The following is a 118,509-nucleotide window of genomic DNA, read 5'->3' as shown; positions in this document are numbered from 1 at the left end:
TCCAACGCTATGCCACCCCCCTCCTTCGCCGCGGGAACATGCCACACCTTAAAGCTAGCCCTAACGCTGTCGTTCCCAGTTTGAGAAGTGTGGAGAGAAGGCTCCAGAAAGATCCAGAACGAGCTAAGATCTACCGGGCGGAGATAGAGAAGTTGGTCCAGGCCGGTTCGGTGGTTAAGGTGTCCCCCTCTGAGGTTGCTCAAGCAGATGAGTCATGGTACATCCCTCACCACCTTGTTAGCCACAATGGCAAAGATCGCCTTGTGTTTAACTGTTCGTTCCAGTTCCAAGGCCAAGCCCTCAACGAACATCTTCTACCTGGGCCTACCCTGAGCGCATCGCTCCTTGGTGTCCTCCTTCGCTTTCGAGAGCATGCCGTAGCCATTAGTGGTGACATTAAAGGTATGTTCCACCAGATTTGCCTTCTTCCCGAGGATCGTTCCCTCCTGCGGTTTGTGTGGCGGGATCTGCACCCCGAGGAACCGGTGGCCGTTTATGAATGGCAGGTCCTCCCCTTCGGTACAACCTGCAGCCCATGCTGTGCAACCTTCGCTCTGCAGCGCCACGCCAGGGACCACACGGAAGGAGATGATCCGCTATGTCACTCTGTGGGACAGTGCTTCTATGTTGATAACCTTCTCCAGAGCGTGCCAACCCCTGAAGAAGCCCGGGACCTAGTGGACAGGCTAAGAGCCCTTCTGTCTTCTGCTGGATTTGTCCTTCGCCAGTGGGCCAGTAATGAACCCAGCACCATTGGCCACCTACCTGAAGACCTCAGATCCACAAGTGCAGAACTTTGGCTCACTCAAGACAAATCAGACACCTCTGAGCCAACTCTGGGCCTTAGCTGGCACTTCCCCATGGACACCTTGGGTTACAGACACCGCAAAATCAGTTATGGCGCCCCCACCATGCGGAATATTTATAAAGTTCTCGCAAGCCAATACGACCCACTTTGCTTTATCCTACCGTACACCACCCGAGCCAAGATGCTGGTGAGGCGCCTTTGGGATCAACAGAGGGGATGGGATGACCCGCAGCTTCCACCAGAACTACTCCAGCAGTGGAAAACCTGGGAAGAGGAATTGCTGTTCCTTGCACAAGTCCTGCTTCCTCGCCCGTATCTCCCAAAGCACATCATGGAGGCAGTTAGTGAGAGAGAGATTCACATATTCTGTGATGCATCAGAGCAGGCTTATGGCGCAGTGGCCTACATGAGAACAGTGACAGGTGATGGCAGCTCACATCTAGCCTTCCTGATGGCTCGCTCCCGTGTTGCCCCTAAACGCATTCTCTCCATGCCTAGACTTGAGCTGTGTGGTGCCCTCTCCGGAGCTCATCTTTCCCGTCTCCTGAGAAATGAGCTCACTCTGGACATAAAGAGAATAGTGCTGTGGTCTGACTCCACAACTGTACTCACCTGGTTGAGGTCCCAGTCATGCCACTTCAAGGTCTTCGTCGGCACCCGCGTGGCTGAGATCCAGGAATTAACTCACTCGCACACCTGGCGCTATGAACCCCGCAGATGATATAACCCGGGGGAAGTCCCTTCTCGAGCTGACCAGACCCAATAGATGGAGTCAAGGGCCTCCTTTCCTGCTCCTAGGTCCAGAACAGTGGCCTCCAGAGCCAAGTGGCACCCTGGCTGAGCCTCCAGGCCCATCTGAGCTCCGTAAAGAGACCTTTTGTGGATTTTCTACCACCTTCGACCCCGCCACCTCGAACTTCAGCAAATATGACACCTGGACACAGCTGCTGGAAGCTGCTATTACGCAGTTGCATGGGGCGGCCAAAGGCGGTGGAACTTCATCGGCTTATGACTATGTTCGAGCAGAGATGAACATCCTGAGAGAAGCTCAACAGGAGAGCTTCCCTGAGGAGTATCGACTTCTTAAGCAGGGGAAATCCATCAGTCGCAGCAGTCGTCTCCTCGCACTATCCCCTGAGTTCGACCACGAGAATGAGGTCATCCGTGTAGGTGGACGTCTTCGCCGCTCTGAAGATCTCGCCTTTACCAGCTCCCATCCTTTAGTTTTGGATCCGACACATCCAGTCACCCGCCTGTTCATCCAGGACGTCGACAGTCGCCTGCGCCATCCAGGGCCAGATTCGGCGCACTCATTGGATCCTGAGAGGCCGGGAAGCAGTTAGGCGTTTTCAAAGGACCTGTCTTGAGTGCCGCAGATGGAGAGCCCGACCAACTGTTCCCAAGATGGCGGACCTGCCAGTTGCGCGCCTCCGCCTTTACAAACCTGCCTTTTATTCGACAGGCGTGGACTGTTTTGGACCCTTTGAGGTCAAAATCGGGCGCCGTGTGGAGAAGAGGTGGGGCATCATCTTTAAGTGCCTAACTATCAGAGCGGTCCACCTTGATGTCCTAACCTCCATCGATACAGATGCCTTCCTAATGGCACTTCGCCGTTTCATTGCCAGGAGAGGAACTCCAGCTGAGCTGTACTCAGACCAAGGGACCAACTTCCGTGGGGGAGAAAGGGAACTCCAAGCAGCTTTTGCAGCCATGACCTCTGACCTGCAGAAGCTCCTGGCTCCCCATAAGATCGTCTTCCACTTCAATCCACCAGCGGCTCCTCATTTCGGGGGAGTGTGGGAGCGGGAGATTAGGTCTGTCAAGACGGCACTCTACACTACAGTAGGATCCCAACCCCTTCAAGAAGAGGTCCTCCGCACGGTCCTTGTGGAGGTGGAGGGCATCTTGAACTCCAAACCACTAGGTTATGTCCCGTCTGACATCAGTGATCCTGATCCAGTGACCCCCAACTGCTTTCTGATGGGGCGGCCTGACAGAGCACTTCCTCAAGTGGCTTACCCCAGAGAAGAGCTCCTGAGTCGCTGGAGGTGGAAGCACTCCCAGGTGCTGGCTGACCACTTCTGGTCTCGATTCATCCGGCTGTACCTTCCAAGCCTGCAGCTTCGGCAGAAATGGCGGTCATCCCCCGCAGATGTCACAGAAGGTTCAGTGGTGATGATCGTAGATCCTCAGCTGCCTCGTGCTTCCTGGCTCGTGGGCTGCATCTCCAAAGTCCACCCCAGTCCCGACGGGCACATCAGGTCTGCTGACATCAAGGTGAAGGACCGGACCTTCACCCGACCTGTGGCGAGGCTGGTGGTGCTGCCTGCCCTCCCGGACGAAGACAAAGGACAATCACCGTGACTTTGTTTGTAAAATTGCCTTTTGTTGTGAGCAAATGTACTTCATACATTTGGGGGCGGCTGTACAAAAGGCCCCGTAGTTATGGTTTTATTCTGTTCAGTTGTTAGTTCACCTGTAGTTTTTAGAGTGGCCAGTAGAGGTCACCCCACCGCTTTGTATGAGAGACTATGTCCAGGGAGAAACGTGGGCAAAGCACCTGAGCTTTTCTGCTCCAGATTACCGGCAGAGAATTGGTTATTCCGTGAGAAGTGTGCATTAATGAGCAACAGACCACACACACACACACACACATACACACACCCATGCCCACGTACCTAAACCTGTATGCAATACCTGCTCCTCTGACAATCCCTGTTACCTTCAACTGTGTGAAGTCAATACAAGAGTCTGCACTATCCTCGGTGTCTTCATTGTCTCCCTTCTGAACATTCATCCGGGCCTTGAGCAGTGTTCTGGCCGACACTCCGGGGGGTGGTAGCTGCAAACCTGAACAAGCACCTTACAGTCCTTCCAGTACAAGCTATCTACCCAACACTAACAGTCTCTTTCACTATGATTAGAACACACATTATGAAGGTGAATAAAGCGCAGACCATCTCACCATACAGATGTTTTGGGAGGTCTTTGATGAACTGACTAAGAACAAGAAGAAAGCTTTCCTTTGTAAGGACTGTATTTAATGTTAACGTGTAAAACAATAAGTGCGAATGTTATTCTTCAGTATGTCCCAAGAGTCACAACAAAGCAACGAATCACAGGAAGTTAATAAAGTAAAATATTGGGGTTTTATGACCTGAGTTTGATGGAAAAAGCATTTGACCAACAGCTGAGATGGTTGAGCACTAATGCCTGAATTGACAGACTGATTTCAGATGTTGTGCACAAAAATTATATATAATAATTATATAATAAATAAGTATGTATCCAGTAAGTATAAAATCCACAAAGCTGCACAACATGGGGTGGTTCATTTCCAAACACAAGTCCAACGTCAGTTTCACACTTTTTTATTATTAGAAATAATTGAATTGTTACATGTTTAAATTTATACAAAATACCAGAAATCTACACTGTCATGAACACTTTTTTCACCAACATCTAAAAAACTATTAAAGATAAAAGGTGAGTGGATGGAACGACCACTATATTACACAGTTTAAATGTAACGTTTGAAAAGCACATGTCAACTGAAAGTGTAATGAAAGAAACAAAACCTTAAATGCATTCTTGGTGGATTTTAATTCACCCAATACGAGCAATCATCGCCAGTACGATTATTTGTGTTATTATGTACTCTGTGTGTTAATGTGTTGTATCATCTTTTTTAGGTTTCCTAGTCATTGTCAGTTATATTAAACACAAAATATAAAAAGTTTAAATCGGCCCTCATCTTCCAAGGTGGAGTGGCACCGTTCCCTCTATGGCTGCTTAAACTCTTAAAATTGTGCATTCATATCAGTGTAGACATGTGAAGAAAATACAGGCAGAACTAAGTAGATCCAGTTTTCATTCAAAAACATTGGTCCTCATTCAGTATGTGTATGGAAACGTTGTTATTCTGTGCAAACAAAAAACACGTGCACACACAAAATTACAGAAAACCTGTGCAAACTTTGTTCTTACCACTGTGTGTTTGTTAATGACTCTGGATCATGCACATACTGTCATGCTTCTACTTCTCTTTGCAAATAAGCAAGTTTACCTCAAGGTAAAGTGGAGAAAGTGATGATGGTGTAAGAGAGACGCCTGCATCGCTAAAGCAGGAAAACAGGAGGAGATATGACTAAAGAAACTGAAACAATAGTGTCACAAGTCAGTGATTCATCTGTATTTCATTACATGAATATGTTTGTGTTCTACACACAGATTTAGAACAAAGGATGAAGGTCTGGTTGTTTTAAAAACTCTTAGTAACATTATTATTATTATCATTATTGCTGTTGTAGTTATCATTTGATCATTAATTACATTTCCAAAACACCATGTAATAAAATGATTGATTGATTACAATTAACTTAAAAGAAAAGTTCTGGAAATGGCTTTAAGGCTCCTGTGCTTTCCTGGCTGGCACATCTCTGCAACATTGTGTGCAAGTCTGGCGGTGGAACACGGCACCAGCACTTTATCCTCTGAAGAACCCCGCATGTCTTGGGGTTGTTTTGTAGCATGTCTGTTCTTACAAACTGAGCATTAGTACAGATGCAGTGACAGCTTGTTTCACATTGTTAGAATGATTCTGTTCATAGAGTTTGAGCAGAATTTCTACGTACGTACAGTGATGTGAAAAACTGGTTCAGATCATTAAACAAATTTAAATATAAGACAATGATAACACAAGTGAACACAAAATGCAGTTTCTAAATCAAAGTGTTGATTATTTATGTCAAGATGCGTGGCAAGAACCGGTACCAAATGCAGGATTTGACCATCAGAGTCGGTGTGTTTATTTACAGTGAGAAATGTGAACAATCGTGAAACAGAAGGAAAGAAGTGGTTTCCATGAACGTGCTCCTGACTCCCACTCCAACACTCGAAATTTACAATTTAAGTTTGTAACAAGACAAGACAAGATCTTCTTCTTCTATAGACATGTTCCCTGTTTAATGGTGCGTTTGGCACCAAACTCAGTATTTAGATCCAGCCGTCAGTAAAAGTGTTTTCACTCACTCCCAGCAGAGGGCATGCAGACATCTCACCTCTCATCTTCATCTTCAGTTCTAAAACAAGCTGAATAAGATTGATGATGAACTGTCCTCCTGAGGTCTTGGCCTTCTCTCTGTCAGTCAGATTAATTGTGTCTATTGACAGTGATCAAATCCAGCACACCTCAGAGCTCCATTAGAGCATACAAAGACTCAATATATTTTATAGAGTCATTCAATTGTTGATCTGTCCTGTTAACATTATGGATTAACTAATCCCTCTCTCTTTCATCCTTTAATTACATTAAATGAGGGTGCTGTACATATTTTTAAACTACTATACAAATAATAAATGTCTTTGTTGCCTCTCAGTCTAAGTTTTATGATGATTTCAGGTGATTAAGTTCAGCGTTTACCCTTAATTATGTGTGACTGTCATCACATGCATCATCCACCATTCATGTCACACCCCTGGCTGAAGGGGAAAGACAGAAATGGACACCTCACTGAAAAAATGAATGTATTTAAAAAACAAAGTCAATGTCTGTAATATGTGAAGTAAATAAAATTCAAATAATCCCAAATGACCTGTAAGAATGAGCGATAGAAACCGAGGTTGCAGACGTCCATATATAGTCTCAGTTGAGTAACTAAGCATGGTGACAAATATTGCTCTAAACAAGCCAGATTTGATTGACCTGACAACATTTTTGATTTGTGCATGTAAAGAAAGTCAATTAAAATGAACAAGAAAAAAAGAAGAAAATGCCCGTGTTATGTAAGCTTTGGATGAGATGGAGATAATAGCTAACACATTAATGAGCCCACTCCTGCAGCATGATAAGTATGAAGGCTTAATTTGTTACCCAGATGATTTCAATGAGAAAAAATACATCTCAGCACAGGACACATGAAGGTGCAGCATGAGAAGAAATACAACAGGAGAAAGATGGTGCGGAGATAATCGTGGACCAAGTAGAAGAAGCAGACAGCAAACTGTGAGCAGACAAAACAAACTAAGAGCTCAAAATTGTTGCGCTGATTGAAGAAAAGTTACATTTGGTTAGTTTGGGCTCTGAAGCTCCAGCTGTGTGGTTAGTTGTTTTGAAGATGAAGATGAAATTAGTTCCAAAAAGAATTGGAGAAATATTATATGTGAAAGTGCAGAAGGCTTTAAAGATCTGGGTGGTTTATTCACAGCAGAAAAAGAAAATAGGATGATCATGACATGATAATGTGGCAAAAAAATGTCTTGTTTCCTTAATCAGCACGACAGTTTAGGTCTCAACTAAAAAAACTTGGAAATGGGTTGCCTTATGCTCAGTGTGTTAAATGTTTAGTCAGTTCTCGGCAGTCTTCCATTGTAATGGTACATTTAATTAATGTAGTTTATTTGAAGAATTGTAGGCCTTAGTGAAATGGAGACACAGCTCCTAAACTCTGAAGACAAACATAAAAAAAAAGACAGCTTCTGAAGTCGTTCAATGTTGCTTAGCCCTTTGAACGACAGGAAATACAATAACAAACGTAAAAGAAATTGTAATTTAAAAATAATAATTTCATTTGGCATCTGTTGAATTTGTTGTCACAACGTCTTAAAATGGGTGGAAGTAAAGGATTTTTAAAATTTTATATCAGGAAAAAAAATTATGTTTAGACATGAAAATTCTTTCATAAATGAAGCTGATAAAAAGTTGAAGGCAGTGGCACACCCAAATGTTCACATTGTTTATGGAAAAGTGCCAACTTGGTTTAATCCGTGTGAAAAGAGAAAATGGGATGATCCACACAGTAATGAGTCCAATGTATTATTTTCTTAATCAGCAAAGTAGTTTTGGTCTGTGCTGATATCTTTGGAAAAAACTTTTGACTGATAAGTTGGGATTTAACATGATAAACTTACAGTAGATAACAAAATGTACCACTGGAAGACAGGAGACATTGTTGCTGTAAATGGGCTTTTGTACATCTGTGTTAATATTCCATTAAACCTCATTCATGATTTATGGTCAGTGTTACTATTAAGTGTTCATATTTCTTTAATTCTCTGATTAATTATGTGTTACTCAACATTAAACTAAAAATAATGGTAGTCATAGAACAAGACGTTTTTAATTGTATTTAATTTATTTATTATTAACCCTCTGGGGTCCAGGGTATAATTGGCCGCTTTTGACTACTTTTGATTTTACCTCTATATTTCACCTTTAAAATACGTTTTTCTTGCCTTGTTTGGTATCATTATTTTCAGCACAACCTCAAATATCTGAAATTTGAGTTATTTTTTCATTTTGGTATACTATATTAGCACAGTTGATCTAAATTCAGACAAAAAATTCAAAATCAGAGTACAAAAAAGTTGTATTTTTTACTGTAAAACCCACAAACATGTTTAACAAATGATTTTCATAACTTGAAATGCAAATACAAATTGTACATTTCTAAAAAATTATGCACAAGTTTTGCAAACAACAAAGTTATATGGTACTATTTACCTAAAAATGCAGCCAAGGCCTCAGGCGTTTTTTATATAACCAAAATCTATTTACAGAACAATCAGGTGTGCTGCATCAAATAAGAAGGCACACAAATTATTTGTGCCAGTCCAAAAAATGTAGTTTGTGTTCAGTACAGAGGCGGAGCCAGACATTTGAAACACCCAGGGCTTAGAAATGACTGAAAGATTAATAGGCTGTGTTTTGAGTTTTGTTCAAAAAAGAATGACTTCATATAGGAAAAAAATATATCACATATGCAGGACACCTTAAACTAGTTTTTTAATTAAGCAGCAAGGCAGAACAAAATCAGGGCTGTATCAAGACACAGGGACTAAACCCCAATTCAACCAGACCCAGGACTGATCCGGAATTAAAATAGGACTACAACAGTTCAAAATCAGGACTACTGAGGACTTAACCAAGACAGAACAAGAATCAGAACTAGATGATAATAGAACTAAAAATCATCATAGACCTGCACTACACTTATTTTTTAATTCTACCAAAGTACACTATTTAGATTGAGAAATGTTTATATAATTATTTAGCCTTGTTGTGCAAACAAGCCTGCATAACTTAATAAATATAGAATTTGAAAAATAACAAACCTAAAAAGAAACACTAGGTACGAGATACATGAGTACCTATGATACGGTGATACTTTTGGTAAACAATCATTTGACTAAGGCTATGTCCACACGTACCCGGGTATTTTTGAAAACGCAGATTTTTCTATGCGTTTGCACCTTTCATCCACAGGTAAACGGCGTTTTTGGTCACTGAAAACGGAGATTTTTAAAAACTCCGGCCAGTGTGGATATTTTCTAAAACTCAGTTTTTGCATTTACGTGTGGACGAGAAAAACGCAGAAAACGCAGCGTCAAAGATGTGCGCCTTTTTTGACGTCACAGTGTGCGCCACGTTATTGTTTCGGTGAAATGAATTTCTACAATACTGTTACTGTTAATTGTAGCCTCTGCAGTGTTTAAATGCTTACATATACACACACAGTTACTGTCCCTCCACACATACGACTGGGTTCTGCTTCTATGCCCCAGCTTTGTTTACTTTTTGCCACCGAGGCTTCTAGACTTTCTGATTGGCCAACATTTCTACACGGTTAGGAATCTAGCGCCATCTCCTGCTTTGGCATGTTCCTAGCAGCGTTTTCCTTCATTTCTGCCTTTATGTGTGGACGGGATTATTTTTTAAAACGAAAGATCTCCGTTTTCAAAAATACCCGGGTACGTGTGGACGTAGCCTAAGAGGTCTGTCTCACCTGCTCTTGTTCCATCTCTGTTCTGTCCTCATTCTCCTCTCTCTCACTCTCTGTTCCTTTCTCTCCCTTTTTGTGCTGACAATCATCAAATATACAGTTGAAACCAGATATTTACATACTCTTCAAATAAAAACACTTTTTTAATTGTAACATCAAATCAGACTAAATGTTTATTTTTTTTAGATTGATAAATATAAAAAACGTATTTGTTAACTTTAAGAGTAAAGAGAGAAATTGTCTGTATTTCTTAATTGTAAATGGCACCAAATTGTATTCAAAACTGAGCCACACTTATGGAGCTCCACAATTCTTTCCCAGGTGTTTTGGTTGATATCTCTTGATTTTCCCATTTCAGAGAAACAGGCTCTGGCTGTGTCCCAATTAAGAGACTGCACGCTTGAAGTACGCGCACTACTATGTACGGTGCGTACTATGAGGACGAGAATAACCGGACGGACCAGTTGCACGAACCAAAACATGCTAACAAGTGCACTGGGACTGGGAGACACTTCAAAGAAGTGGAAGCGGGGCGGCCAAAGAGTAAACTTTCAAAAGTAAGTTCTGAATATTATGTCACTTATTTATGTGCAAATGTTTAATAATGAAGAACATTAAAACATTACTGTTGGCCACATGCCGGCAAAGTTATGTGACATTAGCGATGTTTGTACTTTCAGCATTTACTTTGTTTTAAAGCCTTTACTTTATACGCCATTCGATAGTTGACCTTAATCTTACAGAGAATCTGATGATTTTGTGGATAATTAAAGTCAGTCATATATCCACAAACACAACAAGCTGAAAGTCAGTGATGCTGCTCGGTTTGCAGTCCTGAATATCACTGCACAAGCAGGATTCACTGCACTGTTAATGTTAGCTATGTTATATTGCTGCCTCTGTTCAGTGGTGTCGAGCCAAACTGACTTTAACGTGTGTTTGAACGAGCTGACGGTTCACTCGTTAAGCTGAAAGAAAGATGCTTTAATCACAGGAGTCACACATGTGTCCACTGTACCATCTGGGAACTCTTCTTGTTTAGCACTTGTAATAACACAAACACTAAATCCTCCTTCTCTTGTGCTGTTTTGTAGCAGTGTGTACACCTGAGACTGTCACCTGTCTGTCTGTCCTGCACTCTCTCTCTTTTTCTTTTTCTCTGATTGTGGAATAAAAGTATGAACATGTGTTTATAAGTTACACTTGTGTTTGAATCCTGCAGCTTATCACACATTTGATTTCCATATGTGACAACTGCAAGCAAGGGTGTAGATTTGGTTTTGGCATTGGTGGGGACGGATGATTCAACCACTGAACGCTGCCCTGTTTCCTTTTTTTTCCTTTTCGTCTTTGCTTCTTGATAAAACAAAAAAAAATGGAGAAATATACTTGCCTACATATGCTATTCTACATGCTTTTAAACCATTTAAAATGACAATTCATAGTTTTATATGTGAATTATATAATGTTAAGTTTCCAGATTCTTTTGTCCCCATGATAGAACAGAGAAAACCGACTCATAGTGTGTTAAAACATTTATATTTCTTTTTATTCAATCATCTTCTGGAAGAGAGAGACCCCTGCACAACTCAAACGCCAGTTGCAAGAGCTCTAAAATTTTTAGCTCAACATGTGTCTTATGTGGTATTATTTCTGTACTTCAGACGTCACACACAGTTTCAAACATTGCTTATATGAAAAGTTCCTCCTTTCTGTGTCTTTATCTATTAATATGCCTGTGCACTAAAACTTCCTGTTTTTTAGTCTGGGTGATCACTTTGTGAGTCAAAAGTGGCCTTGCTCTACAAGCCTTCATTATTAAAGCACATAAAACAATATAATAGGAAAATAAGGATACCAAGGATATTGATTTCATGACAACAGTCATGAAAATAAAAGAATATGACCTTAAGGACTTAACAACATTACTTCAGTTATACTACACTAACATCTCTTATACATTAGCACTAAGGGAACACTGAATGACCTGGTGGTTTTTGTCCATAAAACTACTCATCTAAGATTACCACAAAGTAACAGATCTCTTAGCAAAATTATGCAACCTTTTAGGCACACTATTGCCCCTATCAAGTCAGTGATCTGGGATGTTTTACTCTAAACATGAACTACTGTTACAGCAACAGACATGGACTACTGGTGTCCCACACAACAACTCAATGTCCACTATGTGAAGGAGCCAAACACATGCCTTCTCCTCTCATTAACTGAGATAAACTGCTGGCATATTTGTTTTACATCTATACTGTCCAGTCTCTCCTGGTGGACATGGCAACACGTTATTCATGGTTACATACAATTTTAGACTGATGTGGGCCAAAGCCTGCCGGGAGTTTGCTGTTCTCCCCGGTTCAGGTATTTGAAGTTTGCACAGCTACGTTCTCGCCTAGAAAGACTAATAAGAGGGACACTGAAATTCGGGATTGTCCGAGAAAAAACGGGAGGGTTGGCATGTATTGCCTTGCATAGCCTGTAACGTTATTATGATGGACAGGTTTTATGAGTGAACTTGACTTTAAGTCACTTACAGGTTTCTTTGAAAAATAGAAAAAATAGAAATATATATATGGTGGATACAATCATGCATTCCAGATGCAAGAATCCATTTGAACTAGCCACTCAGCAGTCTAAAAGCAACACACACTTACACACCTTGGAGGGACGAGAAAGAGAAAACACACTCTGATGTAAGAAGCCAAACATAAAAACAACAGACATTGATTTTTGATCATAACAGCATTCCCCCAGGGATCAATAAAGTATTCTGATTCTGATTCTGATTCTGATATTAAGCATGTAAATATGTTACTTGTTTAGGAGATTACAGTGTCCAATTAACATATATTATATATGACCATGTGATAGGATGTTAGGTTGACTTTCTGACTTTACATCATGAAGTCATCGGTTTGTCTGCTTCATCTCCTCCTCTGCATGTATAAATCTTTGTTGGCAACAAATCTTATAGTGTTGAAAAGCCTGTTTGTTTACCTTGAAATGATGCCACATTTGTGTAGAAAATGCATTTGTGGGTTGAGCAGCAGTGCAACATATATGTGTGTGTGTGTGTGTGTTGTTGAACCGATTTCTTCGGCCTGGTCCCCACACAGGGACCTCCAGAATGGGGAAAAACAATAAAACAATGCACCACATTTGATGAAGTTCAATTCTGAGACACAAGATGGCAGTAGTGAGACTGTTATGACAGTTTAAGTTCAGATTTCCACAAAATCACCACCTTGAGTGATTAATAATAGCGACTATTTCTACTACTACCACTACTACTAATAATAACAAAAAAAACCTACTATATTGTTGTTGTTGTTGTTGTTGCTGCTGTTGTTGTTGCTGCTGCTGTTGTTGTTGTTTTTTGCAAGTTCTTTCACATGACTCTAATTATTGTATGTATGCCTAGATGAGAAATTGAACCAGCTTTATATGCAGTATAGATTCTCAAAAAAAAAAGAGGGGATTCAAGAAAGTTTTTTACAGAATAATGTTTTTAATGCTTTGTCAATGTGGTGATGAAGGAGTGTTGGAGATTTAGTGTCTCTGTCTGTTATATAACAACAATAACAAAAAAATAATGTGATTAATTAGATTAATCAACTAAAGCTATGGAATAAACACAGCAAAACTGATTTCTGATCTGATGCAAGGAAAAAATGCAAATTCTCAAATAGACATATAAACATAGAAATATGCAGCACTTGCTTTCCCCCCACTGAATGCTGCAGCTTGTCCAGGTATTTAAATTTATGGCTGTTATAGTACAACTTGAGTTCAGCTGCTCCAGATGTTAAGATCAGTGCACCTGAAAGAAACTTTTGGTGGACAACATCAGCAGATTCTACCAAGATTTGAAGTCATCTGAAGTTTGGTGCCAGATAGTCACGTAAAAACATGAAGTATAGGGGTTAGAGGACAAAATGATGATTGGAGTTCATGCAAAGCAACTTTGAAGCCATGAAAGAGGTGTAAAAATACTACATTGCACTATCTGATCACCCATAATATCTGAGTGACTCTCTATTCATACACAAATGGTGTAAATCATTAATGAAGAGGCCTGGATTAGGAAAATAATTCATCAGCTGTAGAAGTCATTTTAAATGCAATGTGTTATTTAAGTTCTTCTGCATTATAATGGAATACAAAAATAAGGTAATATGATATGGAAATACTCCATACTCAGAGTTCTTAACCTGAGCTGCAAAAAATCTTAATTATGTTTGGGTTGCTTTAATAATGCTTAAAAAACTGTGCTGTGTATTTGAAACAGTTGTTTTACATATGATATGCTGAATGATTCATTGACTCATTGAGGAATGAGTGCACGGGAGCTTTTGCAGAGCAAAGAAATCAACATTGTCTATTATGAACACAGCTGCTCATTTTCTACTCACTGTGCTGCCCATTCCAAAAAGCGAATAGTCAGTGGAAATGCAATGTCTCTTTAAAAGGTAAAAGCAGTTGGAGTCCATCATAGCTGTTTTGTTTTTCTGATGTTTAGCTGCAAATTATTATTATTATTAGTAGTAGTAGTATTAGCATTATTAAGATGGTGGAGAAGAACTCCCCTACTGGTGGAAGAGGCCTCTGGCAGAATCACACTCAGGGATAGGCAGTCATCTGCACTTTACATCAATCATCACTGACCTGTTATCTAATAAGACTTTAACCTAGTGACTGAGACCATAAACTCCACAGGAAAGTGATTACTGAGGTCATAGATCAAGGGAACCAAGTGCCATTTTCCAAAGATTTCCTTCCAGCTTATGAATGCCAAAAACCGTAATTTTCCATAGTTTAATTGACTGTGGCTCTGAAAGTAAAGTTGGTTGCCTATTAGTTGGAGAGTGAGTAAGTGTGTGATTGTTGGAAAATAGCTCTGCATGATTTGTGTGTGTGTAAATGCGTAGAGAATGTGGCTTTTAGTAAAAGCATTTTGAATGCTCGGTTGGAACAGCAAGTGTACCAGTCTAGGGTACCAGTTTAGGGTGGTGATTAGTGCTGACGCTTCACAGCAGGAAAGTTCTTGGTTACAACAAGTATGTAGGTTCCCTTCAGGTAATCTTTCACCTGTAGTCCAAATTCATGTATGTTATGTTAAATGGAAACATTAAGCGTTTAAATTGTGTAGAATATACAGAATAGAATATTATTTTATGGGTAAATGTGACTGTAGTATTTTAATGCGCTTTGAGTTGTCCATAAGACTAGAAAACGTTATATAAATGCCTGTCTACTCACTCGCCCTTCCATAGTAAGTACAAAATTAACGGTAAATGGAGACCTATAAAGATTATGCTAATCATGAGTACCACATTTTTTATTCTTGGACACTTTTATTCAGTTAAAATAATCCTCATACATCTTCTGCTGTCTAAAGCAAGACATTTTATCTCCCTTCTTTTCCTTTTTAAGGCAACTTTCTTCTGACTGGCTGGCCCTCATAAACAGCGTGAGCCTCTTGAACACCAGGTAGGCTGGGTGGGCGGGGCTTCTGTGCTAACTGCAAGAGCTGGGTGCTTGAGATGACCATATTGGCGATATCTTCTCTCCGTGATGTCACACAGATCTCACTGCTTGAAACTGAACATTAAGAACAGTCTGAGCCCAAGCTTTGGCTCACAGATATTACATGTTCATATAATGAACTCATTATTTGATTATCATATTGTATAATTTTTCTATGATAGAGAATAAGTAAAAACATAATTGGTTCCTTTTAAGGTCCATGCAATAGACAATGTTGCAAAGTGTTGCAAACTTCACTTGTATCTATAATTAATCAGATAGTGACGGCAAAGTCTAATGTATAGTAAACTTTTTGGGTCCACCTTTATCCATTTTATTGATTTAGAGGCAGAACGGATCATCTTGATGACACTGGGTGGAACTTAATCTCTTGTATGTATAGCAAAAAATTTAATTTTGTGTAGTAACTTTTTTGTTCTTGTAGCAATCATGTGTGTTTTGTTGCCAGCTGTATCTACACAGTATGCATGGATATGTTTTGCCCACGTGAGAAAAATCATGTGTCTGTTAGGAAATAGGAGTTTCTGCAAGCTCGGCCAGTAAAGGGGAGGAGGACCTCGCTGCTTCAGCCATTCTGCGCCTGTGTGTTATTCTGGGTCAACCATTTCCCTGGAATGTTCTGCCTGCTGCCAAAGACAAGTCACTACAAAGGAATGCACACACAACAGCACAGAAACACAAGGATGACTTAAAAAGGCCTGAATATGAGGACATAGAGCATTTCTCCTGTGACTGCAACCACTGGCAACACATCCAGAATGCTTCCTCTATTTGGCACTTAGAGGCATAAATGTTCCAAATGATACCTACAGTTATGAAATAGGTGTATACAGTATGGATAACCATTTGTGTTAACGCTACAGAATGCTCCCATGAGGATAATTAATTTGATAAGAGGAATGGTTTTAGAGAAGCAGAAGTACGTGTTTTTACCAAAGGCAGAGTATAGCACTGCTTTACCCTCTGTCTCCTCATCCTCCCCATCAACAAGCTTTTTTCATTCCTCCCCGAGCACAGATTGTTGCAGCAAGGATGGCTCTTCTGCCTCACATTCAAAATGGGCTTAATCCTTCAGCCGTATACATTGTCAGATTTGTTTGTGTAGGCAAAGGAATGTGTGTAGGAAAAGGAGGTGTTCTTTGACATTGTGAAGTGACTGCAGTACACTGGAATTGTATGTGATTGTACTATGCGGCAGGTTGTGGGGGGAGGAAGCAGCAAGGCAGCTGCAGCATGAAAGGTGGAGGTGGTGGTGGGGGGGTAATATGGATAGTGTAGAGAAAAATGAAGAAATGGGAAATCCGGGGAACCTGTTTCCAGGGCAACAGAGGTCTGGAAAAATACAGGCAAGCTGGACTTTTTATTCTCCACACTGCACTAGCCCTCTGGCAAGACACTGCAGACACCTCTAATGACTCCAAAACACTCACTGGCCCTGCTGCTAAAATACTGCCAGGCATCAAGTGATATACGCACCTTTTCTTAGTGTGTGTGTGTGTGTGTGTGCATGCTGCCTAGGAGCCAATACTGTCAAACATGTGCATTGCAGGTGCATGTATGATGGGAATGAGTGAAAAGCACACATGTTGCATGGTGCATGAATCAAACATAAATGATCATTAGCAGGTGACGTCATGGTCGATGATGCCCCCCCCCAACTCCCAACTCCCTCCCTCTCGCCACAACACACACAGGCAACATCGCTCCTTTTCTTGTGTAATGACCTGCTGCTCTGGTCTGCAGTCACTCAGCCGCCAGACTTGTAGGAGGAGGGACGTGAAAATGCCTTTCTCTGTGGGAGACAATGACTCTGTGATCTCATGAATATATTAGAGGGTCACTGAGCAATGAGCAAGGTATACAGAGCAGCCATTCTCTGCCTGCAAAAACCTATTGTAATTGACTCAGCTGGAGTCATCGTGTGTATTGACACACACGAGAATAGCTGTGTTAATATATAAACACATTAGTTTACCTTTGTGTGTGTGTGCAATGATAATTGCAAAAATGCATTATAAATCGCCCAACTAGCCTCTGCTCGATAATACGGCCATCAAGCAGCTTTGTCTTAATGACACGACTGCGACACTAGTAGCTAAGCTAACGTTGTTTAGCTAACGTAACTACCTACAATCAAGCGGCTTCGTTGTCTGGCAGCTGGAGCAGATACGGGGTGAGTTCTGCGGGCACTTATTATCAGGAATACCGGTTCCAGGAAATTAGTAAGGCGCTTTTATTATCGCGTGAATAATTACTTAGTTAAACTAATTACTTAATTAGTTTAGGGTAGGAAAATAGAGTGTTACACAAACTTATCAACGCGAGCTAAGCATCCTCCATTTAGCTAACGGTGCCAACCGGCGGCGTGTTCACATCCCTCCACAGCTCTGTTTCCACTTCTCTGCTGGCATTCACAAGACAGCGATACACGGACTTGCTGCTAGGGTCACAACAGCACGTTGCAGCTAACCAATACGGGACTATTGCATTGTTTCCCCCCACCGTTTCCTTGCTTTTAAATCGCCATTCGGAATCAAAACAACCCGAGTTTGATCATCAGTCCAGGCAGGTCGGTGAAACAAAACATCTGCTATTCTCATCTTGTTTTTTTTTTTAAAGTGACGCTTACACACTCGCGCAGAGGTTGAACTCCTCCACACAATCTATGCTGCTGATTTTTCCTCCCGTTCTGCTGCACGTACATTACAGCCGCATGTTTTGTTTGTACTGCGATACTCTTGAGTTGAGTGCTAGTGTTGATTTGCATGTTGTACACGGCTCTGATTATCACCTTTTATTCACCTTATCATGTCTAAATGTATGTCACCATTAATTTGCAGTCCATTTCGTTAACTGGGTGTTTCGGGACATTTATAGGCATAGGTGGTCGTTGTTGTTGCGTTGCGATATATATTTCTGAGCTGAGGTAGCCAGTGCCCTGTTTTTTGTTTTGTTTTTCCTTGGCCATGACTTCCTGGATTGTGTGAGGGGTACAATAACATGTTGTTATGGCATGAAGACAGACTGTTATTTTGGGTCAGCGTTGACATGAAAAGACAGATTCTTACCTTTGTTAACCTCGTTATACGTTCAGAAAAGGCTCAAATGAATATTTATGGTGAAGACTTTTAGCTGCTTTTTCCTGATTTATTTAGTTTTTAAGATGAAGTTGGGCATACATTCTAGTTGGTGACTTAGTGAATGTAATTCAACACTTTCTTTTTACTTGTGTCTAGGATTGTATTTATGCCTAAGGTATGTGTGCTAACGGAAAAGGGGCTAGTGGAATAACTAGTCTAGTACAGTATAATATAGGATAGAAAAAACCAAACAAACAGAAAACATGAGTGAAGTTTGTTTAGGATTGAGTTGCACTTTGTACTCTGGACTATGACTGCAACTTATTGTTTTCATTAGGGGTGCACTGATTGTGAAATTTTTCTCTAGTATTAATGTTTAAAAACAGCTTTTGTTTTCCTTATTGTTCAGTGGAAATAATTTTTTTTCTTTTAGATTTTTTTTTCAAATTACTATAGACCACTCACACTGGTAAATGCCATATTATTTTCTGTTATTCTGATACCAGTCAACAGACTTAAGGTTTAAGAAAAAAAAGCTTTGAGCTTTTCTCTACACTTCTGTCCAAAATGTTTTCAGGTTGTTGTCACATGTGATGTAGGTGATATTTGGGAAGCTGACACCAAAGATTCGACCTTTTTTTCCCCTTGGAAGTGACAACTGTTTGTTTTCAAAGTTGCTTGTTAGTTAAATTTATCAATTGTTTCATCAGTTGGTATATATGAGGGGAATAATGAGCTTTTAGCTTGTTTTGGAACTGCATTTGTTTTAATACTAAAGACACAAACAGACAAGAGGCATTATTTCTTGTTAAAGTTGGCCCACAACTTCATCTAGGATTGCTGCAGACAGGCAGACACACACACACAGCCCGCTTTACTAGCAGTTAAAGTAGTTAACAATAAACAACAGTAGGAGGAATTTGGAAAGGTCAGTAAAGTTTCCTTCTAAACAATATTGTCACATTAAACATTTTCATAAAGGTTAACCTGGCCAGTGTACACACTGATGTTAGCTGCTTAACTATTAGTAGTTACTAGATCGCCACAAGCGTAGTTTCAGGGGCTCAAAAGCTAGTGTACTCCAAGTTCTGGGCCTACACTCTGATAATTCTGAGGGTTGCAGCTGAAGGTTAACTTAAGCTAGTGAGTAGTGGCTATGGCTAATAATAAAAAGCTAATTTTAATTTTGGAGCTACCCAGCAAACATCAGTCGTGTCCGTCTGTAACATTATAATTTATGGTGTTAATTTGACAGGATAACACAACTATTTGTGTCTGAAAGTTATTTCAAGAGGAAAGCTTAGCAACTAGAGCGAAAACTGGTATCTTATCTTACCAGCTTTATTTGATCAGCAATGAAAATGTGAAGCTGAAGTTACTAGAAGCGCGCTTACCTCATACAGTCTAAATATAATCACTTTTATTTTTTGTTAGCGTTAGCATGCTGTCTTCACAGATGCTTGCAAAGAACCAAAGTTGTGTTAGCAGCATAATGCGGTTGTTTTTGTCCTGGATGCCGTTTTCCACTTTACCATTTATCTCGTCCTTTTGTGCAATAAAAATAAATATCCATATGTCTCTTTATTTTCCTCCACTGACACACAAAGTAAAATCAGCTGATTGTAGTGAGAGTGCAAGAACTGATAAGTGGGGTCAATAGGCAAGGAACTGTAAACTGGTTTTCCACAACCACCGGTTCTCGATTCCCATTCCTACTCTTCACCACAGTGAGGATTGCAGCATATTAGTTTAACATTGGTATTTGGTTGCTGCTCTGTATTGGCAGATACTGTGAGCAGTGAATGTGAGTGCGAATGGTTGCCTGTCTCTGTGTTAGCCCTGCGACAGACTGGCGACCTGTCCAGGGTCTAGCCCGCTTCTCGCCTTATGACAGCTGGGGTAGGCTCCAGTGCCCCCCGCGACCCTGAAACGGATAAGCGAAAGTGGATGGATGGTAATCTAAAAGTGCTGGCTGAGTCTGCACTTGCTCAACTTACCTGTTTTGTTAGAACAAGACACAGTCAGAGCTTCCATCCCATCTCCCTCTTGTCAGAACCTTTCTTGCTGATGTGCTAAAGAACAACTTTTTCATTTTCCATCTTTGAATCACACATGTTATCCAAGGTAGAGGAAACTTATCTGTGACAATGCTAAATCACTGAAGCTATGTCCACCAAACATGGAAAGCATAAGTTTTCTAGCGAAACTGAAATAAGCACAGTTTTCATTGACAATATTGGACTGCGGCCACAGAATGGCTGTAATGTAAAGGATGGCTGCACATACTAATTGACAGACAAGAAGCTTTATGATACCGCTCACTGAGATTTAAAAAACAAAAACAGAACATATTTTTTTTTCTTATCAGTGTATAGGGGTGGCGCTTTTTGCATTTTTAAAATTTTGGCTTTGAAAGGTATCATAAGTCTCCAGTTCTTGATCTGAAGGTCAAAGTCCCAGAGACCTTGACCTCAAAGTTAAGATCAGAGGTCAAGTTGTCTAAAAGATCTAGACAGTTGGATTTTCAGATACTGTGAATTAGGAGTCAAATGTGTGTCAAATTGTTAAGTGGCTTTTTTTGGAATTTGCATCAGAGGTTTACTTTCTTTTCAGTTGTGTGTGTGGGAGAGAGAGAAGTGAAGTGTTAAATAGGGCTGCAGTTTCTAATTTTTTGTGATGGATTAATAGTGTTTTGTTGAATAGTCCAACTTGCACATTTTCAGAAAAGCAGCAATTATTTGCATTTGAAAAGCTTAAATTTATTAATTTTAGGCATTTATGCTTAAAAATTAAAAAAAAAAACTATCTGAAATTTTCTTAAAACGTTCTTAAAAGCAGGAGCTGGAAAGCAGGAATGCAGGTATAGGAGCAGAGGGTCAGTTGTGAGTTGATTGAGTGGCTTTGGTGTTTTGGCTGGCAGTGTGTTGACAGTAACAGAGAAGCAAAGAACATATGGTGAGAAATGAAATGCTGCTAGACATCATTTTGTCATTTCTGTACAGGTAGTCTGTGCTGGTTGTGTTCACATTAAACCTGTGATAAAGTTAGACATCATAGATGTTTCATATTTATTTTTGTGTGGTTTTTGCCATCCAGCTGTAATGAGACAACAATAAGTTGTAAAGTGCTGGAAGTGCTTTTTGATGAATGAGAATTCAAGTATGGTGGTTACATGATCCAAGATTCAACTCTCTCTTTCTTTCTTTTTATACAAAATATGAAGTGTCTGACCTAAATCTACAAAGTGCAAATAGAAAGCCAGAGAAAAGATACAGTGGGAGGGGATGTTCAAGGCTCTGATGTTGGAAAATTAGCATGTCAGTTGGTAACTGTCAGATAAAGAAAACCTTGAGTGGGAGAACCCAGGAGGAGAGCAGTGGCAGAGCAGTGAGGAAGAATGTGCTGGGAAAAAAGCATCTGTCATTAAAGGAGGAAAAGGCACAAATAAAAAAGCAGCGGTGTTAACAAGTTTAATCTGTTCTTGCATGTTCTCATGTGGTGTAACCTTTTTTGAACACTGTAATTAAGACATGCTGTGTGTGTAGATTAAAATGGTCCAAGCGTCACATTTGTCTGCACAGTAGAGCTGCAGAAATGTGACATTTCAATTTATGGAGGTTTGATGCTTTTTTTTGTCACATATGACAGGGTGTCTTTTACAGATGTACCAATATCAGGTAATTTTAACCTTTTTCTTGTATAATAATATATTGGCAAATATAAATTGCATTTATATTTGCATGGATGATAATTAGCTGTTATGTCAATTTTGCTTTAGCTACATAATAAAAGTAATTGAGTTGTTTTAGGCTTTTAGCTTTTCATCACACGAAGTCTTATTTCTTTATATTGTTCTTCTAAGGAGCCACACTTTCTTGCAGTTTTTCTGAAGCGGTCTTGAGACGGTAGTTCAAAGTTTTACTTTTACAGACAGACATGTCTATAGGAGATGAAAGTCATACATTCTTCACTCTATTGCTAAGGGAGAGGCAAGCCACCCTTGATAAAAACCTAATTTCTGTCACTTGGATACGCAGTCTTGCTCTTTGGGTCACTACCCATAGCTCATGACAAGAGGTGAGGGTTGGGCCATAGTTTGACCGGTAAATCAGTAGCTTTGCTTTTACGCTGAACTCTCTTTCTACCATAGCAGACCAGTACTGCATCACTATAGCCACAGTCCCAACCTGTCTGTCAGCAAGACCATGAGATGCTTAAACTCCTTCACTTGGGGCAGCACCTCGTCCTTGAACCAGTAGACCATGGCTTCAGACTTGGAAGGGCTAATTGTTATACCCATTGCTTCACACTCAGCTGTGAACTGCTCCTTTTAAATCTAAAAGACATGGATTGAAAATACACTATGCTTCAAAATGGATCGTGGTTTTTTTTTTTTAATATATATAATACTTGTTTATTAAGGCCCTCTTAAAATAAATTTGCACAAGTAAAGACAGTGACAAAATATTTTAGAGAACTGAAATATCAATTGACTGTATATTCAAAACACTAGCATTTTTCTACAATATTACAACTTTGAAATGGCACCGAATAGTAGGAAGGACACGGCAACCTGCTAGTGATCAAAGAAATCAGAACTCAGAACAGCGCTATATATGCCTTTTTAATCAACTTCACACTACCATAAACCTCCAGCAACCAACTGGGAGAGTAATATACATTGTTCCCTATTGTCCCCCAGTTACATGAGCTTAAATTGATGTCACTTAAACACAACACAGAGATGTTCTGGACATAAAGTTAAAGTGGTTGTTTCTTCACATTCTTTTAATGGCTTGAATTCATTTTGTAAGGGTTTGGACTCCTTTGAACACAGGAAGCAAAAGAAGTACCTTTTGTATTGGTGCCCTTTTATAACTATGGGCCCTATTGGCTGATGGAGTTAATGGTTAACTCGTGTTTTTTTTTCATTAAAATTTCTTTTAGATTAATCTTTAAAATGACTGTAAATTTATTTATGTATTTATTATTTGTAAAATTATGTTCACACATAAGGTGTGTTCAGATGTGTTACCATACTCAGATGTTTGGGTGACAGCAAATTATTTACCCAGGCGATAATAAATTTGATGTTTTGTTTTGTTTTGAATAATGCTTTTCATTTTTTAATAATGAAAAGCATCAAATTGTCTAATTGAAATATTTTAAACGGCAAATATTTCATCTTTTCATCCTTATGATTTTTTCTAAATGATCAACTAGCTTCACTTGTGTTTTGGATTCAGAAATAATCAAATTGATAGTGATCTCTGTCTTCAAACAAAAATAAAACAGGAAAAAATTCTGCTTAAGCTTTAAACGTTTGTGTCGGTAAGTGACTATTGTACATTGGTGTTCTGAGAGAGGACGGTGCCTCTCTGTTCTCTTAAATTTCTTTTGATATCAGCAGGCTAAATATAGCTCGCAGCACCCCTCCCCCTCCTTGACGAGGTATCAGAGCCAAGAGAGCAGTCAGTGATAGGCTAACATTTTGATGTGCACAGTGACACACACACACACACACATTAAAGTGAGTTGCTCAGAGTGGGACGGCACTGTCTTTGTGCACAGAGTACGGGCTACAGTGATGATAAATTGCTGCTGTTTGCGGCACCAAATGAGATTTGAGTATTCGTCTTTTTCTGTGCGTCTCAGGGCTGCCACTGGAGGATGGTGGGGGTACTCCGATGAACCTCCTCAAGTGCATGAAACCCTCCTTGCCTCCACAAAGGTATCCACACACTCACACAAGTGTGACCATAAGCTCAGTGTCCTCAGGTGAATCATGTGACCCTTCACCTGCTAAGCCAAGCAAGAATGAGTCTTGCATTACTAGGCAAGCCACTACAAGTTATAATGGAATGAAATTTTTCCCATTAGTTGTTCACTTATTTAATATGATTTAAATATACAAATTGGTTATTTCATTAAAATTTTCAAATTATTTTTATGTATGTTTGAAGTGTTCTTAAAACTACTCTTTCCACATCATATCTTCTAAAATTAAAATATGAATAACTTAAATAACTTTCATTTTCAAGCAAACGTCCCAAGCATTTCAAGGCTCAAATAGACTAAATCAGTTTTCTTTGGATTTTGGAGAGCAATCCTGCAGTAAGCTTTTTAAAGGTCTTACACCAGATTTGTCTATAACTGATTGGTTGTCTGTGATACCTACACTACGCCTGGTACAATAAAAGAAATAGTTATGTTTTTCAGAATTTTGAAAGTATGGTTTATTGTGAAATTCCCAATATAAAATCTTTCTTTTATGGCTTTATGCCTTAAAGGGACATTGTCATCTCCAGTTTCATCAGTGCCGTCTCACTTGATGGGGAAGATGTTTTTTTTGAGACACAGGTTCAGAGGGAGAGTGAAGTCAGCGCTGCACGACTTGTAGTGTCAAGCGATAGGAGTGTGCACTGCGTGTGTTAGCTATTCTGACCAGTATCAACCCTTCTTCATTCTGTCTCCTCCTGCACTCCATGGTCACATTTTGCTGTTTTTATGGAGACAAATTCATAACACATATGAAATTATGATAATTTTTATTATGAACTATTAATTTAACAAAGTTCCTAAACATTACATGTTAAGCAGTCATTCGTAAGCAGTCTGTTTTGTGCTGGCTATAGCTGATGTTCCCCTGCAGGCCTTTCCTCATGCAGTCATGGAAAATCAAAGGAAGAGAAGTCCAATTGCAGAACCATGCTGGCAAATATAAATCAATGCAGATGGATAGAGAATGGATGGAGAATCTTTTGACTATAGACATGCTCAGTAAGTGTATGTGCTGCACCTCCGACCAGGAAGAAAACTTGGATGCATGGATCTGTAAATAATAAAGGAAAAAAAAGAAGCAGATAACTGAATTCCCTCCAGTTTGAACTATTAAAGGGAATCCAGAGTGTTTTCTGTTAAGTCTTTTTGGATGCATCTGGATTCGCTTAAGCCGAAACAGTCTTAATTGAGTGCAGCCATACAGCTTGATGACTGCTGTTTCACTACAGAAAGAAGTGGAAGAAATGTGTAGGCAGCTCAACAACAAGCAGTAATGGTTAAAAAGGGGGAAAATGGGGAAAAAAGTTACAGAAACATATTGAATCTGATTATTAAGTGAACAAATGCCAGATTAAACTTCTATGTCTTTACCAAAATATGGAAGAGTAATTTAAAAATATTAAAACTAAAACATCCATAATGGTGTTGAAGGTTTCAGTGTCAGTAAGCCTTTAAATATTGTGCTCTGAGACCGGTGCTGTCCTTTCCAGTAAATGGTTTTCAAGGAGGAAGCAGAAACCTTAACTGTGAGATAAATAAACCATGTTATGGTTCATCATTAGCTCGCCAAAGTAAAAGGTGCAATGATTACCTTTTACTCACGTCCTTGTGCTACAGCAGTAAAATGAGCTGTAATAAGGTCTGTTTTCATCATCTATTTTCGTTAGGAAATAATAAAGTTATGTCTGATATTCTGACATTTAATGTTATTGATATCTAGATGAAAGCTCTCTCTGCCTCTGCTGAACCTCCACAACTATCCCAGTGACTCGTATTCATATCCTCCTGCAGCATTGGCGGCTCCTTCATAAATGAGCCAGTCTCCTGGCAACCAGGCACCAATCAGCACGCAGGATCTCTCTCTGTAGTAACCACTGTGTGGGGTGTGACCAATCACACACACAATCAGGTAACACATGACTTGGTATCCTGGGTATCCTGGGACATTGTTCTCCTCCTGTTGGCTGTAACTATACAAAAGACTAATTTCGGAAGTATATACAAAGCCTGGGTTTAATTCAGAGTATAAAATCAAGGGCTGCTATTCTGACTGAGAATCTAGAAGTGAAATATTTCCCTTTACTAAAAGGGCTAGATTTTGTAAGAGGTACTTGTGCATATTCAGTTTGTTAACTAAAATAGATGGTAGTCAGGCAATCCCCTGTTTGGAAGCTTATTGTAGTGGATGGGGTCAGCAGCGAAACGGATGTCGGCCCCTCCAAAAAGAGGAAAAATCTGGTGTAAGTGCACACTGTGTATGAGATTTTCAGCCCTGTTCAACAGGGGACTAAAATAATTGTATTACTCTCCTTAAAGCCACCAGAATCCCTTGACGAAAACAGTAATTTTGCCTTGCACGATATGAGAGCTGCTCGAGCACCAGTGTTTCAGTGTGTTGCTCGGTATTTTTCATCATGATTGTTTTTTTGTTTTGTTTTTTCATAAATGTCCCGTAATCTACTATTAGAAAAGTAAAGATTAGAAAACAATAAAGTCATCAATGGGCTAGCTGCTTTTCTCTGAAAGACTTTTACTTTCAGGACACTGATATGGCTGAAGTTGAGCTGCTCTCAACGGTTACATCCACATTTCATTGTTAAATGTCCTATTCCTAACCTACAGTGCTGTTATAACTTTCACAAATACTGTTTCGTCCCAAAGACCAAAACATGTTTGAGTCTACTTAGAAGTACATGTGTAAAAAAATTACTTAATTATTTTAAAATAAACTGTCTCTCTTTAACTTTCAGTTTGAGTGTTAAGAGTTAACCTAGGAAGCCCACACTTTGGTCTAATGAATGTCTCCCACCACCTTGTCTGCCTTCATATCTTCCCGTCACTTTATGGTTTATATGACTGTTTGGGGTGAAATTATTCCTCCTATTCCTATGTAGGTGTTTGGTGCACCCATGGGCCCTGGCGATAGCTCTGGCAGTCACATGATGCCCGGTGGTAGCCCTGGTATGGGTCCTGGGATGGGCTCCCAGTTCATAGGTCAGCAGTCATATGGAGATCCTGTCTCGAAAGGTTATGGCCAGCCAGTCATGTATGGACGTCCCAGCACTGCTTACAACCCAGCCTCCGCCTACAGTGGAAGGTATGCCATCCTATTGTTCTGATTATTGGCCAGTCTAGTTGGTGCTGTGAAACCACATTTTTTTATGCTCAGAGAAAAGGCAAAGAGAAACTACTAGTTGTAGTAAATTATGATCACCAGTTAATAGGTTAATATGCTTTTTCATGTCAAGTTAAAAGACATTGTAGATCCTTCAACACCAATTATTAAAAAGATGTAAGTGAATGTATGTATGCATACATTTTACCTTGAACGTCATTAAAAGATATATGCTGTACAGTCATTCCACCCTGGAAAATGAACATTCAAAGAAATCATGTGTATTTTAGTACTGACTATTTACACAGGCACAACTCCCCTAGCTTGCTGACTACATCCCATAGAGATGGTTTTATACTGTCCGACTACCAATATCACCGTAAGCAACTGAACTCATCTTTATCATTGCCAAAGTAACCTTACAGGGAGTGCAGAATTATTAGGAATTATTGAACAACAACCATGTTCTCAATGAACCCAAAAAACTCATTAATATCAAAGCTGAATGTTTTTGGAAGTAGTTTTTAGTTTGTTTTTAGTTTTAGCTATTTTAGGGGGATATCTGTGTGTGCAGGTGACTATTACTGTGCATAATTATTAGGCAACTTAACAAAAAACAAATATATACCCATTTCAATTATTTATTTTTACCAGTGAAACCAATATAACACCTCCACATTCACAAATATACATTTCTGACATTCAAAAACAAAACAAAAACAAATCAGCGACCAATATAGCCACCTTTCTTTGCAAGGACACTCAAAAGCCTGCCATCCATGGATTCTGTCAGTGTTTTGATCTGTTCACCATCAACATTGCGTGCAGCAGCAACCACAGCCTCCCAGACACTGTTCAGAGAGGTGTACTGTTTTCCCTCCTTGTAAATCTCACATTTGATGATGGACCACAGGTTCTCAATGGGGTTCAGATCAGGTGAACAAGGTGGCCATGTCAGTAGTTTTTCTTCTTTTATACCCTTTCTTGCCAGCCACGCTGTGGAGTACTTGGACGCGTGTGATGGAGCATTGTCCTGCATGAAAATCATGTTTTTCTTGAAGGATGCAGACTTCTTCCTGTACCACTGCTTGAAGAAGGTGTCTTCCAGAAACTGGCAGTAGGACTGGGAGTTGAGCTTGACTCCATCCTCAACCCGAAAAGGCCCCACAAGCTCATCTTTGATGATACCAGCCCAAACCAGTACTCCACCTCCACCTTGCTGGCGTCTGAGTCGGACTGGAGCTCTCTGCCCTTTACCAATCCAGCCACGGGCCCATCCATCTGGCCCATCAAGACTCACTCTCATTTCATCAGTCCATAAAACCTTAGAAAAACCAGTCTTGAGATATTTCTTGGCCCAGTCTTGACATTTCAGCTTGTGTGTCTTGTTCAGTGGTGGTCGTCTTTCAGCCTTTCTTACCTTGGCCATGTCTCTGAGTATTGCACACCTTGTGCTTTTGGGCACTCCAGTGATGTTGCAGCTCTGAAATATGGCCAAACTGGTGGCAAGTGGCATCTTGGCAGCTGCACGCTTGACTTTTCTCAGTTCATGGGCAGTTATTTGGCGCCTTGGTTTTTCCACACGCTTCTTGCGACCCTGTTGACTATTTTGAATGAAACGCTTGATTGTTTGATGATCACGCTTCAGAAGCTTTGCAATTTTGAGACTGCTGCATCCCTCTGCAAGATATCTCACTATTTTTGACTTTTCTGAGCCTGTCAAGTCCTTCTTTTGACCCATTTTGCCAAAGAAAAGGACGTTGCCTAATAATTATGCACACCTGATATAGGGTGTTGATGTCATTAGACCACACCCCTTCTCATTACAGAGATGCACATCACCTAATATGCTTAATTGGTAGTAGGCTTTCGAGCCTATACAGCTTGGAGTAAGACAACATGCATGAAGAGGATGATGTGGACAAAATACTCATTTGCCTAATAATTCTGCACTCCCTGTAGAAACACTTGAAGAAGTAGGCTGGAAGCCAGCCATCAGTTAACACTGGAATGATGATAGTTGATCTAACTGTGGTACAGAAGGTCATCATGAGAGATAGGTCCTGCATTTAGTAACCTTTTACATAACCTCAGTAAATATTTCTTGCCCACAGTTGCTAAACAACTGCAAACAGCTATGCAGCCCACCACATTTCTTTCTTTCCATTTCTGTTTTGTTTTGATTCCCTGCTATAGTTTTTTCTGCCTCAGGCTCTTCATATATCGGATGGAAGAGGGTGATCTCCCAAATCAGAGCCATATCAAATATAAATATCTTGTTTTGACTCTAGTGGTTAGGACTGAAATGCTTTTTTTAATTACATGCATGTAATGTAATATGGTTGCTCTCACCCACGACTCTGACTCATGCTAGTGACAAAACGTCACATAGTTATGTGTAGTTTACTAATCCCACTCATCTCCCAGTTTTCCTTTCTCTCCCCACAGTTACTCTGGAAACAGTGGAGGTGCCGGTCTAGGCGTTCGTCCACCCTCAGATTTCACTCAGGCTGCTGCTGCTGCTGTTGCTGCCGCCGCTGCCACAGCAACTGCCACTGCTACAGCGACTGTTGCAGCAATACAGGAAAAACAGAACCAGGAGCTGAGCTATGGCCAGGTAAAGGTCTCTGAGAAAAATATGTGCATCTCTTTGTGTTAGGGGAGGCATGCAAGAAGAGAAAAGGGAGAAGCTGCACATAGCTTTCATGGTTCAGGTGCAATCATTTGATGTAATTAGCTGATTTTATTTTCCATAAATGATAGTGAGTTGAACATCTGAACTCTGCGTTGGATGTTACCAGATGTTTCTGGTAGTTGCAGCTCTAGTTTCAACTTGTTCGTGTTGATCCTGATTGCCAAATTTTTGACTCGGATAATTTTAGCATCCAAGGTTGGACCTGTTACATGTCCCACTCTCTGCCTATAATCTCCTCTGAAGTTATTAATGAAGACACAAAAGCACAAAGAGAGCAGCAGGCAGTGATCATGTGCATCCTCTTTTAGCTTAAACAGACATGTCAATCAAGTATTTGCAATAAATGGCAATAAGTCTTTAACATCACTGTGGAGGAATTTTGGCTCACTCTTCCTTACAGAATTGTTTTAATTCACCTACTGTGGTGTGTTTTTGAAACATTCAGATGTTGACTTGTGTATTTAAGATACGTCTGGTGCATGACTCAAGTGTGTTTGAGCTTCAGGATTTTCTGGTAGAGAGCAGAATTCATGATTACATCAGCTATGGCAAGTCGTGCAGATCCTGAAGCAGTAAAGCAGTCACAGAGAATCACACTACCACCATCATGTTTGACTGTTGGTATGATGTACTTTTTCTGAAATACTGTTTCATGCTGAATGTAATGGGTTGTAAGTCTTCAGAAAAGTTCTGCTTTTGTCTTGGCAATCCACAGAATATTTTCCCCAAATTTCAGGGAACAACGAAGGTACTTTTTTTTTGGCAATGTGAGATGAACCTGACAGTTCTTTTTAGTCAGCAGTGATTTTTACATTGAAACTCTGAGCAAAAATTGCAATCTGTTAATATTTTGTCATTGTTGAATCATCATACCTAACTGAGGCCTGCAGTTTTTTAGATGTTGTTCTGGGTTCTTATGAGACTTGTGTGACTTCTTAATTACACTTGGAGTAATTTTGATAGGCTGAGCAATACTGAGCTTATTTTCCTTAAAAAATACACTTTAAATAAAAAAAAAATGCTATTTTTATTTACTTGGGTTATCTTTGTCTAATATTAAACACTGTTTGATAATCTGAAAAATGTACTGTATCTGAAAGTGTGACAAATATGGGAAAAAAACCCAAAACAAAACATCAGGTAGGGGTCTTTTGATCCACAGCACTATATTGATATTGATTAGACTTAAGTTAAATGGGATTCCCATTTTAAGTTACAGGTTGTATTTATTTCAACTACCAAAACTGCGACTGGGCAAAAGTAACTTTCACAGCTCTGAGTTGCTTAATAAATGCAGACCCTGACTCGCTGTGACTGAACTCTGTGAACCGTCAATGCTGTGGAAAAGATCCAGTTAACTTTATAACATTTTTGTTTTTTTCTCCTTTCCTTTTCAGTTGGGCGGAACATCCTCTTACAGCACCCAATTCCTATCTCATGCGGGCCCCCGTGGCCCTCCAGGGATGAACCCTGGCGGGATGATCTCTTCAAGGTCTGGACTTCCACCTTCCACCGGAGGCTTGTATCCTTCTCACCCTGCGCATATTCAGAGGATTCCACATCAAGGAGGCTATCCAGGCGGACAACAAGGACTCAAACGGCCTTTCCATTCCGAGGTCTGTGATCCCACCAAATGTTTGCTCAAACTCAAACTATATTATAGTATATTGTCCTCCATCCATCTATTTTTTTCTGTATATGTTTATCAGGGACTTGGGGTGGGGTGGGGTAGCTACCATATTCTAGCTACCATAGGGCAAGGGTCAGGGTACACCCTGGATTGATCGCCAATCCATCACAGGGCTAACAAAGAGACAACCATTTGCACTCACATTAACACCTGTGGGCAATTTATAGTCACCAGTTTAAAAACATCATTTCACTTCCTATCCCCACTAATTGTCTTTGGACCGTGGGAGGAAGCCAAAGTACCCGGAGAGAACCCACGAAATCATTAGGAGAACATGCAAACTCCACAAAGAAAGGCCCTGGTCAGATGGTGGAGTCAAAATCAGGACCTTCTGTTAGGCAACAGTGCTAACTACCTCTCATCTGTCCTATTTTGGTTTATTCAAAAGGCAGAAAGAATTAGATACTTACTTGATAACTCATGCAATATCATACTTTCCCATTAAATTATGGATTAAACAGCTCTAATTCCACTTTACCGTCTCTGTCTTTTTCCAGGGTTTTTCTGGACCACAGTATGGCTCTGGTGGGATGTCGGGGTACACTAACCAGCCTCTGCAATACCCCTCTGGTTCGCAGCAGAGATGCGCCACCTCACCCTCTTACCTCTCCAGCCGGATGCCTCACGTGGGACACTACTCTGCTGGATCACACAATCCAGCACAGTTTTCCCCTGGAGCTGGACAGCCCAATCCTCCTCAGTATTATAAGGTGACCACAAAACAGAGCCAAGCAGCTTTGGGATGTTTGAGATTAACATAATTTTTAAGGATGTTTGACTATCTTATAAATTCCTAAATAAAACTTGTAATGTACAGAATAAAAGCAGATGCTGAAACTATTTCACCTGGCACAACTATATCTAGAATGTTGGTTATTGGCTGGTAGTTAGATGGTGCCAGTACCTTCTGGGGGGGGTCCTTGGGAATCAGAACTGTCTGGTTTTCAGTTAGCCTGGGTCTCTCTCATCAACTAGCAGGTGGTTCATTTGTACTGCCAGATGCTCATGGATCGCAGTCAGCTTCTTCAGCCAGTAGGCTGAATCATGTTGGGGCCTGGTGTTGTCCAGTGCTTCATACTGGAGACCCTTTCTTGGATGTCTGCCATTGTAATGGTTACTGAAACCTGCTCGGGGAGGTTGCTGTGGTCTGCTCTTAGATCCGCTAGCTAGCCGGTGATACATACTAGGGCTGCCACGATTAGTCGACTAGTCACGATTACGTCGACTATTAAAATCGCAGACGACTAATTTAATAGTCGAGGCGTCGTTTGAAGCTTTGTAAGATCCCGAAAGACGCAGGAATAAGTAGTAGGATTTAAGAGTGTAATAACGGACCGAAACAGAAGATGGCAGCACTGCATGTCCAGGGATGCCAGCTGCCGTTAAACCCCGAAGAAGAAGAAGCAGAAGCAGTTAGGGGTGGGTTTTGATTATCAGTTTATCAATTAAAATCGATTCTAGCTTGGATAACGTGATATCGATTCATTAAAATCCTGAATCAATTTTTTCAATATAAATTTATTTTGCCCAAAACGCCAGAATCTCAGGTTAAACCTCACAAAATTTCAACAACCACCAAACAGCTAAAACAATAAATGAGAGCAGGTACACGGATTATGCACAAAGACGTAAACACAAAGCAAGGACCCGCTGACGCATCAGAATCAGCGAGATGTCGCCTTTCTCACCCGACGGCACGGACACAGTCGGGCTGAAAGCCGACAGCTCGCTGATTCTAATGTTTTGGCGGGTCCATGCTTTGTGTTTACGTCCTTTTTGCGCTAGATTCTGAAGCTGTAGGTTTTATCTCTCTCCAAACAATATTGATTGAACCAGCAGCAAAAAAAGATCCAAACTACCCTTCACATAAACATCGTCATGAATTTCCTCTTACTTTTGCTGTTTTGCTTCCACCGAGATAAAATCACACTTCATGCACAGCTTTCTCTCTCTCTCTCTCTCATAGTACACTTCAAGAACAATTTCCGTCTAAAAATCTTTTTTGTGCATTATTCGCTTGCTTATTACGCACAAGTCTCCTTTTACTTACTTCCGGAAAAAAAAGCCTCATTTCTGTTGTTCAATAGGCTTCTGAACAAATGTAAACTTTTTAAAATTATGCAAAATTGCAAAACGCTTAGCTGTGTCTTTAAAACCTCTATAACTTTGCCCTGCTTCACCTCAGCAGCATCGGGTAATGTTCAGATGTTGATTAATGGTTTTCTTTCGTTTTTGATCTACTGCTGAATGTTTTTATAAAATCGTTTTTCTGTGTTTTATCCTCAGCTACTTTGACACAAAGGCATCTGTGATGCTTACACCTTTGATAAAGTCTTGCAAGTGTCAGCTTTCTTTTTATAGATATAAAAGCATGGAAATGTACTGGTGCATGATCTGAATTATAATATTTCTGAGTGTCTGAGCAAGATTTCCCCGAATCGAATTGAATCGAATCGTGGATTGAATCGATTCGGGACGTTGTGAATCGGAATCGAATCGATTCTAGTAATCAGTGACGATACCCAGACCTAGAAGCAGTGTCCGGTTTCATAGCTGTCCAAATTTAGCGGCTGCATCCTCCTGTGCCCGCATTTGTAGGCCAATTATGTTACAGCGATGCGGTGAAGCCTGTCCAAATTCGAAGACTCCCCCAAATCCGGCTGAAAAATGCGTCCTTCATTTCCCCAGATTTGAAGGATGGGTCGGGTGTATCCTTCGTGGCCCAACCTATCTCAGAATTCATAGCGCAGCCCAGCCAATTCCAGTTTGCAACAATGGCGGCAGCTACTTAGTTTTAATATTGCTCTTATTACTCTTTCTGGGTCACAAAATAAACTTTTAACATATTTTCAGGCGAGAATGTAGCTGTGTAAACGTCAAATATCTGCTCGATTTATCAAGACATCACATATTTGCAAAAGTGCGCCGACGTTTTCGGAGACCCATCGATAGCTAGAGGGTTGAAGGCTCACTAGAGCCGGCGAGAAACGCGAACTCCCGGCACATCATGTTCAAACCCCCCGCCGTTTTACTCTACTCAGGTTGAACATGATATATAAGTCACTCAGATAATTTAAAAATGTTATTGTTTGGCGTGTTTTATTTGTTCCTGAGTAAATTGGTTTGGCTGAGATTAAAGATATAGTTTTTACACAGCTGAATAAATGTCAAACAGAAGTGTGAAATGGTAGAGAATTTACTCCAGTGTCCTGTTACTAGTCCACTATCAAAATAATTGTTTGTGACTGCCCTAGTACATACAATGCATGGTATGGTTTCTCTTGCTCCTCTTTCTTGGGTTTCTGCTCACTGAGCACGTGGTCGGTTATAGCCATCTTCCTGATGTACTCGTGGATGTCTGTTGTCTTATCCTGGACTGTGGTACTGACACTCACTATGCCCTGGTCTCCTTCCTTCCGCTTAGTGTACAGTCTCAGGGTGCTGGACTGGGGTGAAACCCTCCATGCATGGTCAGGAGCTTTCTCGTCTTCATGTCAGTGGCTTCTATCTCCTCTTTTGGCCAGCTTATTATCCCAACAGGGTAACTGATCACGGGCAGCAGGTAGATGTTGATAGCCCAGATCTTGTTCATACCGTTCAGCTATCTCCTCAGGATTTCTCTGACCATCTGTGTAGTTGGTGGTTGCAGCTTTCCTAGCAGCCTGTTTGGTGTCCATTTACCTGTGGGATTTCCAGATATTTGTAGCTGTCTTTAGTGTTTGCAATTTTGCCTTCTGGTAGTACGATCCCCTCAGTTCTGACTACCTTCCCTCTCTTTGTTACCATGTGACTACACTTCTCCAGTCCTAAAGACATTCCATTGTCCTTCAGTCCAGGTGTGGGGCATCAAGTCATAGGTCTTGTAGTCACAGGTTGGTCAGTCTGGTCTTGCAGTCTAGGGCGAGTGCTTTGTCTACTTGAACCAATTTATTTATTTTTTACAAAACAGAAATGAGAGGACAATTGAAACCACTTGGCTGTTTTTGTTAAAATAACTAACTGAAGTTTATTGAGTTATAAAGATGAACTATTTAGAGTCTAGTTTTGCCTCTATATAACACCAAAGTGGATTTTAAACAAAATTGAAGGTACAAGCATCCAAGCCTGACACCCTGGCGCATGTCCAGGAGGGTCCTGGTCAAGCCGAGCTACAGCTCCTGCGCGCTGTGAGTAAGCAGATTCACGCGATTATGCGTTTTTCCTGTTGCCACTTGTGTTGCCCTTTAATATCATCATAGTCTTTAACTGCACTAACTAAATATCATGTTGAGCAGATGAAATCCCTTGAAGGAGGGACTTGCCTCCATTTGCCTGAAATTGGTAACAAATATACAAAATTTGCAGCCAAAATTTCCCTTTAAATTAAAAAGGCTGGCTTCCTGTTGGGTTTGGGCTATAGTTCCAAGAGACTTTTTTCTACAGCTTGAGACATTACATCAGGGTAAATGGTAATGGTAAATGGACTGGTTCTTATATAGCGCTTTTCTACTCTGTCTGAGCACTCAAAGCACTTTGTACAACTAATTCATTCACCCAATCACACCCATTCACGCAAGCATGTCTAAGCTTAAGTGCTAAGTATCTAACATTCATACACATTCACACTCCGATGGATGCATCGGAGAGCAACATGGGGTTAGTATCTTGCCCAAGGATATTTGGCATGCAGACTGGAGCAGCCTGTGATTAAACCACCAACCTTCTGGTTAGTGGCTGATCTGCTCTGCTACCTGAGCTACAGCCACCCCAGGGTGTGCCATTAAATAAAAGTGTTCACACTGAAGTGTCATCAAGGTCTGATGTTTATTTGGATTTGACGTGAATCTGGTGAACCAGTATTTCAAAGTATATTACATGACTTTTCCTGTTCCCACTAGGTGGCACACCAACTTTTGCTGAGATTTGACATATCAATGTGTTCATTTCTGGACTCTCATGACCCCCGAGAAGCTTAGGAGAGACAGTGTTATGTTGGACAATGTGTCTTTGAGTTACAGCAGTTTCGTGCTTCATGGCAAAACATTTAAATTTGCCAAGTTGAAATGATAAAAGTGGTGCCAAAATTTATTATCTTCGATTCAAAATGGTAGACTTCCTGTTGGGTTTAGGGTATCACTCCTAGAGGATTTTATGTGTGTCTACAGATGCTACATGTCTGCCAAATTTCATACATGTACATGAAATACAGCATGTGGGCTCATTTCTTTGCAATTTTTTAGGGGTCACTACAGAGTTATTTTGCTCTGTCCATGTCCCAAAACCAGTAAAATACTGACATTTTCACCAGTTTTGATGCATGTGCAAAATTGAATTCGTTTTTGAGTATGTTTAGGGTTTTAAATATTCTATTCGCTTCACAGAGTAGATAGAGTAGGGCCTTCACAATTTTGTGCTTGGACCCTAATAATTAATACAATGTGAGTGAAGTGCAGACTCTCACCTTTCATCCAAAGGGTTTAACAAAAGAATTGCATTAATTGCAGATGTGTTTTCCCCACATCTTTCTGTCGACATTTCTGGGTACTCAATGTCATGTTTGGTTTTTGTGGTCTTCAGTCAGAGCCTTTCAATGGTCAGGGCAGCATGGCAACTGGAGGACCAGGAGGATACAATGCCTTCACACAGGCTGCAGTGAATGGGGTAAGTCCTCCATGCACTCACCCCATGCTGTCAACACTGAACACCTAAGCTCAGTTTCTCTTAGTTTTGTTATACTAAAATTCTATGGCTTCCTATATTTTATGAAGATTTTAATATCTAAAAGTTAGAAGTTTAAGTATTTTTTAATGTTTGAATTTAATTCATGCTGTTTTTGATTCATTCTACTTAGAAGTCGTGATGTTTGGTTGCAGGACTGTGTGAGGATTGTAAAGCAGAAGCTAGTTTTCTACTGCTTACAGTATCTAATGTTCATCATGGGGCATCATATAATTTGATAAGAATTTAGTAGTTTTAATTCCATTATCGATATCACTTTTAGATTTGATTCCTTGTCAGTTCGCATTAGGTTCTCACCAACTCTGATTTAAGAACAACATATGAAAGTCATTACAGTCGTGCAATTATTTGCATGCTGTCAAATTTTTGTGCGTGATGGAGATGTTGCCCCTGTTTGTTATGATCGATGTTGGGGTCGTTACTCCAAAAATTTATTACACATATTACAAAGAGAAATTTTTTTTAAGTTATGCAGTAGTTAGTTAATTACACACTGAAGAAAGTATTTTGTGTCACTACTCATTACATTACTTTCATGGTTCTCTGTAAAATTATCTGAAAATCACTGTCTCATAATTAGCATTTAACAATATGAATCTATAGGCTACAGTCCCACACACTAACATAAATCCCTTTCCTAATGAGGACACATGATTTGTCTCTCAGTATTTACACAAGCTAACAGTATAAAGTAAAGAAGAAAACCAGTACAAAGACGCTTCAAAGCAATCACCGCAGTGATTCTACTGTAGAAACATGAACAGGGAGAAAGGTATTCAGGCTGCAACCTGAATGCTCATGCTTTTGTTGCCTGTTGAAATTCAGCGTCTGGCTGCTGAGGTTAGAATTCAGTCAGCTTTAATATTACTCAGGGTTCTTGACTAGCTTAGCATTAGCATGCTGTCTGTACAGGTATTTACAAAGAGCCGAAGTTCTGTTCTGAAGTGTAATGCAGTTATTTCTGTCCTAGATGCTTTTTGAACTTTTCTAATGCACTTAAGTTAAAGTACTTAAATTAAAGAACAACATGTGCTTAAATTAGATAGGGTTGTGCATGTAGAGAGGTGAAAAATCGATTTAATCCATTTAGTAATAAGGTTGTAACATGACAAAATGTGGAACAAGTGAAGTACCGAAAATACTTTTTAGTTAGGTTTGATGCTCTAAATATTCCTCATCCTCGTCTCTCAGCCAGTTCGGGGTGGGGTGCTTCCTGGGTATCCCACCTCACCAATGGGAGGGAATCCTACCCCTCCAATGACACCGGGGACCTCCATACCTCCCTACCTTTCTCCAGGCCAGGAAACCAAACCCCCCTACCTTACAACAGAAACCAAAGCCAACATCAACACCCAGCAGCCCGTTACAGGTGAGACTCAGCTGCCACAGAGTAAGTACACTGCTAAAGATGATATACAGATGAAGTTTGACTGGAAATAACAAATTACTTGAATTTAGGCTCTGTAGCATTTCCTTAATCTTGTGATGAATGGCACTGAAAACTTGCCTCTACCTCAGCTCTCACAGTGTTAATAACAGAGTAGAAGAATAATTAACAATTGAGAAAACAAACAAACATCAAAATGTTTAATTAAAAATTGATTGAGTCATAAACATTGTATCCACAAAAGAACAACTGATCACAAAAAAAAATGTAAATGAGAACACGTGCAGGTCAGAGGTTTTTAGTATTCATCTAAAAAGGTACAGTTACTTTTGTTTCCTTTCAGACTCCTCTCAGGATAAAATTAGGCATAAACAAAAGTGTCTGTTTTATTTGAAAAAATGGGATCACAACCTCGTGCCTCAGTTGTCTGTCAAGGCACCAGATAGACCTTGAATTCACTGATGCATCAGAAACTGCAACTTTTCATTCAAGGTAACCCCAGTGACGACCTGCGTCTGACTTTCCCTGTACGAGATGGTGTAGTATTGGAGCCTTTCAGACTGGAGCACAACCTGGCTGTCAGCAACCACGCCTTCCATCTGCGAGACTCTGTCTACAAAACACTAATGATGAGGTATAAAGACTGACACTGCAGTCACATGACGAGAGCAGAACAAAGTGAGAAACAGTGTTTGGAACAGTTTGAAGCCTGAGCTTTGGCTTACATAGATTACTTGTGCATACACTGACCATGTTTAATATCATCCACCATTGGACCAGGATATGACAGAAAAGAAAAAAATGTTATAGGTTCTTTTTGAAAATATTTGAGGGACACTGTGCTTGACTGTGGTGTGATATGTAAATAAATTGCTCTCTTCCTGAGCAATTTAAAACAGCAGAAAGAAAACAAATGAAGAATGTCTGACAGCCCCACCCAGTCTTTTCCCCTGACAGCTGTTTTGTGTCTCCCTCCACAGGCCAGATTTAGAGCTGCAGTTTAAGTGTTACCACCACGAAGACAGACAAATGAACACTAACTGGCCTGCCTCTGTGCAAGTAAGCATCCATATCTGTTATATATTTGTGGACGTCAATATACACACGTATGTACGTTTGGCTTTTTGTATGGACATTTATTATCAGTGCATTCATATGTCTGTTATTCATAGGTTTAACGATTAGACTAAGCACTAAACTCTGACCCTAAATCGAATTGTTACTTTAAACCTGAAGCCAAGTCTGAACCCTTAAAGAGGCATTTGAATGGATATGAAAGGGGAAACTTTGTGTCATCACACTGATGGTCTAAAACTCAGTGGTCTATAATAGAGATAGCTGGATATGTTTTGTATTTATTGGTTTGGTTTCCTGTGACTAATTATAAACAGTTCTTGAGATAACATTTTGAAGAGGTAACTGTCCCCACATTTCAACTTTAATTACCACCTTTAGAAGGGATCTTCTAAAGGTGGTAATTAATTTGCCAGGATTTTGTTGACGTTTTCTCTTCTTCTCTCTTCTTCATTTTCATCAGGTCAGTGTTAATGCAACTCCTCTGTCCATTGAAAGAGGTGACAACAAAACCTCCCACAAGCCCTTGTATCTAAAGCAAGTGTGTCAGCCAGGGCGCAACACTGTACAGATCACAGTGACAGCATGCTGCTGTGTAAGTTCCTCGATGTGACTGTTTCCTGACTCAGTCACAGAAATGCAGAAAATTTAGTACAGTATGTTACATTGAACTAATGAATTAACCTCATTTTGTACTCCTGTTTGCCCCTCATGTCTCTTTGTCCCCAGTCCCACCTGTTTGTTCTACAGTTGGTGCACCGGCCATCTGTCAGGTCTGTTCTGCAGGGTCTGATGAAGAAGAGACTGCTGCCGGCCGAGCACTGCATTACAAAGAGTGAGTTATCAACCTCATCAGTTATAGCAGGGCCCACTGGTTTCCACTTAACACTGTGCATTCATTCAGTGAAGCCCTGTACAACTTGGTATAGTGTGTATGTGTATTTGTATTTTATGCAACACTAGCTGTGAGGTCGCATATTGATTACCAAGGTTCTGTGACTAAGCCTCGAGTTGAACAGTTTTGGTAAATGGACTGGTTCTTATATAGCGCTTTTCTATCCTATCTGAGCACTCAAAGCACTTTATACAAGTAATTCATTCACCCAATCACACAAGCACTTTTTCTAAGCTGTTAGTGCCTATCTAATATTCATACACATTCACACTACGATGGATGCATTAGAGAGCAACATGGGGTTAGTAAGGATAATCGAACCACCAACCTTCCAATCAGTAGATGACCTGCTCTACCGCCTGAGCTACAGCCACCCCAGTTTTACCATAGCCACCTTGGTTTTTTAAAAGTATGCAGGATATGTGAAGAAATAGATTTGAAAAGCAGAGAGACAATTAACACTTATAGTCTAGAGATATGATAATGCTAATCATTGGACACGATAGTTTATGAACCGAATTCCTTATTGTATTCAGTATTGGTGAAAAGTAGCAACTGGCAAATGGACTGGTACTTGCATAGCACTACTGAGTACTCAAAGCACTTTGTACAACATGTCTCATTCAACATTCATACAAGCACTTTTTTCTGTCTAAGTGCTTTCTATCTAACATTCATACTCTGGTGGATGCATCAAATAGCAGCTTTGGGATTAGCAGCTTCCCCAAGGATATCTGGCATGCAAACTATCATAGTCAGGGATCAAACCACAAAGCGTTTGATTAGTAAATGACCCATTCTACCTTCTAAGTTACAGAGAATACAAAATGAAGAATGAAGGAGCTAACTTTGTAGACTTCCAGTTGTGAAAAATAAAATTCACCATTGAAAGAAAACTGATTTGGGGATTTATTGAAAGAAACTTTGCAAGGGGATCAGTACAGGACAAACAGTCTTCACACCAGCATTGATACAGAAAAATCTTTGTCTATTTCGGCTGTAGAGTTTTCTCCTCAAAGGAGTACTAGGAGCACTCGGGTAGTCATCTTTTTCTTTTTTATGGTCATTTTGTTTCAGTAAAAAGAAACTTCAGCAGTGGCACCATTCCTGGAACCCCTGGTCTGAATGGGGAGGATGGAGTGGAGCAGACGGCTATTAAAGTTTCTCTCAAATGCCCCATCACATTCAAACGAATCCAGCTGCCAGCCAGAGGCCATGACTGCAGGCACATACAGGTAAGGTCATGTGTGCACTTATTACTTACACCTCCAGATAAATTCGGTGGAGTTCTTTCAACGTGGAAATCTTTGATCTTTTTTTATAGTGTTTCGATCTGGAGTCCTATTTGCAGCTAAACTGTGAAAGAGGGACCTGGCGATGCCCTGTTTGCAAGTAAGTGCATTAACAATGACTTGTTGCCCTTTTTTCATAATCAGTAATCAGCATAAAGTTTTCACCAGCTGTTTGCTCCTCTTGTTCACAGTAAAACAGCTTTGCTAGAAGGACTGGAGGTTGACCAATATATGCTTGGGATTCTTGTCTATATCCAAAAGTAAGTGTTGTTACTGTAAATAGTTACTTAACCAGTGGTATTTCCATACCACTGGGTCATGATACTCACCCCCCAAGCAGTCATGGCAGATGCTTGCTACTCCCCCAGCCTGGTTCTGCCAGAGCTTTCTTCCTGTTAAAAGGGAGTTTTTCCTTCCCACTGTCACCAAGTGCTTGCTCCAAGGTGGTAGTTTGATTGTTGGTGCTTTCTCTTTATGTCTCTACAGTCTTTACAATATAAAGTACCTGAGACGACTACAGTTGATATATACAAGTAAAATGACATTGAATTTAATTGATATACTCACTTCTGTACTGCTGTCATTTTTAACAAAAAACAAAGTAATTCTTTATTTGCCATAATCCTGAAAAATGATAAACTGCTATCTAAAGAGCTTGCCAATTTTCAGTTCACTACATTTTTGTGGTTAAAAAGAACAAGGTTCACAATAATGCTATATACACACACACACACACACACAACAAAAATGTTGAGTCACCTTTTATTTCTTTATATTTTGCTTCCAATTATTCTTTTAAAATCTTTTAAAGTTTTGCTTTTTCACATACTTTTTGCCCAGTCTTTACTTGACCATTTTCAGAGGACTATTTTTTGTTCGGTGAACAACTTAGCTCTGACCTTTTGAATCATTCAAGTGTAAAAAAGGCACCCAACTCATGAAATGAACTAGTCTTGTCGCTACACATAACAGAAAACTTAAGCCAAGAACCAGTTTTAAATAGTATTTTTAGGTACTTTAATAGGAGACCATTGCAAACACACTTAATTAGTTCACATTTTAGTTGAATTTATGAGAAATGACAAAGATAACATAGTTTGAAAGACATAAAATAGTTTTTTTTTCACCAACAATAGGATTCCAAAAGCGCTATTAGCAGAAATAGCTATTATTGGCATTTCTTAACATGCTGTGTGGTGTGTCCTTAAAAAACATGAGGAAACAGAACAAGTGGAGGACAACAAGTGATGGATCTAAACAGGAGCATTAGTTTCCATTCATCACTCCAGTGTTGTTAATTGGGAATCATCAGATGGTTTGGGTTCTCTCTTTAATATTGGAAGCTCATCATAGTATAAAATGCCTTAAAATGACTGTTGCTGGGAACTGGTGCTATATAAGTAAAACTGCATTTAATGAATTATGGACACATGATATTAGAAATGGACAGAATTTGATAAAAGCTCCACATTTTATTTATTTTTGTTATTTAATGTCCTCAATTTTCATGTCTCACCCTTCCCTCCCTTCCTCAGTTCAGACTATGAGGAGATCACTATTGACCCAGTATGTGGTTGGAGGCCGGTGCCTGTTAAACCTGACCTTCATATAAAAGAGGAGCCTGATGGACCAGTCCTCAAACGCTGTCGCACAGTCAGTCCAAGTCACATGGTCTTACCAAATGTGATGGAAATGATTGCTGCTCTGGGCCCAGCATCATCCCCCTACCAAAGTCTGAATGCAGGAGGCAGGAACACCCCAGAGTACAGTCGGCCAGGTATGAAAGAGGACTTTTTTTTGTTGTTGTTATAATTTGAAGAGAGGCGGTTATAATTAACATACATAAAATATAATGAGATTTTTTTGTTACAGTTTAAGTCTGATTCCATTTTATTCACATTCCCTAACCCACCTAACCTCCAAGATCAAAATGTAAAAAATAATTACGGAATACTTCTTGGGGAAGTAATCCGTAATTAGTATCTAATTACGATTTTCAAGTAGCTTGACCAACACTGGTTGTCAGTATTTCCACTGCTGCACAGCAAACAGCAACTGTTGTTAAGAGCAAACTTTATTTTCGAAATTATAAACAGATACATTTTAAAACAACACTTAAGTTGCTGCCATGGTGTAACTCTGTTTAATGCAATAACCTCCATTAAAGTGACCAGTCACTTTAGGACCCCTCTTCCTTTGGGTTCCGCATCCAGACAGTGAAAAGTCTGATTTGAGCGAGCAGCTTTTAGCGCAAAAGCTACCCACAAGAGTGTGAAGCTGCACCCATACACACAAAGCAGACTCACGTGTGCAAAGGCTTCTTTGTGCGTGTAGCTGCTAAGTTCTATTCACACAGGATGTTGAATTTGCACACAAGGAATTTAATTGCGCGAGTGGCAATGAATACCTGCACCATGAAATGAAATTACCTTCTCAGATTACTAGGAGGCTGAGTAGCACTGGCGGCTGCCTGCATGTTTGATTTTAGTGTCACGGTTTCCTCATTAGATTTGTGTTATGCTTTTTTACATTTTTCCAGCCTTAATAAATGGCTCGTTTTCTGCCTACTTATGATATAGCATTCTTGGTCCTCACTCATTAGTCTGTATCATTTACAAATTGTGACAGTTATCTATTATCACGATACCAAGGAGGAAAGATATCAGCCAGCAATGATTTTAAGGTAGCAATTGTTGCTATCTGTCTGTCCGTCCGTCCGTCTGTCTCTCTCTCTCTTTCTTTCTCAGAAGGGTTAAAAGGCCTTTTCCAGACAATTTGAAGCTTTTCCCCAGTAGAAAACAGACAGTTTGCCATCTTTCCAGGAGTGATCGTTCCAACAAATTTCCCCCAAAAAGCCAAGGTCATACAATGCTCAGAGAAATGGCACCATGCCCAAGAGCTACATCTGAGATACTACAGAGCAGAGTTAGCATGTTAACGTTTATGACAATCAGATTAGAAAAACACTGCACAAGTACAGAAAGCCTCATCTCACTAAAAAGAGCATGGCAACACTACTTCACTTTCCAAATTTGCATTTGAACAAACCATGAGACTTCTGGAACAATGTCCTGTGGACAACAAGACCAAAGTTGAGACCTTAAAAAAACTGTGCATAAAGACATGCCCACAAACTTCAATTAACCGATGCAACACTGTTAGAAAGTGTGGATTGATCCCTGGATACTCCCACCTGCATGTCAACCTATACTTGAATAAGATACTGAACCCATGTTGCCCAGATACATGTTTAAAAAAGTGCTTTGAGTGCTCAGTACAAAAGCCCTACATGACTGTAACTGTATTAAAAATAAAAATTATAAAATGATAAATAACAATAACTAATATGCTCCCTCAATCAAATAAGGTCTGTTTAGTACTCTGTTAAGTCAAATGAGTTAAGGTAGCAGCTTATGTGTCTTCATTTATTTTTACTGATGTAAAAACACAAAATTACTTGATGTGAAACACTTTCCCAAATTCACTTTACCACACCGGTCCATTATCATACCAGTAATCCATACCCTGTGGTTTAAGGGATTATTATAGGGATTACACTGCTAAAGAGCTGTATACCAAAAAAGCTGTCTTAAATAGCCATTTCATGTCAAGATTTTTTTTTGGTTGAGATTTTAAATAGGTCTTAAGAAAAACGTAATTTTGATTTATAAAATGGTTTAAGAGCCCTGATCTGATGTGGAACCACTGATTCTAATCAGATGGATTTAAAAGCCTGACAAATGTATTGCTGGATCTACTTTTTTCGGTGCAACTTTCTTTGACAGCTTTTTTTTTCTTTAATTGATACCATTTTAAAGAGGACTGTTTGCTTGGTCAGAAATGCCCAGAAAATGAAGTTTCCATGGTTTCCATGCTATCCCCACTTGTAACTCATGATATATATTGTGCATCATTGCAGAAACTATAGACAAGCATAGAAGATAGATGTGAGGTGACCTAAGTAATATTGCAATAAAGCACTGCAATAAAGATATGCTCTTTGACTCTTCAGCAGGAAGTTTTCTCTCTCCACTGTTGCCTTGAGTACTATTATGCAACAGGGAAAAAAAGTATCTACTGGCCCATTTTTATTTGCTCAATGGAAATAATGTTTGCTATTATTTTTGTTGTAGGGAATCAGGGATTCTCCAACCAGCCAGGATTTACAGATTTCCCCAACACTCCTGGGACCCCAATACTAGGAGAGTATGCACCTTCTGGACCACCACCTCCACTCCCTTATCAGTCTGAGCAGGTTGGATATCTTTAATACCCAATTAATATATATGTAAATAAACGGGCAGGAAAAAAGAGGGACCTTATGGCCACAGCAATGAGAATTAGGGTCAGTTTCCTCAGGTATTTTCCTTTGATGCTAAGTAGACTTCAGCGATAAACAAGAATAAATGCACCACAGTCAAAGGCTTCTTATATACTGTACTGTTGTTTATGTAACCCTAATTGATGCAGTCCATTACTTGAAGAAGCACACATAGTAGTTTATCTTAGGGCTAGCTACTAGAAGCTACTGGAAGTCTGACTTCTTGTTTCAAATTATTTTGTCTGTTATGTTTTCTCAACTGAAAACCTCTATCTCAGAGATTCCTGCTCTTAAATCCAAACTTTTTAAAAAACATTTAAATCTTCAACGTAATGTTAAGTCTTATGTGTGATTTGGCGCATCTCAAATAAATAAATAAATGAATAATCCAAAAAGTAGCTATATTAATGCTGAAACAAGGTTAAAATATTCCCTCCAAACAAAACGTATAAATTCTAAATGTGCAAATCAGTCCGTGCATGATTACATTGCTCTGCCTGTTAAAAAGTCACTTGCACAAATCTATCGCCTGTCGTCATTTACTGGATTGACGATTGGAAAAATTTTACGTCGCCCAACCTTAATGTCCATGGGGGAGAGCTTTATCAACAGGAAAAGCTATATAAGATATAAAAATACAGTTAAAAGTCCAAGCTTGATACCCTCCTTTAGATTTTCTAAAGCTGTTCAGTGGGGGAGATTTGAGTTTTTGTCAGGCCAGTTCTGACCCTGGGCCTTATGTTTGACGCTCCTGATTTAGATTATGAACGGAGTAAACGGCTAACCTAACCAATGAGTGCTGTAATAGGATGTTACTGAGTGGATATTGTGCACTGTTTTTTCTCACCCACACCGTTTGGCAGTGACCCCACTTCTCCAAAAGTTGATTCTGTTCATCTGGACGTAGCGTTTTGTGGGAGAAACGTTTCATCACACATCCAAGTGACTTCTTCAGTCTCAGCTGACTGCAGGTTTCCCCAATCTTATAAACAGTACATTTGCATAATGACTGAAACCAGCCAACTGAAGGAACAATGGGCTGGGAGGTCAGTTCCTTTATCATAATTATGCAAATTCTCATGACCATTTATCAACAACCACTGATCAATGGCCACGAGTACCATTCACAGAGAGTCGGGGAATGGCTGCAATCACAGCATTGTAAAATGGCGAAAGATGTACCCTTAGGCCCCATCCTCAATTCAGAGATGGTCTTGTTTTGCAAAGGGCAGCCCATCAGAAATAATGTGGGCTTATGTGGGAGCATGGCCTTAATGGGCTAAAATGGCTTTTTTTCCACATAGAGGATGAACTGAGGTCTGCACCAAGCCCCAATATAAGATAGATGAGGATTATTATTAACTGTTAAGTAAGCAGAACTGTTATGGTAAATTTAAGTATATAAAGTCTTTTATGGTCTCTTAGAGCTCCTGGGTAACACACTGTTCTCTCACTGCCTCATTAAAAGTGAGAAAAAAAAGAGTGTTTTGTAAAAGTTTAATGTTCTTTATTTTTGGAGAGCAGTTTTCTGATTTTAGACTTCAAAATAATGCACACCTTTCATGGTCATGAAAGTGCTTGGCAAAATAGACAAAATGTAAAGTTTCCCCCTAATATTTTAAAAGTTATCAATTAGCTTTAAGAGTGTTTGCCTTTTGATTGGTTAGTTATTTGTTTTGGTTTGAATCATTTGGCATCCAGCTTATAATCATGCTTCTCTGCGCTTGGCTGTCATCAACAACATGTTTGCTCACACTTACAGTCATCGGCCACTAAAACAAATCCTGTCACATGCAGCTGCTTCGTTATTGTATTATTTGTGGTGAATAATGTTGTCCGTGTGATACTGTAAAATAAGCATTCCCTTCTTGTTTCCTTTTTTATTTTATTTTTCCTGTCAGACGGCTCATTCTGGACAAATTGACCACTCTCATAACATCCTCCAGCAGCATGGCTCAGGTGTGCACAGTAACCCGAGTCTGTGTGACACTAGCAGCCCTCTGCCACAGCGGAGCACCAATACCCAGAATACCCTCGGACAGAGCGAAGGCACCTTTGGTCTGAGCGGCCCGGGACTGCCTGTAGGAGAGGGGACAGATCATACGCTAGATGTGAGTAGAGGCCTGTTGATGTCGTACTAAATTTTCAGTTTAAAAAAAAAAAAAAAAAAAAGAATAGTAAAGAAATCATAAAAACGTATAAACATAGTGTAGCAAAACATTTCCCATAAAGGAACAGAAATATGAACATGATCCACAGAAAGAGTGGGGTAAACAAGAAGTTTAGTTCTTGTTTGTGTATATAAAGATTTGAATACAGTTTTAATAAGATTGCTGTATCTCAAACTTTCAGTGTTTATTTAATTTTAAAAACATTTTAAGTGTCTATTTTTTTTCCTTAATTATCTGTCATCAAGCTTCTTCCTGAGCTGACCAACCCAGATGAGCTGCTGTCCTATCTGGGCCCTCCGGACCTTCCCAACAACAGCAGTGATGATCTGCTTTCTCTGTTCGAGAACAACTGAGTCAAACTTCCATTCCAACCTCTTTCTCTCTTTGCTGTAGCTCGGCTCAGTTTTCACCAACTTCTTTGTGTGTGTTATGTTGTTTTTTGTGTATCAGTTGCTCTGAAGTGTCCTGCTGCTGAAATTCTTTGAGTACAGTGTTAAGGTGTACGTAGGAACACTATCGAAATGTGAACACTATTATGAGTTTGAAGAATGCAACAGTACACAGGCATTGACTCTACAGACCAGCATTTGAAACTATAGCACAAATCACTGGCTGGAGTATTTTGTATTTAATGATTAAATTGTTTTTTGTTTGGTTTTTTTTATTGGTGTACATTCATAAAGGAGTTCCCAAAATTTGACTGGGGATTTTCATACATTAACATACACTTCTGCACATCGTGAGTGCTGCAAATTGTCTGCAGATCGTTGTATTGTAACTTGTCCACATGTTAAGTATGATAATGGAAACAAAAAGTTTCATGCAAGAATATTTTTGTATTCTTGCCTTAAAATTAGGGTTTTCTGTAAGGTTATTATTGGCTTATTTTTAATGCCAACTCAGCTTAAAAAACATATATATTTATTTATATATACAATTAATTTGAATTTCCTTCCATTACATAGCACCTTTAGTTTAAAGCACCCCTATTATGCTTTTGGGATTTTTCTCATTCTGTAGCTTTCTTTGTGTGTGTTAAGTTTACACAGTTCTAAAAGTAAAGGTTCAAGCTAAACAGGGTCACTCCCCCATAGGATACACTGCTCCTAAATGGTATAATGATTATTTATAAACTTGTTTGGCTCTAGCCAATAATATCCCACTAATTACCAACAGACTCCAACATAAACTTCACGACTCAAATACTGATATGGCTTCAGATAGCATATTGCCAGTGACGAGAAATTTGTCTGCATCTGCATTGTCTGGTAATATTAGCCAAAAGAAAGACAATTTTATGCTACAGAATATGTGACCAACGGCCAGGGTTGTATCATGGCTGTGCAGGTTCATTGTTGCATTTAATTTTTGAGGGGAAAGTCAAATCCAACTATGAGCTCACTTTCTGAGTTGAAAAAGTTGAAAGCAATTGTTTTTCTAAGATTTTTGTTAGTAATACAATGGAAAGCAATAGAAAACATTTAGCACTGGTTATTTACATAAACACATTGCCCAAGAATGACCAGTTAAATCAAACTGGGGCTTGGGATAAGTGTGTTTTCGATAGACGGTATACAAGTTGGAGCCCCGTTTGAAGGTTTGAATTTACTGTTTTCAGCTTTTGGTTAACATTTGAATGTGACAAGGAGGGGCGGGTCTGACTGCGAAACTAGTTGTGTATTGGCTAATGACATGTTGATCACAAGTCATATAAACTTTCATTTTGAAGCATAGTGTGAATAAGATTTACAAAACAGTATTTTGTAAACTAAACTCAGAAACAAGTTACTGAGGTCAAATCACATATAGGGTGTAAAGAGGTGCTGGAGCAGTTTCCCTTTTATTTGTATGAAAATATTACATGGGACCATCATTGAAAGAGCTGATATATATATATATACATACACACACACACACACACACATATATATATATATATATATATATATATATGTGTATATATATGTGTGTGTGTGTGTGTGTGTGTATATATATGTGTGTGTGTGTGTGTGTGTATATATATATGTGTGTGTGTGTGTGTGTATATATGTGTGTGTGTGTGTGTGTGTATATATGTGTGTGTGTGTGTGTGTGTGTGTATATATATATATATGTGTGTGTGTGTGTATATATATATATATATATATATATATATATATATATATATATATATATATATATATATATATATATATATATATACACACACACAAGAATAGCTCTGACATTCTCATATTATAAATCATAAATTTGTAAGTGATATCTGTTGGAAGTTGATGTTAATCCAAACAAGCATTGTGTGATCTATTTATAAGAACAGCCAGATCTTCTGAGATTATAATGGGGGAAGCCATGAGTGGTGTCAATGGTGAGGTGAGGTTGATCTAACCTTATAACGCTGTGGTCAATTTATGAGAAAATTCAAATTTACAAGATTGCAAAGGAATGTGGTATGATCCAAACCCAGTAAACTTGGGGTCATTTAAAAGTATTTATAGTTATTTTCAAGCAGCAGTGGTTTGATGAGTTTGAGCCAACCTTGGGAAACTGAAGATGATTACATTGGACATTTTTGGTAATTGATAATATTATTAATTAAATAACTAAATATTAATCTTACATAATTTAGTTTGTTTACATTTATTCAGGTAAAGATTGATGATTTTGTGCAATTTTATTTAAATTAAATACTATAAGTAACTATATTTATTCATACAAGTATTTCTTGCTTGAGACCCACTAATTGGTAGCATGATGCATTTCTTAGTTGTGGTCATCTTCTGGGAATTGATGATAATGCAAGATAAAGAAAACTGACAAACATTTTCTTAAATACACACATGATTACAATGTAAAATGAGAGTGGTTAAGGTGTAGAGCTAAAAGACACATGTCGTCATAGAGTAAATGAGAAAAAGCCCAAAGTATGAAGGCATTGCCAGTAGGCCTTTTCCACAACATAAAGCTGGGAGAGCACTGACATTCATTGTCTCTCTGACATCCTTCAGCACTGTGAAATGTACAAAGCCTCATTTTCCCTCTGTTGGTTTACCCTCTTTTGAGGGCTTTCAAAAATACTTTATATGAGCTGTGTGTCATGGCATTTTTCTGCCATTTGAAAGTTAGTATGTTTTTATATTGTTTTACATTTATAACCCATCATGGCACGGGTTTACGTATTGTATAATCAACTGTTTTCATTAGAGAACGTGTGTGTGTATCAGACAAATTGTTAAACATGATCATTTTAATGTTATTAGTTGGATAAAGGATCATTGTTGGCACTGTATACTGTATGTTTAAAAGTGTTAAACCAATTGTAAAAATCAAGGTCATACATAAAAGATGCATGTGTGACAAAAAAATGGACAGTCAGCAGTCATCAAGATAAAGTTGAAATTATTCTTAATGTGGTTTTTTTAAAGTTGACATTTTTTTGTATGAACTGTTTACTCGTTGTGGTCCAACATTGTGTTGACAAAGCAACAGAAATTCTTTTCCACGTTGAGCTACGCAAAATTATATTTGAAAAGTATGAACAAACAAATTTACTACAAAAAAACTAAACAAAAAACAAAAAAGATTTTTAAAAATGTTCTTCCTATTTTGTAACACATTGTAATTGCCATTATTTTCTATTTATTTTTTAATTATAATTATCATTGTATTCACAGTTGCTTTGTCCCCTTCCTGAAACTGAATCAGAATTAAACATTGCTATTTGACCAATGGCGTTTTTCTATTTAACTTTAACATTTATTTTAGTTTTAGCTTTTTGAATGTATTTATAGTATGTAAAGCTTTTTCCATCAGAATGCCAACTGCTGTTTGGGTTAGTCATCTTTATTAATTTTGTTTTCACTAATAGTTAACTATTAGTCTGCTTTTAGCTGGATATTTAAACTCTGTGTTATAAATGGATAAAACTAATAGCATAAATAATTTTTTGAAATAGTTTGTATGTTACAGCATTTTTGGGCTCAGAGCATAGCCTTTAGAATTAATCCTACTTCTATTAGCAGGCACATCATCAATAAACAGTAGTGGTCTGGTTCTACTGGCAACCATGCCTATGCCATAACATTGCCTCCACCATTTCTCTCTTTCTCCATACTTTTCCCTTACTAGCATGCTGTCCCAAGTTAATCTTTGATTTATCTGTTTTTTCAGTGTAATGATGGCCACCTTGACATTTCTGTGGACCTCATATTGAGAGTTCCATTGAGCAGCTACCAAATGGAAATCCAACATTTGGAATCAGCTTCAAATCTTTGATCTACTTAATTTGTCATAGACCTCTCCTGACCATGAAACTGCTTGTTAGTCAACTGTACAATTAATGCTGAACCTGAAAATGGGGGACTATGTATAAAAATTCCTAAATTTTCTGTTCAGACAGTTCATCGTGCCATCCACAAATGTTGGCTGAAGCATATGCAAAAAAGAAGCCATATGTTAAAATGATCCAGTAGTGTCACCATTGTATGTGCACCAAAGCTCATTCAAAAATGGACCAAGGCAAAGTGGAAAGCTGTTTTGGGCTCAGATGAATCATCATCTGACCCCAAATGTAACTGATGTAATGGTCTCGATGGACTTTGGTCTTGTCTTGGTCTCGCTTTCTCGGTGTTGCTGTCTCAGATCGACATAGTGGTCGGGGGAGATTTGGAGTCAACAGTATCCATGACACACAACGTAAGTTCTCTAAGAGCTTCACTTAATTTCCTTTCGCTGCTCAGCTCTCACACAGTGGCTCAGCTATGCTTCAATCCCTCCATATTGTGGCCAATCACATGCGAGCATATAGGATAATATCATTATGTGAAAAACAGAGAGGGTGAGAGACGCGACAGTCAAGTGGAGCGTGCGTCTGTCCTCTCTGTAAGTGAGTGAGACAGTAGACAGCGGGGAAGAGGGCTGTGCGAGTGCATCGCAAAAACACATAAATTTGCCTGACACCCGTAAACGAAGCAGCATCTGGCTGCAGTTTAAAGACTTTTTTTGTCTCAGTCTTGTCTTGGTCTCGATACCCTCTGGTCTTGGTATTGTCTTGGTCTTGGTTTAGGTGGTCTTGACTACAAGTCTATCAAAAGGGAATAATTTAGGTCAGGCACCTAACTGTTTTGCTTCCTGCCCAGCCCTTGAGGGTTGCCGTGGAAATGTCACACGTAACCTCGATTATCTTAAATCCAATTGGTCAGCATTGGAGTCTTTGAAAGGGAACGGCTGTGATTGGCTGTAGGCCATTTACATCGCTGCCGCAAGACCCATCCAAAAATAGACCCGAGTGTCGCTGTCAGGTTCAGTACGTTATTCTCTATCACGAACGAATCGCGAGCACATTTGTGAACATGGGAAACCCCAGAGTTTTCTTTGACATAACAATTGATGGCGCTAACGCCGGCAGAATTGTAATGGAGGTAAGAGATTTCCTATTATCATTTATTTTGTCACTCTGCGTTCCAGAGCTACAGCCTTCGTCATCTTCTAAGGAGTAGTCTCAATTTCATTCCCAATAGTCTGATGAGATTTAAAACCTCGCTGCTTTATTTATTTATTTATGTATTTTTTAACTTTAGCTAAAGCAATTGCATGTAGGTGTCAGTGTTATCGTCAGGTGACAATATAAACCGAGGGCAACCTAGTGCTACTGTGGTTAGCACTGTGGTTTCCAATCTAGCCTTTCTGTGTGCGGCCTATGGCTTCTTCCAGTGTCTCCGTGGGTTCTCTCCGGGTACTCCAGTGTTCCAGGTTAACGGTTTTTTTTTACATGAACTACTTATATTTGTATGTTCCAGATGTTGCATTCGCAGAATCGTCAATTCCTACGAGTAGTGCTTGGGGAAGGGTGGGGTTGCTGTCTCTAGTATAGGGTTGAGTGTCGATAAATATGCTGCTTAAAAATATATTAAAATTTAAGCAAATAAATAAAAGCAAGTATCCTTTAGCAGGTCTCAAACTTGCGTGTTTTTATGGTAAATGGCCTGTATTTATATAGCGCCTTACTAGTCCCTAAGGACCCCAAAGCGCTTTACATATCCAGTCATCCACCCATTCACACACACATTCACACACTGGTGATGGCAAGCTACATCAATCAATCAATAATCAATCATCAATTTATGACATCAATAAATTCTCAACCTTAAAACAGAATCCCCTGTTTCCTTTCCACTAATTGAAATCTCTGTGTTCTGTAGCTCCGGGCTGATGTGGTCCCAAAGACTGCAGGTAGGTGAGGTAGAAAAACATTTTCCGTGTCACTGTGCGTCCTCAGCTTCCTCACACCCAACAATCAATTTATGTTTCACTGCTGAAAAGTTTTCGTTCCCATTCAACCACAGCGGGATTTATTCTAAATATCTGTCAGGGCTATGGGTGATAGAGATTGTGAAAATAATACATGAATCAACTGACACGTGGAGATACTAACACCTATAGCTTAATACTAGAAAGAGAAGGATCTGTGTAATGCTTTACAAATTTACTAGATCACCAGCCACTAAGGTTTATGCCACAGCTGCCTAAAAGTTATATTATTATGACATTATTTATTATGTTTCTGAGATGAATAATTCACCATAACTTACTTAATCAAAATGGTATTTCTAAAAATGTTAAAATATAATTATCATTGTTATCCATGAAGTTTCAAATTTACTGTAAAGATGATAGAACTTTATTAATCCCTCAGGTAGGTTCCTCCAGGAAATTGAGTATTCAGGGTTTGTTTGTTTGTTTGTTTGTTGTTGTTGTTTGTTTGTTTTTTACCAAAAGCAGAAAAATAGTTTGCTTATTATTTTTATTGACTTTAGTTGCTTTATATATTTTTAAGTAAGCAACAATATGCTAATTTTACAGAAAACTTCCGTGCTTTGTGCACTGGAGAGAGAGGTTTTGGCTACAAAGGCTCCACATTTCACCGTGTGATCCCTAAATTCATGTGCCAGGTACAGTCGAGGCTTGGAATATGTAGTGTCCTCACTTTCACCTGTATGTATTTATGTATGTTTACCACATGTGCTTCATTTTTTCCTCTTCAGGGTGGAGACTTTACCAACCACAATGGAACAGGGGGCAAGTCCATCTATGGAGAGAAATTTCCTGATGAGAACTTTCAGTTGAAGCACACAGGCATGGGGACACTGTCCATGGCCAATGCAGGGCCCAACACAAATGGTTCCCAGTTCTTCATCTGCACAGCCTCAACTGACTGGTAAGCTCTACTTAGTAATGCTGCTGCATTCAGGTTCTATTCAGCTTATTTCAGGTGTCTTTCTCGCATACTAATACTTTCCTCTGCTCTCCAGGCTGAATGGGAAGCATGTGGTGTTTGGCAACATTGTGGAGGGTATCGATGTTGTCAAGGCAATGGAGAAGCAAGGCACAAAGAGTGGCACAACTAAAGCCAAGATTGTCATTGCTGACTGTGGCGAACTAAAATAGTGTAACTCATTCCCTTATCAGATATAGCCTTTATTATCCACGCCAGTCAGTTTTTATGGTTCAGCATATCAACAGTCAGAATGGGGAAAAACACCAAGTTGACCAACTTTCTCCTTCTAAAATGTTTCTCTGCTGTGTTGTCATTTGTCGTGTTACTTTTTGTTTGTTTGTTTAAATAATTTATTTTGTTTTATTTCTTTTTACCTATAACATTATCCTTTTCATGATCACATTTGTTAACAAAATCTAGATAAAATGGTGGTGGTGTTATAAATAAACTAATTGAAAGCATGTTTTTTGTGTATGCCCTCTTTTATTTATACATAATCAGAATCGTGTTTATGTGCAGACACATACAAGGAATTTGGTTCCGGTAGATGGTGGCTCTCAAGCACAGCAATGTAAAACACACACACACACACACACACACGTACACACACGTGTCTATATATACATTACATATGCATACGCATACATACACAAAGCTGTGTAAACCAACTATAACTAATCTAAACTTATATACATAAAATACAGAAATGAAATGAGGTGGAATGAATACTACAGAATGTACATAAGGTGCAGTTGCAGTCTGGCAGTGGGAGCAGTGTGACAGGTCAACTGTTTAGAAGGGAGATGGCGAGGGGAAAGAAACTGTTCCTGTGTCGGGTGGTCCTGGTCTGCAGGCTTCTGTGCCGTCTGCCAGAGGACAGCAGATCAAAAAGTCTGTGTCCAGGGTGTGAGGGGTCTGTGATGATTTTCCCTGCCTGTTTCCTGGTTCTTGGCGGGTACAGATCCTGGATGGAGGGCAGGGGGGTGCCGATGATCCTTTCTCCTGCCCACAAACAGGACCCTGGCATAAGTTCCCGGGCGGTCGAGGTGTTGCAGGATGTAATGCAGCCCCATGTTCACTGCATCATCCACCGACCTGTTTGCCCGGTAGGCAAACTGCAGAGGGTCCAGCTGGTGGCCTGTAATGTCTTTCAGATGGGCTAGCACCAGTCGTTCGAAGGATTTCATGACCACAGACGTCAAGGCGACAGGTCTGTAGTCATTCAGTCCTGTGATGGTGGGTTTCTTGGGAACAGGGATGATGGTGGAGCGTTTGAAGCAGGAGGGAACTTCACACAGCTCCAGGGATCTGTTGAAGATGCGAGTAAAGATGGGAGCCAGCTGTTCAGCACAGGTTTTGAGGCAGGAGGGTGAGACGCCGTCTGGTCCGGGGGCTGTCCTGGGCTTCTGTTTCTGGAATAGTCGGCTCACATCCTCAGTGTGTATTCTGAGTTTCAGGGAGGAGGAAAGGGGGGTGAGAGGTGTGGTGGAGGTCGTTGAGTCTGGATTGGGGAGGGTGGGGGTGGTCGTTGAGTCTTGATTGGGGAGGGTGGTGGTGGTCGTTGACTGGATTGGGGAGGGGGAGGATGAAGGGGGGAGAGGTGGAAGGTGTGTTGGGGGTCAATGTCTGAAGCAATGTCTCTGGGGAGGGGAGGGTGGGGCGTGGAAGTCTGTCCGTCTCAAACCTGCAGTAGAATGTGTTTAACTCCTTGGCCAGGTCTTTGTTTGCTTCAACAGTGGGTGGGGGGCGTCTGTAGCTGGTGATTTCCTGCAGGCCCTTCCACACTGACGCTGGGTTGTTGGCTGAGAGCCGTTCTTCCAGCTTCTGGGAGTAGATCCTTTTAGCTGCTTTCATCTCCTTGGTCAGTGTGTTCCTAGCTTGCTTGTACAGGGCCCTGTCACCACTTCTGTAGGCGTCCTCCTTGGCCTTACGAAGATGTTGGAGTTTAGGAGTGAACCATGGGTTATTGTTGTTGTATGTGCAAAAGGTCTTTGTTGGCACACACACGTCTTCACAAAAACTGATGTATGATGTCACAGTGTCCGTGAGCTCATCTAGGTTCTCAGATGCAGCTTCAAAAACAGTCCAATCAGTGGAGTCAAAACAGTCCTGCAGTTCCTGCTTTGCTGCGTTAGTCCACTTCTTCACAGTTTTGACTACAGGCTTGGCACGTTTGAGTTTTTACCTATAAACTGGAATAAGATGGACCACGCAGTGATCAGAATGTCCCAAAGCTGCCCGGGGCACAGAGGCATCTTTTAGAGTGGTGTAACATACACACATGCACTAGGGAGCATGCAAACCCTTGAGATTAACTTAAATTCTAAAGTCATCTAGCCAGCTCTGCCACTTTTGCTGAAATCACATAATACTTTGGTTTCAGAATTCTGTTTCCAGTGGTTTGGATTATCTTGTTGCTTGAAATTTCCACAGCAACGTGAAGAAGCCTGCTTGTTTGCAAGTCATTGTCCTTCAGGTGTATTTACAGCATGTGTTCTTTGTTGCATATACTCACTGGGATTGATAAGAACACAGAGCAGACAAGCGGGGCACATTTCTTGGAGCATTACATCCCATCTGTTAAAACAAGAGATTGCCAAAAGAAATAAATGTAAACTTTACTGATCAGTATTAGGGCTGCCACGATTTGTCGACTAGTCACGATTACGTCGACTATCAAAATCGTCGACGACTGATTTAATAGTCGACGTGTCGTTTGAAGCTTTGTAAGATCGCAAAAGACGCAGGAATAATAGCAGGATTTAAGAGTGTAATAACGGACTGAAACAGAAGATGGCAGCACTGCATGTACAAGGATTCCAGCTGCCGTTAAACCCCGAAGAAGAAGAAGTAGCTGTGTCCCAGAATTCATAGCGCGGCCCAGCTTAGTTTCCAACAATGGCGGTAGCTAGTTAGTTTTAATATTACTCTTATTATTCTTTCTGGGTCACAAAATAAACGTTTAACATATTTTCAGGCGAGAATGTAGCTGTGTAAACCTCAAATATCGGCTCAGTTTATCAGGACACCACATATTTTCAAAAGCGCTCCGACGTTTTCGGAGACGTCTGTTACCCACTAGCTCGATAGCTAGCCGGGGGCTAGGTCACTAGCGCCGTGAGAACACCGGACTCCCGGCAAATTGTTTTCAAACCCACCGCCGTCTTTCGCGACTCAGGTTAAATATATATGAGTCACTTAGATAAATTAAAAATGTTGTTTGGCTTTTTTTTTTTTTTTTTTTAGTATTTTATTTGTTCCTGAGTAAATCGGTTTGGCTGAGATTAAAGTTATAGTTTTTACACAGCTGAATAAACGTCAAGCAGACAGCTGATTATCAGAAGTGTGAGATGCTGGAGAATATACCCCGGTGTCCTGTTATATTTTAGATAGCAAGGAGTTTATTAAACTTTACCGAAACAATCTGCAAATTTCATTAAAATTGAATAAACTATCATCTTGTCTTTATTTTTAGTTAGCACCTTAAAAGCTTAAAGCTGTAAGCTAATGATAGTTATATAAGCTGTAGTTTTACGTCCAGTGGATGATGATCTGATTAGTCGACTAATCGCAAAAATAATCGGTGACTAGTCGACTATCAAAATAATCGTTTGTGGCAGCCCTAATCAGTATGTGAAATTACTATCCAAGCCCCCTAATTCTGAAGCTAAACCTTCCCTCTATCCACTTTCACTTCCATTTTTTTTTATGGCTCCAAATCACACTTATATTGTATTATACTTTATATTGTAAGGTAAAGGTGCTACAATAATAGGAAACCCCAAAAATCAGATGACCACCTATGAGCAAGTACTTGACAAACAGTGGAAAGGAAAAAAAACTCTTTTAACAGGTCATAGCGCAGGGGTGGGCTACTCCAGGCCTCGAGGGCTGGTGTCTTGCAGGTTTTAGATATCACCCTGGGTCAACACACCTGAATCACATGATTAGTTCGTTACCAAGCCTCTGGAGTTCTCCAGAGGCTTGTTGAGGAGGTAATTTAGCCATTTGAGTCAGCTGTGTTGGCTCAAGGACACATCTAAAACCTGCAGGACACTGGCCCTCAAGGCCTGGAGTTGCCCACTCCTGTCATAACAGAACCAGGTACAGGAAGGGGCCTCCATCTGTCGTGATTGGGGGTGATGGTTGACATCCATCCATTTTGTTTTGCTTATCCAATTGATGGTCATAGCAGAGATGGAGCTTGTCAGTCAGTTGCAGGGATAATGCATAGTGACAGACAACTGCAAACTCATATTCACACCTACAACCAATTTCGAATACCAATTAACCAAAACAATAACAACTCCAATATGGTAGAACCCAACTGAGTTATCGATGGGCTGATATATCCGCCGATATATCTGCAATCTTCTGCCCTGAGCCGCTGTTTCTGTGCTGCCCAGCTGTGGTGACAGTGGCACAACATGTCGCCCACTGATTTTTACCATCTCTGCAGAAACTCTGACATTGGCAAATTATGTATTCGGAGCAGGCGGTGGTGTGTCAACAACAGGTGGACACACTGCAAGACCAGGCAGTGCTGAGCCATTACAGGGGGGGCACGTGATGAAAAGGTTTAGAGACAGAGAGAGCATGTTCTAGGTTCCTTTTTTTAAAAAGGGATTTTCAGAACTGTTGATATATGAAGCAATCCTCATTTAAACATGGGTCAACCCTGTTTTTGGCAATTATGACAGTTTTAATAAAACCTGCAAGTTCCTGCATTTATGCTGAAAAGCAAGGAAAAGTTAAATGATGCTTGTACTCAGTGTTCGGGAGTAACGGAATACATGTACCAGCGTTACGTATTTAAAATACAAAATATGAGTAACTGTATTCTGTTACAGTTACTGTTTAAAAAGATGGTATTCAGAATACAGTTACTTTGTTGAAATAAAGGGATTACACGGCGGTCTTTTCCTGTTTCATATGTTAAGCTGTCCCCTCTCTATTTTTGGTAACTGCATGCTGGTGGAAAACCCAAACAAAACACGCATTAAGAGGCTCTAATGCCTTGGTCTCAATCTCACGGCCCATGTCACCTCTACTTGCATGAGTCATTTTACCCACACTGGCTTTTCTCTGGGATCTTTGCTCCAGTACGACAGTCTCACGTTTCTGTGGAGAGTAAGTCTGACTTTGATTCTGATTTTCAGGGGGATATGGGGATCATAAATCACAGGTTTGACACAAGATGTATATTATCACCTTATGGTATTATCATCAGCTGTTTTTATGTCTCTGAAGCGAGTCTGTGTGTTCTTCAAGTTGAATGTCCTCTTTCCTTGCATGAACATTAAAATTAAAAATATAAAATATTTGATCTGACACAACACAGTTCGTAAAAAATGAAAACAGTAAAATATCTCAGTTAGAATATTTTTATTACATTTAGTAGAGAATTTATCAAAACAAAATTAGCAATGTTCAGTGTTATTTACAATAAAAACAGACACACAAGATTAAAAACCAACTTGAAGTACACAGATTAAGGCATTAACATCTCATTTGCTAGTGTCTCCTTTAATGAACCGCACAGAAAGTGATACAAAAATAAATTTAAAACAATTCAAGTTTTTCTATAGAAAGGGCTCTATAACAAAACAATAGAGATAGAAACAGGAATTGAGAACAACATCAATCACAGCACAAAAAATTCACGGATACAAAACATGCAAATGCAATACAGCATAGGTAATACAATGGTAATACAGGTCCCATCTAGAAATTATCATATATATATCTATATATATCTATATATATATATCTATATATATATATATATATATATATATATATATATATATATATATATATATATATATATATATGCCTCTCCTGTGCTTTAACTCAGTAAAACTAAGGATGCTTTGCCAAATTTTGCAAACCATGCTCCTTTTTTTCCAAATACTAATTGACGCATTAAAGCAACATCATCATATCAATCATATCAATCAGAATCCCATATTCTTACAATAATGTTCATACAGTATATTCAGGGTAATAATGATCTGATCCTCTGTTGAATTTGGTTTGCTCACTTACAAAGAAATGAACAGTCTCTAATTTTTATTGTAGTTGCATTTTAATGGAGAAACAGAATATCAATCAAAAATCCAGACAACTCAATTACTTAAAAGTTATAAATTGAATAGCATATCATTTAGTGGAATAGGTAAATGATCCCCTATAACCTACAGCCAGAATTCTGGCCTCCACAGATTGGTTATGTGCCCATGTAGCACAAAGACTATATTCAGTCTATCAAACATTACAATTTCTGATCTCAAAGCCTTCAGGAAAAGCTTTGTGAGAAAGCTGCTGGTGTGATGGAATAAAAATATAAAACGACTATCAGTCATTCTCGGTCTCCATGTAAGATCTTGCCTTAATAGGTAAGGATGATCATGACCCAAGACTACGATCTGAAGGCAGTTGGGACCACAGTCGCCAAGAACACCATTGATAACACTCTAAACTGTAATGGATTAAAATATTGCTGAGCCCACACGACCCCCCTGGTCAAGAAAGCACATGTGCAGTTTGCACACTTCTAAATGATTCTGGGAACAGTCAGGTGAAAGTGGGGTGGCTGTAGCTCAGGAGGTAGAGCAGGTCAGCTACTAATTGGAAGGCTGGTGGTTTCATCCCTTGCTGCCCCAGTCTGCATGCTAAGTATCCTAACCCTAACCCCAAGCTCATATTAATGTGTGTGAATGCTTAGATAGAAAGCACTTAAAGCATAGAAGACAGTGCTTGTGTGAATGTGGCTTGTTGTATTATGCACTTTGAGTGCTCTAGGAAAGTAGAAAAGTGCTATATAAGAATCAGTCCAAGTCCAGTGGTCATATAGAACTAAAATTGAGCGTTTCAGGGAAGAAAGATGTTGACCCAAAGAATACCATCCCCACAGTCAAGCACGCAGCTGGAAACATTATGCTTTAAGGCTGTTTTTTTTTTGCTAAGGTTACAGCATGACTTCACTGCATTAAGGAACCAATTGGCAGGCCATGTACTGTAAAATGTTGAACAAGAACATCCTTTCCCAAGCCAGAACACTGAAGGATCGTGGATGGGTCTTCCAGCATGACAAATACCCCAAACATATAGCCAAGACAACAAAGAAGTGGCTAAAAAAAGAAGCATATTAAGGTCAGGAAGTGGCCTAGCCAGTTTTCAGATGTCAGTCCTATAGAAAATCAGTGAAGGCAGCTAAAGCTTCAAGTTTCCAAAAACCTAAAGGATTTAGAAAATTTCTGGGCCATAATCACTCCTGAGATGTTTGTGTGGCGGGGTGTTGTCTTTGGCTCTGCCGTAGAGGAGGGATGGTGCAGCGGGGTAAGGGTGTAGAGTCAGGGGAGGCTGGCAGACACAGCAAGGACCTATCATCATAATCATGCATCCACTTTTCTGCAGTAGCTGAGGAGAGCAGTAGCAAGAAGAGCGAGGGCAAGAAGCACTGCCAAGTGACCAGAAGCTGGAAAGCTGCTCACGCAAGCACAAGATTACAATGCACATTGTAAATGAAGACTCTGTAATTACACTGCCAAGCGTGGGTCACACTTGCTACAATGCACAAACCTGGTGACAACTACAAAAAACATCTCACAACTACATCTACCAATAAGGGCTTCTTTACCAAGTACTAAGTCATGTTTTGCCTGAGGATCAAATACTTATTTCACTCAAACCATAATTTTCATGTTTTTTGGATTTTGGTTGATATTTTTCTCTGTCCATTAAAATGAAATTACTACTACTACAGTTCATTTGTTTTTTAAGTTAGTAAACTTACACATTTAGCAGGGGCTCAAACAATGACTTCCTCCACTATATGTATGTATATATGCACCCTATCTCCTCCTTAAAGGATGGGCCAATCTGAATGAAAAATGTCACAAAGAGCAATTATTTTAGCATTTATTTATTCTAAATGTAAATTATTTTGATATTTCTAAACAGGACGTTCATTTCATTATCCCCCTTCGAATGCAATGTTACATCTTCCGTTTGCATTTCTTTCACTTATCACTTTTTATGTATATTGCCCTTAAGTTAATGGTCACTAAAAATTGTACCTGCGATGGAATTGGAATGACGGAACTGAAAAAGCACCACAGTCCTTGCAAAAAACACACATAAAGTGTGTTTTTGCCAGTAGAAGTAATTTTTAATACTGCAAGGCATAGACATTAAGATGGACAACATCACAGCTCCCTATTCTTGTTAGCATAGAGGATATGAGCCTGACTAAAACATATTTTATCAATTGTAGCAAATATGTAGTCAAATTGACTTTTACGCATCACTGTGATATTTTGTCACTGTTTAGTTGCTTGATTCTAAAAAAAGGTATCTGATGACTGAAAGTGACAGGTAGCTCCTTTGAACAAATAAGTAATGTAGACATGTTTTAGCATCTGTTTAGATATTGTACATAAAAACATTGGAGGACTTTTTAACATTTTTTAATAGTTTCTCTTATGGCTGACACAGCATTTTAGATATACAACAATAAACTACTGTTATCAAGTGAGCTACCATTTGGGTCAGGCACAAGTTGTGGCTACAATACTATGGTAATGTCATGCTAGTTACACTCAAAGACATGGGCTAAAAAGGCAGGAAGTGATAATGGGTATTCCATCCATCTTTATATGCTTTCTATAACAGAAAGTTATAGTCTGATGTGGCCATTTGATTATCTATTGAGCCCTAAGCACCCAGTTAAGATGCAATTAATTCCCTATAAAATGCACACAAATTGTCACTGAAAAGTCATGACAGTTGAGTTCAGATTGCTTGTTGTTCTTTTTTGCGTTCCAATACTATGGTTCAAAATACAGGTATGTATTTTGTGAAATACACCCTTTCTTGCCAAGAGCAGTGTTGCAGAGTAATGGAATACATGTACCGGCGTTATGTATTTAAAATACAAAATATGAGTAACTGTATTCCATTACAGTTACTGTTTAAAAAAGTGATAATAAGAATACAGTTACTGTGTTGAAATAAATGGATTACACTGCAGTCATTTCCTGTTTCACAGGCTGTCCCGTCTCTAATTTTGGCAATTCCCCGCAAACCCAAACCTGGAAACCCAAACAAAACGCAAAATACAAGTCTCTAATGTAAGCGTCCTGTTAATGTTGGTGGCGTCAGTTACACAATGGACCTGGAACAAGCACAACAGAGTCAGCAGTGTGTGGGAAGGAATGTATTTCTTACTTGGAGATTCTGACAACACTTCATATTTGCCAGCAACCAAGCTGCTGAGAGCAATAGTAATAGCACAGTCTGCTCATTTCCAGATTCTCATTTTTATTCTTCAATCATAATAGATTATACTATTTCTTTTATGCTGGGTGTAGGTGCAGGCACTAAGTTTATCCTCTGTCTGAAGAACAGCCAACTTTCTTTAGATTTGCTGCTCCTTGCAAACAGGTTTGAACACCATATGGGTTGGGAGACTAGAGCTGTGTGCCTGAGATGACCTTATTGGAGATATCTGTACTCACTGAGATAATAAAGAGCTAAGAGTAGAAAAAAGCTGTGTGAAACTGTACAATGTGAAGCCAGAGGTTTTACTTGTAAATAAAAATTACTTGTAAATACACTGGCATCAGTGTATTTACTTTAAACACTTTAAACATGTTTAATATGAAAATCCAATATTTTAACACTAATGCGTCTACATATGCATATATATATAATGAGCATAGTACACCCTCTTTAATATCCACAGACTGTACAGATCCTCATTTTGGGGGGTTATTTTTATCTCCATTTGCTGAGAGTAACAATGCTCAATTCATTCCCCCTTGTACCTCAACATGGTGATGTTACACAGCACAAATTCTACAAGCCACAAAATATGTGTTTCAAACATAATTCTTGAGGTAATCATTAGTAACACACTGGAAAGTATTTGAAATGCTGGTTAAAAGCACAGAATTGGCTCTTCTAAAGTTTTTTTTTTACAAGCCTCACTTTTAACATCAAGACAAAACAGCAGACTTTACCCGACTTGTGCACGCAGCATGATTACTGTGTATGTTATCCAGGCAGTTGGTAGCTTTTGCAACGGCACATCTGTGGTATTGTCTCTCACTGCATGTCTACTCAAAATGCTTCTTGAGCTAGCATACTACATCTTCACTTCGAGTAGTACTCTGGACAGCTAACAGTCACTGTAAAGTTAAGGTGATACACTGGACTGGGAGATACTTAGAGAGCACGAATTTATTTTGATAAATTACCCCATAAAAAGGTTTACTTACACAACACCAAATTGTAAGCAACTAATTAATTAAAGATGCAACAATGGCTTGGCCAGGGACCATCTACTTGGAACAGCCTTACGCTATTCAGAGCTCAGAGCCAACCAGAAGCTGCTCTGAAAAAAAAACCAGTTACAAGAAAAATTATGAAAATTAAAAAAAATGTTAAAGAAAGAGAGGTCAACATAATTTTATCTGGTAAATTTATAAACATACTGGAAATAATGCAACTACCTGATATTTGTTTTGTTATATAAATCCACCTGCTTACTTTTGGTAAGTTAAGATATGTCAGATAACAGTGGGTATATACCAACTCATTTCCGTTAATTATTTGTACCTCTTTTCACTGTTTAAAAAAGAGAAGATCCTGTTATTTAATGCAATTTGGGGGATTTAGGAAGTTTAATTATTTCTTTTAGTATGAAAATAATATTTTACTTTGAGAAAAGTTGAAAAGTTTGTTTGTATATGCTGTAAGTTATAGTTTTTAGAAAAAAAAAACTGAATCAGCAAAAAAAGGAACTTGGAAGCAAACAACCAAATTGCAATTGGTGCATTTGCTTTTGTGTTCACAAACAAATAATTACATTATATATGCTGTAATTACGCTGGAATTCTATAAGCTACATAACTTTGCTGGATTAGACCCGGGTTATAGGGCACTTCACAAATGTAAAAGTGACTGGAACCACGGGGGAAAAAATCACAAAGAACATTTTTGGGGGTTGATATAACTTATTTACGCTCTATATTAACTAGAAAATACAACAAGGAACGTGTCTGCTTAGGGTCAGTTGTGATCAGTTTTTAATTACTGACACTCCTGAATCATAACAGTGACCCGTGTATTTTATCCATAAGATTCGGGCTAAAGTTGTGGAACATTTAAAGAAATTACTTTCAACATGATGAGGGAATACATTAAATTGATATGGAGTATCACACAGGGCCTAATGTTGCTGTCACACAAACATTTAAATTTCCTAGCACAAACAATTTTCTTCTGCCAATTTTCATCATGTTTTTTTAACAGGCTGAGGTTTATTTTAATATACGATTCTATTCTACTTTTACATATTATAATTTTTGATCATAGTAAAATACCTTTCCTTTCTGCAAAGGACCTCATAACTTCATTAACCACTTTAAAACATCTGCCAGTTTAATTTCAGGCATGAAGTGGATTCACAAATCTTTAAGACTTGCAAATCTATACAACTATTTTAAACAACAATGCCTGTTTGAATTTTAGGCTTAATGATTTGATTTTTGTAATATCACTCGCACCTTTCACTTTTCTTATCTATTTAAAAATATATTTTGTAATGCAGTTACAGCCACATAATGTTAATTCCAAATAGACAGACAAGAACATGGAGTCTGTTTTAAAATTCTTATCTTCACATAACTTTAAAGCCAAGTACCTTTGTGTTACCTTTGTGTAAATTCCCTCTCATTTTAACAACTGAGAGGGAATTTACACAAAACGTTATAAACCTAACGTTTCTGGACTACCAGGACCAATAAACAGCATTATAAACCTTGTGATCTGAGTAGTTCAGTGTATAGTTCAGTGTGTGGTTGGTTAGCTCAAACTAAGCAGCTGAAGTTTTTTGATATTGTTACTTCTCTCTGGGTTGAGGCAGTTTTGTTTATTTCATTTTGTTGTAATCATTAAAATACTGATATAAAACCATTCTTGAACACATACTTTCTCTTGCTAGAAAGTCAGACAACACTCAGAAAGTATGTCAAGACAACAGTAAACTCACATCTGCAACCTTGGCACAACTCATATGTGGAACTATTTCTCTACAAAGACTAGATAACAAAAAAGATTAACATCCTATTCAATATCACAGTGTCTGCTGGGGTTATTTTGTGACTCTTTGCTGGGTTCAGACCCCAGATATGTTAATCAGGTTGGCGATAACCTGCCTCAGGTTGACTATTTTCTTCTGAAATTTAAAAAAGTCAGACAGGAATCTGTTAGACGTGTTCTCTACAAGCTTGACTAAAAAGAAAAACAATGGATATGAGTTCGAAACTGCAGAAGCGTCCAAAAACATGTGTAGATGAATCCTGTAAAAGCTTTTGGCATAAATTTTGTGGACATCTGTGGCTGGCAAGATAACTGCAAACATGGTACCATGAATAAACATGTTAGCACTTGTCAACCATAAGAATGATTGTTTCTAGTCCTTTATACTTTTAACGTAGGTGTTTTCCCCTTGTCAGCCATAATTGTGCAAAAATTGTTTACCGAGCATCGAAACTAGATCTCAGATCAATAAATAGAAGCTAAGTTAAGGCTACGTCCACACTAATGTGTTTTCTTTTGAAAACGCATAGTTTTCTCTCCGTTTTGGCCTCCCGTCCACACTGAGATGGCATTTTCCCCAAGGAAAAACGCAGCGTTTTGAAAACGCTCTCGAAAATGCATATATTTCAAAACGGAGCTGTCCCGTCGCAGTGTGCACACTCGAAAACGCAGACTTTCTAAAACGATGATGCATTTTTGTCCTGTGATGCATTCATGTGACCAATTAAACAAAGATAGTGGAGGGCATTATACAGCAGTTGTTTTGATTGCTCTCAATTTTGACAGCCCTAAAAAAGATTAATATCAGTTTGTACATGCTCCAGATAGCTTTTCGTCAAATTCTTTAATTCTCACCCACTTTTGCGCATGCGCAGGACTGGAACGTAAGCGTTTTTGGCCGTTTCAATGTGGACGCACAGCGTGGACGCGGAGCGTTTTCAGACGAAAACGCCGTTTTCAAATCTATCCGGGCTAGTGTGGACATAGCCTAAATTAACATAATTCAGAGGTTACACACCAAACTCCTGTTTCACATCTGACTCAAACCCCGTGCAGCAGTTTCCTCAATTTTGGACTCGCAGTCAACTTTTGAATCCTATATGTCAAAGGTAAGGTTTTACTACTTAACTTACATAGGTCAACTGATGTTGCTGTAAAATTTCTACCATTATGTGCGTGAATGAATCTGAAAGGCAGAGGTCAGTTACAAATTGAAAAAAACACTTTGAAGGAAATAGTGGAATTATTAATAAAAGTTTCTAATTTTTTAGAATCTTAATGTACTAGTAAACTTTGATCTTAAGGAATATAAAATTATTTGGTGCTGCTGTTTCAGAGTCTACAGAACTACAAAGATTAAACAAACTGAGCAAATTGACTATGAAAATAATGGCATCACTTGATCTGTGGTATCACTGGCTACCATTCAGAGATGCAAAGTCAGAAATTCACAGGTTGCTCCTAGTTTGGTCCCAGAATATCTCCCAGTGTAATGGGCTGCTACCTCAGGTGGAGTGTGTCTTGACAGTATTTTCAGCTCTATGGTGATGTCTTTCGGCTCTCTCTCAGGATGCTGTCCAGGCCATTCAGCTGGCGGAGGAAACCTCGGTTAGGGATGACACCTCTGTGGTCTTTTACTGTCTTGATGGCCTCCACAAGCGTCAGATTTTGTCTGATCATCAAGTAGGCTAGCACCAGAGTAGCTGAGCGGCTCACTCCCACAGTACAGTGGACCAGAACCTTACCTGCACATACCAAAAAACATAATCACAAGTCCACGCAAATTAAACAACCTGCATAGAACTCAGTAGCCATGCACACAAAGAACCCAGCACATACACAAAACTGTTTGCTTTGTATCCACTGTGGCAGAAACATCAATATCTTGTACAAACAAACAAACAAACATAACGAGGCTCAGGAAAGTAAGTGTGCATTGTGATCCAGCAATTATAATTTTGGCCAAAATACAGACATTTCATTCGCCAATAAAAAGTTGCTCAGCCTTCAGCAACACATGTAACTGCACGTATCATGACTGGATGAGTTTCAGGTTTTGCATTTTTTTCTGTATTAGAGTGAAGCCAGTGATAAATCAATACATCCACCCATGTACAGTGGAAATTACAGCTATAGTTAAAATGGCAAACTTAACTTTCAAAAAGTCAACAAATCCTGAAGACAACAAATTATTGATGTGCAGCACACATATCAAATCTTTCATAGTGATTTTGTAATTTATTCAAACTATAAACAGGCAAAATAAATAATAAGTTGTGGTGTGTTTTAGCTACAGTGAATTTGTTCCAGCTCGGGTGGAGACTTTAATGAGTAAATACTTTTATAGAGATTCAAGTAGATTTTATTGCAGCACATTTATACTTTTATTTCAGTAAAATGTTATTTTTACTGAATATACATACACTATTGTATTACTTTTATATAAGTAGCAGATTTAGGACACTTCTTCCAAAGCTGTAAAATGCTGATAATCAGCATTTGATCAGAGCATTTGTTCACTGTTTATCAAAACAGTGAAGAATACTTTACTAGTAAACACAGATCTAAGTACCACCAGATTTACATAAGATGATTTACGTAAAATGATAGAAACAACCTGAACTGTTCAGATCAGACAAATGAGCTACTTATTGTTGTCATATATTGTAAAAAGACAGTCTGTCACATACTCCTCTCTGTCCACTGCTCAGCGGACGTGTAACTTTATCTAGATGACCTATAATACTGGAACCTGAACCCGCAGTGAGTGGAACTCTGCAGCCAGAGGTGTACAGCTGTGTTTCACTGAGTGACCATTTGGCAGCAACATAAGCACTGGAGAGGCTTCCAAATTTAGTTTCCAAATTGTACACAAATACGGTTCAAAACAACGCTGATCATGGCGCCACCTTGCTTTAATGCAGTAACCTGAAATGTCCATTAAAAGTGACCAATCACATTAGAACCCCTCTTCCTTTGGGCTCTGCTCCAAACAGTCAAAATTCAGTTCATTTGCAGGAGCAAGAGTGAGAGTGTGAATCAAAGTTCTGCATGCACAGGTTGTTGAATTTATGCAGAGGAATTTAATTCTAGATTACGTTTTTTCCTGCGTGGAATTTTTGACATAAATAATTCCATAAGATTACAAAATGTTAGGTCAAAATGTTTTGCTTAAAATGGTCAGTTTGTTCTGCAATTGGAATTCCCACCATCTCTGGCTCCAAAAACAACATGCCAGTGGCCACAAAACTAACATTACGCCAGATTCCAGAAATCAATGGATGATGTCACAAACTTCCATTATTTTTATACAGTCTGCAAAAGAGACATACAGAACCAGAGTGTGAGCTTGTGGATGTTTGTTTATATTACAATCTTCAGCGTGGTTTTAGGATAGCTGTGCCCCTGATCACTGCTATTAAACACAAATGGTTGCTCCCCTCATCCCAGTGCAAATTACTAGGATAAATTGATGATTTACAAAAGACTATTAGCTACCCTAAAAATATTTATACATATTTTATATAAATGAAAATAGTTTCATGTAATCAGTGTAAAGCAATATACTAAATATTTGTTCATACTTTAAAGAAAAAGCTAAATGACCAGTTAAGACAAGGGCTGTGCCCCAAATTCCTCTTTTCTTCTTCTTCTTCACTACATTAGACATTTGCATCATTATTTAGACCTGTTGAGCCACACAAGTCTAACTATATAACACAACATTTAAGTGTTTTTGAAGAAGCAACAGCATGTAGTGGGAAAATTTATAAACTAAAAACAGGGCCATTCAAATACAAATGGATGAATCTGCTAAAGCAAGGTTACATTAAGCGTTCCCAGTAGTTATATAAGACCTTTCCTAGATCAAAAAGAGATTCATTTAAAATGTAGAAGATACTACAGTCTGAAAATTTTTTAGGTCTTAGGTCTTTGGGCAAGACACTTCACCCGTTGCCTACTGGTTGTGGTCAGAGGGCCCGGTGGCGCCAGTGTCCGGCAGCCTCCCCTCTGTCAGTGCGCCCCAGGGTGGCTGTGGCTACAATGTAGCTTGCCATCACCAGTGTGTGAATGGGTGGATGACAGATTGTGTAAAGCGCTTTGGGGTCCTTAGGGACTAGAAAAGCGCTATACAAATACAGGCCATTTACCATGTACCATTTAGGTCAAAGAACAGTCTTAGGTCTTAAGTCTTAGGTCAAACAACAAATGTATTTGTTTACTCTAGTAATATAATAACTCATTTTTACTTAAAATTACTTTAGTCAATATCTATCCATCAGGCCATCAGGGTTATATGGGGTTCAGTCTTGCCCCGGGATCTTTTTTTGATATGCAGAACACAGAGCTTCTAACTGCTAGATGACCTGCTATTTGAAATGATAATTTTCCCTCATGTTATCAATTAATAATACATTTTTCATAGGCATCTTTCAAAAGAATCAAAGATACCTTGTAAGCAATTAAATAACAAAAAACACAGCATGCAAAAAATAACAATTGGAAGAGTGCATAGATTTAAAAGTTAATAGATCATAAAATTAAAATCAAACACAGTAGAACAGAGAATCTACCCACACAGACCCCCACACACCCAGACTCAGACAAACCTCCACTGGTGAGGGCTTTGTGAATGAACTCAGAAGCAGGATAGAAGTTAACACTCATGTCAAAAGTTGGTGAGTCATGAGCCTCAATGCCAAGATAGGTGATGTTCATCCCAGCATAATATTCGGCTCCCCCGCGCCACTTCGTCTGTGCGCAGTTGAGGATATGTGTAATGCCAAGTTTGGCCAATTCTCGTCGATCTGATGCAATGTCCCTGCAGAGGAGAGAAGGTATTTCCAGCTCTAGCAGTTAAACTGTTTTCACTTGACTACATAACTTGTATGATTTATGCTGACATGTAACTCTTATGTGACTCCTAAGCTTATGAATGAGACAAACAGATACTGCTGGGTGATGGAGCTAGATATAGATGTTAGATAAATACGCTTGCTTTAGACTAAACAACTTTCAGCTTATATGGTGGAATGCCAGAATATTTACTTCATTAAAATTAGTTCTCATTGGGTGCTCATTACTGACTCGTAGTAATGGGTATTTTTATTTCTAAGTAATACGTTACTAAGAAATTAATACTTTAAGTATTTATTCACTGTTATTAAGACACTCTGAGTATTTACTTCTTCTGCCACCGTTTAGAGGTTAGAAACACTCACTGGTCTCCGATATAGAGTCGTGGCCACACTTCGTCTGCATGGTTGCAGGCCGTTTTGCCCGTGTAAAGGAGCCTTTCTAGCTCGGAGACGGTCAGGATCGGGGAGGAACGTTCAGAGTCTTTTCGGCTCGGAGACCTGGAGCTGCTCCGGGACCGAGAGAATCGAGACATGAACGCCATTAAATCTGTGAAAACAGAGATGAAAAGAACGGGTCTTTTATTATTATTATCATTATTATTATTATTAAAGAAATTCACACGCGCGTGCATTCAGAATAAAACGAATAAAATTAAAATATAAACTGGTTGTGTGTTGTAATCCTTACGTTTATTATTTGAATATGACATTTTAATAACAAATGTACCTATAGCTTTATGTAAATAATTCGTAGCATGTTAGTTTACAGTTGCGGATACAAACAAAAGCATGCAGATCATGAATTTTACGTGTTTTTTAAAAACGCGAATACCATATTTGTATTTACCTGTGTTGTTTTATTCCGTGTCTCAGTTATGTGGGGCTAGGTGCTCTGCGGCCATGTTGACTAATTTATTTGTTATGGGAGGATAACTGTGTAGACGAGACAGCTGCTATTGCATTCAGTGGGCATCTTCACCGTCTTCTCAACAAGTCTTCATTGAGGTGCGTGACTCCGAGGACATAGCTCCCGTTTTAAAACGAAATTTAACGAAATTTAAAATAATGTGAGCTTACACAGTACAAAGAGCTTCTCCAGTTCTTCTCTGTGGCAATTTATAGTCGGTTGTGTTGAAATAAGCGACTTTCAGCTGCTCCTTTAGTCACATTGGTCACAAGGGGTCGCCACAGCGAGTAAGTCTGCATATTTGATTTGGAAGATTTTTACACCGAGTTCTTGACACCATTGTGACTAAAGGAAGCAATTGAAGGTCGTTTATTTCCCGACGCAACCCCAAAAGGATTTGTGAGCACTCCTGGGATCGAAGAGGGATCTTTCAGTTTTTATGCGAATGTTGCTATTGCTAACTGAAATGATGGCTTTAATGGTATTATTTAACATTAATGGATTTTAGTCATTGTGGTGTTTGCTACCATCTGCTGGTCAAATTGGGGTAAAGCATTAAAAATGTCAAGGTAGGAAAAAATGAATAGCAGTCTTACCACAAGGTCCATCTGCTCTGGAACTTTCCATCACACCGCTGGAGTAGTGCGGTGTTGTTCTCCTTGTATAAAGAGTGATGGAAAATTCTGTCATAAAACTGATTACGTTTTAGTTTTTCTTTAGGAAGACCCATGTGCAGAAAATAATATATGTTATGAATTACAAATTACAATTAATAAAATTAGTTTTAAATCTGATTTAATAATAACTGGTTTAATAAATCATTTAAAAATATAATGAAGAAACGTTAGACCCACTTAAAAAAATCTAACCATAAAAAAATCTAAATTTGGGCTTTCTACGGAAAAAAAAATATAGGGAAAATGAAAATTTATTTGGAATGATTGTGTGAAATAGTACGATTTCTTTCCAGCATCAGACAATAACAACATAAATAACATTATCAGAGGCCTGTATTATGAAGCAATATTATGGTCTTGGTGAGGTTAGTTTTCATTATTGAGGTGGTTGCTTGCCAGGGTACATCACAATGGTAACTTGCGGTAGAGTATATAGAAAAGTATATAAACCTGAAAATAGTATTACTGGTCATAAACAATATTGAGTTGAAATTTAACGTAAAAATGAATATATCCAGATCATATGCCTATCTCATCCAATCTGAAGCACCGTCTTCTGCAACACTAACATACTAAAGGTCCTTCATGACATCCATGATGGTTTTCCTCTTTTCCTCCTGCCTGACAGCTCCATCCACAGCATCTTTTGTCCAGTAAGCTGTCTTTACGGCACTTGCTCATACCATCTAAGTCTTGTTATGTGTGTGTGTGTGTATATATATATATATATATATATATATATATATATATATATATATATATATATATATTTATTTATATTTATATATATATATATATATATATATATATATATATATATATATATATATATATATATAACCTTGGTTATGTATTTGAAATATGCTTCAGTTTCTTTTTTAAGAGCAAGAAAACTCTGTTTAATATTTAAAAAGTACACTTTTTAGTTATAAAGTAGAGATTGACTACAAAATGTTCTTTCTTTTATTTCGGAGGTGCTTAAAAGCGACATGACGTCATAAACTTGCGACGCACGTGTGAGCTTGGTGAGAGACGAGCGATGGCTCATGAGAGGCTACAATTCCATGAAATGGGCTTAGACGACCGCCTGCTAAAGGTAACAAACTTCGAGGCTGTCGGGGGAACTGTGAATTTTCAGGTGGAGAATAAAATCCTCCGAGAAGTTTGAAAATCCGACAGTTACTTCGGGAGCCGGAACTGCTCGCTCGGTGGCAGAGTTAAGTTTTTATGCAAACATGAAGTTGTGCGTAGGTGAAATTACTAGACATGGAAAAATGCTGGATTACAGAAGTAATAGAAATCATGTCCGCTGTTTTCTAGTATAGACGCCGTTTCGCACTTTTATCAAAAGCTAATAACAGTTTGATTACCCTACATTGTTTTTGACTTTCTCCTGGTTGTAACTGCCTTCCTAGTATCCCGTTTATCATGTATGACAAAATCCGGTTATAACGATATTTACTTAAATGGTCATTCAGTTAACCCATAAATGATGATTTCGACATAAACATGCATACACAGACGCCACATTGAGGGAGGGGGCTCACCCGTTGCTGCGACCCGTCAGCGCGTCCGCCATATTGAATTTGTCCTTCTTTTTTAGCAGCAAAACTACTACAAAAATTATAGATCCGTGTTTCATTGTATGCAATAAAATTTTACGGTTAGAATGTAAAACAAAAAAGGGCTAGTTCCAATTTTTGTTTTGCAAATGTAAGGTGCACTACAAATTAAATGTGTTTATTATTATTCTTGTTGTTGTTGTTGTTGTTAATAGACAGCTGTTCTCCCTCAGCTACAGAGAACAGCTGTCTGTTCTCTCCCTGTTCTCCTCTCCAGCTCTTGGCTGCTTCTGGCTTCTCTTCCTTCTAATCTTCCACACACAATTTGTCTTGGCCTATCGTCAAGGGTGGAAAGTGTCTATCCTGTCACCTCTCACTTTGCAGTGTGGGTTTCTTAGTCTCTCTTGACTTTGGACACTTCAACCATGGCATTTAACAGATATTTTATAAAATGTTGCTATTTTTGTTAACTTGCAAAATGAAAACACAATTTTGACTTAGAATCCCATGGACATATTTTATATATTTTAATCAAAAGGAAAACCTAAGAAAGGTGAAATGGGACATAAAATCCTACAGAAATAATAATAATAACTTTTATTTAAAAGCACCTTTCAAGACACTCAAGGACACTAAACAATAGAGTAAAACACATACCGGTAGTAGAACAATGACAAAATGAAGAACAAAAAAAACAAACGCATACACACAAGATAAAATAAATAAGGTTGGGCAGATGTACAAATTTTATGTGTAACAAGTTTATTCCTGGACCACTTCACTTCGACTGTCCGTCATTTTTGTTCAAAAGATTTCTTCACCAATATGCAAAGCATCTTGGGATAGGGTGGGCCTCGAAGGGGGCTGCATTTGGGGGAGCCAGCTCAGAGTCTTTGCTGTATGTGTGTGTGTGTGTAAACAAATTCCAGCTCCATGTTACACTGCTGCTGCTGTGTTGCTAGTCCTTTTGTTGAAATTTTTTTGCAGAGTTTGTTTGTTTTTGTGGACATGCTTGCTGCTTTTTCATTCATTTTCAGTCCAGCCCTGTACCTCCCTGTTTTCAGTGGGTTTTTTGTTTTGTTTTGGGGTTTGGTTTTGTGTGTGTGTGTGTGTGTGTGTTTTAAGCACTTAAGTGTAGAAAAAGTGGTTGTGTGATTGAGTAAATGAGACATGTTGTATAAAGCACTCTGAGTGCTCAAGTAGATGAGAAAACTGCTCCATTTACATTTAGCACAGCAGTCAACATGGGTGAATGCTCTGCACCAAATATTAAACTGAGATTTGTCTGACATTTGTCTGTGTCACTATAATAATTTGTTTCACCTCTGGGTTTTTTTGTTTTTTATTCTTGACTCAGGCAGTCGCAGATCTGGGATGGTCAAAGCCCACTCTGATCCAAGAAAAGGTAATCCCTTTGGCTTTAGATGGAAAGGACCTTCTGGCTCGAGCCCGGACTGGGTCTGGGAAGACTGCCTCATATGGTATACCTGTCATACAGCGCATCCTGGCTTCCAAACAGGTGAGAAACAGCAATAATGTTTTTGGAAGCAGATTCAAATGCTGAGTTTACACACTGTAGGTTGATATTACTTTCATCTTAGATGATCTCTGCACCTTAGAGAATGTGACTATCCAGATTTGGTTTTTTGTTTTTTATTGTTTAGTGTATAAAATTGAAAAAACAAAATGGTGTTCCCATTGCTTAGGATGATGTTTTCTGTTCTCCAGACAATTTGTTTTACTCCAGAGTTGTTTATTCACTGTTTGTTGTTTCTCCTGTTAGACTGTGCGTGAGCAAGATGTGAGGGCTCTGATTGTGGTGCCAACCAAAGAACTGGGTCACCAAGTTCAGATTATGATGAGACAGTTAACAGCGTACTGCTCCAGGGACGTCCGAGTGGCCGACATCTCTAGCAAGGTTGATCTGTCAACACAGAGGTCAGCACATTTCTTTCAGTCAGAAAGCTGAAGCGGTCTGTTCAAATAAAGTCTGTGTGGGAGACACTGGTCCACGTGGTCTGAATAGTTTTTATTTATCGTTTAACTTCACGGAAAGAGTACTCCACAGAAAAAAAACACAGTGACCTCAATATTGCTGTCATCAGGTTACTTTTGTTCTTACTTTGGTTCTGATTAGTGCCAACATGTATGGAACACGTCAGAAGATGGGTGCAGCTGTGTGTGGCTACAGTAATCTCTAAAACATTGTGGAGGCCTCGCCATGCTTTAGAGCTGCATTTCAGCCAGTGGTGTTTGGGATCATGTCAATACTGATGGAATTATGAATACAGTAAAGTAGAATTTGATCTATCATGGTACAATGCTACTGTAACGTCTGTATTTGATTTCATGGTACGGTCATTTTTTTAGTATTTTATTTATTAATTAATTTCTTTTTTTTTTGTAAATCTGCAATCATTTTGCTAGTGAACAGTCCTCCTTGTTCTTTTGATTTTAATTGCTCTTACCCCTTCCTGTTTTATGCTTTGCTTGGGTTTATTGTTCTGTTGTGCATTTAGCAAGCTCAAAAGTCCCTGATTGTGTGATAAGAATCTAAAGACTTCAAGTGCCTGCATTTTTCCACAGTATTGCAGTTATATAATATTTTTAAATCCGCAAAGTGTAATTGTGGACTTCATAGATTAATAAAAAAGTCCGTGTTGTCAAATGAGGAGATGTATTTTAAATGATCACTTTTATGTGTGGACAGGCCCATTTTAATGGAGAAGCCGGATGTAGTTGTGGGGACGCCATCCCGTGTGCTTGCCCATCTCAACGCACAGAACCTGGTCCTGCGTTCTTCTCTTGAGATGCTGGTGGTAGACGAAGCCGACCTAATCTTCTCTTTTGGCTTTGAGTCTGACCTGAAGAACTTGTTGTGGTGAGAGTGTACAGATTTTCACCAGAGGGAACTCGCTTCATGCAAGCATCTCCTGCTGCTGTTTGTTTTAAAATTTGCATTAGAAAGGTGGTGTTTTTGTTTGTTTTTAACGTCCGGGATTTAAATGAGAGATTCCCAGCCTGTTTTAGGTGAAAGTTGCATGAAACTTACATGTGTAATAGTGTTATAGGTTATAGCCTTCTTATGAATATGACACGAGCTAATAATGTTTTCAACTCATCCATTTTCCAAACTAATTTAAATGTAAGAGGCAAAGAAGAAAGAAGTCTCTTTTTTCACATCATAGTTTTCTTCTGTTCTTGTTCTTAAAATCTCAAACTTGGTAAAAAAAGAAATGAAGCAAAAATCTGTTTTAGATTGGAGCATCAGTCTTTTTCAAAGACCACCAAACATACTTTTCTTCCCTGCAGCCACAAGTTGCCTGTGTTTACATTTAGTTTGGCTTCAGTTGGGTTTAGGTTAGTTATTGTAGCCTTAATGTCAAATTTAACTGTTTTTTTTTTTATCTTTCTTTCTTTTCTTTTTTTTTAAAACAGCCATTTACCAAATATCTACCAGTCTTTCCTGATGTCTGCTACATTTAATGAGGATGTCCAGAGCCTCAAGGAGCTGTTGCTGCACAATCCTGTAATGTCCCCTTAACACTCACTTGATCAAAGGTTTATTGTTTTCTATACAATTGAATGTTTAGATACATTATTAATAACATTTGAGTTACTTCCTGTCAAGTCAAATCAGCCCTGCCTTTCTCCTTCAGCCTCAGGTATCAACACAGATTTCTCCCAGAGACTCCCACTTACTGAATATATTTATTCAGTATTTATTATTAGATTTACTATTATTATATTTTTTCTTCCCTTAACCCCCAACCAGTAACAGCAAATGGCTATATAAATTTAACAGAACACAGTAATTGCACTTGGGTTGAGAACAAAAGAAAACAATCATACCGTTCATACCATAAATTTGTTACAAATTTATGGTATGAACGTGATTCAACCCAAATACTAGTAAGTTTGAGATACACACCTTCCCACCTGAGATGTGGCGGGGCATCATAGAAGCGAAGGTCAGTACAAGTTAGCAACTAGCCACCTGATTCGGACCAGAGTAAAAGAACTATAGTTGTGAAAACACTCTTAGCCTGCTATGTTTCTAATTAATACTGTACAGACTGAGACCAAGAGTTAATTTCACACAGTGTGAATTGATCATTGTTGTATTATCATTATCAGTGTTCTCTTCTGCATTGTGCAGTTAAAGACTTGCGCAAAGTAAATGAGTACAAAAAAACATAACTTTATTCTCTTGCGAAAACCTTAGTGAAGAATAAGAGTGAAGTTTAAGCTGCAGTCAGAGGTGATATGCAGGATGTGTTGATGTTTCTGGTTTTGTCTTGACCCACACATCCATTTTGGATATGGTGTTTTGTTAGGTGATACTGAAGCTTCAAGGATCCCAGCTCCCAGACAGCAGCCAGCTGCAGCAGTACAGCATCAAATGTGAGGAGGAGGACAAGTTTCTACTTGTGTACACACTGCTCAAGCTGTGCCTGGTTAAGGGGAAGACGTTATTGTTTGTGGGAACTGTGGACAGATGCTATAGACTCAAACTGTTTCTCGAACAGTTTGGCATTCCTGCCTGCGTCCTCAATTCTGAACTGCCGGTCCAGTCCAGGTGAGAGGAGAATTCACAGGACAGTGTTATATACATTTTCAGGTTTTTTTTTCAACTTGGTTCTGTGTGGAAATATGAAGGTGTACAGTCACCTTATTCAGAGCACAACATTGGGCTATATACAGTGTAATTATTGAGTTTTCTCCTGATGTTGGACTGATGAACATGAACATAAGTGTTAAAAAGGCCAGAGTTCCTTTGTGACCATCTAGACTGTTGCAGTAAACTTTATTGGTCAATGACTCCCGTGAAGAGGGACAGTCAATTTCATTGATTTTATACGCAATGTGACAGTGCAGATGATTCTGTAATATTTCCTTAAATGATTAACATCAGAACCTGCATGAAACATGCGCTTTGAAGATCAGACTTTAGATCCCAAGATTGTGTAAAAAAAAATTAAAAGAATTGGGCTCAATAAGCATGCGAGTATCTGTGAGCACAGTAAAAGGAGTCCTTCAAATATTGCACTTTGCAGCCAATAGCTGCTCCAGCTCCACTAGCTTAGACTGCAGCTGATGGTCTTTGTTCTGCACCGTAGCCATGGGGAGCTCTGTGTAGCAGCACAAATCCAGTTTTGAACTCGCCACATTGTAAAATGCCCTGCATGTTTTGAAGAAAAGTTAGTACTGCAGTCTAAGTTGGTGAAATTAAGGTAAATTTACCTGTGGGTTAGGGTTGGAACCTCTGTTGATAAATAGCTGGATGACTTAAAGAACAAAAACTACCGTAATCAATAATCAGTCTAGACAGCAAAGTAACAACAAAGGATCACGTTTCAAGGCACTATTGGAGAGGCTTGTGTAGTGTTACACAGAATAGTCTGTCCACAAATATAAGTATCATAGTTTTGAACTATTAATGCATCTGTTTTAAGATTTTTGTTTATTTGCTTGTTTTCTTTTTAAGCGTCTTGTTAATTTGGACCCGACACGGCACATGACACCCACAATAGTAAAAGTATACTGTAGCAGGCAGTCATCCAGTATGTATGGTGCATTATTGATTCCTTTCTCTTCTCTCTGTGTTTGTGTTTTGTATCACTCTGTTGCAGGTGTCACATCATTGCCCAGTTTAATCAGGGGTTTTATGACTACATCATCGCCTCAGATGAGCAGAGTCTGACTGATACAGCCGCTGCACCACAGACGACTGCAGGGAAAGAGAAGAAAAAGGCCCAAAAGAAGGGAGGAAAGTAAGTCAGACTATTGATTAACACTCAAATAAAAAATATTAGAGAGATAATATTCTGAAGCAGCACAAGATGGGGAAAAATGCCATAAGGGGGAAAACTGATGTTAGTAGAATACATTTTATGTGATGTTTCAGTAACCAGTTGGACTTTCTCAACAGTGTAAAACTACAGTTTATATTCTTAAGTATAGACAACAGTGAAGTCTTTTGGTGCTGGTTACCAGAAATGGTGCCCAGGGTTCGTACGGGTGCTTGAAATGCTAGAAATTGCTTAAATTTTAACATTGCCCTTTCGTGGTTTGAAAAGTGCTTGAATTTTGGATGTGGTGCTTAAAACTGCTTGAAACTATAACTGTCTTTCATTCACCACAAATACCTATCTGATTGGATAGTTCTTTTTTTCTCCTTCACATATAGAAATTAAATGAGTCACAAAGTCTAAAAGCAAAATTTCTCTGCCTGGGCTGCCTTGCCACTGTTCTCCATGCCTGTCTTACTGTACATGATGTTGTGAGTGCAAACACTTTAAAGGGGATAATTTAGGACTTTAACAATATTACAGACAGTAATATAGTCAAACAAAAGGCTCCAGTCTCTCCACGACCCTTATCAGGGTTAGCAGGAGAGGATGGATGGATAAATGGAAGCTTTCAGGTTGTTGGTCTTTATCAGTGGAAAAAGAGTTTGATGGTCAGTTGGATTGCTGAAGTTGAGATTTTACCATTTCAATAAATACATTTAAACCTTCTAAACAAGCTGTGTTTGCAGCCACATTGAAAAACCCACATTATGTGGCGTAACCCATGTCGTCAGATATTGGATGATAGAACCAGCCTATTAAAAATTGCATTTGGACACTGTATTGACTGTTTTGTTGTCTCTTTAGAGCTAAAGATAAAGAGTATGGAGTGTCAAGAGGTGTGGACTTCCAAAATGTTGCCAATGTAATTAACTTTGATTTCCCAAAAACTGCGGAATCGTATATTCATCGAGTTGGAAGGTATGTACAGTTTATTTTTAAAAAATGACATGATAATCTTTACTAAAAATCAAACTCTGATGGCCACTTTTATTCTTGCAGAACGGCAAGAGCAGACAACCCGGGCACCGCTCTGTCATTTGTATCTCATACCGAGCTTGGTTTGCTGTCAGAGGTGGAGGAAGCTCTCACTGGGGGTAATGAAGATGTGTTTTGATCTAATTTTAGGCCTACACCTTTTACTGACTTTTTAATGTGAAAATTAAGTAAAAATGGAGTTGCAGAGAGATCCACTTGCATTAATATCATCATTATCATTATGACTGTTTCTGTGTTGATGACTGTAGCATGTTGTTTTTCATTTTACTTTAAACACAGTTAGGCTATGTTCACTTCACATGCGAAAAAGGCCCACATCTAGTTTTTCGCTGAATAAGTGAAATGGTAGACCGTTTCTCTAGTTAGTCAGCTTCACCTTCTACAGCTGCATCAGAGTTTGATGTATCTCAGAGCTAAAATATTGAACCTCAGGGAGTAGTATACAGTGCTGTGAACAAGTACTTGCACCCTATATCTTTTTGCATATTTGTCACATTTGCATGTTTCACATTATCGAAGAAATTGATAACCAGACTAAACACAAACTGCAGTTTTTAATGTTTTGTTTTGCTGGAAACCTGGTGGAAGTATGGATTCTGCTGTCTACCAACAAGTGAAGGGAAGACAAATGTACAAAATAACTATGAAATCAGGATGGGTGCAAATACTTTTAGAGTGTAGCATGATATTTAAATGGAGTGAGATAATTTTTTGTAAGTTGTTTTTATTCTGTTTGTGTTTAGATGAGACCAATTCTCCCCTCAAACCTTATGAATTTAAAATGGAGCAGATTGAAGGCTTCAGGTACAGATGCCGGGTGAGTATCCTCCTCCTCCTTTTGGAAGCTCAATTTAATTCCAAAAATGGCAAATTCCTCAACATTTGCTGATTGTTGGCATTAGTTAAGTCTATGGCTGAACAACAAATGGAAAAAACAAACAAACTTATAATCAGTTTTTCATATCAGCACAAGCCAGTATACTCTGTGCCAGTCCCTTCGCCCTTGTAAATGGGGAGTGTTCCTTCAGGAAGGGCATTTGGTGTAAAATCTTGGACAAATCAAACATACTGATCAAAAAAGATTTCCCTACCGATTGGTCAAGTTTTGACTCAACAATGACCACCTCTCTGGGCCAACAGGGTGTTAGTGTTGGCTGAAAAAAGAAATGGGAAAGGGGGAAGACATGTTAGGAGGCAACAAGAGAGAAGGAAAGGCAGGAGAAGGAGGCAGAGGATGAAGAGCGGAAAGAGTTTTGGCTCAGTTGAAGGAGGGAGATGTGTGGGAGAGACAGCGGTGGACCTTCTGACCAAACTGTTTTAAAACAGTCTTGGAGAGTGAGACAGTGAGGCTAAAGAATGGAGAAAAAGTGTACTGGTAGGGATGAGACATATCACGAAGGTATGGGAACCCGTTGTTGAAGTTAGGCTAAGAAGGGAGGTGACAGTTAGTGAGCAGCAGTATTGCTTCATGCTGCGAAAGAGCACTACAGATACAATGTGTTGATGGAGTAGGTCAGAGAAGCCAGAAGCAGTTGCACTGTGTATTTGTGAATCTCGGTTAACAGATGAGGTTGGCAGGAATCCCTATGTTTGCAGATGACATTGTGATGTTAAGTGAGTGAAGTATACAGAGAAGAAGAACAAAAGTCAGTAGAAGCATGACAGAAGGCAGGTGCGTGAATGGGAGGCAGCCGGGTAGAAAAATGCTAGAAATAAAGATGGTGATGAGTTCCTTGGTTGTTCATCGTTTGACCTTTGGACTGTGTCTGTTCAGTTGTCTTGTGTAGTAATGCCATCAGCTGAGTTTTCGAGCACATGATTGATTTGGTCCAGTGCTATTCTCATTGTGCCTTTTGTGATGTCTGTCAAATTTCAAGTTCTACTTTATGTTGACCATTTCTCATATTTCTTTTGATGGAAAGACGAGGAAAGATAACCATTTTTATCGTTTTATTGCCAAGTCCTAGCCCCTTTTTTTTCTTTTTTAAGTGTAATGTAAGGGGAATTGATTATTTTTAGTTTTTCTTTAGGACGCAATGCGCTCAGTGACAAAGCAGGCAGTGAAGGAGGCCAGACTAAAAGAGATCAAACAGGAGCTGCTCAATTCAGAAAAACTTAAGGTGAGAGATGATTTTTTTTTTTCTAAAGACAGAGGAAGGCAGAAGTGTTTGAACACGTTTTGATTGCATGCTTGTGCTCTCACTCAGACATACTTTGAGGACAACCCCAGAGATCTGCAGCTACTCCGGCATGACAAAGACCTCCATCCTGCTGTTGTCAAACCTCACCTTAAGAATGTACCTGAGTATCTCAGTAAGTGTCTGATTATATATGAATATCACCCTAACCAAAATTTTCCATTAAGATATTTTTCCTGTTTATAATGTATATTGTTTATGCTAAAAAATATTGATCTTCTACTTCCATGATGCCATGTAGGTCTTGGCTAGTAAGGAGTGATTTGTGTGAAATAATTCATTTTTTTTGTTGAAAGTTTGACTCTAAATGCAATACTGAAAGAAACTATTACCCATGAGCACATCACATTAACAATTAGGTTTACATAGTGTTAGCTCAAATTTGGATAATTTCTTCTAAAATTCTGTTAGTTCATTTTTTATTGAAGGAAATTAACATTAACAGAACGTCATTTTTTTTTATTGTGAAAAATGTAATTGGGCGAGATAACTGAAAGTTGGAGTTAAGTTACAGTAGCATATTTTCAGAACTTACAGAGCTTAAGTTACACTGTGTAAAATTTCACCACTAGATTGCAAATTTCAGTCAAGTTGAGTTTTGTTTTCTTACGCCTCCCAATTCAGTTCAATAATCCTAGCCATAATGGTTGCTGTAGGACAAAAAAATGTTAATCAGCTGTCAATATGTGGTCAAATCTATTTACGCCGAAAGAATTCGATACAAATCCACGAGTCAGTCTGATGACAGTGATACTGAGTTACTGAAGAGATCTAAACTTTTCTGTCAGTAAGTGCTTCTGTTTGTCCTGCTGTTAGTCATTGTTTGTAAAACTGTCATATAATGTGACTGAGCAAACTATTCATCAGAGCAGAAAGTACATTTTTTAGGAAACTCGAACCTAACATTAGCTGGTATATTGCTAGCATATAATCAGCTATTGTTAACTGGCTTGTTGTTAGCTGTCCGGAGGTGGGATGGTCACATGTCTAATTTGGTTGACCATAAGCATTTGCAACAATATCAGGAATAAATAAGAATGTTTACATATGTTTTTGTATGTTAGAGGCCTGACTAAAGACTTCAGATGAGGTGAAAAGATGGCGTCTTATAATGATGCCTGTTGTGTTGTCTCTTCCCTTTGCATTTTTGCTTCTTTTGTGGAGACAGTTTCTCAAATGAAAAAAATATAAGAATGATCCTTCATATGTTGAGTGTGAAAGTCGACAGACAAATTAAAATTTGTCTCAGTGGCACGCAAATGCCTACGTGTTTCTTCTCTTCTGCCTTTGGTGTACTGCACATGTGGATCCTTCTCTGTCCACATACATAAAACGCAGTTAACGCAAAATGGCAAATCAGCCACTGTGTTCAAGATGGCAGGGCAAGTAGGGCTGCTCAATTAATCGAATTTTAATCACGATTACGATCTGGGCTTTCAACGATCATTCAATGACTGAGCCGATTATTAGCCCCTCCCTCATTTATCCGCGACACCTTAAAGGCCGGTGTTCCAGATCTACTGGCGTTTAGATCAACTGGCGTTGGTCGAACAGATGTGTGGCAGACTTGCGTTTCAGGAGCTGCTACCGACAAACCAGCAAAAAAAAAACGCCAAATGTGTCATCTGTGACACTTGTGAGGTTGTCTCAAACACACTCCGTCAGTCTTGATGCTGTTGAACAACAAAATGTATAAAAATGTGGCGAGTTTACCTGGTGATATCCTCATGCGCGACGCGATCGCGAAAACAGCAAACAAGTAACACCACGGCGATGTTGTTCACAGGACAGCAAGAGTAAACGATCGGGAGACTCTTGTCGTCGTTATCGTTCCCCTCGCACGGTTTATTTCTCCGAATTCAGCGTTTTTGCTTCACAACTACAGCGTGCAGTTTACTTTGTGCACTAACATGGACTCGGGTCAACCAGCGCCACCTCTGGCCAAGTGCCACAGCCTACAGCCAGATCAACTTGTGACACACATCTGCACCACATTTGAATTCGTTTCATGCACAACACATTTGTACCTTTCAATTGCACCTTCTGCACAGGGGAAGTCCACACACACTGTGTGGTACCACTTTCCACAGAAGGTGCATTCAGTCTGCAAGATTGAATGAGATTGTCAGAGTCATTGTCTGACTGTTTATTACTAATCACTGTGTAACTGCTGTACATTCAGCGTAACTGCCATCTCCTTACACATGTTTATTAGATTAACCACACTTATACAGACTGTATATAACAACCAACTCTAACATGTTTGTTCGCAGAGAAAAGACACAGACAGACTACGCTAACGACACGTGATGTTACAAAACTAGTGAAATATTAGTGTCATTTCATTCTTTTCAAAGGTTTATTTGCATGACGCACAAACAGACACAATTGAAAGGTACAAATGTGTTGTGCATGAAACGAATTCAAACGTGGTGCAGATGTGTGTCACAAGTTGATCTGGCTGTAGGCTGTGGCACTTGGCCAGAGGTGGCGCTGGTTGACTCGAGTCCATGTTAGTGCACAAAGTAAACTGCTCGCTTTAGTTGTGAAGCAAAAACGCTGAATTCGGAGAAATAAACCGTGCGAGGGGAACGATAACGACGACAAGAGTCTCCCGATCGTTTACTCTTGCTGTCCTGTGAACAACATCGCCGTGGTATTACTTGTTTGCTGTTTTCGCGATCGCGTCGTGCATGAGGATATCACCAGGTAAACTCGCCACATTTTTATACATTTTGTTGTTCAACAGCATCAAGACTGACGGAGTGTGTTTGAGACAACCTCACAAGTGTCACAGATGACACATTTGGCGTTTTTTTTTTTTTTTTGCTGGTTTGTCAGTAGCAGCTCCTGAAACGCAAGTTTGCCACACATCTGTTCGACCAACGCCAGTTGATCTAAACGCCAGTAGATCTGGAACACCGGTCCGTGAAAATATTGTCGGGCATAAACCGGTCCGTGGCGCAAAAAAGGTTGGAGACCGCTGATTAAGAGGACCCGAGGGAAGCTCGGAAAGCTAAGCAGAAGTTATTTGGAGAGGAGAGAGTGACTGCCTTTGGTTGAAAAGAGAGGTTAAAAAAAACTTCAGTGGTGTTGCACACTATTTTATATTATTTTTTAAAGTCATTGTTAACCCTTTAAAGCCGGTCAGAGCAGCACGCTCCGTTTTGCGTAACTATTTTTAAATCCCTGTAGAACCTGAACCGCGTAAGCTAGCGCAATAATTTGTTTTGCATATGAAACCGGAGGAGTTGTACTTACATCTGATGCCATCAGCTTGTCCTCGGTCACGGTTTCCTTCCACATAAAGCTTTGCAAAAATTGCATAAAAAGCGCTTGCAGGAACAAAAACATAATATTCCAGAAACACGCTTTGCCAATCCGATCAGCTGTTCGTAACACTTCCCACAGTGAAACAGACGTCAGCGCGAACTGTCGCATGTCCGCCATTTCCTGGCCGAAACCGGAAGTGACGTCATTTTCGCGCAAAATGTAGTTTTTTACTTGTAGGCCTTAAGGCCTTAAGGCCTTAAGACCAGTATAGGCTTATACTGGTCATGTTAGACTTTTCTGAATAGTTTCTGGGATGCTTAGAACTCGAATTGCACTGCTGGAAATAGTTTATTTTGATGCACCTGCTGTTTTCTTTGCAAATTTGCATCATAGGATTGTTTTTTCATTTTTCCTGCAGTATATAAAAATTGCTGTATCTCCAAAATAAAACTATGAAGACACTCAAAATAAATTTCCTGTTGTTGTAAACTATTTTTTGCAACTTTTTTGTATTTAAAGTTTTGAGGGATAAACCTCTTAAATTTCTCCAAGTAGAAATATATGTAAAAAAACCCCCAAAAACGATTTTCAATTTTTTTGTAGTTTATTGCACTTTTTTGCAATTAATGTAGTTACTATGGACTTAATGCATACATATTATTAAAATATGGGCTATAACAGTTGTATAGCAACTTGAAATGCTCCCACAAATGGCACTACAACATGTAAAAAAATAATATAAGCTCTGGCGGACTTGGTTCTGTAGTAGGTCTTAAAGGGTTAAATAAATATCGTCAAATAATCGAGATCTCAATTTCAGTGAAAATAATCGTGATTATCATTTTTGCCATAATCGAGCAGCCCTAAGGGCAAGCATGGTGGCTTTCTACTCCTAAGTATGTTTCATGGATTAATTTATTTTATAAGGATGCATCAGTGTGCTGGAAGATCTAATTACAATGTATCGATGTATATTTGAGTATGCAATTTTTTTTCATTTTCATTTCACTTTCCTGCAGTTCCTGAGGCACTGAAGGGCGTGGTACATCCACTGACAAGCAGAAGAAGGCGGAGAAAAGAGATACAGAGACCAGGAGGAGTCATCAAGAGCAGTTTTAAGGTGAGATTTGGTTGGAAGGGACACCAGATCTTTGATACGCCACAGATCTGTGTAATAGTTTGAATTCTGTTCCAGGTTTCACCTTTTTGGCATATTTTTTGTCATGTATTTTCTGTTTCACTGTGAAAACAAACTGTATATCTATTAGATTTTAGTTAAACAAAATCAGGCAATTTGAGTTGTGAGCGTTTGTACTATTTTCTTACTTCTAAATTTCAGTTCACTTTTACTTATAATGTACCAAATGAGAACAGTTGCTTCAAGGCATTTTATATTGTAAGGCAAACACCCTATGATAGTACAGAAGAAAACCCCAACAGTTGAACGACCCCCTGTGTGCAAACACTTGGTGACATTGGGAAGAAGGAGCTTCCTTTTAATAGGAAGAAACCTCTAACAGAAACAGGGAGGGGCAGACATCTACTGCAGCTGGCAGGATAAAAGACACAATCTGATAATAATGAATTATAATAGTCTAGCCTAGATGTAATAAATGCATGAACTAGTTTTGAGCATCACTCTTAGATGACACGTTTTATCAATTTTATTTATATTGATATTAGGGCTGCACGATTTTGCATAAAATGAGAATCACGATTTTTTGGCTTAGAATTGAGATCACGATTCTCTCACGATTTTCTTTTCCAGTATAAATATTTATTGCACTTATTAACTGCACATCAACTTCGTAACAGTTGAGACTGAACATAAAAACAATAAATAAACATAAAAACAACAAATGTCTCACGTTTTGTTGTTGTACTGCTTGAAATTCCGTCTCCACCGTTGCTCGGCGCTGCGTGTATAGAGCAGGTAGTGCAACAATAGAAAAATAGTTGCGGGACGGCACTGTGTAGCGTTTGTCTAGGGTGTTGATCATTTTCCTAAATCCCTCGTTTTGCACAGTGTTGATGGGAGCCATAATCTTTGGTCAGGTGATAAGTGATAGCCTCCGTAATTTCTTTGTGCCTGCGGGAGTTCGACGTGTATAGGGAAGCGTTGTATAAGGTTCCTGTTATTGGTGTTTGGGTGGTTGACGAAGACGGATTTTCTCCTGTCACTTTCGCGTCATCCCTGACGTGCTCTCCGTTGTTTTTTCCCTGCTAATTTTAGCATCACACGGCACAGCTTCTGTATCACGTGGTATAAGGCTCCGCCCTTGTCATTTGTTGAGCAGGAAGAGTGAGCGCTTGTTTTCATGCAGAGTACGTCCCAGATCAAAATGCGGTACAATCGTCGTCGTCTTTTTTTTTTTTTTTTTTTTAAATCGTTGTCATTTGGAAATGAGATCGCACATAAGTATGAATTGAGATCGCGATTTTCTAACGATTAATCGTGCAGCCCTAATTGATATTAGTGAGATGCCATTTTATGTCTTTTACAAAGCTCACAATATAAAATGTATATTAAAACAAAAATGTCCAGTTAGTTTGATGAAATCACCCCCTTGTTCTGAGCTAATGTGTTCCCTTTTGGTTTTGGTAGAAGAACATCCGGGGGAAGAACCCACTGAAGAGTTTCCAGTACACTGGAGGGAAAAACAGAAAAGGCAAAGCGAGCCAGTCATAGCCGTTGGAACACACCTGAATGCGTTTGAGTTGCAAATGTTATTACACTCATACACCAGTCTATTATATCTCATTAGCAATATCTGTTTTATTTGATCCATTGAATAATTAACTGTATACACAGTGCATTTGCTCTGTATAATTACACATGTTGGAATACATTTTTTGTCAAACAGTGTCTCTGTTGTGCTGTAATTCGATGAGCATTAGCATGCTGATGTTTGCAAAATGACACCTAAAACAAAGGAACGTTGGTAAAGTTTAGAAAACTTTAGTTTCCCTGAGTGAAATTCTAGTACTTTGTTACTTGGCAATAATTTGGTCTGTCTCGTGACTTCTGTCTTTTCTCTGTGTATTTGACTCAGAAGCCCAGAGGCTAAAACTGAGGTTTCTAACCTTTTAGACCTAGAATCTAAGTCCTTAGTAGTTGTTAATTTTGATCTGAAAATGCTTTTAAGTTAAAAGTATGGTTTATTTAAACTCTAAAGTTCATGGAGGGTAAGGATCTTGAGTGGGTCAATCTAATACTCCATAGGATTATAAGTAACTTGTAAACCAGTTATTTTCTGGGTGGTCGCTTCACCTGCCAAAACGATCACCCTTGGTGTAGAACTACATCCAGATGAGCCAAATTAAATGACTGGCCTGCACAAAGCCCTGAATTGAATCCTATTAATATTCTGTAAAACTGAAGACCAAGGTCCATGCCAGACGACTATTAAATCTGAAGGAGTTTCAGCGATTTGCCAAACAAAAGGATACGCAATTGAATATTTGCATTAGGGAGACATCTATATGCACAGGAAGCTTTTTGGAAGAAATTTGGGTATAAATGATCACTGTTTATTCAGGTTTGGCTGTATGTGTTTGTGCAACTGTTTTATGATTAGTTTGTTTAGTATTTGTGTGGATTGGAGCATTGTGAGACCTCAAGTTACACACAAATCACCACACACATTTGCAAATCTTACTCTAGGCTTGTCATCAATCATGTTATACACATTTGTAACACTTTTGAGGCAAATTTCTCTCAAAATCTCTCTCACCAATTCCTTTTACAATGCAGCTTACAAATGAAGCTTGCAGGTGACTTCAGTAAGAGTAAGGTTTCTATGTTTTCTACTCCTCTACATCATAACTGTTGCTCAAGGTAATTAATAAGAGAAAACCTGTTCATATCATAGAGTATTTTGCTAATTTTAGCTCTATTTCCTATCTATTTTTGCATATGTATGTAGTAATGGTAACTGATCTTGGAGCAGTAAAAGCCAAGTCAGGGGTAGCTTGTCTGGCACTCTGGTCTCCCATCAAAGACAGGTTTATTTATTAAAAAACAAGCAAAAAGTCTGCTACAACTATGGTTTGCCAGTGTGTGAATGTGAGAGTGATAAATAATAATAATAATAAACTTTATTTATAAAGCACACTTAAAAACCAAGGGTATGCCAAGGTGCTTAACAAGTAACATAGAGAATAAAAGGAAGATAATAGAAAGATAATAGAAGAAGAGTGAATGAATAATTGTAAAGTGCTTTGAGTGTCTAGAAAAGCACTATATAAAATGCAATCCATTATTATTACATAAATAACTACATCTACAATCTACATCTGTGGCACATTTCCCCATGAGTGAACTGTTACGGACCTTCTTTGAACTATAAATAAATACATAGACTATAGTAATTTAGAAAATAACGTCATTTTAATGCAATGCATTCAGCAGTACAATAAATCAGTTTAATTGAAGCCAGAAATGATTCTATGAAGCCATTAAAAAAATGAAGACAGACCTAATCCTGTCTTATTGAACATACTGTATGTTTAATTTAACATAGAGCTAATTAAACATGTGCTGTGTAGTCTTTGCTCAGCAGAGACTTCCATTTCTTCTTTATCTCTCTCCAAGAAATATTTGTTCCCAAGAATGTAACCCTCAATACACAATGCTGCCAACAAGTCTTATTTTGTCCAAGCTAAATCATTAAAGATGTTTTTTGTGGGTTTTTTTTGTTGTTTTGTTTTAAAGCTGTGATCTTGCAGCAGATTTGGTTAGTAAGGACTTTCTATAAGATAGATCTGGGTTTGTATGTGCAGTAATCAGTCTATAGTGTATTCAAAAGGATAGTCCTGTGTGGGCACTGAGTCAAAGACAACACTATCGAATGGGTTTTCAGTGGACCATTCATTCACAGGAAACCAAGAGTCATACCATGAGGTTGTTCTCTTGGTTTCAGGTGGTAGAGTGGTGGATGCTGTGGTGGTGGTTGTTGTCATTGTAGTCGCAGGGGTGGTTCTAAGGCTGGCTTGTAACCTCTGCAAACGCAGCCTCCGTATACGCATCAGCCGCAGCCGTCTACGTCGCGCAATGTTGTGAGTGTTGGCGGGATTTTCAAGCTCTGTATCAATGCTGGGGGCTGCCACAGTGCTGGCTGCCGTTGTTTTCACTACATTCGCTTTGGTGATGAGTCGAATGGGTCTTTTGCCGTGGAGTGCCATGATTTTCTTGATGCGATCCCAGTTGGATTTGGTTAAGGTGAAACTGCAGGGTGTTGCTCCGGAGTCATAGCCCACCATGCAGAGCCGTGTCTGAGGGGTGTAGCCATCAGCTTTGGCTGTTACCTTGTACTCCCCAGGATTTAGCAGTCGCCAGTAATCCCCGCCCACAGCTATACAATGGTTACATTAAAAAAGGTCATGTTAAAAAATGCTGTAAACGAATGACTGGATCTTCATGATCTGAAACACTATATAAAATAGTTTACCAGTTTTAACATCATGCCGTATCCCCTCAACAGATATTGTCGCGTTGGGAAGTGGATTTCCATCTATATCCCTCACAATACCCTTTATCCCGCGATGTACCTGCACAAGAAAAGTACATCCCAGTGAATCTTAAGGAAATTTCACATGTAGAAAACATTAATTTCCACGTTTGTCAATGACATATCAAAGCTGCTATGTACAAGACTTTTCGTGACAAAAGCTTGCGTTCAGCTACCACTAAAGCAGATAAGCAACTGACATGAAAATATAATTTTTAACTACACTCAACAAAAATATAAACGCAACACCTTTGTTTTTGCTCCCATTCCCCATGGGATGGACGTAGAGACCTAAAATTCATTCCAGATACACAATATAACCATCCCTCCCAAACAGTGGTCACAAATCAGTCCAAATGTGTGGTAGTGGGCACATCTGCTATATTGAGATAATCCATCCCACCTCACAGGTGTGCCACATCAGGATGCTGATCTGACATCATGAGTAGTGCACAGGTGTACCTCAGACTGCCCACAACAAAAGGCCACCCTGGAATGTGCAGTTTTGTCTCACAGCAAAATGCCACAGATGCCACAAGCAATGAGGGAGCGTGCAATTGGCATGCTGACAGCAGGAATGTCAACCAGATCTGTCGCCCGTGCTTTGAATGTTCATTTCTCAACCATAAGCCGTCTCCACAGGCGTTTCAGAGAATATGGCAGCACATCCAACCGGCCTCACAACCGCAGACCTCGTGTAACCACACCAGCCCAGGACCTCCACATCCAGCAGGTTCACCTCCAAGATCGTCTGAGACCAGCCACCCAGACAGCTGCTGGAACAATTGGTTTGCACAACCAAACAATTTCTGCACAAACTGTCAGAAACCGTCTCAGGGACGCTCAACTGCATGCCCGTCGTCCTCATCGGGGTCTTGACCTGACTCCAGCTCGTCGCCGTAACAGACTTGTGTGGGCAAATGCTCACATCCGATGGCATCTGGCACGTTGGAGAGGTGTGCGCTTGACGGATGAATCATGGTTCACATTGTTCAGGGCAGATGGCAGCTGAGAATGTCCCAGTTCTTGCATGGCCAGTATACTCACCGGACATGTCACCCATTGAGCATGTTCGGGATGTGCTTGACCGGCGTATACGACAGCGTGTACCAGTTCCCACGAATATCCAACAACCTCGCACAGCCATTGAAGTGGAGTGGACCAACATTCCACAGGCCACAATTGATAGACTCCATGCGACGATGTGTTGCACTGCATGAGGCAAATGGTGGTCACACCAGATACTGACCGGTTCTGGGTCCCCAGACCCCCAATAGCGCAAAAAACTGCACATTCCAGGGTGGCCTTTTGTTGTGGGCAGTCTGAGGTACACCTGTGCACTACTCATGATGTCAGATCAGCATCCTGATGTGGCACACCTGTGAGGTGGGATAGATTATCTCAATATAGCAGATGTGCCCACTACCACACATTTGGACTGATTTGTGACCACTGTTTGGGAGGGATGGTTATATTGTGTATCTGGAATGAATTTTAGGTCTCTACGTCCATCCCATGGGGAATGGGAGCAAAAACAAAGGTGTTGCGTTTATATTTTTGTTGAGTGTAAATATAATGAAATAAAATTCTCACTTGTTCAATAAAGGACAACAAAGCCTCACGGTTGTTCTCCCACTCAAGAGGCAATTCACTCTCATGGGGAAACTTATCACAGCCCAAGAAGATGGAGAGCTCGAAGCAGTTTGTGTGCAGGTAGCTGAAGTCATTCATACCTGTGGAGGAGATTGTGTTTTAGAGGAAATATTCTCCTTCAGTTGTAATATCATCTGGCTATTTAGATGATTTTATTTGTCCATTTTTGGAGAAACAGAAAAATAGCCTTTTGATAACCTTGATATTTAAGGATAAATCTTGTGATAGAATTCTGGTCGACTGTTTCTGATTTGCATAAAAATTTTAATAAACAACCCTAAACATTTATAATGATTGTCATATTAATAAAGACATTTGACATGGCATTTTCACTGGTTTTTCTTACCATCACAATGATGGTAAGAAATTAGGAAAGACACATAAAAAATGTACATTTTCCAGCAATATTGTAAAATTATAAATGGTCAAACTTTGGACCATAAACTTTTCATGCAAACAGGAGATGGTCGATCAGGAGATGTTCTAAGGTGATGATTTGAGACAGAAAGACCCCTTAATGGTCTTGACTGAAATATTTTTCATTTACGACCTTTTTGCTGTGTCATGTTAACACTTACTTCCCACCACTGGCTTCCAGGTGGCTCTGTTAGTGATCCCCTGTCCTCCAGTGATATCATCTCCATGGCAGGAACCTCGGTAGGTCTCTGTCATGGTTAGATGGCTGTGGGCATATGACATTGCCAACCACCGAAACATGGCGTCGTCTGGAGTCTCCCTCAGAGCACCCTCATTCTGGCGCTGAATGCGAGCCCAGGTGTCCTCGTTCATTTCTGCATTATTTCTCCAACGACGGTTGTCAGTTAGCTTAAACATTAAGACAGCATAGAGTTATTATACAAGTGTACAGCTGCCAAAGAGTGCTTTTGTTAGGTGTTCTTAGTAAAAGAGCCATACAGAAATTGGTGGGCGCTGCATGTCAAAAGGATATGTGACCAGTTTTTCGCCTCCTTGCAAATTAGCTCCCAGAACAAAAGGGTTGCGCTCCATCCAGGTAATTACAGCTTTTGTCTCAACTGCAAGCTAAAAGAGATAAAGATTGCTAATAAATTTGTAGTAAATTAAAATACACACACACACACACACACACACACACAAACAATCCCAAAGGACGGTAAACAAACTCACAGAGCCATTCAAAAAGTTTTCTGGAAGGGGGATGTGATGATTAGGCACTATACGAGGCACCCAGCCTCTGTCTTCAGCTCCCCACAAGATGCTGTTTAGATCTGGGAAATTCTGGAAGATGTCATAACCTTCTTCAGTCCAGTGGCCCAGGGCCCAGTTTCCCATCTCTGATCCCTGCAGGAGTGAGGATGGTGTTAGGTCATTCATGCTCTCTGGGATCTCTGAATAATTTTTCTACAGTGTTTTGAAAAATCTGTCAGTTGTGGTGAAGACAAGTAGGCTCAGACATGAGACGAAGCAACAAAATTCCTTTTATAAATGCAAGATTTGTAGAAAACAACTTAATTAAAAAAACATTAAAAACTGTATTCTAAACTAATGTAACTAATTTAAGAAATTAGAAATTCTGGTATGAGATACTAAATTTGGATCAAAAATTTCATACTGCTTATGGCTCTGTAAACAAAAAGATGTTTACAGCCACTGTTACTTTGAAAGGCGGACACAGGCATCATCATGTATCATACTGGTTTGGGAAATCTTGTTGATGAAACCTTGAGCTTAGGATTTTTAAGCCTTTAGCATGTTTTTAGCAATGAAACTGGCAGATATTAGATATTCATATGGTAGTGACTTGTCAGTAAGAAGTAAGGCCTGACTTACAATGTTACCTATTTTATTGTCCTTCTGCACTAAAAATGGTATCTATAAGCTATGAGTTGATGGAACCGAGGGTTGTTCTCCACAGACTGCTCGACCTTTTTTACAACCTTGTTGAACATTAAAGTTTGTAGGTTTAAGGCACTTCCACAATTGCTTCACTTTTCTCCATATTGTTTGCGGTATGTGCCACTAAACAAAGTTTGAAGCCTTTGATTGTACCATCTCGTAGGCCAGCTCGTAAGCATCCGGGTTCAGTGAGGGCACCAAGTGTATTCTAACACCATCCACCAGGCGACGGACTCTTGGGTTGTCATCATTGTATTCTTTACATAGAAACTGCATAAGCAGCAGGAGGAGCTCTCGTCCAAGTGCCTCGTTACCATGGAGGCCAGCTGTGTAACGAAATTCTGGTTCACCTAAACAAAAAGACAACATATTAACGCAACTAACAATTTATTTTCTGGACTAAGAGCCACTTGAATGTGGTAAAACCTATTTACATTGCTCTGTAAAGATGCAAAGCGTTATACATGTACATTAAATGACAGACATCATGCAATGTCTACAAGTCAAAAAAACAAAATATTACTTTGCCAGCAACAAGTGTAATGACACTCAGATCTGTGTCTCACGGTGAACCATAATCTGTGTAAATTATGCAATTCTAAGATGAGCTTCAGCTGAGAGAATTACACTTAAGTAAAAATATTATAGATCTCTCTACCAGGCTCATGCTCCCCGGGGTTATCGGAGATTTCCATGGCATACATTTTCAGGCCCTGGGAGCTTTTTCCAATGTTGTAGATCCTGGTGATGTTGGGACATTCCTCATTTATTACCTTCATCATCTAGAAGAGTGAAGGAAAAACACATTTATGGATGGTTGCTGCAACATTATTGCTTTTGTAGGTTTTGGCATACTGCTAGAGAGGCAAGGTTGAAATGTTGCATTGTGGAGTAGACTGATAGTGTCCCAAGTGAGAAACAGACCTGTCTCATCTCCTTGTAGTTGTGGTGTCTGAAGTCCAGGTCATCGGATGGGTTGACCTCATTCTCACTGTGGTGGCTTCCTGAAAAAGTTGGCAAAGAGATTAGCAGAGTGGGAAGGAGATATTTTACTAAGCAGAAGTTTTTAATTTCAGTTTCAAGTACACTACTCCACTTTAAGTATTTGTTATGCATTTATAATTTATTTAATTTATTTAAGGGTACCTAATATGCTTATAAACAAAAATGTTTAACAGGTCTAGTGTTGGCACAAGTAATCATTGGGAATTAAAACACTGTTTTAGATCATTTCTAGTTTATTCTCACATTACATTTTATGTGGTTAGAAATTCACTGTAGAATTAGTTAGAAAATCCCTGCCCAGCAACAGCGGGGGTTGAGACAGGAAGCTGTTATAACTGTAGCAATGCAGGAGTTGTGTGTGAATGTATAAAAGAGAGGCTGAGACGTCCCAGTGACAGAGCTCTCATGACTGTGGAGCTGTGATGTTTGATGTGTGTTAGCAGTAATTAAAAAAGCTTGGCCACAGCTGATTGTGTTGCTTTATTAACAGAAAATTCCATCACAGTTAGGACCCCTGGTTTTAGAACCCAGGGTTTTGAGTTTTGGTTACTTTCGGTATGTTCATATATACGTTTTTTAGGGTTTTAGTTTTACCCATTTTGCCTCTCGAATCCTGGATACTAGGTCCAAAACCTACCTGCTGTACAGCGCATCTTGATAAAAACACTCGTAATGGCTGAGGTATTTTGTTGCATTCTGAAGCTTTTGATGGTTTTAAATCCATACCCCATGAAGTAATCCACAGCAAACCCTCTTATTTTGACTTACCTACATGTTTAAATTTTGATCTTCAAAGTAACCTAAACCTCAGTTGTCAGATAGATAACACAGTAAAAACCCTAATATTTCTATTTAAAATACAAGCTTATGAGTAAGTACCAATATTTTGCAGTCAAAACGTTCAGCTGCTGCTGAGTAGATGTTATTGTTGTGTCTTTCCTAAAGCTAGTGGCAATACAAGCAGTTATCTTGCACTTATGTAGCACACTTAAGGACCACGGTTAGGAGGTTCATGCTATGATTCTGAAACAGACTTTTGTGTATTTCCACTCTTACTTTGGCAAAAGAACAATTTTTTTCTTGTTTCCCCCCTTCCAGTATGAGGTGACATACTGTATTATGGAATGAAGAAAACATGACTCATAAGGTTGGAAAACTTCAAGTTTCTACAAATGAAGTGAAAAGTCTGTGAACATGTTAAGACTGATGTATTTCTGCATAAATATACCCTCAAACATTAATTTTCACACAGCTACTAAAAGTAGATAAAAAGTTAAAAAGCTCTTTAAAGAATCAAAGATTTAGTTATTTATTTATTGAGATATTACATCCTGTGACAGGGGGAAAAGTATTTGACCCTTGAGGATTAGCAGTAAAAACAAGCCATAATTGTCACGGTTCTTGGTCATTTTGACCCAGCATTTCAAGTTTTTTGTGTTTTGGTATTATTCTTTATTATGGTTTATGTTCTGATTCACTAGTTGTGCTATTTTGATTATTATTATCATATGTTTCAGTGGAATTGTTGTTAATAGTTTAGTTCTTAGGTCTAGATTTCGTGCTCCCTCTGTTCAGTGTCTAGTCCATGCCTCTGTGCCTGTCCTGGTCCCTCATCTCTATGTTCCCTCTGTCGTAGTGTTAAGCTCGTGTCTCTGACTCCATGTCTGTGCATGCTTGTCTTATTTTCTGTTTTACTTTGATAGTCTTGTGTGCTTTGTTAGTATGTTTAGTTTAGTCCTACCTAATTAGTTCCAGCTGTGCGTTTCTCCTATCTCCCGTTCCCTGATTACTCCGATGAGTATTTTAATCCTCAGTCTTCCCCTCTTTCTGTTGGGTCGTACACAATCCCTTCGTGTTGTGTTTCTACCTCATGTTCTCGTTGCTTGTTTCTGGCTTAGTTTTCCTAGTTCATGTTTCCTAGTTTTACTTTCTAGAAAAAATTTTCTAGCAAATAAAGCTGAGCTTTAAGTTTATCATTCAGTCTGTGAGTCCTTCATTTGGGTCTTTCCTCCTGCCTGCCACACAGCAAATTTGACTTGACAGTAATAGAATCCAAGTTAATGCATACTAAATCTTTGTTTTGTCTGACATTTTAATTTAAAATATTACTATTTAAAAAAATACTAACTGGGTAGCTGACAAGCTAGGATCTCGGCTCTGAGACATAGGCTGCCATTCCAGCTCTGAGGCAGAATACGGATGTAACGTGCCACCACTGGTGTAGCAAACTGACTCATCACTGGTGTTTCCTTATCCACATTGCCATAGAACAACTGCAGGAGAGAATCACAGGAGAAGGAAATGAGAAGGTGTAAAGGTGTAATTCACTGTTACGAAAACATTTTCATAATTAGTTGTGGCTCAATCACCCATTCAGCGTAGCCATCGTGTAGTAAAGTCCAGTCTCTGCTGTCGTTGCTGAAGGCCACAAAGTAGGACGACACAAAATCCTCACTAGGATCAAAACAAAAGAAATTACTGAGTACTGACTTTAATGAAACACAGCAGCACTTGTGCAAGGTTTTATTATGTGGAGATGGAGTAGGACTCACTGTAGCTCAGAGTTTCTTCCCTGGGTGATGACCCCAGTAAACTCCACCTCTCGGCGGGCATCAACTTGAAACCAGTGTTCTCGCTCCTCTGACTCTGCGCACCATGCACCACCATACAGGTCTTCATCATTGTCAGAGCCCTGTACACAACCACACAGAGAGCTGAAAATACATTGTTTTCCTGATAAAATGATGGAATAACTCCTTGAAAGCCTACGAGGAGTAATCATTGAAGCTCTTTTCTCAACTGAGAGGCTTCTGTCATATTTCAGGGCCTCTCATAGGACAAAATGGTTCAGTGCACATTGGAAGTTTTTGAGGGTTGTCTCTGTCCATGCAGCTACCTTTGGAAAAACCTGGAAACTATTCTAATGGTTGTCTTTATTGACTTATACTGAGGTGCAAAAATTCTTAATTAAGGGTGAGGTCATCAAATACCATCTTTATGGGGGAGTTAAATTAGTCCCAGTGTGCACCTTTTATGTATTATTTTGCATGCTTTTTCTGTTAGTCCTGAGAATAAAAACATGATGATTCACAAAAGAATGTTTTTGTTGTTGTTTTGTTTTAACTGAAAGCATCATGCAGTTTTGTGCACTCTTTGTTTCTCCGAATCTGTGCAGCATTAGTGGAGAGTTAGGATGACACAGATAGTTTCATTAAATGAAATTAACATCCATCCATTGTCCTTATCAAGGTCATGGGAGCTGGTGCTGGAGATTATCATAGCCACCACAGAGCAAGAAGCAGGGTACACCCTGGAGAGGTCGCCAGTCTTTCGGAGAGCTAACACAGAGTGACAGACAACCACTCACATCTATGGGCATTTTAGAATCCTCAGTTAACCTAACCCAACTAACTGTGTGTTTTAAAAATGTGGGAGGAAGCTGGAGTACCTGGAGAGAACACATGCAACCACAGGAGAACATGCACACTCCACACAGAAAAACCCCAGTCAGATGGTGGAGTCAAACTCCTAACCTTTTTGCTGTAAGGCAACCATCTTTACCACTGCACCACCATGCTGCCTAAAGGTAATTACACCAAAATGAAATTATCCTTTGTGTTGCACTCTGTTGCGGCATCGGGATAACAAGCGGAAATCTCCAGGTCTGGAAAATTAGGTTCCTCTAAAGACAGCTTAAAGCTAACTCCAAAAGCATGTCATTCCCCAATCCCAAGTAATGAAAAATTCCCCACAGTGCTTTAGTCAGTGGTTGACTCTTGTGCTTCAATACAGCTGCCATAAACACAGTAGCTACATATCATGTCTATTTATGATGGTAGGACAGTAACTAAAATCACTGTAACTTGTAATTTTCTACCAATTTTCATCTGAAAGGTTCTTGGTCCTTTCTGTGAAGGCCAGTGCACTTTGTGTTGATTTTTCTGAATATCAGTTGTGGGTTAATACGGATAAGGAAGTTCTGAATTTAGAGTATACCTGCATGTTAAGGCGCCCCCTCTGAGCTGAGAACCCATGATGAGACTGAGAGGAAGCTAACAGCTGGTCATCTTCTACCCGGTGAGACTCCAAGCCCAGAGGAGGACATTCTGGGAGGGAAATCAGAGCACACACCAACAAAATCTGTGTAACAAATGTTGCCGAGAGACACTAAAAAAGACACATAGTGTAAAAGAAATGTTGTAGTTCAATATAAGGCTGATTGTTTTGTTTTTTTACAGATCTTATCATTATTATTAATATTATATTAATCTCTGTCTTTACTGTGAATGTTTAAAACTAAAAAACAAGTGAACAAAACAGAGAGACTCTCTTACTTTTTGGTTCAGCTGGCACTGAGATCTGCTTACGTCTCTCCTCTTCCTCCTCCTCCCACTTTTTCCTCAGTCTTTCGGCTTTCAGAGATTAATAAAAAAAATAGTAAATGTCAGAAAAAGGGACTTGCTCTCAAGCCCACCACTGCCACCACACAAACTATTTCCACATGTGCTCATAATATGCACCTTGATTTCCACTTGTGTTCCATTATTTGTTTTTACTTTAAAATACAGGGCATTTAAGTTTGTAATCAGGAGTAAATTTCCTCCACATTTCATTGGATTTTACAGGAAATTGTTCTGAAAAACTCTGTTATCAAACTGATCCTTTCAGTCACCCTCTTCTGCATGTTTTGATATCACCATAATATCTCCTAAATAGTCCCAGAGCTTTACATAACTATGCACAACAGGATACTGTGGCAGCTGTTGGAATTCTAGTTCATTATTTATTTTCTCATTAAAAACAGACCACTGATGGCGTAAGAATAATAGTGTCACGCTACATTTTTTTCTGCCAAGATTTCAAATAAAAAGAGCAAAACCAGCAAGATGTAAGTCATTTAAAAACACTTCAAAAACGGAGCATATCCTCTAGCTTAATCTTTAAACAGTTTAGAGTAAATGTTTTAATTTGCTCTGTTGTACAATGAAGCGGATGGTTACTTGTATCAGTTTTGATGGAGTTGTTCTAATACTATTTCCATATTTTATCATGAGGCAGGTTTTATACTTTTTATTTTTTCGTTTCTTAATTAAAAAACAAAAACAGAAGGCCGTGATGAAGTATTGTTACTATTGAACATGTAAACAGAGTGAAAGAGAAATGTATAATTTTAATATTCTTCTGGGGTTTGTGGTAAAGGTTTACAACATGATGATGTTAAAGTTCTGATGTTTATCAATGTAAAAAAACAAACAATAAATATAAACCTTTTTCGGCCTTTTCTTTTAGAGCTCTCTCCTCCTCTTCTTCTTGTTTTTTAGCTGCCACTGTTGTCAGGGAATCAAAAAGTAAAAAATTATCTTAATGTCATGATGAAGAGCTGCAGTGTATGTTATATATTACACTTCATTAGTTATTTGTGGCAAGCAGACGTACAATCAGTGTAGTCATATTCTTCATACCAGGCTCCAATATATGGAACGGTGGTGGATTCCTCTGAAAGAGATGCAAAGATCTGATTTCAGTTGGAGTTTTTTGTTTCTGCATCACCAAATATTTTTTTTTTTTAAAAATGACACATTGCCATTAACACAGCCCTACACTGTATGACATTGTATACCTGGTATGTACATGATGACCTCAGGAGTTGTGACATCTTTCTTCATATCAGGATATCTGCCAGGCACCTCATCTGCTATGAACATAGCAATCAGACATTATTGTTTTAGCTGGAGGATGATAAAAACTTTAAAACGAATGAAAACATCTTAATCAGAACAAAAGTTCCATGTTACTGTGGAAATATTAATGGAGAAAAACTCCCACCAGAATGGATTTGAACTTAACTCTAAGTTGTCTTGATGCATGCTCAGTCATGCAAAGGACTGATTGAGCATGCATCATTCTGTTCAACTGGACAGACAGAATCAACTTTTGTGGGTTAGTTCCCTTCTTTTAAATTCTCAAACGCCCATTCTTTATTATATCTGAACTTGAAATATATCTTAAATGTGGTTCAGTCAAGAGAGGCAATCGCATGAATTCATCCATTATCACCTGGACCTAAAAATAAACTGTGTTTTATATTCCATCCATCCATTCTCTTGCTCATTTGGATAGCTGGTGCCTATCCCAGCTCTCATATAGCAAGAGGACATGTCACAAGTCTGTTGCAGAGCTAAACATAGACCACAACCATTTGTTGACATATTCACATCTATAGCCAATTTAGAATTACAAATTAACCTAACCTTTGAACCCATAATCTGTTTTCGGTGGGATGATAGTACCTCTCACCATTGTCATTACTTTAATGAACTAAAGTAATTTAATGAACCGTCTAGGCTGTTTTGACTGATCATTGTGGGCTGCCTGGACCAAAAATCCCAGGCGCCCAGTTTTGTTGTCCTTGTTCAGCCCTGATAGAGCTGTACAACACAATACAATACAATGCCCTGCAACATCACAATGATGCCATAATTGGCTGATGCAGTCATATTGTAATAAAAACATCATAAAGCATCAACATTTTAGCATAGACCTTGCTCTACGGGGGGTAGTGCTCTTTTTTAATTATAATATATCATTATATACTGATATAAAATTTTTTTTATTGATGGCTATCTATAGTCACATTGTAAAATAACCCAAAACAAACAAAACTATCTATGATAGTTTCCTCCTTCACAACAATTGTAGTACAGGTAATTAAAAAAAACTCACCCATTTGGTTTTTTTTAAACTCAAAGTTAGAATTATGGGGCTTTGTTAAGTGTGCTAATACAGGTAGCTGTAGCTGACAGTTGTCTGTTAGGCCTTTCCTCTGGTAATTTGATTCATTGAGCTTTTCAGAATATTTTAATGGCATTAAGTATCAAATAATATGGCTTGCTGTACCTGTATTTTATGCACTATTTATGCTACTTTGCTAATTATCAGGTTAATAAGCAGGTACCTGTCTGTGCATTGAAGTAGTGCTGTTTATGGATGCACCTTCTACCTCATGTCTAAATATGGTCACTTCTAGTTCCGCAAAACAACACGGCTCAGGCCAAAATATAAATACTGAGATGTCAATGAATGTGTGATGTCAGAAAGGTTACAACCACAGCCATCCTTTGTCTATTTGTATACAGGGAGTGCAGAATTATTAGGCAAATGAGTATTTTGTCCACATCATCCTCTTCATGCATGTTGTCTTACTCCAAGCTGTAAAGGCTCGAAAGCCTACTACCAATTAAGCATATTAGGTGATGTGCATCTCTGTAATGAGAAGGGGTGTGGTCTAATGACATCAACACCCTATATCAGGTGTGCATAATTATTAGGCAACTTCCTTTCCTTTGGCAAAATGGGTCAAAAGAAGGACTTGACAGGCTCAGAAAAGTCAAAAATAGTGAGATATCTTGCAGAGGGATGCAGCAGTCTCAAAATCGCAAAGCTTCTGAAGCGTGATCATCGAACAATCAAGCGTTTCATTCAAAATAGTCAACAGGGTCGCAAGAAGCGTGTGGAAAAACCAAGGCGCCAAATAACTGCCCATGAACTGAGAAAAGTCAAGCGTGCAGCTGCCAAGATGCCACTTGCCACCAGTTTGGCCATATTTCAGAGCTGCAACATCACTGGAGTGCCCAAAAGCACAAGGTGTGCAATACTCAGAGACATGGCCAAGGTAAGAAAGGCTGAAAGACGACCACCACTGAACAAGACACACAAGCTGAAACGTCAAGACTGGGCCAAGAAATATCTCAAGACTGGTTTTTCTAAGGTTTTATGGACTGATGAAATGAGAGTGAGTCTTGATGGGCCAGATGGATGGGCCCGTGGCTGGATTGGTAAAGGGCAGAGAGCTCCAGTCCGACTCAGACGCCAGCAAGGTGGAGGTGGAGTACTGGTTTGGGCTGGTATCATCAAAGATGAGCTTGTGGGGCCTTTTCGGGTTGAGGATGGAGTCAAGCTCAACTCCCAGTCCTACTGCCAGTTTCTGGAAGACACATTCTTCAAGCAGTGGTACAGGAAGAAGTCTGCATCCTTCAAGAAAAACATGATTTTCATGCAGGACAATGCTCCATCACACGCGTCCAAGTACTCCACAGCGTGGCTGGCAAGAAAGGGTATAAAAGAAGAAAAACTAATGACATGGCCACCTTGTTCACCTGATCTGAACCCCATTGAGAACCTGTGGTCCATCATCAAATGTGAGATTTACAAGGAGGGAAAACAGTACACCTCTCTGAACAGTGTCTGGGAGGATGTGGTTGCTGCTGCACACAATGTTGATGGTGAACAGATCAAAACACTGACAGAATCCATGGATGGCAGGCTTTTGAGTGTCCTTGCAAAGAAAGGTGGCTATATTGGTCGCCGATTTGTTTTTGTTTTGTTTTTGAATGTCAGAAATGTATATTTGTGAATGTGGAGATGTTATATTGGTGTCACTGGTAAAAATAAATAATTGAAATGGGTATATATTTGTTTTTGTTTAGTTGCCTAATAATTATGCACAGTAATAGTCACCTGCACACACAGATATCCCCCTAAAATAGCTAAAACTAAAAACAAACTAAAAACTACTTCCACAAACATTCAGCTTTGATATTAATGAGTTTGGGTTCATTGAGAACATGGTTGTTGTTCAATAATAAAATTATTCCTTAAAAATACAACTTGCCTAATAATTCTGCACTCCCTGTATAGTCTGCAGTTGGTCCCTATCCAGAAGCTCAAATAAACAAAACAACTTAACACTTCTGTAGCCATTTTTTTATAATCTATGATAAGGGTTCATTTTTGATTGAATAATTCATTTGTGACAAAAACCTTTGCTGCCATTTTTTAAAATCTTTCATCTTGACAGTCATTGTATTCTCACTGGACCTTGTAAGCTTTGTCATACAAGGGTTGATTGAAAGTTCTGACTCTCAGTGAGATAATATTAATGGAACATACGTCTGGGATGCCAGTAGTCAACATCAAGCTCACTGTGGGTTTTTGTTGGAGATGTTGGCTTCTTGAACATGTCATCTGTATAGAAAAGACAAAGAGGAAGACTATTAGTAGTATAATTCTAACTTCAAGTAATAGGGCAGCTTATGTAAGAGTTTCTTACATAAGTTATCCAGCGCCAGTTGCTTCTGATCAGGCAGTTGAAAACTAGTGCCAAGATGTCCAGTATATTAGAACTGTGTGTCTAACTAATACACTCAACAAAAATATAAACGCAACACCTTTGTTACTGCTCCCATTCCCCATGGGATGGACGTAGAGACCTAAAATCCATTCCAGATACACAATATAACCATCCCTTCCAAACAGTGGTCACAAATCAGTCCAAATGTGTGGTAGTGGGCACATCTGCCATATTGAGATAATCCATCCCACCTCACAGGTGTGCCACATCAGGATGCTGATCTGACATCATGAGTAGTGCACAGGTGTACCTCAGACTGCCCACAACAAAAGGCCACCCTGGAATGTGCAGTTTTTTGCGCTATTGGGGGTCTGGGGACCCAGAACCGGTCAGTATCTGGTGTGACCACCATTTGCCTCATGCAGTGCAACACATCGTCGCATGGAGTCTATCAGATTGTCAATTGTGGCCTGTGGAATGTTGGTCCACTCCACTTCAATGGCTGTGCGAGGTTGTTGGATATTCGTGGGAACTGGTACACGCTGTCGTATACGCCGGTCAAGCACATCCCGAACATGCTCAATGGGTGACATGTCCGGTGAGTATGCTGGCCATGCAAGAACTGGGACATTCTCAGCTGCCATCTGCCCTGAACAATGTGAACCATGATTCATCCGTGAAGCGCACACCTCTCCAACGTGCCAGATGCCATCGGATGTGAGCATTTGCCCACACAAGTCTGTTAAGGCGACGAGCTGGAGTCAGGTCAAGAGCCCGGTGAGGACGACGGGCATGCAGTTGAGCGTCCCTGAGACGGTTTCTGACAGTTTGTGCAGAAATTGTTTGGTTGTGCAAACCAATTGTTCCAGCAGCTGTCTGGGTGGCTGGTCTCAGACGATCTTGGAGGTGAACCTGCTGGATGTGGAGGTCCTGGAGTAGTGTGGTTACACGAGGTCTGCGGTTGTGAGGCCGGTTGGATGTGCTGCCATATTCTCTGAAAAGCCTGTGGAGACGGCTTATGGTTGAGAAATGAACATTCAATGCACGGGCGACAGATCTGGTTGACATTCCTGCTGTCAGCATGCCAATTGCACGCTCCCTCATTGCTTGTGGCATCTGTGGCATTTTGCTGTGAGACAAAACTGCACATTCCAGGGTGGCCTTTTGTTGTGGGCAGTCTGAGGTACACCTGTGCACTACTCATGATGTCAGATCAGCATCCTGATGTGGCACACCTGTGAGGTGGGATGGATTATCTCAATATGGCAGATGTGCCCACTACCACACATTTGGACTGATTTGTGACCACTGTTTGGGAGGGATGGTTATATTGTGTATCTGGAATGAATTTTAGGTCTCTACGTCCATGGGGAATGGGAGCAAAAACAAAAGTGTTGCGTTTATATTTTTGTTCAGTGTATAATTGACTTGTGTTACAAATAATACAGGTCTTTGGCAAGTCATCCATACAAAAAAAGATTGTATGTTAACTTCTGACCACAATTAGAGATCAATTTACTGTATAAGACATTTTAAAACTCAATATATGTATTATATGTAAACTAGTGTAAATGTTTTAATCAGGCTTTTACTTCAAGTACTTAAACAGGTGAAGGTTTTAAAATCGTTCATAACCTGTGAAAGTCTTACCCAGGTCTGGCTCAACAGGCTCCTTTGGGGTCACAGGTTGAATCGCTACAAACACAAAAATAAAGGGTTAAAAAGCTGCAATCTTAACAAATAATCTCCAGTGGAAGTCCCAAGTAAAGAACTTGCTCCAATATAAACTTTTATGGACCTAAAACCACTGATATTCATAACAGGTACTTAAAATGCACATAATAAGTAATTTGTTATGTACAGTTATTATAGATGATCTGCAACATCATTCACTGCCATATTCTTAAAGAAGAATTTAATTAATTATTTGCAGACCTTTAAAAACACAGTTATCTATACATATATATATATATTTTGTTTTTTCACTGTGGGGTGCCCTAGCATCCCTATTGATGAGCCACCACTGGTCTATTGTGTTAAATAGAGATCAGGACAAATGCGAAGCTGACAATTTACCGGTTGATATACGTTGATGATATGATGATAACTACGTTTGGGTAATGACTGAAAGAATGAGATTACAATGGAAATGAGTTTTCCTCAAAAGGTGGCTGGGATCATTTAGGAATAGGATGAGAAGTTCATTCATTTGGGATGGACTCAGCAGACCTACCACTCCTCTACACTGAAAAGATCTAGGTAAAGTGGTTTGGACATCTGATGCCTCCTGAGTGCCTCTGGAATGAGGTTGGCCTAATGTACACTAGAGCCTTGAGGTGACATTTGATGTGATTTGGCGCTATATAATTAAAATTGAATTGAATTGAATAGAGAGATTATGTCTCTGCAGGCCTTTGAAACGCCTCAGTATTATATTAAATATAAATATTGTAAAATATAAATTGTATACCGATTCTGTTCATAATTTTTATGGACAGGATTTCTAGGCGCAGCCAAGTGGCGGAGGGCTTTCACTTCGGTGGCCTCAGAATCTCATCTCTGCTTTTCGCGGATGATATGGTTCTGTTGGCTTCATCGGCTGATGGCCTCCTGCTCACACTGGAACGGTTCGCAGCCGAGGGTGAAGCAGCAGGAATGAGGATCAGCACCTCCAAATCTGAGGTCATGGTTCTCAGCCGGAAAAGGGTGGAGTGCCCACTCAGGGTCGGGGATGAGTTCCTGCCCCAAGTGGAGGAGTTCTTGTTCGCAAGTGATGGTAGAAGGGAGCCGGAGATCGACGTCCCTACCCTCACCTATGGCCACGAGCTGTGTGTAGTGACCGAAAGAACGAGATCGCGGATACAAGCGGCGGAAATGAGCTTCCTCCGAAGGGTGGCTGGCCTCTCCCTTAGAGACAGGGTGAGAAGTTCAGCCATCCGGGAGGGGCTCAGAGTAGAGCCCCTGCTCCTCCACATCGAAAGGAGCCAGCTGAGGTGGTTCGGGCATCTGACAAGGATGCCCCCTGGGCGCCTCCTGGGTGAGGTGTTCCAGGCATGTCCCACCGGGAGGAGGCCCCGGGGCAGACCCAGGACACGCTGGAGAGATTATATCTCTCGGCTGGCCTGGGAATGCCTTCGTGTTCCCCCGGATAAGCTGGAGGAGGTGGCTGGGGAGAGGGAGGTCTGGGCTTCTCTGCTTAGGCTGCTGCCCCCGCGACCCGGCCCCGGATAAAGCCAAAGAAGATGGATAGATGGATGGATAAATTGTATAATATTTAACAGTAACTGGGAAAAAAAACCACCATTACATGTGATGTTACATTTTTAATTTCCTTTTTTTACATTTAAAATGTACATACATGTGTCCAAGCCCAGCTTAGTCAGCAGTTTCTTCTCCTCTTCCTTGTCTGGATAAGGCTGCTTGATGTCTGGCTGCACTGTGGTCGTCGTCTTTGGTTTCTTAGTGGGTTTGGGCACCTTTGGCTTCTTTGTGGGTTTCGGTGGTTTGGGTTTCTTCGTGGGTTTGGGGGGTTTGGGTTTTTTGGTGGGTTTGGGGGCTTTCTGCTTCTTTGCTTTGGCCTCCCTCTCTGCTGCCTTCTTTGCCCTGGCTTCAGAGAGATGAGTTAACATTATTACTCAACAGTTAACATTATTTTTCAAACATATATATATATATATATACATATATATATATATATATACATATATATATATATCCATCCTTACATGTAGGCTACTTTACATGCAGCAAAGAGACATAAGGCAGTGATGCTACTTCTTCTGCACAATTTTATTGTTTATAGTGTTTTTTATTTGCTTATGATTCTCTTTAGTTTGCCTTTATAGTCTGCTCATATTAGTTGACAGCAAAGATCATTTTATTTTAACTGTCTCCTAGTAAAACAGTAAAACATGTTCGAGCTAAAACTCAAACACACACAACATGAGAGCTTTTACATATCTGTGGACAGGGGTAGGTTGTTACATAATCCGGGGCTAGTTCGGAAACAGAATCTGGTGAGCTCATTAGTTTCTTAGGGCTGGAGATAAAAAAAAAAAATAAAGCACTCAGACCTGAGGCCTTGGCTGGGGGCTAAAAACATTGTCTTTTACATGTTCCTCTGAAAGTTACCACTGTTCAGTGTGCACAACAGAACAGATACATAAATGCACTCTGCAGAGGAATCGAGAGACAGTAGAAAGAGTAAATGTAAAGTAAGTAAATAAAAGTCTATTTATATAGCACTTCTCACAGACAGAGGTCACAAAGTGCTTCACAAGAGAGGTAACAAGAACACAATACAGTCATAAATACATCATAAAAACCCTAGTCTAATTACAAGCTTTTTGAAATAAAAATGTCTTTAGCTGCTTTTTGAATGTCTCAACCGAGTCTAGACACTGTAGAAATAGAGGAAGTGCATTCCACAGTCTGGATGCAACAGCTTGGAAAGATCGGTCCCCTCGAGTTCTGAAACAAGTATGTGGGACCACTAAAAGGTTTTTATTCGATGACCTCAGGTTACGAGAAGAGGTGTGTATGCGAATCAAATGACAAAGGAACTAATATTAGAAAATCTTTTTGCAATATATAGATCCAATTCATTTCCTGTTTGACTTATTGTCTATTGTTGTTTGAACTATTTCATTAGAACAAAAATGAAGTAGTAGTTTCAGTGGTTTAAACACCAGAACTACTTGGCCGGGAAGAGAACACGGCGTGGTTTAAAACACAGCCATACACAATGTTTACCTTGCACAATGAAAAACACTCAAGCAGCCCCTTGTGGGTGAGGTTTCTAAAGTTATCATTTTGTACAACACAAAATGAAGACAAAGTAAAATAAATTACATTACAAATAATTAGTAAACAATATTTTCAGTGCTAACAATAAAATACCTGTTTGCTAAATATGAATTCTGAATGTTTATTAAAAGTGTTGTTATTTTTTATCAACTTAACCTAAAGTGATAACTTATTCGAATTTGAAGTATTTTAAATTAAATTGGTGAGAACAAATAGTTATAGTAGTAATAGTTATAATTAGAAGTAGCATGTTAATCAGTGAGTGTTTGAGGTGTTAGTAGATGTCTATTTGAATATAACTTGTGTAGAGCTTCATGCTGAGTCCTTATGTTAAGCCAAACTGGCAACATATTTTCTGATAAATATTTTTTTTAATTTCATGAATTTTTTCAGGGAAGATGGGTGCATTAATTCGAAACAAAAAATTATGTTCACTTCTAAGCACAACATGTTGTGTAACTTGATGGCTAGGATGATGTCGGAACCACCAGACTCAAACTATGTTGATCTTTACTGCACCTCTATCATGCAGAAGTGTTGAGTTCCACCCTCTAAAGTTTCTGATGACAAACTGCTTATAAACTTGAAGGTATAAAATGGATGTTTTGAAGTTGAGGTACATAAAGTCTTTTGATGAGAGGATTTTAAAGCGACATCAAGGCTGAGTGTCTAATTTTCTCTCATTACATAAGCATCATCAGACTCCAACACCGACACACAGGGTGGCTTTTTTCTGCGGCTAGACATGTTTCCTGAAGTTCCATTAGTACTTACAAACAGCCAACCCGTTACTCACCCTCAGACAACATGGCCACCAATTTTTGATCCCTGTAAAAACATTTTCCCACCATCAGTGCCTCCACTATATTGAGAGTCAGACAGTTTCTGTTGTTGCTGTCTGTTTGTCCTTTGTTTTACATCTACAGTGATTTCTACATGTGCATGCTACTATTGCATGTTATGAACTTGTGTCCAAACTCTCTCCTCTCTCTTGTAGTTTAAATCTTTTTTTGTGTTTACAGTCTCTCTGAAAGTGTCACCTGTTACAACCTTAATTCCAAAGGCAGTTCAGATTCAGTCCCAAATTTTTCCCAGACACATTTCTTACAGCCCTGGTTGATTGAACAAGGAGGCCAGAATCCATATGGCAAAAACTCCTGTCTGGCCCACTGGACAGCTTTGGAAAACATGAAGGAGAACATGCATTTTAGAATTTTAACTGTATTTTAAAGTATTACCAGCCTTTAATCAAAATAAAGACCTCTTCCAAGTAATATTTACAGAATTAGAAGACAGAAAATTTCCTGTTTTTGTCTGCAGTTTTACGCAATTTAAAAAAATTGTAATGTAGCGACAACAGATAAATCTTTATCTTATCTTATCTCGTCCCCTATTGGTGTATTTTGTAAATAATCTAATTCCCTCACTGTCTATGTATCTCCTAAGCATAAAGGATGAACTACTTATTTGTTTTATATACTTTTGTTTTGTTTGAGCTTAGTTCGGGAGTTATGTTTAGCATGTATTTTTTTGTCTTTTGGTTTTATGTAGTGATTAGGTACCACTGTTCCTTGTAGGGTGGCTGGTTTGGGTTTGATACTGTGAAGGTAGCCACAATAACTTTGGTCATGAATGACTGTGCACAACATCACACCATTGATGAGTCTATTACAGCCTGAAGCTCACACTTTGGCAGTGCACATTCTGTTCCTCCTTGCACAAAGGACCAGTTACTGGTCCTCCTAATGGCTTAAGGATCGTATATTGCACTGTCCAGCTCTCCTAGAGTAAATGCCTGTCTCCTGCAATATCCTCCATGTTCTTGAAGACTGTACTCAGAGGCAGTTCTAGCAATGGGATTTATTAATGGGACCTCCTGGAAGAAATGGGGCTCCTCTGCCCCCTCTGTAGGGCTAAGGTGTTGTTTTATACAACCAGTAGTGACTCTGATCCTAGGCAAACGCAAAACTAATGAAACAGTGAAAAAAAAAAAGTGGGGGGGGGGGGGGCTTTTGTAAAAGCATTTGTGTTTTGGGAGTTGTCTCATTCTAGGGCACCAGCTGTTAATTTCACTGTTTGAATTTTGGATTCTTTTGTTGTAGTATTTTGAGTTTTGTACTATTTCACTTTTAGGCCTTAGTTGTTTAATTATCTTTACATGCTATATAGCATATTTGCTCATCTGTCTGCACACACATATGGACTTGAGTGTATGGTGAAACATTAAGAGTTTGTTTCACTGGAACTAAGAGGCCAAACATAATTACTATACATCATTACTGCACAATTACATAATACAACACCACAATTACAACACCACACCAGAATGCCCCCTTCACCCAACTTTACATTTAGCACACTTCAGACAGACAAGTACTGTCTCCCAGAAACTACCAAATCCAGACTCATTCATCGGCTTGCCAGATGGAAAACACATGTCCACTACTCTAGTTTCCAGTGGTGGTGTGCTTTATACTACTACATCCAATGCTTTTCTTTGGGCTTGGTGATGTAAGGGTTGGATGCAGCTGCTCAGCTATGGTAAGCTATTCCATGAAGCTCTCTACACACTGTTTTTGAGCTCATCTGAAGGCCAAATGGCGTTTGGGGATCTATAGTGATTGACACTACAGAAAGTTGGTGACCTCTGTGCACTGTGCTGTGGGATAATACAGTCAGACAGGTATAGTTCTCGTGCCAACCATCATACCCAAACATCCCTGTCAGATTGCCAGATGGCCAAACATCTGATGCTTTGTATTGTGCTTGGTAATGCAAAGCTCAGATACAGCTACTTAGCCATAAAAATCCATCCCATGAAGCTCTATTTGCACTGTTCCTGAGCACATCTGAGGGCTACATGGAATTTGGAGGTTTGTAGTGACTGACATTACAGAAAGTTGGTGTTCTCCATGTACTACAAGCCTCAGCATCTCTTGACTCTGTTCTGTGATTTTATGTGGCCAACCATTTCGTGGCTGAGTTGCTGTCTTTCCCAATCACTTCACTTTTGTTATAATACCACTAAAAGTTGACTGTGGAATTCACTGAGCTCCTCAGAACTTGTGAGAGATTCTTTTAGAAATGTTTGTAAAAGCAGCCTTGCCTGTCTAGGTGCTTGATTATATACACCCGAGGTTATAGAAGTGATCTGAACACCTGAATTCAGGGATTTGAATAGGTGAGCAAATACTTTACACAATTCAGTCTATTCTTAGGTCTGCTTACTTTTAGTATAGCTTTTGAATTCTTTTGTTACAGCTGAGATTTAAATCATTGGGTTTTCAGTTTTGATACCTCTCATACTTTTCTTTTATCCTGTTTTCAAGTTTGCATGTTAGAATCTGCTGTCTATGTCTTTACTTTGTGTTTTACCTTGTTAGTCATTAGTCTCTTGCACTTAGTGTTTACCTTTACTTCCCACATGTCTTGTTTTTCTAATTAAGTTCAGTTCCCAAGCATATCCTCTCTGCCCCAATCACCCCTTAGAGTACTTATAGTTGCTGTCTTCCCCTTTGTCTTTGTCAGAACATCTGGTCTCCTTGCCATAGTGTCTCCTAGCCCCCAATGTGTTTTAGCTTCATGTCCTAGTAGTGTATAGTTTCTGTACCCTGGTGAAGCCTATTTAAATTCTTTAGTCTTCCTAATTCCTGTGCTTGGGTGTTTCGTTTGGTTTTTGTTCTTAATGCCGAAATGCGTTAGCCCAGGTTTGAGTCCAACCTGCAGGCTTTTGCTGTGTCTCTTCCTTTGCTCTCGCCTCCTCCTTCCTGTCTACTCTTCACTGCTAAACTGTGAAATAAAGTCAGCCCTCCCCCACCACCTCAAATAAAAAAATGGTAGCAGTGTCTCCATTCTTAGTTGCATCTGAAATTCTCTTGAGCAATTCACTTAAAAACTGGGAGTGAATGTTGAGGTTTTACTGTCAATCACAGCTGATACAGATGTGCATGCTCGGCACAGCTGTCTCAAGTCAAACAAAATTCGAGAAATGAAAAATCACTTTGGATCTCTGGGTTAGTTGGCCTTTTATCTAACCTAAATCAGCCACACATGAAAAAACAACTCTGCTGCTGTGCTTGTGGTTTTGCTTCATGCAGCAGAAAGTTAACATGTATCTATGCTACTGAAAATGGGTCCTCTCATAAATCCTGCCTGCTCACTTGTGGAAAATCATAGTGGAAATTTTTCTGCAGTTTGTCATGCTTTGTGTTTTTCGCAGATGTGTCTTTCTTATAGATATAATTTAAACAGACATGCCATTCTCACATTAAAGGTTGATTTTCTGATAATTATGCTGAACAAAACACACTGATGTTTAACTATGTAATCCTGGCAGAAAAATTAGGTCATGTAAGCAACATTGCGGTCACACTGCCAAGAAAATGTCAGACCACCGACTGAATCACTGCAAGTTTCTGCCCCATCATTCCTTAGTCACAGAGATATTTTCATCCAAATTCCCTAGCTTATAAAGAAAGTATAGGTAAACCAAACTAAATGTTCCTTCCTCAAAGGCTGATTGCAGCCTTTCCTGTCTGTTTATCCTGAGTGTTTTGGCTGCAAGCTTTGATTGGAAACTCAAACATAGAGGCAAGGAAAGGTCAAGAATAATCTTGTATATTGTATCCATTCAGTCATAGTTTAAAGTGAATGTTGTTCTTTGAGTGCCTGTATTTAGGGGCTTTTACATACCTGCTTCAATCTCCTCAGGTGTTTTCTTTTTCTTCTTTGATTTTGTCTTTTCGTCTTCCACCACTTCAGTCAGCTTGTCTAACATTTCAGCATCCACTTCTTCTGCTTGTCTCCTATTCTTGGTCAGTGTTTGAGGTTCTCTCACCTGAACTCCAGCGAATTTGTTCTCCTTTACATCTTCTCGACCGCAGATCAGGGTGCAGCACAAAGTCAAGCCGACCCACAATATCAGCACCTCAGCCTTCATTTTTTCAATGACGGCACAGTACTAACTCGGATGAAACACACCAGACGTATTCCAGGAACAGCCCCAAATTTTTAGCTGTAGAAATAACTCACAGTGAGAAACATCTGACTTGCAGATGCAGGGAGTCGTCTATCTTGGGTCACCAGAATTTGAGGTCTTTAAGGAAACATGAAAGGGTACGGTTCTGCAGAGAACAAATGGATGAGCTGAGGGAGGACAAGAGCGTCTCCTCCTCCCTGGTGGAGAGTCAGCATGGACACAGGAAGAAAACTTGAATACTGAAAGTTTCAAAGCAGTCTCCTGACCGTGCGGGACTGAGGAAACTGCATCTATTTGGAGTAGATTTAACCAGCAGCAGCAGAGCAACACACCTCCCAGCTTTCTCCTCCTCTAACTCCTCTCCCACATACTCAATCACATTTCTCCTTCATGGCCCTTCACCCCCTTTTTCCCCTCAACTTCTGAGCAGAGGGGAGGAGCATCTGCCACATGTGACATTCCTATGGGGAGGCAGGAGGATTGTCAGAAAGAAGTGCTTTGCATTTGTTTTCAGAGTGACAAGGGGAATAAAAATATACTAAACCCAGTGATATTAAATATCAGGAGTTTATAAACTCAAAGTGATTCAAAACAAACTGCAGCTCAAAGTTCTAGAAAAAAGTATTTTTTCAAGTTTGCAATTAAGTTCAGTCTAATTCACTTTCATCTGTCACCTCTACAAACAACAAGATGCCTGAAAGCTACTATTATGTGTTTTACTTTATGAAACAGAGGTGAAAATCACATTTCCAAAATTTGACTTTGACTAGGAATACAAGTGCATCATGGTACCATACATGTTCCTTCATAAAGCTCTTTCCTCTGACACACCCACAAAGAAATGCACACATGTCATCATTTCAATACACACAAATTTGCTTGCCCACATACATCTCATATATGTGACCCTTAAGTGACCCCTGATCTCCTGGTTCAAACATGATTCTGGGGTCACTCTTATCGAGTCCACAGTCCTTACTGAAGGAATGACTATAACTGACTATAACATTCTTTCCTCCCATAAAACGATCTTTTGCACATTTCCTGAAAGTTAGTGTAATTATTATTTTTTGCCTACTTATATCAAGATGCAACCCTAATCTCCTAATCTCTGTTTCAACACACCTTATTTGAATAATCAAAAGGGTATCAAATGTTACAGCCATCTGATAACAAGGTCTTAATTTGAATCAAATGTTTTGGAGCAGGGAAACACAATGAAAAGCTAAAACAAAAAGCCACAAGGACCAAAGTTTAGAAACACTGCTTTAACAGTAAGAAAAGTAGACTAACTGCACAATGTTTTACTGAGGCAACATATCAAAAAACACTATTTTAGTAAATATATAAAATCAAAATTTGTCAATAAATGACAAAATATACTTCTCCTGATATTAATGTACATATTTGCTAATATAGTTCTTCCAATTTAAGCATAGTATGCGGTGCCAATTACTGCTAACCGGATTTGGTTT

At 39.3% G+C, this 118,509-nt stretch overlaps 5 protein-coding genes across 14 annotated transcripts; 3 read left to right on the top strand and 2 right to left on the bottom strand.

Annotated features, from left to right (window-relative positions):
• The first annotated feature begins 16,890 nt into the window (after nucleotides 1–16,890).
• Nucleotides 16,891–49,066, top strand: LOC101482953 (zinc finger MIZ domain-containing protein 2). 9 transcript variants are annotated; one of them, XM_076886804.1, is made up of 20 exons: nucleotides 16,891–17,003; nucleotides 23,883–23,958; nucleotides 25,800–25,917; nucleotides 26,903–27,105; nucleotides 29,572–29,740; nucleotides 31,216–31,434; nucleotides 32,006–32,218; nucleotides 37,065–37,148; nucleotides 38,418–38,595; nucleotides 39,106–39,247; nucleotides 39,594–39,672; nucleotides 40,151–40,282; nucleotides 40,417–40,522; nucleotides 41,660–41,817; nucleotides 41,907–41,974; nucleotides 42,066–42,134; nucleotides 43,410–43,651; nucleotides 46,008–46,129; nucleotides 48,097–48,306; nucleotides 48,612–49,066. In XM_076886804.1, the coding sequence occupies exons 2-20, from the start codon at nucleotides 23,915–23,917 to the stop codon at nucleotides 48,717–48,719; spliced, it is 2,664 nt and encodes an 887-aa protein (XP_076742919.1). In that variant the 5' UTR covers nucleotides 16,891–17,003; nucleotides 23,883–23,914; the 3' UTR covers nucleotides 48,720–49,066. The 9 variants fall into 9 exon arrangements, with proteins under 9 accessions (XP_076742919.1, XP_014266630.1, XP_076742922.1 ...); XM_014411144.4 differs by lacking the exon at nucleotides 16,891–17,003 and adding an exon at nucleotides 17,028–17,320; XM_014411145.4 differs by lacking the exon at nucleotides 16,891–17,003 and adding an exon at nucleotides 17,399–17,716.
• A 4,545-nt stretch (nucleotides 49,067–53,611) lies between these two features.
• LOC101467736 (peptidyl-prolyl cis-trans isomerase) lies at nucleotides 53,612–56,103 on the top strand. The gene is made up of 5 exons (XM_004564634.3): nucleotides 53,612–53,786; nucleotides 54,567–54,597; nucleotides 55,228–55,316; nucleotides 55,410–55,582; nucleotides 55,677–56,103. The coding sequence occupies exons 1-5, from the start codon at nucleotides 53,718–53,720 to the stop codon at nucleotides 55,810–55,812; spliced, it is 498 nt and encodes a 165-aa protein (XP_004564691.1). The 5' UTR covers nucleotides 53,612–53,717; the 3' UTR covers nucleotides 55,813–56,103.
• A 4,915-nt stretch (nucleotides 56,104–61,018) lies between these two features.
• Nucleotides 61,019–73,881, bottom strand: LOC101468038 (dual specificity phosphatase 26). The gene is made up of 4 exons (XM_004564635.5): nucleotides 73,457–73,881; nucleotides 72,973–73,156; nucleotides 72,361–72,572; nucleotides 61,019–69,495 (listed from the first exon to the last, which is right to left on the bottom strand). Exons 2-4 carry the CDS (start codon nucleotides 73,149–73,151, stop codon nucleotides 69,290–69,292), a joined length of 597 nt encoding a protein of 198 aa, XP_004564692.1. The 5' UTR covers nucleotides 73,152–73,156; nucleotides 73,457–73,881; the 3' UTR covers nucleotides 61,019–69,289.
• A 1,286-nt stretch (nucleotides 73,882–75,167) lies between these two features.
• ddx56 (DEAD (Asp-Glu-Ala-Asp) box helicase 56) lies at nucleotides 75,168–90,943 on the top strand. Its single transcript, XM_014411139.3, has 14 exons — nucleotides 75,168–75,289; nucleotides 77,113–77,274; nucleotides 77,539–77,693; nucleotides 78,466–78,636; nucleotides 79,194–79,284; nucleotides 80,093–80,334; nucleotides 81,389–81,529; nucleotides 82,415–82,528; nucleotides 82,610–82,704; nucleotides 83,350–83,423; nucleotides 84,637–84,726; nucleotides 84,814–84,919; nucleotides 89,097–89,197; nucleotides 90,683–90,943. The coding sequence occupies exons 1-14, from the start codon at nucleotides 75,233–75,235 to the stop codon at nucleotides 90,764–90,766; spliced, it is 1,683 nt and encodes a 560-aa protein (XP_014266625.1). The 5' UTR covers nucleotides 75,168–75,232; the 3' UTR covers nucleotides 90,767–90,943.
• Nucleotides 90,944–92,445: 1,502 nt separating this feature from the next.
• aebp1a (AE binding protein 1a) lies at nucleotides 92,446–117,442 on the bottom strand. Of its 2 annotated transcripts, none has more exons than XM_014411138.4 (21): nucleotides 116,749–117,442; nucleotides 110,609–110,857; nucleotides 108,901–108,945; nucleotides 107,070–107,144; nucleotides 103,741–103,812; nucleotides 103,557–103,616; nucleotides 103,388–103,447; nucleotides 102,455–102,532; nucleotides 102,117–102,226; nucleotides 100,673–100,812; nucleotides 100,490–100,574; nucleotides 100,249–100,393; nucleotides 98,040–98,119; nucleotides 97,774–97,897; nucleotides 97,269–97,465; nucleotides 96,387–96,560; nucleotides 96,156–96,281; nucleotides 95,819–96,065; nucleotides 95,181–95,320; nucleotides 93,528–93,627; nucleotides 92,446–93,431 (listed from the first exon to the last, which is right to left on the bottom strand). In XM_014411138.4, the coding sequence occupies exons 1-21, from the start codon at nucleotides 116,993–116,995 to the stop codon at nucleotides 92,863–92,865; spliced, it is 3,123 nt and encodes a 1,040-aa protein (XP_014266624.3). In that variant the 5' UTR covers nucleotides 116,996–117,442; the 3' UTR covers nucleotides 92,446–92,862. The 2 variants fall into 2 exon arrangements, with proteins under 2 accessions (XP_014266624.3, XP_014266622.3); XM_014411136.4 differs by having other exon boundaries at nucleotides 103,741–103,815; nucleotides 116,749–117,441.
• Nucleotides 117,443–118,509: the final 1,067 nt, after the last annotated feature.

This window comes from Maylandia zebra, linkage group LG7 (assembly GCF_041146795.1).
Source record: "Maylandia zebra isolate NMK-2024a linkage group LG7, Mzebra_GT3a, whole genome shotgun sequence".
Taxonomy (NCBI): Eukaryota; Metazoa; Chordata; class Actinopteri; order Cichliformes; family Cichlidae; genus Maylandia; species Maylandia zebra.
Note: the sequence above shows the minus strand (reverse complement) of the source record. Positions and strands in the feature narration are given on the sequence as shown.

Coding starts and splice junctions, on each gene's coding strand:
- aebp1a (XM_014411136.4), bottom strand. CDS start 116,995: ATGAAGGCTGAGGTGCTGATATTGTGGGTCGGCTTGACTTTGTGCTGC. Junction 110,858..116,748: donor ACCTGAGGAGATTGAAGCAG/GTATGTAAAAGC, acceptor ATCTCTCTGAAG/CCAGGGCAAAGAAGGCAGCA. Junction 102,533..103,387: donor AAAAGAAAAGGCCGAAAAAG/GTTTATATTTAT, acceptor AATCTCTGAAAG/CCGAAAGACTGAGGAAAAAG.
- LOC101482953 (XM_076886804.1), top strand. CDS start 23,915: ATGAACCTCCTCAAGTGCATGAAACCCTCCTTGCCTCCACAAAG. Junction 38,596..39,105: donor CACCCAGCAGCCCGTTACAG/GTGAGACTCAGC, acceptor TTTTCATTCAAG/GTAACCCCAGTGACGACCTG. Junction 42,135..43,409: donor ATTCTTGTCTATATCCAAAA/GTAAGTGTTGTT, acceptor TCCCTTCCTCAG/TTCAGACTATGAGGAGATCA.
- LOC101467736 (XM_004564634.3), top strand. CDS start 53,718: ATGGGAAACCCCAGAGTTTTCTTTGACATAACAATTGATGGCGCTAAC. Junction 54,598..55,227: donor TGTGGTCCCAAAGACTGCAG/GTAGGTGAGGTA, acceptor CTAATTTTACAG/AAAACTTCCGTGCTTTGTGC. Junction 55,583..55,676: donor TGCACAGCCTCAACTGACTG/GTAAGCTCTACT, acceptor TCTGCTCTCCAG/GCTGAATGGGAAGCATGTGG.
- LOC101468038 (XM_004564635.5), bottom strand. CDS start 73,151: ATGGCGTTCATGTCTCGATTCTCTCGGTCCCGGAGCAGCTCCAGGTCT. Junction 72,573..72,972: donor CGACTCTATATCGGAGACCA/GTGAGTGTTTCT, acceptor TCTCCTCTGCAG/GGACATTGCATCAGATCGAC. Junction 69,496..72,360: donor CAAAGCCCTCACCAGTGGAG/GTTTGTCTGAGT, acceptor TGGTATGTGCAG/GTAAGGTTCTGGTCCACTGT.
- ddx56 (XM_014411139.3), top strand. CDS start 75,233: ATGGCTCATGAGAGGCTACAATTCCATGAAATGGGCTTAGACGACCGC. Junction 77,275..77,538: donor GCATCCTGGCTTCCAAACAG/GTGAGAAACAGC, acceptor TTCTCCTGTTAG/ACTGTGCGTGAGCAAGATGT. Junction 80,335..81,388: donor GAACTGCCGGTCCAGTCCAG/GTGAGAGGAGAA, acceptor ACTCTGTTGCAG/GTGTCACATCATTGCCCAGT.